This window comes from Tenrec ecaudatus, chromosome 1 (assembly GCF_050624435.1).
Source record: "Tenrec ecaudatus isolate mTenEca1 chromosome 1, mTenEca1.hap1, whole genome shotgun sequence".
In the NCBI taxonomy this organism is placed as follows: Eukaryota; Metazoa; Chordata; class Mammalia; order Afrosoricida; family Tenrecidae; genus Tenrec; species Tenrec ecaudatus.
This window is the reverse complement of record NC_134530.1, coordinates 237,664,016-237,808,194: the sequence shown is the minus strand read 5'-3', so window position 1 is coordinate 237,808,194 and position 144,179 is coordinate 237,664,016.

Here is a 144,179-nt window from a genome sequence, read left to right as displayed (position 1 = left end):
CCAAATACTAGGTCCTCTTAAGTTAGGGGGGTTAAAGAAATGCTACTTCCCCTTATAAAGCTTAGAGAAGCATCGATACTTGTTTTGAGGGGTTCCATCCTCAAACTATCAAATCATTCTTTTTGGTGGTAGAGAAACTGACTGACTTGCCATTTGCATTCATTTGATTTTCAATTGAAATGCGTTTGCTGTCTGCGATTGATAGAACCCATCTTCCTCCAATTCTCCACTAAGCCATGCTCTCATTTTAATCCAGACACTGATTCTAAAAGCAGATAAAGAGGGATGTCACCAACTCCCCATGGCTTTCAACTCCACAGATATGGCTCTCTTCAAGTCAGAGTCTTATAAGCACTGTTAACTGTCATTTAGATTTGTCCTCTTTGTGTGTTCTTAAATATTTGTGCTTCCTCAAAACACCAGAGTCAAGATGACAGATACTAAAATTAAATAGAAAAATTAGCCAAACTCAATTGAACTGAATCATTTATTTAGGAGAACTACCTCTTTATTCAAATTATCTTCCCGCACAGCACATCACCACTAATCGCATTCATTAGGTACTTTCCATGAATGCTGACACTGGCTATCTGTGCGTTTTGGAAAATTCAGGGATCCCTGGTAGGTATCCCTGGTGGTATCATAATTATGCATTAAGCTTTGACCTGCAAGATTAGCAGTTTGAAACCACTAGCCACTCCACGAGAGAGACATAGTGTTTCTACTCCCATAATGAGTTATTATCTTGGAAATTCACAGGCACAGATTAATTGAGTCTCCATGAGTCAGACTTGACTCAGCGGCAGTGATTTTTTATTTAAATGTGAAATTTTAGGGCAATCAAATTATTTTCAAACTACCAAACAACTGGATTTATTTTTCTTCACTGTTTGAATAAATGAGATTGTCAATTAAATTTACACATATATATATATTAGAAATACACCTACATATTTAAAAAATCACTTTATTGGGAGCTCATACAACTCTTATCACAATCCATACATACATCAATCGTGTCGAGCACATTTGTACATTTATTGCCCCCATCATTCTCAAAATATTTTCTCTCCACTTGAGTTAATTAAAGTTTATTGTGCCAATCTAGCTGATAAACACACGTGGGGTTAACTGAAGGACGGAGAGATAAATGGCTCAGTGAACCTCACCTTTCGAGTTTTCCGGTCTCTTACTTTGTGATGGTCAGACCAGGGTGCAACTGCATTAGCCAGTTCTCTGCTTCAGCTGGCAAGGCTCACATCCTGCAAGACATCCCCAAGGAGAAGCCACATGGACCTACCCCAATGCAGCCCTGGGTGCCGGAGGTGCTATGTGGAGACCCCTGCCAGCACTGAGATGCTTACACATTTACTGATTCGGCTTTCCCATTGCAGTCGGCGTCATGGTGTGTGTTTTGTGAGATGGAGGAGGACTTTGTGGATTGGTGTCGGACATATGTGTTAATGTTGGACTTGTGGGCTGGGGCAGCACTGGGTTGGGATGTTTTCTTGATGTGCTCTTACCCTTTATATAAAACTCTCTCTTATGCATGAGTTTCTGTAGATTTGTTTCTCTAAAGTACCTAGACTAATACACCACTTAATCCCTTGGTATCAGCTCTTCATTTTTTTCCCTTCCCTCCTGTCGCCTCCCTCATTAACCCTTGAAAATTTATAAATTATTATTTTTAATTTATCATGTCTTACACTGTTCAATATCTCCCTTACCCCACTTTTCTATTGTCCATCCCCCAGGGAGGAGGTTATATGTAGATAGTTATAGTCAGTTCCCCCTTTCAACTCCACCCTCCCTCTACCCTTTGGTATCACCACTCTCACCACTGGTCCTGAAGGGATCATTTGTCCTGGATCCATGTGTTTCCAGTTCCTATCTGTACCAGTGTACATCCTCTGGTCTAGCCGGATTTGTAAAGTAGAATTGGGATCATGATAGTGTGGGGAAGAAGCATTTGAAAATTAGAGGAAAGTTGTATGTTTCGTTGTTGCTACACTGCACGATGACTGGCTCATCTCCTCCCCACGACCCTTCTGTCAGGGGATGTCCAGTTGCCTCCAGATGGGCTTTGGGTCACCACTCTTCACTCCCCATCATTTACAATGATATGATTTTTTGTTCTTTGATGCCTGCCTTGTTATCAAAATATATAGCATCTGTAGTCTTAAAGGCTTAAAAGTAAACAAGTGGCCATCTCACTCAGCAGCAACAAAGCCCACAAGGAAGAAGCATACCAGCCTGTGTGACCACCTACATGGTTTTATTTATCTATAAATATAGAAACATGTACATATTCCTTATATATATAATGAGATTTTATTATTGGTCTAGTGAAATAATGTTTAGAATTTCTTCTGTACAGAGATCTTCTCTAATCAGTATGTCTCATATGGTATGAGTACCAGGGTTTATACCCCACAGAAACACACATAGGGTACAACATATATGGTTATGCTGATTATGCACAAATCCAAAAAGATAAGAAAACGTGCAGCATAAATTTTCAGGACTGCCCTTCACTACAATTTTATATATTGGGAACACTTACCACTATTACTTCTTTTTTTATAGTCAACCAAAGTATGACCAACCATCTCTTTTGACTGCCCAAATTATGTTTCCTGATGGATAGATAGGCTTGCTTATGGTGATTATGTCATCCTTTGTAAAATCAAACCAAACAAAGTCACTAGCGACCAGGTGCTTGGCTGGTGCCAAAAACAAAGGGCACAAAGTTACAGTTCATATGGTCCCTGCCACCATCATCTGGGACCAGCCAGAGAGTGAGCAAGATCTCCAGACTTTAATGATGACACAGTTTGAATCTACATCTGCCCAAAGGTGTTTGTGTGTGTTGTTTGCTTGTGAAAGTGGACTGTGAAAAACACTTGTCCCTTAGGCTGCTGTGGTCCAACAAGTATGGAAAACACTGACAACCATATTTATAGGTAAGAGATTCTGAATGCTCTCTAAGCTAGTGCAGGAACTGTAAAGTTCCCAAGTAAACAATCACTGCAGGCCATTTCCTATCAATTTACTACCAGAAGGTACTGGAGAATCTCTGTGGTATATATTTACCCATCAAGAGTCTATACTGAAGAATCTGGCTTTATTTCGTGCTGTACTATATCTAAGTAATGACCCAGGGACGCTCCTATTTTGTGTCTCTGGAGATTGCACTTACTGCCAGTGGATCCTGGAAAGGACATTGCACTGTGGGAATGTGTGTGTGTGTGTGTGTGTGTGTGTGTGTGTGTGTGTGTTTCCTGATAGTAATGCCATCTGAAAATTTTAAGAAAAACGACTGTGTCAGACAATGATGGTTTCATCTTGCTTTCTATTTGTGCTTTATCGTACCAAGAAGGTGGCATGAGTAACTGTTTTTCCCGTCGTCCTCTTCTTCCTTCCAGGTAGCATGTTTCCATGGCTTTACTGTCATCTTGAGCCTTACTTTGGAGGACAGAAGAATGCTTAGGTCATGTTTAGTTTTTATAGCCTCATTTAGTGGAAATGGATCCTTTGGGCCTAGTCTATGTCCATTGCCTAAATTTAAAGTTCCCTTTCTCGCAGGTGGCTTAATTTATATTTGTTGATGGCACCGTGAATGCAAATAACCACGCAGGTGACCTTTAGGGTGTTGTAAGAAACAGTGAGAGCCCAATCAATTGCGAGGGACTTGAATTCAGAAAAAGATTCAGATGTGTTTTTAGAATTTCTGCAAATACCTTTTCCTTGAGAACAAAAAACATGTAAGCTCCCAATAGATATTTTGGAAACACATAGAGGACTAATGTATGGTAAGTGATCAGGTATTTCCATTACCATAATATTCGATGACTGGTATGCTAAAAGGACACTGACTTTTAGAACCACTGCAGTGGATTTGCCTTTGAAGGGGTTGTCTGTTCGGTTCACTTTATCACACTCCTTTTATCCTTGTTGGTCTCTATCTAGCCTAAAATGAGAACATAATTTGGCCAATTGACATGAGCAAAATGAATTGATACATGGTATAAATAAATTATGTTTTTCATTACCTAAAAGCATTCATTAGGAATATTCTGTTCAAGAGCCCATTCTGCATGATGCTTTTGCTAGCTTAGAAGGAAAATTACCCCTCATCTGGAAGCAACAAAGTGGAAGCTATCCTTTCTTCCACTTTTGTTCAATTTGATCAATCAAGAGAATTCCGCAATCCCACACAGTTTAAGCTAATGAAACTCATTTCAAATGTGAACACCCATCATCTTTTAAAAATTGATTTTGTAAATAAGAAAACGACTCCTCCACATTGTCAGGGATCAGAAGGAAAGTGGAGATGACTAGAACCGTTCCTATATGTTTGTGCTCTCAGGAACTATGGGGCTCCCAGCGTAGAGTCCACGCCCAGTTCCCTCCTGCTAGTCACCACGGAGCCCTGTCTCATTCTAGCAAGGTTAGCCTTGACCTGAAGCAAGAGCGTCAGTCAACTACTGCCGCTCATGTCTTTCTAGTGACACCTCATCCCTGAAAGGTGACTTTCAAATTCTGCCATACTGGACTGTTTTCCCTCTAAATGACCCAGTCACGTCCTAGACTCAAGAACTGAGTGTTTTGATGTTTCACCGGGTTGGATTTGGAATTTGATCTCTAGAGGGCATTCTAGTGACCTGTTTGAGTGAGTATAGACATTTTCTGTAGGATTGCTAGTTTGGGGCTGGCTTAATGGCCTTGCCCATATTCTGCTCTGCTTGCAAGGTGGGACATTTCATTTAACCACAGCCTGCCGTAGGTTGTTGCAACATCAGTACCCAATGTGAAAGCAAAACACAAGCTCTAACATCGGGCTTTCATGGAGCACAGATGAACTTCTCCATAGGTGCTTGTCAAACATAAAGAGTTTAGAATTTCTACTGTTTTATAAAAGTTATCAGTGGTTATTAAGAAGATTTTAGCATGGTTCCAATAATGATGGGCTATGGTAACACTGAAAACATTTTAAATTAATAAAGAGGAATAGAGTTTTATCCAGTCTCCCCTGATATCTTTCTAGTGTGAAACCAAAAGAAGAAAATTACTATGTAAGGAACAAAATTAAAATCTTAGAAGATTTTGATGTAGAATCTATGAGATCTGGAGGTATATTGTATATAGGACCGGAAACAAGAGCATGCAAACTTAGGTGGGCTTCTAGAAGTTCTAACCAGTGCAATAAAGCATGAAGAGTAAATAAGAGACACGCAGTTGGAAGGAGAAAAAAACACAGCCAAGAAAAAAAAAAGGCTCAGAGATTGGAGATATATAAAATTATTTCAGAGAGCATGATTGCCTGTTCAGAAAACCCCAAGCAATAAAAAGTTCCAAGAAGACTAATACACGAATCTAGTAAAATTTCAGGTGGCAAAGCGATCATGTAAAATCATTTCTATTTCTATATAATAGCAATAAGCTATTGAAAAGAGCAAAGGTACAAATTCCTTCCAGTGTTGTCTATAGGTTTAATAATATATAGATAGATATGCTAGTTATACAATGATATGGAAAGAAAGTAGAACAACAAACCCGTTTTTAAAAAGAGAATACAGTTGGAGGAAAAACCACACCCAAATTTTAGATTCACTTTGTAGCTGCGTTAAACAAGACAGAGTGGCATTAGCAGAGGAATAGACAAAGAGATCAATGGAGAAAAATCAACAATCCAGAAATAGACCCACACAAATAAGGATAATTGATTTTTTTTTTCTTTCTTTTTTTGTGCGATTTGGAGGAAGGTTGACAGAGCAAATTGGATTTTCATTCAACAATTCGTACACATTTTGTCTTGTGCCATTGACTGCGATCCCCACAATGTAACAGCACACTTCCCACTTCTTCCTTGTGTTTGCCATTTCTCTGTAGCCTTCTTTCTGATCCGCGCCCGTCTTCTGAGCTTTAGCCTGCTGTTGATCTCCGCTGGTTGATTGTTCTGTGAGTGTGTGCCTCTGGCTGCACTGTTTTACTTGTTCTTATAGGCCTGCCTATTGTTCAAATGAAAAGTGGACCGAGTGGGTGAGTTCAGTTTCCAGCCTGGAAGCGTCCCTAAGAGATCTAGTCTCACATTTGGCACCAGTCTCCATCTGACAAGTAAGATTGATCATTTTGTAAATGATTTTGCATTTTATTTGACACTTTCTCCCACTCTATCCAGGATCTCCTATTGCTATCCCTTTCAGAGTGGTCAGCAGTGGTGGCTGGGCACCTTCTACTAGTTCTAGTCTCTGGGTCACGGCGGCTTGGGTTCGTGTCCTTTATTGTTTGCTTGTTTCTTTTGTTTTCTTCACTCTTCTTTCTTCTAGAGAAGAAGAGGCCAATAGCTAGCTGCACCTTCCATGGCTGCTCACAATTGAAGTTCACCCAAGGAGAGCCTTGACTTGGTGGATTATTGAGACAGCCTAGCACTAGCCACTGTAATGCCATCTCGTTGACTGCCGAATGACCTGCATCTTCCCCCACTCATCTTGCCTATACTAACTGGCCTTGATGCCCCCTTAGAGTATGGCCCGGAGACCCCAGACCCAGCGGCGCATTCCTTCAAGGTGCTTGGTGATGGCTAAGTTTTTCATAACTTTGTCCCTATAAACTTTACTATGTTAATGGATCTATCTGTAGCACATCTACATACATATATAAAAGTAACCTTGGTCAACATATATGAAAACACCCTCTGTCGGACATATGTTTATGCTTGTGGCATCATTTGCCTTCCCACTCCTTGTCTATCTGTTCAGCTTGTTTGTCTATCTGTGTATCCAATGGTCAATTGTTACTGTTATTGCAGGATTGTGTATGTAGAATGCAGATTTACCTTTGTTATCTTTTCCTTCCCATTTTTCCTTGGCCTTAATCATTTTGTGCCAGCCTCCCGTTTACTGTATAATGCCTTTCCTTTTACCCAAGTTAATATATGTCTACCCTCTAGTTAGTGATTTACCATCCCTCTGCCTTCCACTCTTGCTAGGCTTCAAAGAATGATTGATTTATCGTGTAAACGTTCCCCTAACTTTTTACAGTCATGATCACAGACAATATTTGCCCTTCCGTAATACACCAATTTCACTCAGCAAGTGTCCTCTAAGGTTATCCATATTATAAAGCATTTCCCAGATTTATCATTATTTTTAATGTTGTGTAATATTCCATTTTGTATATGTACGATAATTTGTTTCCCCATTCAACCATTGAGGAGCACTTAGGCTCTTTCCAACCTTTGCTGTTGTAAATAATGTTGTGGTGAACATGTGCATATGTGTGTGTGTTCTTATCATGAGTTTTACTTCTCTAGGAGATATAGCTAATAGTGAGATTGCAGAATCAACTCAATGCAAGTGGGGGAGAGTGGCTAAAGATTGCTATCATTTCTTCATGTATTTGATATTTGCATGAGCATCCTTTTCTGTTACATGCCTGTTCATATCCTCTGTTCATTATTGAGTGGAACTGTTTACCTTTTTGATATTGCAAAGTCAAAGCTTCTTTTAAATTCTAGAGATAGCCAAAAAACAAAATTGCAAAAAAAAATTTTCACAGTCCATAGAAGCGCTCTTAGGAGTCATCAAGAAAGAGCCCTGGTGATGTAGTAGTTTCAAGCTGGGCTGTGGTCTGTATGGTTGGCAGTTCAAAACCAACAACATCTCAGAGGGAGAAAGACTGGATTTTCCTCTCCTGTAAACAATTACGGTCCTAAAAACCTATAAGAAGTCTCTTTATGGCAGGGAGTTTTGTTGTTCTTTTTTTTTAGGTGGGGGTTTGAGTAGTCAAGATAAAGGCATATGGTGGTGTAGTGAGATGCAAGTTGTGTTACCAATCACAAGGTCACCAGTTCAAAGCCGCCAGTCACTCCACAGGAGAAATATATTTCCTGCTTGCATAAGGATTCAAACCCTTAGAAACCCACAAGGCAGTTCTACTCTGTCCTTTAGGATCACTATCAGCAAAATCGACTTGAGAGGAGTTTATTTTGTTTTGCTTTTGCATCATCTGGATTGTTTTCTGCTGTTTGTACATTTTTAGTTATGTTTCCTCATTTTTTGGGGGTTTTAGTTTTGGTCTTCATAGTTTTAGGTCTCACATCCCTCTTGAGTTTTGTTTCCTATAGGGTGAGTGTGATGGCTAGGTTCTGTGTCAACGTGGTTCAGCCAAGACTCTCAGTGGTTTGGCAGTTAGGACCTGGTAAGCCCCTGTGATGGGATGTAACATAATGCAGTCAACTCCATGATGCTATCTTCTGTGAGTAGCCAAGCGTTTGTGGGAACATTCGGGTGGAGTGCTGTCCTGTTAATCAGGTCATTGCACTGATACAATTGAAAGAAGTTTGCCTGGATATATAGTCTATTCTTATTTAGCCTTATTGAGAGAAGGCTTATTCCCTCTTGCTTGTCTGGATCTTCCATCTGGTTCCTCTCGCCATATTGCTTGTTAATCCTTGGAGCTATCAGCATCTATCACTTGACTCTGCCTATTCGAGTCTGACTTACTAACCTTGGATTCATCCATCTCTCTCCATCAGCCTGTGGTCTCCTTACTTCCCAAGTTGTCTTCTGCTTCCTGGATCATCAGATCCCAGAAGCTACATGAACCACATAAAGCCTCCACCTTAACATCTGGCTCACAAAATTGAACCAGACTTCTATACACTTTCTTGCTATAAATTCTTTATATCTATGTCTATAGACACATACCTAATCTTGCTTCTCTAGAGAACTCAGCCTAACACAGTGAGAACTATCCTCTTTCATTTTTCTGAAAATAGACATCAGTTTTGCCTGCACTATTTGATAAAGAAAATAACTCTTCCTCACATAGTGAGGTTTTGTCCTTTTTCAAAGATCAAATGTCCAGATCTCTGTTCTGTTCCATTGGTATATGCATCTGTCGTGTTACCAATATCAGACTGTTGGGATAACGGTGGCAGTACTGTGGGTCCTGAGACCAAGAGAGTGTGAGGCCTCTCTACTTTATTCTTTTGTTAGTAATGTTTTCTTATCCTGGGCATCTTTCCTTTCCATAAAATTGGTGATTAGCTTCCCATCATATTAAAGAATGGTGATGTATCCGAATAGGGACTGAATTATACCTGAAAACCACGTTGAATAGTATTAATATTTTAACAATGTTAAGTCGTTCTATCCATCACAAGGGGGCTTTACAAAATCCGTAGGAAAAAATGAAGAGATAGTGGAAGTTTTCCACAAACATTTTAAGGTTCCCTTGAATTCTTCCATTTAAGTAGGTCCCTTTTGGTTCCTTGAAATAGCTATTTTCTTTTCTTTATATAGGTCTTTTATATCTCTGGTTAGATTTAGTTCCTAAGTACTTTATCTTTTTTTTGACTGATTATTGTAAACAATATTGTTTTCCTGTTTTCTTTCCAGAGTTCGCTTTGTTAGTGTAGACTACACTGTAGAAGGATCCAACAGATTTTTGTATGTTCCTTTTGTATTTATGTAACTTTACTGAATCCATTAGTTGCAATGGTGTTCTTACTAAATTTTTTGAATTTTCTTTGTGCAGGATCATATTATTTTTCAAAGAGAGATTGTTTTACTTCTTCTATTTTTGTGCCATTTTTGATGTCTTTTATTTCTCTTTCTTATTTTATTGCTCTGCCTAGAATTTCCAATACAATATCAAATAGGAATAGTGATAAACAGTAACCTTATTTGCTTAGTGTTGGTGAGGAAAATTTGTTTCAGTCTCTTTCCATTTGGAACAATGTTAGCCATTGGGTTTTGTGCATATGACCTTAATTATTTTGAGGCATTTCCTTTTTATTCTTATTTTTCTGAGTGTCTTTATTGAAAATGAATGTTGTAATTTTTCGCCCACCTTTTCTGAATTAAACAATAAGATATTGTGGTCCTTTTCATTTGTTTTATTTATATAGTGGGATACATTAATTGTTTTTCTAATGATGAAAGATCCTTGCATACCTGATGTCAATCCCACTTATTCAAGATGTAGTATCTCTTGTTATTGGATTCGATTGAATGCAATTTCTTTTTTCATATGTGTGAAATGAACTTGTATGTGACTAAAGAATTCTCCACGTCCACTTCAGTTTGACTGTTCTCCCTTGTTTACTCACTTGGATCAAGGTTTAGATCCAAGGGGTAAGGAATCTGTATGATTTTCAAGGCTGTGATGCTTTGCTCTCTCTTTTCAAAAATTTTTACTTATTTATCTTGCTTTAAAAAGAACAGCAGCATTCTGGTAGTGCACAACCCATCACACCAAATCAAATCAGTGATCGTCACCACGAAACCTTCATAGGTGGTTCTTCTTTCCCACCGCGCCTCCCTCCCTCCCTAGTTTCCTGCCCCCCCCCCCCCCCCCCCGTCCATGAGCCCCTCTCTGCTCCCCGGGCTTCCTTGTGGGCCCCACAGTCTTATGCTTTGGTGTTAAAACCACTTCTCTTTTTCTTGTTTTCTTTTCCTTATAATAGAGGTGTCATTAAATATGTATCCTTATAAGATCAAATAGCTTTGCTAAGCATAAGGTTCTCTAGTTTTATCTCTGTCCTGCAGTGTTAATGAGAATTGTCATTTTGAAAATCGATGCCTAATAGTTCATTCTATGAATGCACCAGTGTTTGTGTCTATATTCCTCTATAAATGAATAGAGATTGTTCCCATCTTTTTGCTACTATGGAAATCGCTGCGATAAATATAGGTCTGCATATGCCTGTTGTGTTTTTATGATTTCTCTAGGGTACACACCAAGAAGAGGAAGTAAAGGGTCGTAGGTAACTTGCACTTGTTTCAAAAGCACCATGTTGATTTTTACAGTGTTTGAACACTTCTACAGCCCCACCTGCCATGTATAAGCGTTTCAACCTCTCCACATCTTCTCCAGCATTCATTGTTTTCTGCTTTTCTGAATTTTGCTGAGAGTGAAGTTGTGAAGTGGTGGGTCGTTGTTTTAATTTATGTTTCTCTTATTGCTAATAAATGCAAATGTTCCTTCATAGGATTCGTGGCTGCTGGGATGTCATTTTTGGTAAACTGTCTACTCATGTCTTGTGTCCATTTTCTGATTGGGTTGTTTATATTTTTTCTTATTAAGGTGCTGTGATTTTCTATAGATTTTTGAAATTAGCCCTTCATCTAATGTGACATTGCTAAATATTTTTTCCAATCTGTGGATTCTCTTTTAACTGTTTTGATGAAGTTTTTTGAGGTACAGCAATGTCCTATTTTTAGAAAGTCCCACTGTTTTATTTTGTCTTCTCCATTGAAGAGGATTTGTTGGGAATTTTTGCAGCAATGTTCATAAGGAATATTGGTTTATAATTCTTTGTGTGTGTATGTAATGTATCGGTTTTAGTATCGATGTTATTCTGGTTTCATATAATGAGTTAGGGTGTCTTCTCTATTTTCAATGTTCTTGAATAGTTTGAGTAGCATTGAAGTCAGCTCATCTCTGAATATTTGAGGTCAACCTCCTTTGAGGTTGTCTGGCTGAGGACTTTTTCTTCTTGTGAATTTTTAAAATGACCTTTCCAATTTCTTCTATTGTGATCTAGTCTAACTCAGATTGCACTAATTTAGGTAGGTAGTGTGATTTTAGTGAAGTGTACATTTCTTATAGGCTTTCAAATTTTTGACAATATAGTTCTTTGTGATATTCTGTTGGTCTTTCTTCAGTAAGTTCTATTGTGATATTAATTAATTACTTATTATTTGCATCTTCTTTTCCTTGGTTTAACTTGCCAGTAGTTTATCAATTTTATTAATCAATGTTTAATTTTAAATCTTATTCTTTTATTGTTTTACTTATTACTGCTTGAATATTATTTCCCTGTTTTGTGGTAACAGAAAACTTTTTTTCCTGCCCATTTTCTAATTGTTTGATAGGTTGGTTTAAAGTATTGATTTTTCTTATTTTTTTAATGTGTAAATTTATTATTACACATTGTTTTCTGAGTATTGCTCTTATTGTGTCCCAAAGATTTTTGTATGTTTGGTCCAATTCTCATTTGAATCAAGGAACATTGTAATGTTACTTTTAAATTTCTTCTATGGCCTAGTCGTTTTATAAGTAGAATGTTATTCAATTTCCATGGGTTTTTTTCCTCTTAATCTTTAATTGTTGACTTCTAATTTTATATGTTGTGGTTTGAGAATACTTTGAAGTATTACAATATTTTTGTCATTTATTGAGGCTTGCTTTGTTGCCTAATATATGATCTATTCTAGAAAATGTTCCATGTGTGCTGGAAATATACATATATATATATTTGTTATTACATAAGTGTTACCATTGGGTGGAGTGTTCTGTATATGTCTGTGAGGTTAAATTGGATGCTTGTGTTGCTTTGATCTACTGTATTTTTGAGATTTCTTTCCAGTTGCTCCATCCTTCATCAAAAGTGGTGTATTAAAATATCCTCCTATTATTGGAGAGTTCTTCTGTTAAAGTCTTATTTACATATTTTAAGAGTATTTTCTTTGGGTGCATATATATCTATTATGGTTTATCTTCTGTTGAGTTGAATCTTTGATGATTATATACTGTCTGAGTCTGTCTCGGTTGTCTAGGGGAACAAAATCGGGGACACTCAGAAAACAGAAGGCTGATGATGCAAAAAGGTGAAAGAGAATGCAGGGAGATCCCAGGCTGGTAGGGGCAGCGAAAGTCATATCTATCCAAGCTTAGTAGAAAAATGTCAGGGCACCAACAGATCCCACGTTGGCTCTCAAGGTCTAAGTCCTACATGGGGCTGCCCCTAAAGGCAGACACAGAATCCTAGCAACAATGAAAGTGAAGGGCATTAAAGACTTAGAGGACAGTTGTATGTTTCATCGGTGCTATACGGACCCTGGCCGGTTCATCTCCTCCCACGACCCTTCCTCTAGTTCTTTTATTCCCCCTCCCCACCACTATCGTCACCCCAATTCTACCTTACAAATCTGGCTAGACCAGAGCATGTACACGAGTACAGATAAGACCTGGAAGCACAGGGAATCCTGGACAGATAAACTCCTCAGGACCAATATCGAGAGTAGCCATACCAGGAGGGGAAGAGGAAGATGGGGTAGAAAGGGGGAACCTATCACAATGATCTATATATAATCCCCTCCCAGGGGGGTCGACAACAGAAAAGTGGGTAAAGGGAGACATTAGTTAGTGTAATACATGAAAGAATAATAATTTATAAATTATCAAGGGTTCATGAGGGAAGGATCGTGGGGGAGAGAGGGGGTTAATGAGAAGCTGATACCAAGGGCTGAAGTAGAAAGAACATGTTTTGAAAATAATCACAATGGATGGTTGTATGGATTGTGATAAAAGTTGTACAAGCCCCCAATAAAATGATTTAATAAAAAAGTGAAGGGTAAAAGAAGATGCACAGTCTCTCTCACAGAATAGGCCACATCCCAAGGAGGCATCATCAGGCTTTGACGTGATTAATAAATTAGATTCCACCCATATCTCCTTACAGGTACCAGGTTGGCACAAAAATTGAACTATCACAATATCCTTCCTTATCTCTTTAGCTGATTTTTGCCTTAAAGTCTGTTTTATCAATTCCTTTTATTTTCTTGGTTGGCATGTGCTTGATATATGCTTTTTCTATCCTCTGATTTGTTTTGTCTTTATGTCTAAGGTTTGTCTCTTATAGAGAGCATATGGATGAATCATGTTTTCTTATCCTGTCTGCTCCTCTGTCTTTTTTTTGTCCATTATATTTAATTCACTTACATTCAGTGCAATTTCTCATAGATATTAATTTCTTACTGTTATCTTGTATGCTTGGTATTGGTAATTTCTTTGTTTATGGATTTTCTGATAATTTCCCTTTACTGCGGTTCTTTTAGTATTTACAGAGGTCTTATAATTTTATTATTTTGTATGTCATTTGAAATTCCCTGAAATTCCTTATGTTTTCCCCGAGTTGAAAGCAGTCTGTTATGTCTCAATATTATCTTGACTTCCTCTCCATGTGGAAGTCACTACACCATTCTTTTCCTTTCTTGCTTTATAGTTGCTGTTGACAAATTGACATGTGACATATTCTAAGTCTTGCAGCTTTATTTTATTTTCGACACTTCTCTATTGGGTTGATTCCAGGTGATGTGTGTCTGAATCTCTGCCATTGATGGTCCCTTTCTGAAAGATTCCCTTTCATGTTTCTTTAAGATTGATCTGTTTTTTACAAATTCTCTTAATTCCTATTTACCTACAAATAAATTTTACATAATACTTGAGAAACAATTTTGGTATATATGTAATTATGTATTTGAGGCTTCAAAATTTGTGGAAAAATGGAGTTAAAAGATAGTGAAAACTTTCCACTCACTTTTGAAGTTCCCTTTTTAGGTCATCACGTTGCTTTTTGGCCTGCAGGGTTTCTGCGGAGAAAGTAGAGCTTAGTTTTCTTTGTTTTTTTTTTTTAATTTTAACAATTTATTAGGGGCTCATACAACTCCCATCACCATCCATACATATACATACATCAATTGTATAAAGCACATCCATACATTCCCTGCCCCAATCATTCTCAAGGCATTTGCTCTCCACTTAAGCCCCTTGCATCAGGTCCTCTTTTTTTTCCCCTCCCTCCCCTTTCCCCCCTCCCTCATGTGCCCTTGGTAATTTATAGATTGTTATTTTGTCATATCTTGCCCTATCCGGAGTCTCCCTTCCCCCCTTCTCTGCTGTCCCTCTCCCAGGGAAGAGGTCACATGTGGATCCTTGTAATCAGTTCCCCCTTTCCAACACACTCACCCTCCACTCTCCCAGCATCGTCCCTCACACCCTTGGTCCTGAAGGTATCATCCACCCTGGATTCCCTGTACCTCTAGCCCTCATATGTACCAGTGTACAGCCTCTGTCCTATCCAGGCCTGCAAGGTAGAATTCGGATCATGGTAGTTGAGGGGAGGAAGCATCCCGGATCTGGGGGAAAGCTGTGTTCTTCATCGGTACTACCTCGCACCCTAATTAACCCATCTCCTCTCCTAAACGCCTCTATGAGGGGATCTCCATTGGCCGACACTTGGGCCTTGGGTCTCCAATCTGCAATTCCCCCTTCATTTAATATGGTATATATATACATATACATATACACATTCATACACACACTTATATCATTGTTTTTTTTTTTGCATGATGCCTTATACCTGGTCCCTTGGCACCTTGTGATCGCACTGGCCGGTGTACTTCTTCCATGTGGACTTTTTTACTTCTGAGCTTGATGGCCGCTTGTTCACCTTCAAGCCTTTAAGACCCCAGACACTATCTCTTTTGATAGCCGGGCACCAGCAGCTTTCTTCACCACATTTGCTTATGCACCCATTTGTCTTCAGCGATCCTATCATGGAGGTGTGCAGTCAATGATATGATTTTTTAGTTTTATGGGCTTTCTTTGTAGGTAACTTTTTGTTACTCCAGAACTGACTTCAAGACTCTTTCTTGGTGCTTGCTTTTGAAACATTTGATTATCATATGTCATGGTAATTTGTTTTTAGGATATGTCCTGCTTGGAGTTCATTAAGCTATTAAGCTTAGTGCATGCATATCTTCTATATTTTATGGTCCGAGGGACATTTTCTTCCAGTATATCTTTTTATCTCTTTCTTGTTCTACTATTCAAATCACATGTAAGTTATTTCTCTTAGTGGTGTATTGCATAATTCTTAGGTTTTCTTCCTTTTATAATTGTTTGTTCTTGATTCTACATGTTCCTCTCACAGATTGATATTAATAGATTTGTCTTTAACGTCACCCATTCTGTATTCCATTGATTCACTTGTACTAGTGCCCTTCCAATGTATTATTTATTCCTGAAATCTTAATATTAACCCTATAGATTTCTATTTGCTATTTTGATACAGTTTCTAATTTTCCACTTAGCTTGTTGATTTGTCCTTGTATTTATGAAGTTCATCTTGAATTTTGTCTGTGTTTTCCTCGATGTTGTTGATGGTCTTCTCAAACTCTCTCTCAACCTCTTGAAGATACTTAAATATAGTTCTTTTGAATTTCTTATCAGGTAGCTCCATATGCATTTATTCTTCTGGAAGATTTTCTGTAACTGCATTATAGTTCATTTTTGAGCCATTTGTCCTAATTGGCTTTGTTTCATTTTGCTTTATTTGTGGTTTAAAATAGTTGTGCTCATTTGTTGAATGTATATTGGTTTGCTTCATCTTGTTATTTGTTTGTTTTTTCTGTGGTTCATTTTGTTTGAATATCTCGTGGCAACCAGGTGAGTGTGTTTTTCTGGTCGTTAGTTTGGCAGCCTTGGGAAACTTCCCATCTGTCTCTAGGTGGATGTGGATTTGGTAGCAGCTGAAGAGTTGAGAATGAGTCTCTGATCATGCAAAGCTCTTAGGGCAGACTGGATTGGTGAGGGCAATGGTCTTGGATTGGGGTGGTAGCACACATGCCATATTAGGTGGGAGGAGTCTGACTGCATATGGTTGCCAGCTCCCTAAATCTAAATAAAAGTTGATAAAAAGGGTGAGGGGGATAATATCTACGTAAATTTCCAAAAGAGCAGGAAGAGAGAGTAGATTTTAAAAAAACAAGATACAAAAAGCATAAAATATGGGGAAAGCTGGACTGTATTGGCTCGGGTCATGAACGATTGCTGTCGTGCAAATGTAGTGCTCATCTGCAGGAGCACGCAGCCGAGCCCGGAATCTACGAAACACAGGAGGTGGGCCCAGATTTGTTTTGAAAGTTGGGCGTGACAAGAAGAAGAGAAAAGATCAAAAAGATCAGAGAAGTGGGATCATCAAGTACAGGGCAACAGGGGAAAGCAGCAGCAATGGATCAAGCATGAAGACACTCCGCCATCCTATACTCTCAACACATGGATGGAGATGAGAGACAAGAGGAAGCATAAAGATAAAAGATAGAGGGGTAAAGGAAAGATGGAAGGAGGGGAGAACTAAATAATATAAAAGAAACAAATGTTTAAGAAAAAAACAGGCAGCATCTCACTAAGGAAAGTACTAGCCACCAAACACGGCTGCGTGGGCACACAGCACTCACCCCTGACAGGGTGCATCTCTGACGCCAAAGGGGTTGGGACAGGCACTGCTAACCTGTGGATGGAAAGGGGAAGGGGCGTTTTTCTCCATGGGGTCCAAAAGAAACAGGTTAAATAAAGAAAAAGCAAAGAAAAAGAGAGAAGAGGGGGAACTTGTGAGCAGCCATCTAAGATGCAACAATCGGTCTCTTTCCATCCAGATCAAAGAAGAATGAAGACATTTGAAGATGCAGGGAACCCACTCGTCCAATGAAGGAATGCACAGTATGAACACCAATCTCTGAAACCAGAAAAACTGGACGGTGCCCAGCAACCATTGCCAACAACTCCTAAGGGATGAAACTAGAGCATCTTGGATAGGGTGAGAGAAAATGTGACGTAGAACTCAAAATCATAACAGAGTTTAGGCTTACTGGTTGCCTAGAGACTAATAGAGCACCTGATACTACAGGCTATAGTCTGTCACCCTTCAGGTTTGGAACTGAAATCACCTCAAAGCTCTCAGCCAAACAATAGACAACTCCATAAAGGGAATGGCAACACTAGTACGGTACCCTCATCTTAGGGTAATTAGCTATCTGGGATTGAAAGGGTCACATCTGACCACTCACAAAGTTAGGAAAGGGACGGAAAAGAAGGAAAGAAACCATGGTGGAGAAGAGGCATAAGTGATGTCACCTTGGGGAGATTACAAGGAACAACATGAAACAAAATGTACGTGAATTATTGAATGGAAAATGTATCTGCTCTATAAACCTTCACACAATTCACAACAAAGTTGTTGTTTTTATAAAAGGAAAGATAATTTCAGTAACAGTTTACTTCATATATAATATAAAATGAAAAGAAAATGGGGCAAAGAGAGAACTAAGAAGAAAACTAAGGGATAAAAGGTGGCAGGCATCCATGTAGATGTCCCTAGTTGGGGGTAGGGAGGAAGAGATGGCTAACCTAACAGCAGGCTGGTGGAGGGCATGCTTTAGTCACCGAGAACTTGTGGAAGGTAAGTTGGCTGCTCACACCTCTCTGATCAGCTGTCACTAAGGTGACTACCGGTTGCGTTCCATAACAGGCAGCACTGTTATATGGGGAGTCTGTTCCGATTGGAATGCTGCTCTCAATCATTCAAAATGCCCATACTATGTCAGTTGGCAGTTTATTATTCCTTGTTTACTATTTTCATATGGCTTCTTCACCTTGTGAGCATTTGATCTAATTTTTTGTCTTTTCCTTTGAACCTGTGGGTTCCAAGTTGGTCACTTATGTCCATTTCTCTTGGTTTATCCAGTCTGTCATAGAGGTTCTACTTATTCTACCATGTTGGATCTTCCCAAAGAAAAGTAAATTGAAAAAGAAAGAAAACTAAATTGATTTTTGACAAAAATGCAAAGGCAATTCAATGGAGGAAACCGATCCCTTTTTCTCCCGACAAATTTCACTAGAGCAAGTGGACATTTATAGGTAAAAAGAAAACTTTTACCTGCTTATCATTTCTTATACAAAAATCCAAGTGAAAAATGACAAAATTTATAAAAGAAAATCCTGGTGAACTGTGTTTACACAAAGAGTTCTTAGGCATGATGTTAAATGTGCAAATCAAGAGAAAAAAAGTTTAAGCAAATCACCAAATTTTGAAAAATGTTTGCTCTGTGAAAGACACTACTAAGAGAACTAAAACCATCTACTGGGAACATATATTTGCAAAATCACATATTTAACAAAGAACTTATTTCCAGAATACAGAATATAAAGAACACTAAAAACTGAACAGGAGGAAAGTAAGCAACTGAGTTTTTGAAAAAAGGTAAAAGACAAATAGACACTCATCAAAGAGGATATACTGTAGGCAAATAAACACATGAAAAGATGCCAACAAAAAATGCATTTGAAAAATGCACAAACCACAATGAAATACCATTGGATATATATTAGACATCGCTAAACAGAATTTGATCACTCACTGTCATCGAGTCGATGCCAGTTCGCAATGACCCTGTAAGACAGGGTAGAACTGTCCCTGTGAGCCTGTAAGGCTTTAACTCTGGGGGAGTAGAAAGCCCGTTCATTCTCCTGGGGAGCACCTGGAGGTTTTGAACTGCTGATTTCTTGGATCACAGCCTAACTTGTAACCTCTACACCACCAGGGCTCAGGGTTACTGATGAAATGCCGAGCAGCTAGAAGTCTCACACATCACTCTGAAAAAATAGCTGGAAACTGCGTGTAAAGTTAAGAGTCCTATGCTTTATGTTTGTCTGAGAGAAATGGCCACAAGTGCACACAAAAACCTGTGCCTTTGTGTTTTCTAGCAACAAAAATTTACTGTTGCCAAGCACAGACAAAAATCAAAGTGAGTAAGTGAATGGATGGACAAACTTTCATTCCACTCAATGGAACACAGCTGAGCCAAAAGAATCCCCAAACTATTGCTGATCGACAAGTTGGGTGCATATCAGAGACTTTCTGCTGAGTGAAAGAAAGTCACAAAAGGTGACGCTGATGCGGCAATTCTCGAATGGAAGTGTGACGACCCTCCCAGGATCTGAGAGCACACGGGATCAGATGGAGGGTATTGTTACTGAAGCATGGCTCATTGTAATTTGTTGGGAGATCCAACTTAAAAAAAAGATGAACTATCTCCCCTCCGCAACAAAAAGTAACTGTGAATTAGAGGATTGTGTCCAGACACTGAGCACAGTGGTATTTGTATTACTTTGTATTACTCTATGTTAATGGGAGCAGGAAGTTAGATGGGCATTTCACACTTAGCTATCTGACTTTTGTGAGATAATGTAGAGACCAGTTTTGAGAGGGTACAATCTGCAGGAGAAAACTTACTTACAAAAGAGACAGATAAAAAGATGAGGCAAGGGGCTCTCTGAAACAGAGATAAGTCAGAGCTGAGAGCTTTATTAGCATTAGGGCTATTGTTGTTGTTAGCTTTATTAGGGGAAGGCTTTGAGGTCACAGCCAGCATGCTCATGCCAGGATTCCACAAAGGCAGTTCACAATTCCCAACGCATACAAAGAAACATTCACACTTCAAACAAGTCATTCACAGACAGGAGGGGAGGACTAGGCTGGAGCATGAAGAACCTGAAGAACTTGCAGGTGGCTGCTTTCTGCAGCCTTTGCCAGAGAGCACAGGCAAAGTGCCATTTAATCGCAAACAGTTGAGACAGACCAAGAGTCATTTCAATCACTGACCGGGGATGAGCCAGGAAATGTGTTGATCCTGTCGCATTCGCCTCAGGAATAAACAGCTTTCAGCCACAACTTCTATATTACTTTTTGAAACACTTAAAGGCTTAAAATAAGTATCAGAAATATGACAGGGAGGGTCTATGTACCCAAACACCCAATTTCCTCCAATGTAACATTTCACTTAAGCATAGTTCATGTCCAAACCCAGGAAATTGACCTTACCACAAGTAACCAGAAGATAGAGGAAACCCAAAGCCAGACGCTTGAGTAGCGGCAAGATATTAACCTGAAGAGATGTTGAGGGAACTTCAGGGAATTAAATGATTCTTCTCTGTTTATCCTGATTGTGTGGATCTTTACCTAAATCTGTGTGTGTGTGTGTGTGTGTGTGTGTGTGTGTGTGTGTGTGTTGAAATCCATAGAACGAATCACTAAGAAAGAAAAAGCCATTCTCCAGAGACATATGTAAACCATAGATAGATGAATGGATGTTGGGCTCACACTTAATTCTAGCCCCAATCTAAGAACAGTTCAATCTTACGATATGGTCTTACTCTATACTTGCCCCCATAAAGATATCACTGAAAACATGGATGCTATGGTGAAGAAACTAAATTGTGCCCAACTATCAGAAAGAATAGCATCTGGGGTCTTAAATGTTTGTCTTCAAACAAGCAGCCTTCTAAGTGAGGCATCGATTAAGTCCACATAGGAAAAGCACACCAGCTTGTAGGATCCAAGGATCATACGTTATATGTTCAATATCTGAAGGAGAGAATGGTATCAGAACTTCAATTATGAACACGCAGACTGCAAAGACCACAGATGGCAGTGACAGTGAAAGCCCAAGTCCATTGGCGGAGTCCTGACACGGATGACGCTGCCGGTGAATCCCCTCGGAACATAGTCCAGGGTGTGACGAGTCTTGCAATCTGCGAGAGAACATTGTAAAATCGATTGTGGCAGACGTAGTAAGATAAACATGTACTACCTTATCATTTGATCGCCCTTTTGTTACATTTTGAAGTTGTTCGGTTTTAATATTTTCTCCTTTTTTTTTTTAATATATAGAGTGTGTGGGCTCTTACAGGCTTGAAGATAATCAAGCAACCATCTAACAGGGAAGCAAAACACCCCACATAGAAGAAGCACATCAGCCTATGTGATCATGAGGTGTCAATGGGATCGGTGTCAGACATCAAAATACCCAGAACAAACAATATACCAAAACAAATGGGGGGGGTGTGCAGAGTGGAAACCCAAAGCCCATCTGTAGACAATTGGACATTCCCTCACAGAAGGGTCACAAGGAAGGGGCAAGCCAGGGTGCAATAGCAACGACAAAACATACAACTTTCCTTGTGTTATTTAATGTTTCCTCTCTTGCCTCCCCCCACTATCATGACCCAAATTCTACCTTACAAATCTGGCTAGACCAGGGTATGTACACTGGTACAGATAAGAGCTAACAACACAGGGAATCCAGGACAGATAAATCCCTCAGGACCAAAGTTGAGAGTAGTCATACCAGGAGGGGAAGGAAAAGGGGTGGGGGGGGGGTTAAGGGGAAACCTCCCAGGGGATGGACAACAGAAAAGTAGGTGAAGGGAGACATTGGTGAGTGTGAGTAATGAAAATACTAATAATTTATAAATTATAAAGAGTTCATGAGAGAGGAAAGGTGGGGGAAGGAGGAAAAATGAGGATTTGATGATACTAAGGGCTCAAGTAGAAAGAAAATGTTTGGAAATTGCTGATGGCAACATATGTACAATTGTGCTTGACACAATGGATTATGATAAGAGTTATAAGATATAAGTTATAAAATGATCAAATAAAAATAACAAAACTTCAGCAATAAAATAAAATATTGGAGAATCTCAGTTTAAAAGATAAAAGAAAATAACAAAAACTATAACAAATTTAAAATAAGTAAGATAGGAGGTCAAAATGATAAAGCTGACTGGAAAGATACAACCTCGTCAGTTGATACTCCCATGCACGCTGGACCTGAGCTAGTGTCCAACATTGTCTGTGGTTTGTTTTTTACTGGGGTTTAGCTCTGATCTATTTTGTCATTGCATATAGCCATCTTGAATTTTTGTTATAAGTTTTTTTGGGTTTTTTTGGTATATGAAACCCAGGATTGATGACTCGATAGAGACAGCAAGTAGAATAAAGGTTCCTGGGGAGGGGAGGGGGGGCGAGGGGGGGTAACAGTGAGGGAAGATGGGGATAAAAGGGACCTGACAACAGGAGTTCAAGAAGGAAGAGAATGTTTTGCAACTGATCGTGGTAGCAATTGTGCAATACTGCTTGAGAAATGTCTCCATGTTATTTCTATATTAAGATGTGTGACTATGAAATTATTGGGTTCATAAAGTCATATGCAAAGATACAGTACATTTCATATGAACGCAAGCTGGAGGCTCAAAGATGACGAGGAAGAGTCTCAAAATGTTACCGGAAAGATGGAGAGCTACAGAGAGAAGGAGCGGCAGACCCAGAGATTCATTTCAGAGAGAAGGGACGTCACCGGGTGACAGGAGCAGGAAAGAAAAGTTCATTCCGTCAAATTCACAGTGTGTAATATTTCAGGATAGTGTCACTAAAATATTTACAGTAATTCTGTATTTTTTTTCCAAGCAATGGTAACCACGTCCTTGCTCCATAAACCATATATAACAATGACTTTCACTGGAATTGAACTCACCCCTGAGGCGCAATTTTGAGCTACACAGTAGACAGTCCAGTCAGGGAAACAGTAACAACAATGTGTCTGGCCCACCTGAAGATAATCGAGCATTTAGCATCCAAGCGGCAACATTTCCCCTGGGACCCAGTTCAGAGGCGGAGGAAAGAGGAGGAAGGGAGGCTCAGGCAGGAAGCGGGATGGTTGAAGGTACCTTGAAGTTGCAGTGGGTGAGTTGAGCCAACATGTGTGTGACTTGTTGAATGGGGAGCTGATTCTCCTCAGGTTTCCACTCAATTCACAATAAAAAGATTTAAGATTTCAAAGAGGACATTCTAATACTATATTATGAATCCAGAAGAGTACTCCGCTAGGCATGGGATACTACGAGTTAGAATCTTCCCTTGTCCACTCCTCTTCTCTGATTTGCTGTGCCTCATATTTCAACGGGAAGAAGATTGCGGCTTTGTTGTGTCACAGAGTTTTTATGAAGATCAGAGAGTTAATCGAGGTGACATTTGAAAATTATAAATCACTGTTAGATATAAGGTATTGTTATCATATTTAACTGATGCAAATGAGGAGCTCCAGGGAAGTATTCTATTTTAATATTTCGTATGGAGAAGAGCAGCTTTTTATTTTATTTGCACATTTGTTAGAATAGTGGTATATTTGTATTTTTTATTACCTCCTTCTGGTCTAACCAAAAGGCAATTTTTATTTTTCTTACAGTCTGCTTCTCCGCAAGCTCTACCATCTTACTTTCTAAAAGCCCCTCTGCCCAGCTAGTTCAAGCTCGAGCATAGGAGAATCCTATGGGAATAAAAAAATTGCCTTTCTTCCTCATAATCTCTCCCCAAAAGTAATGGCTAGTTCCAGAATTATGTCCAAGTTCAGAAATATGTGATTAAATATAATACACAAATGTAAACTGTAATGAACATGTGTAGTAATGACCTAATTTTTTTAATTCAGTAAAAAGTTGTGTACTCCCAAAGAATTAACTTCTATATACTCTATAACTAAACATATATACCATGTACTTCTATTTACCTGTGGCAGTTATATAATCTCCCGTCAACCTGAGCGAAGGGGTGGAATCTCGACTGTCAATCAGGCCATAGCCAATGATGCCTCTGTGCGCATGGCCTTCTCTTGAGGATTCTGAGAACTGCTACTTTCTTCCCTGCAGGTAGAACACACAGCACTCTCTGTGCTTCACTTCCTGTTGGCACACCAGGTAAGCACTGGACTGCTAACCACGAAGTCAGTGGTTTAAACCCATCAGCTATTTCACAGGAGAGATATGGCTATCTGCTTCCATCAAAATGTTCATCTTGGGAACCATACACAATGGAGTCGGTAGCAGGGGGTTTATATTTTGGTTTAGGTTTAGAAATAACTTAAGACTAAACAAATAATATAAAAAATGAACAATCAGAAGTCAATGGTTTCCAACTTTCCCTGATCAAGTGGAAGAAATGGGAATGTGTACCTGTGGAAAAGAGAAGACAGAATTCACAGGCCAAAAGAGGTAGTTGAGGTGGAGTTTATGGAAACATGTTTCCATGAATACTTTTAATTAAAGATGATGTAAGAACTCCCTTTGGATTGACCCTAGAGCTTTCTATTGGAGAGGCAAAAAGAATGGTCAAATTTTAAATGTCTATTAGAATTTGTGAAATTAAATGGAATCATATTGTGATTGTTCAACCTGCAACGGGTCTACTTTTTCATGCAATTTTTATGCCCAGTGATGGTGCGCAGCTGAAATGCGAGGGGACAAGGAGGAAGCTTGCACCAGGACTAGACATGACAGTACTGAGAGTGAGATACAGAACATGGATGTGAATGGGAGGAAAGATCTTAATCCCAAGAGTACACAGTTGGAAGAAGAGAAACCCTCTACATTTGAGAGATGGCGAAGTAAATCCGGTATCACAAACCAAGCATCTTCTCTTTCACTATGGGTAGGAGCTTATAAACCCTAAGGGAGAAACCCATAGGGTAGCTCAGATCATCCTATTGCAGCTAATTTGTTTTGATTATGATGTATGAAAAAAATGCTTTCATCACTCTAGGTATTTAGATGCAGTGTGATAAAATATTTAATATGGTTCTTCTAGACGTCGTCTTTGTTACCCCCACCAAATGACCTTTACCTGATGGGTCTAAATAAGAGATCGTGAGGGCAAGGCACTGAGCGTATTACGTTCTGAGCAATTGTTACAAGGATGTATAGTGAGTGCCATGCTGCTGGGTATAAAATGAGCCATCTGAGAAGCACGAAAGGGGAGACTCTCACCACCAGCAAGTGAGAAGAGCTAAGAGTGGACCATGTCCTTTGGACCTATAGATACTTGTACATGAAAGGTACTTGATCCCCAAAATAGCTGTGACGCCAGAGGAACCCGGTTAGCTGAACCAAGAGCCAGAGCATAGGATAGAAAGGTGGACTGCTCAGTTTCCAAGTAAAACTGAGGGCCTAAGGGCAGGAAGCTGGCTGGTAGAAGGCATTGTCTCCGTATACTTAATTGGAGGATCTTGGTTTACAGAACCAATGTTGAATGAAGTCATGCAGAGGCCCACCGGGAAGTAGCTTGCCTTTCTACTGCAGCTCTACGAGAGCTTTGTAAGGGTGCATGAGCAGAGCAAGGAGGAGTCAACAGAGGGGCATGTGGCTTAGAGGCCAAAGCCAGAGAGCCTGTCTATGGGCACAGCTGAGAAGAATCTGTCCTGTCCAAATAATGGAACCCTTAGCTTTTGTTACCCATTAACTTCCTTAATCAGCTCCCTAGTTGTGAGCACTGTCTATGAATTCGGTGTGACCATTGCAGTGAATTATTGAGCTCTGCTGAAAAGTAGAGGGAGCTTGATATCAGAATTGGTCTGAAGACCGTGGGGAGGGCCTGTCTGACCTCAGCCTCCTAGCAGTCGGCCTTGAGTGATACTGATGTGGAACTTGAGTTTCCTTCTCTCCCTTGTCAATCCAGAGGAGGCTACATGTCACCCCTGTGTCATATTTCAATCTTTTTTGTCACTCAAAAACACTGCCATCAAGTCGGTTCCGAAAATTAAAAATTCAGCTAAAATGATTTCATTGGTCTTTTGATACTTGAACAATGGCATCATTTTAGCTGAATTTTAATTTTTATTATTCTCGTTAGTCTGGAAATTACAGAACCATTCAGCCAACTGGCAACTCATTTCAAAGTTCGTCTGCTCTCCTTAGAATTATGTTCCATAATAGAAGCATAGAATTGGAGGACAGTCTCATTTACTTATTTTTATTGCTCATATTTTTGTTGTAGACTAGGTGAGGATTTTCATTATAGATCATCAACTTTGTATTCAACAGTTTAAACTACTAATCAAACCTCCCTCCCCAGCCTCAACCCAGTAATTCACCTTTCACTCACTTTTTACTTTCATTTCTCCCCCTTGTGGCCTATGATCTTTGTTACATCCAAGTTAACATCTATTTCCTGTCCAGCCCACTGCGATATCTTCCCTTCCTTGTCCTCCCTCTCTTGGCAGTCCTATTCCCTGGGGTATAAATGTCTTTATCTTTTTTAAAACATATTTACCCTTGTAACAATGGTCTCATAATATGTATCTTTAATGATTGACTAATTTCACTCAGCACTCTGTCCTTCAGATCTATCTATGTCATGAGGTGCTTCATGTTTTCATCGTTGATTTTCAGTATTCCATTGTGTGTATGTACCAGAGTTTCTTTATTCAATCTTCTACTGGTATATTGTTTCCATCTTCTTGAACATGTGCCAAACTGAACATGAGTTCACATGTCTGTTCGTGTCATGACTTTTACTTTCTAAGGATATACACTCAGCAGAGGGCTTGCTAGATCATATGGAATTTCTATTTCCAGTTGTTTGGTGTTATGCCAGATCTCTTTCCAAAGTGGGTTTACATACGTACAGACCGACCAGACCAGCAGTGTATGAGTGCTCCATTATCTCTTCAACCTCTCCAGCATTTGTTATTTTCTGGTTTGGGCACTTGGCAGTCAAGGTTGGTATAAGGTCTCATCATTGCTTTCATTTGCATCTTTCAAATACCTAGAGGTTGTGAGCATTTCTTCCTCTTCCTTTTTTTTGGTCATTTAGATGTCATCCTGGGTGAGCTATCTGTTCATTTGCTTTGCCCACGTTTTAATTGGGTTGTCTTTTTCTTATTGCAGTGGTACTGCTTTCTATAGATTTTAGGGATTAGTCCCTTGTTCATTCATGTCATTGTCAACTTTTCTTGGAACCCAGTCTGGTGGTTCTCTTTTTACTCTTTTGATGCATAAAGTGCCTTATTTTTAGTAGGACCCACTAATCTATTTTGCCATATCCTGTATCCTGTATCCGTGCACTACAATAAGGCCCCTAAGCTTGTGTATAAGGGTAAAATTCAGAGCTATGAAGATCATCATTTATGTCTTTGCTGTACTTTGTGTGTGATCTTGGTGTTTTGACCTTGCTTGTGTGTTCAAGAGCCATGTGTGCAATTGTTGAGTAAGTCAATAATTTAATCCAATCATCAATAAAATACAAACTTCTTGTTTATTAATACATGATTAAAAATGTATATGATAAAAAGATATTGACTTTAACCAAGTGTGTGGATGACAAGAACAATTATAGTGCAGACTCCTAATCACTATGTGAGCTATGAACCTCAATGAAAGTCAATATTCTGTTTAGAAGTCACAATACATCTTTTTCGTTCCTTTTTCTTCTTGTGTTTTTAAATTTAATGTCCAGCCATGAGATTTTTCAACTTCTCTTTTACATCTGAGTTTATTTTTGTGGTTTTAATTCCCTGAAGAAACACACATTGTATAACCCCCTGGTTCCGGCCTATTCACTAGGGCCTGCATTGTGAATGTTATATAAACCTTCACACTGGAACAGAGCATGAGACCAGGTGTATCCATGCTTACCCCTCCCCTCCCCTTCATTAGAAGGTAAGCCAGAGTTGCAAGTTGTCTTAGTAAATGTGGAGATGGCTTGTGCTCTCTTCACTGATAAACACACCTGTCAATGGTGATGGGAGAATGAGTCAAATTTGCACTTCCCTTGCATAAGACCTGACTCAGTTCCTGGTCAAGGCACTTTATGCTCAGCCATCAACTATATGTCATGGGAGGCCTCCATGTTGCTAGAACACTGCACAGGTCTCAGCAGAGCTTCCAGACTAAATGGTCTAGGAAACGAATCTAGTAATCTACTTTTGAAAATCACCCAATGAATCCTTATGGGCCAGAACTATCTGACTCACACCCTATCATGGGGATGATACAGGCCAGGCAGTGTTTCATTTGAGTATACGTAAAGTCTTCGTACGTGGGGAGTTTCCTTGACAGCAACTAACAACAATATGGAGACCAGTGGGTTAACTCTGTGATCAGGAAATTGAATGAGAAGGACAGACAATATAGGAACCACACTAAACATTTGATTCCATTAACCAACAGAGCCACCCAGATAATGAAAAGATGTGTAAGGACTATGACTAGGTTCTTACATAGACGTACACACATGGGAGCATATGTGCGACTCCCATTTCCCTCCCTCCTGTTCTACTAGTACCACTCACCACCACTGCCGGCAATTTTGACTCAGAGAGATCCTTCCTATAGGACAGAACAGAACTGCTCCTTAGCATTTCTGAGACTCCATCTTTATGGAAGCAGACAGCCTTATCTTTCTCCTTCAGAGTGGGTTTGAACTACCAGTCTTGTAATTAGCAGCCCAATGGTTAGCCCGAAGCCCTACCAGTACGCCTTACCTTCCAACCCAGTAAGTCAGAAATAGCTAAGCAGAAATATCCCAAATAGCTTTAGTCAAAAGGATGATTCGTTGCTATTCATATCAGATATAAGAAGGAATATGCATTTTTTCAGGATGTGAGGAAGCAAGACAAGGTCAATTTTAGAGTTTTTAAATTGCCAATCCACAAATTATTCTTTCCAGTATATTATGTACTATGTCGTCCCACTGTCCCAACAAAACATAGATTGCTGGTAGGAGAGACAGATGGAGGGAGAAAGGCAGTGTTTCACACACTGAAATCATTTCCTAGTAATAAATGGCTGGTGGCAGCCACTTTACAGAGCCCATTGAAGGAAAGCAATCCTCTTAAATGCTGGCTTTGAACAGATCTGGGAAGTAGCTATAGTTTAGCAAAATGGTTGATAGAGACTGTCTGTGAATGGGAACATTGGAGAACTGATGCTGGCTCGAGGGCCTAAGCATTCTTTGCAATTATTATTAAAAGCCCTGATACAAGGAGACCTTTTCAATGCAACCTGAATTGACAATTGGGCACAAAGCAAAAAGAGGATGAAGGAAGGAGAGTACAAAGGTACTCCTTAAAGCCAACCATGAGCATGAGTTTCCAAGTTTAATACATTTTTAAAAGCATGTAGAAGGTAATAGGCCTATTTTATGTCACTTACAATGGCTTATACTATCTTTTTTGCTAACACTAAAAAACACTCCCACTATAGTATTAATTCAGCCATTTTCAAGTATTTCTTGTGTAGGCACTCCAAGTCCCTGCTTCTCTCTGGATGCAGAGAGACACCAGGGGTCACTTTGCAACACCGTTCACGAAGACTTCATCAGGTCCAGACTACGGCCCTTGGGGTTGCAGATTCAGAAGCTTGATTTGAACACATACTCATCTGTGAAGATTTGTCCACTTCTAAGGAGCAGAACAAACAACAAAACCTGGAGGAAACAAGGATAGTATAGGCTTGCAGTTGGGGCAAAAAGAGATAACACACAAAAAGAAAAGTAGTGTTTGAATCCTCGCTGACATATACTAACTGTAGGACCTACAACCTGAAAAACAGGGATACTACCTCACCGGAGAGTTTTGTTGAGGATTATTTGAGAAATGCATGTAAACTAGATGAGATATAGTAAGCACTTGAAAGTTGGTAGATGAATGAATTTACAATAAATAATAACAAACAGTTTTATGAGCCACATCTTGAACACGGATAGCTGATTTCTGGACCATCTGTCTGCCTTGCCAAAAGTTAATTTGCATGATGCTCACCAAAAAGTGGAAGATTTGATATTCTATGTTGAATAGCAAGTTTCAAAGTTTCTCCTAATATTCTTTTTTCTTCTTTTTTTCCCCCTGACTTTTTAATAACATTTTGATTTCTTCATATATGATACTCTTTTTTTAATTTTAAAGGAATTTTATTTATTATTAAAATTGGTGGGTGTTTTTTCTTTTTGTTTTTTTAAACATATTATTAGGGGCTCATACAACTCTTATCACAATCCACACATATACATGCATCAATTGTATAAAGCACATCTGTACATTCCTTTCCCTCATCATTTTCTTTTCTTTTTCTTTTTTTTTTTACATTTTATTAGGGGCTCATACAACTCTTATCACAATCCATACATATACATACATCAATTGTATAAAGCACATCCATACATTCTTTGCCCTCATCATTTTCAAAGCATCTGCTCTCCACCCAAGCCCTTTGCATCAGGTCCTCTTTTTTTTCCCCCTCCCTCCCCGCTCCCCACTCCCTCATGAGCCCTTGATAATTTATAGATTGTTATTTTGTCATATCTTGCCCTATCCGGAGTCTCCCTTCCCCCCCTTCTCTGCCGTCCATCTCCCAGGGAGGAGGTCACATGTGGATCCTTGTAATCAGTTCCCCCTTTCCAACACACTCACCCTCCACTCTCCCAGCATCGCCCCTCACACCCCTGGTCCTGAAGGTATCATCCACCCTGGTTTCCCTGTGCCTCCAGCCCCCATATGCACCAGTGTACAACCTCTGCCCTATCCAGTCCTGCAAGGTAGAATTCGGATCATGGTAGTTGGGGGGAGGAAGCATCCAGGATCTGGGGGAAAGCTGTGTTCTTCATCGGTACTATCTCGCACCCTGACTGACCCATCTCCTCTCCTAAACCCCTCTATGAGGAATCGGAATCTCCAGTGGCCGACACTTGGGCCTTGGGTCTACACTCTGCACTTCCCCCTTCATTCAATATGGTATATATATATATATATATATATATATATATATATATATATATATATACTTTTTTTGCATGATGCCTTATACCTGGTCCCTTTGGCACACATATATGATATTCTTAATATCATTCTATAACTCACCTGATCTTCAGTCTTTAGTGTTTGATAGTTCAAATTTATTCTTCGGATAGTCTCTAAATTTATGTGTGTTGTCCTCAAAGTCATAATTTGACTCTTGAGAACTTGTTTGAATTTATTCCACTTCAACTTGAACATGCACATGAGCAAATGGTGGTCTTTAATGTAGTTGGTTCATGGCTTGTGGTAACTGGCATGATCAATGTGTTTCATACATACTCCAGTGAAGTCCACATGTGCAGTCCCCATTTATATTTCTGAAAGTGATCTCTGATGTGGTTTCTACCACCAAGCCCGTATTATCTAACTACTACTCATTCTTCCTTGTTTCCAACTTCCACATTCCAATCACAGTAATTATCAATACATTATGATCTTGAGGCATCAATTTCAATCACCAAAAATTGGTAAAACTTCAATTTCTTCATTTTTGGCACTCATAATGTAAAAATTTGAATAATAATTTAATTAACTAATCTTCCTTATAAACGTATGGATAGCATACTATCACTGACAATGTTGTATTTCAGGGTTGATGCTCTTGTTGACAATATATAGAGCACCATTCCTTTCCAATGTCACCACTCCAGCATAGTAGACCATATGATTGGCTGATTCAACAGGACCAATTCTAGTCCCCCTCACTAATGCCTTGGATACCTAGTGTTTAAACTTTTATTTATGTTTGGGAAACTTCCAATTTTCCTACATTCATACTTTGTGCATTCCATGTTCCAATGATGAATGGATGTCAGTTGCTGATCATCCTGTTTGATTCATGAAGGTCTCTGGAGCTGTATTTTCTCTAGGTGATTTTGGTTGACCCGACTTTTGAAGAGGAAACTCTTCCTCAGTCTGCAAACAGAACCAGTCAATAAAAGGATAAGAAAATAAATAATTCCCATGCAGCCCTTATATCCCAAATTCTACTGACACAAAATCTGCAGAAAGTTTTAATGAAAACACCAAAACTCAACACAAACATTTTTCTTTACCTTAAAGATAATGAATTTGCGCATTGAAACCATAGCATCCTATCGGTGAAAGTTTTATGTCATGTACCTGTACCAAGATTTTTTTTTAGTCAGTAGTGTTTTTACTTACTTAAGTCATGCTTAAGCTTGATATAAAATCAACTAATATATTCGTTTTCTTCCTTTCTTCTCTCTGGCAAATCTTGTCCCAGAGACTTCATTTTGTTTGCAGGCGTACACCTTCCCCTTCTTGAGTTTGACACTGCATATGAGGTGTACACTTTTTATAAACTAAAGCTTTTCCCTTCGGTTTGTGCAGATCCATCTACATTCTCACTTGCCCTGCTTGTCATCACTGGCATATGATTATCTGGGGCTATTTAGGGCTGGGGAATGTAATATGTGGATCTAAATTATGGACACAATTAAGTACAAGATCTATTTATGGTGTAAGCTAAATAACTGAGCTAGCTGGCCCTAACAACTGACTGGTTTAAATATTCCCCAAATGATTAGTTGAATAAAATTTGAAAGAAATAAACATTTTAACTTCTCTCCCTATTTTATTGAATTAGGGCTAAAGGTGAAAAACTTTGAAAATGTACACAAATACACACACTTTTGTGCAGCACTGGGCAGGAGAAGGTCTTTTCATGGGATCCCTGAAACATCTAAGATTCTCTGGGATGGCAGAGATGCTTGTTCCTCTTGGCTGAGTCAAAGCAATGCCCTGGTGGTATATGTGGCATCTGGACGTAAGGGCATCAAAATGGATTGTTATTTCGTCTCATGCATATTTCTGTGTCACTGTGAACACACGTTTATGTAACAGGGCATACTGGTTCCAAGTATACCAGTTAGTGTCGCTTCATTTGTTGCCTTTAACTACCTTCTGTGCCAACCAAGCACAGCTACAGAGTGGAGGGAAATGACAGCAGTTCTACTAGGGCACCGTCCGTGATCCTCACAATTCTGGAGAAGGATTCTTACCTTTTTCTTTTTTTAAGTTTATTGGAGGGGCTGTTAGTTCTTATTGTCACTCACGAGTACTTTGAAATTTGACTTGGACAGGAACTCTGGACATATTATTCTGGTTCACAATATTCTCACGTAGTCCATGATTAGATATGAGAAGCGACTTTATAAAATCTGCCCACGCTTTTCACTTAGGGAGGGATGCATACCCTTTCTAGTATCCTCAGCTTTGTTGCCATAATTAAAATGTATATACATATTTGAAAACATTGAGTTATGGAAGAGAATCCTCCCAAATAACAACCTCAAACCCCAGTGCCCTCTTGATTCCATTTGACACTGGTCCCGGATGTTTACAGACCAGGGGAAGATAAGGACACTCAAACACATGAAACACCTTTTCAGTAGGACTGGATACAGGTTGTTTCTGCAGATATGAAGATAAGTAAAAAAAAAAGTATTGTTACAAAATCATAGAAACTTTTATTGATTAAACAGAAATATCTAAACGTGAAGCTATTGTTTCTCAACATATCCTCCATATATGCTTTAATCATCCTCTAAAGAAGTTAGACTACATCAAAAGGGAAGTTTGACTATCCTTCTTTGAAATGTTCTTTGAGTTTGAGAAGAAGAAGAATCCAGAAGGGGGCAGATTGGTGCTCTAGGCTTACTGGGGTAAGGTTGCACAAATGAAATTATTGTACAACAGCCCTTGCTGTATCCTTGAAGAATGAGTCAGTGAATTATGATGTGGGAAAAAATTCCCTGGAGCAATTTTTTCTGACCTTTTTTCAACTAGTACAGTTTTCAATTTTCTTAAAATCTATTCCTAACTAGCTTCCATGATTGTTAGGGTTCTTTCAAGAAAATCTATCAGGATGAACTCTTTGGAGTGCCTGAAATAGTCTCTGTAACCTTCTGAACGGAACTCTCTGCTTTCCATTGACTTGACCCCACAGATTCCCCTCAGAGGACACTGTCTGGGTTGGAACATTTTTCAAAGGCATCCTAACATGATTAAGACACACATGTTACTGAGATAACGTGTCTGCAGCCATCTACTGATCACAGTGGCATGTTTCAACACATTGTATTTGAAATAAACCCGCGAATGTATTAACTGGACCCCTCATAGCAATACTTTTTGATTCCCTTCCTTAGTAGACTAAGGCCCTTGCACAGCAGATCTAATGTCTCAAACAAAAATGCATTTTTTTTTTACAACTGCTCTTGTGGTTGCTAGCAACATCCCTAGGTTCCAGTGTGGCAAGATCGTAGCTATTATGTGTCAAAAATATCATCTCTATGTATCAAGAAGAGGAGGCTAATGATATAAAAGAGAATTTATCCAATGAAAGCTTTACCTGGAAAGCAGCTATCCATTTTATGACTATCCCTCCCCCCTCCCTACCCCCCCCCTGAATACAAAGGTTAGTCTGCCAGCTTCCTTTCTCTAGATAAACATGGACAAGTTTCATTTATTATTATATATTCTACATACTGTTGGTTCACTATTATAACTAATAATAATGTAACCAGAGATGCTAGCTACTTCAAATATTCTTCAGTCTTCAAAAGAAGCAGGCCAATTAGCTGCCAAGGGCCTAAAGGACATAGGGAAGATTCATGCATCCTTAATGCCTATGTGGTTCTCCTATAAGCCACTTACCTCCTTCCTTGGAGGAAGACAGAAGGAGGTGGGGGTGGAGATAAATGCTCACAGGAACTGATGATATAACACCGTGCAGCTGCTAATGCATATGGATGTGTCATGCAAATGTCCCCAGAAGAAGCACATCCTTTAGTTTAAACCTGCAACCACATTCAGCAATAAAAGGGGTTCCAAATCAAACTGCTGACTCCTTTTTTTCCCCCTTATCAAAACACGCAAGCATACATCTTATCAGGCAGAGTGAATCAAAAGACAAGCCAGCTGGTGTGACCAACTCTTGTCTTTCCCTGCATATCAGGTGTGTGCTGTAATTTTGTAGATCAATTTGTGAGCTGAAAGAAGGAGCGGTGGTGGTGCCACTGACACTGGAAACAAAGCTCTCTGTGCAACGCAGGCGTGAACGCTCCACAGGCCTTCTCTTTACAGAGGGACACTATAATTTACCAACTGGTTGGTTTTTCCTGGTCTAAAGATGTGTGTTAATTCCACCTATAGCTGAATCAGGTGAATCCTGAGTAACAGAACTTTGCTCCCCGGGTCTTTATCTTTCGTATTCTCTTAAGATTTTAATTGTGTAGATTCTCTGAGAAGGATATTAAATAGCAAAAGTAGAGTCAAAGGAAGGATCAACAAAAAAGAAAAGGGGGGGAAAGAATTTGGGGACCCATCTTGTCACATTGAATGTTCCAAAGCATTGACACAGTCATAGCATGTAACGGTGGATTTATCGTGGCATACACTTTCCCGTGTGCTGGTGCTGCATCTTCGTGGAAAAGTTCTGTATTGGGGAATAAAAAATGTCAAAGCAGAAACTTCAGCTGTTACCTGGAGGCGACTTTAAATGGTATCACGGGAGCGATTGACTCTAACTTCTTTATGGCTTGGAGAAGGAATACCACTTTGACATTTTTTTTATAGGGATGTATGCCAAATTTAAGCACTTCAGAATTGAGAGACAGTTGAGATTAGAAGCAGCAAGAGAAGATGAGTACATATCTGGGGATTAACCCGCACTGTGCTCTGCTGGGAAGCAGAGGAGGCGCTCGCTTTGAAGTCACCACTCCCGCGAAGCACCAAGAATTGTGAATGAAATGGCGCGCCTCTACGAGGTGGCTTAGTTTCTTTCTCCCTCCACCCCAGGTTTGACCCTGGCCCATCTAGAAGAGCCCCTTCAGTTGCCTGTGCAAAATAGGCACTAGATAATCGCAGCCTTGCTCCAGTGCACGTGCTCCCGGGAGGGAAGGGGAAGGGACCGGGGCATCTAGGGTTTGTTGCCCCACAGCCTAGCGCCCGTGAGAAAGGTGAAGGGGCAGGCCAGCATCGCCCCAAATGGCCAACAGCTCCTTTGCTCCATCCAGGAGACTCAGTAGGCTCAGACTACATCCACAAACGGAGAATTCGCTTCCTCCCAGAACCCAGGAGCCAGGAGGCAGACTTCAGCTCCCGTTCAAGTCACCTTGGCTTCGGCTCTCCCATTTTCCCAACTCGCCCACCCGGGCCAGTCTTGTTACAGGTTACCGGGACACAGATCTAGGAGCCGGTCATTCACTTTCTTTGTTGTTTTCCTGGGGGCGAGGTGAGACAAAATGTTCACCGAAAGAAAGAGAGCGCCCTGTAGCAATTTGCACCCCCTTCCGCCCCTCCACGTAGGCAATTCCTCGCCCGCATCTGGCGGCGCCCGCTGAGCCGCGGCCGCGCGGCTAATATACATATTTCCAGGCGGAGGCCAGGCGGCTGCTTCCTCGCTGGGTCAATGTGTTAATTAAAAGTTGGTCCGAGTTGGTCAGTACGCAGTCCCAGATGTGCTTAACAGCATGCAATTAACACATAAGGCAAATCTTTTTGAAGATACCGGAATGGAAAACCCCCCAAAGAAACTCCACCCCGCCCGCACCCCCCCGCCCGCCCTTCCAGTGAAATAACGCTGGCAAATAAGGGAAAAGTCATTAAAAGACGTAATTAAATGTGGACTGCCGTTCTTGCAGGGAGACGGGCTGGGGGAAAAAATTCTCGAAATCTCGATATTTCAAAAATAAATAGCAAATTGATTTTTTTTCCTTCAGAAGGGACCGCACGGGATTCGTTTCCCTCCGTTCCCACCCCATGTATATTAAACAGCGGGCGAGCGGCGGCCGCGCGGCGCGGTGACCTAGTGGAGCGCCCGCAGCCCCGACCTCGGCGCCGGCTCGCACGCCCACCGCGGCCACGGGGACTGCGGACCGGCCTCCCGGAGCCAGATTGCTTTCCACCGCTAGGGATAGCGCAGGACCGCGCGCGCGCGCACTTCAGGCTGCGAGCCTGCCTTCCATTTGCCAAAAGTGCTGGCAAGTGTGTGTGTGTGTGTGTGTGTGTGTGTGTGTGTGTGTGTGTGTGTGTGTGCGCGCGCGTGTGTCTGTGCCCGCGCGCCACACGCACCTACACGCACGCAAATAGATTTATGCAAAAGTATCGGTGCGGACACTTAATATCATCTTCGCCCCCAGCGGAGGAGCCGTTTCTGAGGCTGCACCTGCCAATTTGCTCCTGCACGCCGTTTTTCCACCTTCGCGGCCGCGTGTCCTGGGTTGTCAGGCTTCCACCGTCGCGCAGGAAGTCTGTTCAGTCCCCGCACTCACTCTCTTCCCTACACACGTGCACACGGGCCTGCAGGTAGGAGACGCCGCCCACACTCACACCACTCTTTGACACCTCACCATTCCCGGGACTGTTGGGAAACTTGGGAGATTCCCCTGGATGCCTTAAGGCCACACCAAACCTCCAGGCAATGTCTTGATTAGACTTCCCCCTTAAAATGGTTTGGGGCGTGGGTGGGGGGAGCGGGCCGGGGGATGATAAGAGATTTAATCCCTACCACAACCCAAAAGGAGTCCTGGAGTAGCCATTCAAACCAATTAATTATGCGTGTCGTATGTAAAGACTGTGTCTTATTGATGACACCTAATGATGCAAATAATGGATTTAGAGTATCTTGGCTATTCATCTGGTCCTTCTTGAGACGTGGTATTAGAGAGCGGTGGATAGTGACGGATGAAGGAGGGAACTTCGAGACAGAGACAGAGGGAGACGCAGAGACAGACGGGGCTGCAGATCCTTGGACGCGGACCAGATTTGTAAAGTGTCAGGTTGAAGAAGGCAGTCTGAAGCATGATTTAAACACAGGCGACATCATTGTTAACCAGTGTCCGACGCCTGTCCCCCAGCCCCCACTCTGCCTTCTTTGCTCCCTTTTGTAGGATACAGAAGGTGAATAATGAAACCATTTTGCTAATAGTTTATGAGCCATGAGATTGGAAATGTATATGGATAGACCGGAGCGCCAGACTAAAATCATTTGAAAGAAGCGAGAGGCTGGGCAGGGAAAGAAATCCGCCGTGTCTTCTCCTCAGCCCCGAGCAGTAAGGGACGGATGAAGTGGCCTCATGCCTCTCTCTCTCTCCGCTCCATCTGAGGGCAGCGGCTTCGCCCCATCCTCCCGCCAGCCCCACATCCTCCTCGCCTCCCCAGGGACTGGAGTGAGAGGGAGATAAATTGGAGCGATGGCGAGATAGCGCGAGCGGGAGATAATCCGTATCACTAGGATTTTTCTTCCAGTGATGGGATCTAAAAAGATCTATCACGCCGGGCAGCTTCCCCAGAGGCAGAAAACAATAGACGTGAACTTCACGCTGAAGACTGCCACAGGCCTGCAGTCTGGGCGCCTTTCATTGTTGTCCCTATCTGGCCAGTTCCACTAGTCAAAACACTTTAGAGAATCGCCAAGAACTCCCACCTGCCCTCCAGGAGGGCTTGGCACTCCCCTTTCTTTTGCGGACTGACTTGCTGCGGTTTCAGTGCTAGGTCTCCAGAGGTGTGGTCCAGGCCAGCCCAAAGCGGGTTGGGAGATGGATGTCTAAGGCCTACTGTGGACACGCTCTCCCTTCACACCAAGGGGCCTCATAGCCTGGAGGGGGTGGGGGGAGGGATTCTAGAAGTCGACCTAAAACTGCAGCTCAAGTCCATGGCCCTGGAAAGAGCGCCCCACAACTTGCCTGGTTACGGAGAGAGGGGAGAAAGAGGGCGAGGAGGAGGGAAAGTGGAGGAGGAGGGCGAGGGCGGGTGGCGCCCAAAGCGACGAACTCCAGGCTGGGCTCACCAGCCAGACCAGAAACAAGAGCAGGAAAGTCGGTCGGGTACCTAGCACAGGGCGCACACGCCAGGTAGGGGGGCGCCCTGACGCCTTGGCCCCGTCTGATTACCCCACCCAGGTAGCACCCACATTTCGCGTCAGGACGGCTGGTCAACACCGCGGGCTCTGAGAATCCTGGGGGGCAGCTGGGCCGGCAGCCGGAGCGTCCTAGGGTGTGTGCGTGGACAGAATCTGAACCTGCACGCGCCCCAGCCTTCGCCAAGCAGAGGGCACACCTCACAGGGGCAGTGGACTCGGCCACCCCTTCTCACCTCTTCCTTTTCCTGCTCCTCTAGACAGCTGGATGAGAGGGGTGGGGCGGGACAAGGTGACTTTGGCATTTGCAAGGAAGTAGCTGGGGGGAAGCAGCATTAGGCGGTGCACGAATGGTACAGCTACTGAGTTTGAGACCCGTTTTGGTCTTTGTCCCTGGAAGTATTGGGAAGGCTTGGGCATTGGGCATTTCTGTGCAGAGCGGGCCAGACTGGTGGACAATGGAAAGAATAAACACTGTGGTCCCCTTCCACCTCCCTTCCACCCCCACCGTCCCATATGGGGCTGCTTTGGGGCCCGTTGTGCGGGGCGTGGTCCCCTATCCTGGCAGCCTTGAGTGGAGAATGGAGCCTCCAAAGAGTACAGTGCATCCTACTCTCATTTGCTGACCGATCTCTTCCCTGACCCCACCCCCTCCCTCTCCCCACACACGGGTTACAGCCCACAACTTCTCTCACTCTCTCCCCCCTTTCCTATTGGCTATCTTGTTGACCTGGGTTTGTGTGGGGCGCTGGGGCTAAATTTGGCAGAGTGATCTCTTAAGGAGGGTGTTGAAGATGGAAAGAGGAAGGGTCGCTTGTCCTCAGGGATTTGGTGGATTTTGAGGAAACACTTGGAATGAAAAAGTCAGTCGGGCTATCTTAGACACCACCCACAGCTGGCCTTGGCTGAAAGAGAGGGGGCTGTGGAAGGCTTGTGGAGCTCAGGATTGTCAGTCAAACACATGCCCGGCGTGGGGAGTGCGCCCACAAGGCGGCTGGCTCGTGGAGAGAGTAGGGTGGACTAGATAGAGTAGGAAGACTCCGAGGTGGGGCGCACTGGGGGCCCCCAGTGTAAGCGGGGACATAACCTTCCCTCTCCTGCGGCGGGCCAGAGCCAAGGTTCAAATAAAGCTGCTAGGTGGCAGCGTGACGGCATGTGAATGACTTGAGGATTTTTGTGGCCATTGAGAAGGGAAATCTGCAGTCCAGGAACAAGTACACTCCAAACTTGTCATTGCTTAAATGCCTATCTGGGCGACTCCAGAAAAGGACCCCTCCTCCGCCCCCACCCCCCCACCCCCACCCCGCCTCTGACAGTTGCCTGTTTTCAACTCTGGGAATCTGCCGAGGACAACACTCCCACCTGGTCCCCTGTTCTAAAGCCAGTCCCCAGGAGTTCCGCTGATGAAATTAAATCACAACTCTTTCCTCCGCACTTGTCCCCACCCAACTTCTTTCAGAAGCACGGCAGGGGTCTGGGTCTGGACGTTCCCGTAAGGCCGACGCAAATTCAAGGCCGCTTTCCATGAGCTGATTTCCTTGATCTTTTCGCTCAGTACGGGCTACTCTCAGCAGCGCGAGCCCCTATGTGCAGCCACTTGCCTACGTAAAGTGAGAGCAGGCCGGCTGGCGCCAAGCGGTCCAAATGGAAAGTGAACCCGATTTGCTGTGAGTCTACCCAGAACGCTGCTTTGGACGAGGACGGCCGGAAGATCCCCAAACCACCCTCAGGTAGACGGAGAGTTACTCTACAATCACATCCCCTCCCCGCCCCCCTGCGAGTCCGCGGCGGTCCTCGCAGTGCACGTTCCAGCCGGCGGGCGCCTGGGAGGCTCCTCCGCGAGCCCCTCGTGCCCTCCTCGGCCCCTCTGCGCCTTGGACCTCCAGCAGTGCCTTCCTTCCCCTCCTCGTTTGGTTTCACCTTTGGATCTCTGGCCCTTTCTCACCTCTTTGGCTCGGCTCTCAACTTCCAGCCAAGTTTGTGTGTGGGCGCCCAGACAAGACTGGCATTTTTACAAGGGAGGCAGGGAGGGGGGTGGTAGTGTGTGTGTGTGTGTGTGTGTGTGTGTGTGTGTGTGTGTGTGTGTGTAGGAGGTGCGTCTGCAGCGAGGCCTTTCCTTCTTCAATGGCTTCGTTCGCGCCAAAGGGACCCAGTGTTCCAAAGCCCTGCCATTTGGGATTAGCCCTATGCGAAGTGGGGGCCTGGTTTGTCTTAATCCCAACCACAGAAGGGAAGGAGGGAAAGACGTGGGCCCGGATTTCCTCCCTGCATTTGAGGTAACAAGGTCCTGCGACCCCCTTTACCCCAGGCCATGGCCAGAATTCGCATTAGAGGAGGGTCAAGACCTAAGCGAACCGCAATGGACTCCGTGTCTTGACTTTGTCTCTTTCTAAATGGCAGTTAAGAGCGAAAGGTTCGGAGGGGAAGTCAAAGGTGGGGGGGAGGGGGCGAGGCCCCGGGTGGAGACCCAGGTAGACCAGGGAAGTTCGGAGTGCATCGGCAGGAGGAGTGCTTCGGGAGCACCGCTCAGGGCTGCGCTGCGCGCGCCGAGCAGGGCTGGCTTTCCCAAGGACGCGCGGCAGCCCTAGCGAAGCTTGCGCGCCTTGGGCTCCCCTGCCCTTCCCCGCTGTGGTCTACGCGCGATTGCGGGGTGAGGACAGGGTTATGGTCGAAAATAACCTGGGGCTCGCTATTCTGGTGGCAGATAAATCCTAGCGCTCGGAGAGGCGAGGATTGGAGCTGGGAACCAGTCTGGAGAAGACTTGCGCTCACCTCTCCCCTCCGGAGCGCAGCGTCCTGAGCCCTCGCCACCTGGTCTTAAATAACTTCTCCCACAGCAGATACCGAGTGAGAATCCTGCTTTGGCCACATCTCTCTCCCCGCTCCCCCCAACACCCCCGAATCCACCAGACAACCTTTGGAGAGGGGAGGGAAGGCTCCCTCCGCATGGGTGTATAGCAGTGCTGGCTAGCAGGACACACCTCTCCACCCCGAGTGTGTGCACCCGAATGCCCCCTTACCCGAAGGAGGCGGGTGTAGTGTTCGGAGGTGACAGTCTGCCCCTAGCCTGCGGCCCTGGTCCCCTTCCCAGTGAGCTGACTTTGCTGGGACAGTTGAATTTAGGCAAGATCGGATGTCACGCCCCTGGCTTTGGTTCTCACCCCAGCCCTCCCAGAACAGCTTCCCAAACTCAAAGTTCGAGATAAAAAGCAGACTTGACGTTTGGCTGCTGCCTGTGGGTCTCAAGATGGGAAGAAGGCACACTTGGTACACCTGCATAGCCAGAAAAGGGTGGCACTGACTCCTAAGATCCAGATTCTGAAGCTGGGGGGGGGGCGGGGGAAATGTCTTAGCAAGTCATGGCGCACACTATTTTCCATCAGAAAATGCCTCTTGGCTCTCCTGTGGGGAGTTTGTGTGAGCCTCTCATGCTTTTGTTAAGGCCTAAGAAAAGGGTAGGGAGGAAGGAGAGAAGAAGGACAAAGAAAAAGAGAAAGAGAGGTAAAGACAGGATGAAAGGAAAGGGCACCATCAAGTCACAAAGAATGACCACCAGACATTGTGGCTTTTCTTCATTAGCTCCTCTCAAAGGGTATGATCCTTGGCACATCACACCGCCCCCAGTTTCTCTGACCCAGGCCAGCCTTCCCCAAACTAGCACCAGAGCTGGCGCGCTCACTGGCTTCCTGTCCCAGCTCCTGACCCTGAGCCCGACCCCAATTCAAATCTCCTGTCCCACTGCTTCTTTGGCTAGTGAAGCTCCCTTCTGCTCAGACCTATAGGGTCCAGGCACCCTTGCAGCAACCCGGGCACTAGAGGCCTGAGGGAGGAGGCAGCGCCCCTAACTGTGGAGTTGAGATGTAAGGAAAGGAGGGTTCACCTAAAGCCCTTGACTCCTAAGAGTGCCGGCAACCGGAAGTGCTCAGCTTCCTCCCTTGCTGCCTCCTCCCATTGTAAAGCTTCTTCCTTGACGCAAAATAAACTTGCTCCAGCTTTGAGCTCAGCTCTCTGCGCCTGTTTATTTGTCTACTGCGTCCTTCCGGTGTGGTCGCCCTCTCCTCTGTCCTGTGAAGGGCCTCCAGACTTCAGGATATCGAAGCCACCCTCCCACCGCCCCCAGGCTAGACTGTAAGTGCAAGACACCCGGCTCCCTTCCTCTTGTGAGCAAAGAGGACAAACTAGAGGGCAAAGGGTGTCTGTGTGTGGACTAAGGTGGGACAGGGACTAGAATGGCCTCGTTGTTTCTAGGTCAATCAGTGAACCGAGGAAGAAGCTCCACACTCTTCCAAAATCACCGAAGTTTTCAAGGAATTCTGACAAGCTGCAGGAGCAGGCAATGTCCACCCTGTCCCAGTTCTTCATGCCAGCCACCGGTAAGCTCTAAGAAAACGCATTAAGATAGAAATGAAGGCACTCAGAGCGTGGCCCTGGTGACACCTGCGCCTACCTACTGATGGGTTTTGCCTTTCTTAGATAGTTCTGGATCTGAGTTATTAGGGACGGCCAGCATTTTACAGTTAATCAGAGGTTAAATACAGACGATTCCAAAAGCCTGCTTTTCGTGGTGTCTGGGCTGCTAAGAAACTCGGGTGGGATGGTGACTTTGAAGCCATTGTAGATAAGGAGAGCTGGGAATTCAGGCTGGGACTAGACCTTCAAGGCAACCCCTGCTGCCCCTTGGCCCCTTCTCAGCCAAACCTTTGCTACTAGCAGGAGCCTGGGTCTTCAGAGGAGAAAAGCAAGGACAATGCACTGTTGAATCTTAACCCCAGGGCTCCTGTGATGGCCCATTCCTAACCTGTTTCCCACCAATAGGGACTTCTCCTTTGGCATTTCATTTGCTACTCAAATTCACATTTCTGGGCAAGAAAGTGAGGCCTAAAATCTAGGCGATGGAAAAGGAAGCAAAGAACCCAGAGAAGAATGGGGGGGCTTTGATTAATTTCCAAGAACATGAAGGTTTCCTCTGCTGTCTTACCAATTTTCACTTATTTTTTTCTCCCTTAAAGTGAAGAGAGGGGATTCTCAGGTGTGTGGCCCTTTAGTGGTATTCTACCTGTCACTAGGAGCACCTGCTCCTGCAAAGGCTGGTGTACTCTCCTGGAGCTCATCATGTAACTTTGACCTCAAGTAAAAGCAGTTGTTTTCCTCCAGTTCTTGTTCACCTTCAACAGGTCCGTTGCAGTTTCTCCGTTTCTCAAATTTCCTTACAATAACACCACTTGAACCAGGCTTGTTTGACTTTTATGGGGCAGGATTACTGCCACCACAATTCTCCAGGTAAATCTGGCTAAAACTACCTTTGCTTGTACCTGAATTAGCCACGTACTTGAGATGAAAGTGAGGGATTTTGTTTTGTTTCTGCTTTAACCTGAATGACTCAAATGTTTGCTCAATTCTCCCCCCTTCCCACCTGTTTGGCATAAATCTGCTCATACTCACACATATCCATGCCATAAAAGAAAAGCACAGTTTTTAAGGACATTTATTTGAGATCTTTTTAAAGTCATAACTCTGGTATTCAACACAGCTTCAGGATATTTTCTTTTTGTAAATCACTCACAACAGAAACTGTTCTCAGATGTTTCCCCCATTATTTGGTCATGTGTCTTCATAATTGTATTCTTTGAACCAACGGAATGTTCTACCAACTGGTTAACAAGTATGTATTAAGATCAGATCTTTTGCTCCAACTTAAAAGTCTGTTCCTAACTTTCCCGCCTCGTAGGTGCTAATTGATTATACAGCTGGAAGCCCAGAAAAATGGATTTAGTTGCGTAAAGCATATTACACCAAGCCATTTACATTATCTGCATTTTTTGTCCACAGAAACATTTCAAGACTAGAAGGTGTGGGGAGAAACGAAGTGTCCCATTACCTAGGAGCGCTGGTGGTGTGGTGGCTACCTGTGGGCCTGATGACCCTGAGGTCCACAGTTTGCAATATCCAGCGGTTTGGAGGGAGAAAGGCAAGGGAGAAGGTGGCCAGGTGAGGTGGGAAGAAGATGAGGCTTTTTTGACTCCTGTAAAGGTTTCAGTCTCAGAAGCGGACAGGGGCAGCTCTACCCTGTCCTACGGGCTTTGGGTTTTGCTGCCAAGGGGCTTCCGTATTGTGGTGACTCCGTGTGTGTCAGTGTAGAGTTGTCCTCCAGAGTGTTGTCAGGGGTTGCTTTGAAAAACGTTCTTCCTTTTTGTCTGTTATTGGATGTATCATTGCTCTTGAATCATTTATAACATGGACGTTTTAAAAGATTCAAATGGCTAATTTATGATAAATGACATCCCTCTTCTTCCCAAAATCATGGTGTTCGATGATTTTGATTAAACATATTAATGCAATGTATAAGGACGAAGGTTCTCACGCAAGTGCATTAAGCAGTGATGGACACATTGGCGTTAGTTAGAACTGTTGACAGGGAACGTTTGAAGCAATAGGCACATTTCACTTGCATCGGAAGACTCAGAGTAAACCCATATGAGAATATAATATTTTAGTAGAAAACCCTAAAACAAGGGAAGACCCTTCCCTGTCTGGGGGGGTGGGGGTGTCTGTGCATCCACTTTTTCCAGTGTAGGTTGTCAAAAGTGCCTAAAGGTACCACCACTGTTTAAGAAAAGGAAACAGCTAAGTCTACTACGTTGACCTTTTTCTTCAAATAAGTTCTGAGTTATTCAGATAAACTGTCCATCCTAGTGAATAAGATCTTTTATCTCAGGATGACAGTAGTTGTTATTTTTAAAAATTATAATGATCAGATTCATCAACCAAGAAACTTCAACTAATCACCTGTGTTTACGTAACATTAAGAATCTGACTTAAATCAACAACAACCAGGAAAATCCAAGAAACGTCGGACATGATTTGGTAGCTCAGGAGTTACCTAACACAACCACACGTGGTCCTGCATGGTCAGTGGATGTGCTTGTAAAGTGCCCGAGACACTGGCCTGGTGAGTCAGAGAGGAGAGAAAATAAAGTATTACAAGACATTTTTCAAATCAAAATTAGTGAAACAGTCAAGACATAGTAAACAATAATTGAACAGGGAAGTTTTGTGTATCATCTCAAATTGGTTGTTTTGGAGAAATTCATTTGTTGATGAAAATTAATCCATGAATACTTTGATTCAAATATTGATTGATTGATTGATTGATTGATTGATTGAGAAGACCTAAGGCAGGATTATCAAGGTAGATCGTGTCCATCAGAGTTCTTGCTCCAGATTCCTGGAACTGATGTGCTAAGGAGCCAACTCTTGAGCCAGGATGGTGCTCATCTGCTTTGAGAGAGATCGAGTTCAATTCTCAGGTAATATTACCCTCCTGTCAGTTCAGGCTTGTATGTTGCTGAACATGCTTCAGCAGAACTTTCAGACTAAGATGGATTTGCAAATAAGGCCTGTTGATCCACTTTTAAAACCTGGTCAGTTATTCTCCAGAGTGTGATTCCCAATGGATCGACAACAAAGGCTAGGGCAGTGTTTTGTGGCATTGGACATGGACTCAGCATGAATCAGGGCTAACAACAAATCACCAGGCCAGCCAGTGTTCTTGATGGCCAATGAGTGAAATGCTTGGCTGTTACCCTGACATGCCCTGAGGATCCCAAGAGAAATTTGATTTCTTAATTTGTATAATAAAACTTTTGACATGCAGTTATGGTTGACATAAAATAGAATGCACATGTGAAAATGTTATCTAAATGGGAGCCATGTACACAAGGCATTTCACATGTTAGAGTACATTTCTGTAATTACAGACCAACTTCATAAGTGAAAACAAACCAGTGATACTAGAAGAATTGACAGTCATGCATCCTCTAGTCTGTACAACATTGGTCTAGAGAGGTTTATCTCTTACCATGGTTTATTTAAATATATATATATATATTTATGTAAATTTACAATGTACCAGACATTGCCCTAATATTTTAAAATGTCAAATTACTGAACAATCCTACCAAATGGGTACTATTAGCTTCCCATTTTATAACTTAGGAAACAGAGGTATGGACTTGTTCCTATAATTTGGCAAAGTTATATTTTTAAACCTACGTAGTCTGGCTCCAGAGTCCATATTCTGACCTACAGTGTTATGCTTCTTAGGTTTAAAAATCTGGAGATGTTCAAATGAAAGTCAAGATCTCTGTATTAATGCATGCAGTGGATATTGAGAACTCTGGTAACATAGTGGGCTATGAGTTGGGCTACTAACCACAAGATCACCAGTGCAAACCCACAGGTCACTCCACTGGAGACACCTGAAGCTGTCTGCTCCTGTAAAGATTTAAAGTCTCAGAAACTCACAGGGGCTGTTCCACTTTGTTCATCGGTTCACTGTGACTCCGAATTGACTTCGTGGCAGTGGGTGCAATTGACTTTGTGCCAGGTTCCCTCCAAACCCTGGAAAGTCTGGCAATGCTGGGCTTGCCTCCTTGCATTGCCTGCATAGCAGCAGGCAACTAAAACTCACACCTCACAGCCGTCCTATTCTGGACTCTTCCAAGTTGGCTTAAAGCATCCTTCTGCTTACTGCATGGGCCCAGTGAAACTTCCCCTTTGCCATTGCTGACGTAGAACACAGCAAGGGAAATAGTTTATCACCATAAACCAACCTGGAAGCAGATGATAAGACATAGAAAATGAACATCATGGCGTGAACCTAGTCCTTCTGCAGAGTTCTTTTATCGATAAGACGGCAATATTTGTTGGGTATCCACTGAGTGCTTGAACCTTGCTTAAGTGGTTGAGAATATAAACTGAAGCATGTGAAACCAGACGGATGTAAAAAACCAATACACACACAAAATAAACCCATCTATAGGGATTGTAGTAAAAATCTCTCTAATAAATATGTATGCATTTTAGGCCGCTGTCTCATCATCATAGACTTTGCTTCCTTGCTTTATGTACAAAATGTGGAAAAGACAAAAAGCAACATCTGATCTCCTACTAAAGGCAGTCTTCGTGATGTGGGGAAAATGTCAACCCGCCTCTAGTGCTCTCAAAGTATCCATGCATTGCAAAGGGGAAGTGTCATAACAACTACCCCAGGCCTGCCGCCTTCAGAAACGTCTCCGCCATGAAGTGAGAATTAGATGTGTCAGGGTACTTTTCCATCAAAAGTATATAATTACTTGTTTTCCAATGTGTTCTAATTTTTGGACAATAATCCGTAATGATACGTGATTAATAAGACTTTCCTTCTTGTAGGTTTGTAGGTACCAACCAAGGAGTATCACTATGTGATTACTTACGAATAAAGGTCTACATTTTGAAGATCTGGTGCCGATCAGAGAAGATATTTGGACATTCTATGTATTGTAGCCAACTCCATTACGTGTCCATTATTATGTCCAGAAGTATGGACTAAATACGCAGTGGGATAGTGTGTCAGGTTGATGGGTTTGGATGTGTAGAGCACCATTGGTTCCGCCTTGTGTTTGAATGTCTTCACTAACCAGTAGAAATCCATTGTGTGGTGAACACTTGATGTGATAGGGTGTGTTCAATAGCATATGTCAACATAACTGTGAGTTTATTGAACTCGGTGTCTTGAGTACCTTTTAGGTTTAAGGGACTTTTTAAAGTGCTTTCCCACTTATGCACAAACTAGAATGTGGCGTGTAGATAGGACACATATCTTGAGTCCCATGGAGAGGAAATTGAGGTGTAGGAGATGACTACATAATTGATGAAGATGAAGATTTGAGACTCAAACCCAGAACTTTTCTATCACAATCATGGAATTCAAAATCTACTGAAGAAAGATCTTAATAGATGTTTACACTAAAGTGTAAGTCCCGTGTCTTACTTATATCAAAGTCTTGTGGAAAAATAGATAGGTGAAAAAATAAGTTCAACATGTGTTTTCACTGCAGATTTTTTCAGAACCTTTTATATACTAATATGTGCCATGAATACTTGAGAGTTTTGTGCTGTGTGCTACTTACCAAGACTAACTCCTAAGGCTAAGGCGCTTCAGGAAACCTTTTGGATCACACATTTCCTTGAACTCCTATAACCCCTACTAGGCTCGTTACCCTTGCACGGGTGGACAGACTCACTGCCGTCAACTTTTAGCAACCCTATTGAATGGGGTAGAGCTGCTCCTGTCAGTTTCCAAGACACTTACCTGTTTACAAGAGTATACAGCCCTGTCTTTCTCCTGAGGAATGGCTGGAGGGTTTGAACTACAGACCTTTTGGATCTTAGCCCAACATATAACCACTACACTCCCAGGGCTCAAAGGGATTACAAAAAAAATAGAATTCTAATGCATGCCTATATCTCTAGGATAAAGGCCTGAGATCACCAATGGTCAAGCTTTTAGTAAAAAACAGGGCTTTCAACCACTTAATTCTGGTTTATCCCCTTACTGAGAATTTGCATGCCCACCCTATAACCAAATCAAACTAAACCCAACCACACTCACTGCCATCGAGTTGATTCTGATTCATAGCGACCCTACAGGACGAGGTAGAACTGCCCCTGTGGATTTCTGAGATTATCACTCTTTTTTGAGATTATAACACTTTTTTTAAGAAGAAAAATTATGCACCCCTATATTCATTGAAGTAATATTCACAATAGCAAAAACATGGAAATAACCAAAAACTCCAACTATAGAGCAATGGAGCTTTATTATTCTCCCAAAGAGGGGCTTCAAACTACTGACCTTGAGGTTAATAGATCAGTGCTTAACCACTATGCCACCAGGGCTTCTTCCACCCTTGCTATACTGAATCAAAATCTGATTCAGAGCCCAGGGTAATTTTTAGAGATTCCCCCAGGGGATTTTTATGTAAACATAAGGATCTATATGAATCACCTAGGGATCTCCATATACTGTAGATTTGACATCAATATATCTGGGGTGGAAAGGTAAATTCTCAGTAGTAGGTTCAACTGGAATGAACCAGTTTGAAGCCTTGGTCAAAAAACAAATGCTCAGGATTACAGACCAGTTTCTGGCTGCCCTTGGATGCCCAGATGGGTGTGGATTTGCCTGAGAGCGGGTCCCTGCATATGTCACTGGCTTACTCTATCTAGTTGGGAGATGGTTAGGGCAGAGGATATGATTCAGTGTCATCCTTTGTCTCTGCAGGTAGCTGAGGCATGAAGGTAGGAAGAGCAACATTAATGGTAATCAAATACCGGTTGTTTTACTTAGAAGATTACCAAAATCTGGGTGTGTTCAATGGGATTATTATTAATTACTGATATAATAATAAGAGTATTATAATGGGGGGATAAAAATACATATATGGAGAATTCAATAGGATATTGATGTTGATTGTATTTCTTGAAACGGTCTGTGTTAATATATTTATTAAGCTTCTTTAAAAACAAACAAACAAAAATTTCCTCTAGATTCCTTATCTCTCCACCTAAATAGTGCTGTAAGTGGCACAAAAAGAAGAAGAAGAGTAAAGTTGAAATGGACTTGGGGAGTCTTTCGTGACAAACAAGTTCATCTCAAACAAACAGAAACAATTGTTAAAGGGAAGGCGATTATAGCATTCACAGTGATGATGAAAAAACGCAAACCATATGCTATATTAGATATCCGGAAGACTATCTTTAAAAAAAAAAAAAGGAATTATTTGCTGACAAAAAGTGCTGCTGCTCTATCTAGGGCCTGCCTTTATCAGGATAATTGTGGGGAAATGTAAATGCAGCTATTTCCAGTGGTCTACCTAAACCCCAGTGCTTTCCATGATTTTCATTTTCTTCCCCTCTCTTCCTCCTCCTCCACCCGCCTTCTTCCTTTGACAGAATCTAGCAAAACAGAGCAGAGTGAGCTGGCAGCTGCTCAGGTAACTGAGCGCAGTACGTTCACCTGAGGGAAAGCTTGAAATCGTTTGGTTGTTGACATTTACCAGACTACCCAAAGAAATGCCACATCACCACCTCAATTCATGCACGAGGTGAGCTCTTAAAGAAGCCTCTTCAGGACTGTTTGTTTTCCTTAGCTGGCATAATTTTCAAACACAGGTTATTTTATTGTTCATTATGGGCATGGGTTTTTCATAAGCAGGTCTTACAGCACAGGCTTCCTGTGGTTACACAAAGTGAAATAAAGAAATGCACTAGTATTCGAGTCATCCAATAAATACACCTGGATGTGCGACTGTACACACCTAACATAAATGTTATGGTTTTCCCCTTTTCCTAGCATTGCCTGGATCAAGGTCTCTCCTTTTCATCCCTTGTGAGGTGACCTCAAGTCTGTGTGTCACCTCTCAGCACAAGGCCTAACTCAGTGTGCTTTTCTGATCTCCGGGAACAAAGAGGACGCAGCTGTAGTTGCTGCCTTCAGGGACCTTCACCTTAAGCTGGACGTAACTAAGAAGGATAAGAAGTCCGTATAAGGTGATAATGCAAACAAAACTCTGATAAGTGCGATGTGAAATGGTTACAAGCACCTTCGTGGTGGATCAAAGCAGTTCAGGGTGTCGAGAAGCCTTAGAAAAGGCTCATTCCACGTGATTGCTTTCAGCCTGGTCTCTAAACGTGGATAACGGAATAACAGTGGAGTTGGCATAGTGGGAAAGAAATGCACCTGGGGCTTTACATAGAAAGTCAAAATAGTGACTAAAGACACAAACGTGGGAAAATAGAAGGCCTATTTGAAAAATCTTTGGCAGTAAGGAAGGTGTGACAACCAGGAAAGACTTGGAGACTCCTTAACATTATTAAGAAGCCTCTTATCTGTGATAGCCTTTTTTGGTTTATTGTCCCTCTCTTTCCACACTTTATTCTTGCATCAATCAGGGAAGGTTCTTCTCAGGCAGCTCTTCTTCAGAGGTTCATGTATTATGTCCATTGTCTAGGATTTCCACAGAGGAGTGAGTGCCAAGGGAGTATAATATTATGAGGCTCCTTTGTATCTAGTTGGGGGCAAGTGAGAGTTCTCAACAATGAACTGTGGATGTCGCTGCCAGGCTAAAGTGGTTAAGAAGCTTGGGTGCTATTCCGCCCTGAACTCTGGGATGGAGGCTGTAAATAAAGGACTCCTGGGAGAGCAGGGAGGTGTGGGGTGCAGCAGCCTTGGTCCTGTTGAATATGCAACTGGGCTTTACATGAAGAAGAGAAATACACTTTCATTTCAGTTAAGACACAGAGAATAGGAGATTTATTTGTTACCTTCATGTGCACAGTCCTAGTGGCACTGTGGGTTAAGTGTTAGGCTGCTACCATCTGAAAGGTTGACAGTTCAAGCCCACCAGCCGCTTCGTGGCAGAAAGATGAGGCAGTCAGCTGTAAAGATTACCATCTCAGAAACCCTATAGGGCCCGTTTGTTCTGTCCTGTAGGGTTGCTATGAGTCAGACTTGATGGATTATAAGGCACTTGGATGTATCATTCATAATCATATAATTAATAAGAGATAGGGCCAGGATACAGATTCATATCTTCAGAGTACTCGATTTGGTTTCCAGTATTTTAACTTCTACCTGTATTCAACGGAATCACGGTGGCACTGTCAGGTAAGCATTGGACTGCTGCTAATTACAAGGTCAGGGGTTTAAACCCACCAGCTCATCTGTGGAAGAAAAATGAGGCTGTCAGTGCCTGTAAATATTAACATCCTCAGAAACGTTTATAAAGTCACTATAAGTTGGAGGCCACTTGATGGTAGAGATATCCATATGCCAGTTGGTGCAAGTTCTCCGTTGTCATTCCAGCCATCTTTCTGGAGGCCCAACCCTATAAATATAGTTGTATACTGAATATCTCTATTTGAAAATATATATCTTTTATAGGTCATAAACTAAGCTCCTTTTACAATTAGATTCCAAAACATACTGGATGAAATAAGTAAGGTTTATTGCTTTGTCATAGAATGAGTAGAGTCTGGCCTATCTGCTCCATGAGCGGCCAAGGACTTCACTGTGCTTGGATCCACAATCAACGCTCATGGAAGCAGCAGTCAAGGGCTCAAATGACATGTGGCACTGGGTAAATCTGCTGCACACAGCCACTTGAGAGTGTTGAGAAGCAATGAGATGACTTTGAGGACTAAGGTGAGCCTGACCCAAGCCATGTATTTTCAATATGCATGTGAAAGTGGAACACTGAATCAGGAAGACTGATGGAGATGCATTTGAACTGCGGTGCTGGGGGAAATAGTGGAAGACCCAGGACGGCCATAAGACCAAACAGCTCTGTCTTAGAATAAGTATAACCAGAAACCTCCTTAGAGGCATGGATGGCAAAGTTTCATTTCACATATTTTGGACATGTTGTCGGGGTCGATCTGTCCCTAGAGAAGGACAACTTTCTCGGTAAAGCAGAGGGGAAGCAAGAGAGAAGAAGGCCCTCCATAGGTTGACACAGTGGCCGTGTCAGTGGGTTCAAGTGCAGGAACCCTGGTGAGGCTGGCACAGAATGGGCCAGTGTTTCCTGCTCATGTCATAGGGTCACTGTGTGTGGGAACTGACTTGATGGTACCTAACACCAATAATATGTGCTTCATTGACACTTGGAGACACATTTTCAATATATATATACACATATACACATATATATGGAATATTTTTTCTCCATCCCATAAAGTTTTCACTTTTGGGTAGGGAAAGTTAGCCTAGCTCCTTGGTATCTAAGAAGAAACCCAAGTAAGCTCTTCCCTGTAAAACAAATGACACTGAGGTTGTGCACTTCTGCCATAGGCCATGCCTTGCTTTAAGGGAGACTAGAGAGTGTGATCTCTTGCAGGTGGATATGTGCTCAGTGCAAGTGTTTATGGGAAAGACGAGGAGAAGGAGAGTTGGAGGACAACCTCCCTTTGGGAACAAAGGCTCTCAGACAAACTTCAATGGGTTTAACAGCACCCTCAGCCTGACACCAGATTAACCCCTCCTCATGTACTACATAACTTGGTTAAAGGCCACATTAGAGATCAGGTTGATGGACTCTCTTTCCCCCATTGCCAATCACTGTTGCTGCTGCAATATCACTCAAATCTACCTGTTCCATGTACCACCACCACCCACCCCCCCGCCTTGATTCTTGCCTTCACCACCTCACACTTCCACTTTTGGAATGGGCTCCTAGCTGGTCATCCTGTCTCTAATATCAGCCTACCAAGGACATCCTTCACACTACCACGAGAGTGATTTTTCTAAAATGCAAATCTGATGATCATTTTACTCCCTTTTTATAACCCTTCAGTGATTTCCCATGGCATAAGTCCAAATTGCTTTGCAGAGCACAAAAGGGCCCTGTGCGGTTTAGTCCCTGTATCTCTCCCGCCTCATTTCTGACACATTACTCTCCTCCCCCCCCCCCACCAGATCGCAGCCACGGCGTCAGTTATACTAAGCTATGTCAGACGGTATCATTCCTTTGTGTCTCTGCCTGTGTGTTCTTCCTGCCTGATAAATGATTCTGTATCCTTCTAGACACAACGTACCTGTCACCTCTTCTACGACATTCTCTCAGCCCTCCCCCAGGCAAAGCTCATCACTCCTTCCTTGTTACCTTCCGTTTATTGCACAAGTTTTGTTGACTACCTGCACTGTGGGGGGCGCTGGGCACGGTGTGCAGAAACGGATCTGACCTTTGCCCTTGTGGAGCTTATCGGCGAATGGCAGGGTCGCACACTAGCCATAAATCGCCATGAGCAGATTGCAAAGTTGCAACTATCATAATGTTACCGAGAAGAGAAAAGTGCACTGTGCCATAGGGGAGTTTGACCTTGGAAGGGAATACAAGGGAGATTTTTACCGAAGTGAAGTTTGAGCCAAAATGTGACAGGTGAGGATGAACCAGAAGAACAAAGTGAATTTCATGCACAAGGAATATTGTTGTTGGATGCCATTGAGTCGCCTGCGGCACAATCAGACCCTGGATGACAGGATGACAGTACTCACAGCTTTCGAGACTGCCATAGTAATTTCAGATGCACCCTCCCACATCTTTCTCCCATGGAGCAGCTGGGGGCGTTGAACTGTTGGCGTGTGGGTAGGAGTTTCACACAGAAATAATGTTTACAAAATATTCGGTTGAAACTTGAGATAGGTGAACCAATCCCAAACCAAACCCACTGCTATTCAATTCGATCCAATGCCTATAGGGCAGAGTAGAATGGTTCCTTTTGGTATCTTTGGCAGTCCACCTTTAAGAGAGCCACACCAGATGCACTGCCACTGCATCGATTCTGATGCATTGCAATAGGCTGGCGTCTCTATCCCCTGCAAAGCCACTCTTGGGTGCGAAGCTTGGACCTTGCAGTTAGCAGCCCAACACATACCCAGAAAGGCTTTGAGAGGTATGAGGGATTGCGTAACAGCCCAATTTGGTGAGAATTTTGGAGGGAGAATGAGGTGCAAGATGAGGCAAGAGAAGTAAGCAGAGGCTGGACTCTGAAAACCCTCATAACCCATTTAAAGTAGATCGAGAAGACCTGATTAGCTCCACCACCATCACCACCAAGAAATCATGCTACTACAGGGTGAACAATGGATTTGAATGTCAGGCAAGAAGATGAAGGTATACTGGTGCCCAGGCCGAGGTGCTGTGTATTGAACTAGGGTGGTGGTGGTAGAGGTGAAGTAGGACATATTTAGGGTTAGATGTGATAGGTAAGGCAGCAACTCTGGCTCATACAAGGGGTTTGGGATTAACAGCTCAAACTCACCTACAGGTTCCATGGTAGGGAGACCTGATAATTTGCTTCTGTAGATACTTGCTTTTGTTCTCGTGTGCTGAGTCCATTCCAAGTCATAGCAAAAAGGTAGCGCTGCCTCTGAGGGCTGCCAAGGAGCCCCGGTGACTCGTGGTGATGCGTTGGGCTGCTTACTGACAGCTCAGCAGTGTGAAACCACCAGCTGAAGAGCTCGGTCTCAGAAACTCACGGGGGCAGTTCTACCCTGCCCTATGGGGTCCGTGTGCGTCAGAATGGACTTCATGGCTGGGAGTTTGAGTTTTAATGTTTGCCAGAGTCGATCTTTCTCCGAGAGGCTGGCAGCCTGACATTGAGCCACAATGTCACCGGGCTCCTTTTGAATAAAACCCGGTGGAACACAGTCCTGCTCAGTAACACATGGAGCTGCCGTGAGTCTGAATGGATGCAGCACATCGTTTGGTTTGAGTTTATGGTAGAGAACGGGACAGGGAGGTATCCGCTCCATTCCCTGTGTCTCTAGGTGGGTAGTGAGGCTAGTAGTGGAGACAGGTAACACGAGGAGAAAATTAGCTTGGAGACATTCAGGGAAAGTTATCTCACTGTGTATACAGCATACCACTCTTACAGCACACTTGCCTTACCGACTATACTTATTCGTGTTTATTGCTCTTTATTGGATTGTGAGTTCTTCAAGGGATGGAGCAGCATTTCCTTCTGATGATGATTGATTCTATTCAGTTTTGTTCCCCCTCTACCTATGACTACATTTGGCCCATATTACACTCCCAGTAAGTGAGAGTGAACAAATGATTTGACGCTAACGTCCAGAGAATTTCTCCCATAGCAGTAACAGGAAAACAACAACAAGCCAACAAGCAAACAAACAAAAGCTAGAAAGGCAAGCTTGGGCTGGCTCGGTTGCAGAGCGTGTTAAATCCCTGCCTGGGAAGTTGCATTATGGCACAAAATGAAATTAAACCTTAAGTTTACGTTCACTTTCTAATCCACCTTTTGTCTCAAGGACCGCTTCTGTTATTTTTTAAATCATATAACGTTTACTCAAGAGACAGTCACTCCTAAGTAAACCAAGCCAAGCCAAGCAACACGAAAAATGGAGCACACCCCAAAAACCAGCTCGGCCTTGGTGCTGCAGCCGCAAAGGAAATTAGGGTGCGCTCACAGGACAAGGGCTGGCAAGTAGCCCTTCGCATTTTCTAGCTCTCCTTCTTTTCACTGTGTTTTGGGGGGAGAGGCTGTCACGGGCGCCGGTGTTTACAGGGGTTCCGACATTTACACGGTCCGTGTCTGAGCTGTTTTAACAGGAGGTCCCGTGAAGGGATTAATGCTAAAAGACTACCACTGTTTCTGGACGTCAGAGTGAGAGAACAATGTTCTAAATCAGTTGAGTTCCATCCTAACCACATATATAGCCTTTGTCTAATTTGAAACAACAGGGAAGTCTGTAGAAAAGCCCCCTAAAGTGCTTGGGATGTGGACTACTTATACTTGACCTGTGAAAGCGTTGTTCCCACTCGGTTTGTATGTAATCATAAATAGTTCTCAGAAGAGAAACCGGAATGAGAACGTCTTTTGTAATTCTGAGATGGAATGCACCATCCTTACTATGTTCTTGGCTCCCTGGTAGACCCGTGGTTATATGCACGCTTGGCTGCTAATCACAAGGTTGTTGGTTTGAGCTCACCAGCAGCTTTGAGGAGAAATGAGACTATCAGCTGCCTTACAGATTGATGGCCTTGGAAATCCTCTGGGGAAAGTTCCATCCTGTCCTACGGGTCACTATGAGTTGAAATAGATGCAAAGGCAAAGTTTTCTCCTTTTTTCATTCTTAATGTTTTATTAGAATTCTATATTTTAAGCATCTATAACTATCTAATACTCACATTAAATATGCAGATCACTAAAGTCAAACTTCATTTTTCTGTGATTTCTTCTCTTCCTTTGGAAGACTGGACGATCTCTGTCATGTGAGCAGAGGGGACAGTGCTGAACCTGAACACACTCAGAGTTGACTCTCAGAGATCTTAATTGTGAGGCCCTGTGACTAATGGCTCAAATTATACTGATTTTAATGACTGCCAGTGGAAGTATGATGAGATACAGTCAGAGAGCCTGAGGGCGATTCCAGTGCAGAGTGTAGGCCAGTGGGTGTCCAGTAACTTTAGGCAACAAAGATGGACAATAAGAATGTTGGCGCGTGCATGGAGAAGCTGAGTGTAGTGGCTAAGAGCCCAAGGCTAGTATTTGACTGCTTTGATTCATTTATGTCATTTACTAGTGGTACATTACAAAGGTTGGGAAACTTTTTTCTCTCAAGGACCATTGATTGGGATTTTTTTAAATCAATTTATTGGGGGCTCATACAATTTATCACGATCCTTACATTCATCTATTGTGTCAAGCACATTTGTACATTTGTTGCCCTCATCATTCTCAAAACATTTTCTTTCTACCTGAACCCTTGATATTAGCTCCTCATTTTACCCCCTCCTTCTCCATTCCACCATCCCTCATGAAACCTTGATAATTTATAAATTATTATTAGTCTATCATATCTTACACTGTCTACTGTCTCCCTTTACCCACTTTGCTGTTGTCCATCCCCCAGGGAGGAGGTTATATGTAGATCCTTGTAATTGGTTCCCCTTTTCTACCCCACCTTCCCTCTACCCTCCAGGTATTGCCACTCCCATCACTGGTCCTGAAGGGATCATCTTTCCTGGATTTCCTGTGCTTACAGTTCCAGTGTCCATCCTCTGGTCTAGCCGGATTTGTAAGGTAGAATTGGGATCATGATAGTGGATGGGGAGGAAGTATTTAGGAACTAGAGGAAAGTTGTATGTTTCATCATTGGTACACTGCACCTTGACCTGCTCATCTCCTCCCCGGGACTCTCCCGAAAGGGGATGCCCAGTTGCCTACTGTTTGGGTCACCATTCTACACTCACCCTCATTCACAACGATGTGATTTTTTGTTCTTTGATGCCTGATGCCTGATTCCTTCAACACCTCGTGGTCACACAGGCTGGTGTGCTTCTTCCATGTGGGCTTTGTTGCTTCTGAGCTAGATGGCTGCTTGTTTATCTTCAAGCCTTTAAGACCCCAGATGCTATATCTCAGGGGTCCTCAAACTTTTTAAACAGGGGGCCAGTTCACTGTCCCTCAGACCCATTGGAGGACCAGACTATAGTTTAAAAAAAACAAACAACCTATGAACAAATTCCTGTGTACAGTGCACATATCTTATTTTGAAGTAAAAAAAAAGGGGGGGGAACACCCAGCAGGCCAGATAAATGTCCTCAGCACGCTGCATGTGGCCCGTGGGCCGTAGTTTGAGGACCCCTGCTATATCTTTTGATAGCTGAGCACAATCAGCTTTCTTTACCACATTTGTTTATGCACACATTTGTCCTCAGTGATCATATCGGGAAGGTGGGCACCCACTAATATGATTTTTTGTTCTTTGATGCCTGATACCTGGTTCCTTGTATACCTCCTGGTCACACAAGCTGGTGAGCTTCTTCCATATGGGCTTTGTTGCTTCTGAGCTAGATGGCTGCTTGTTTACCTGCAAGCCTTTAAAACCCCAGACACTATATCTTTTGATAGCCGGGCACCATTGGCTTTATTCATCACATTTGCTTATGCACACATTTGTCTTCAGCGATCTTGTCGGGAAGGTGCGCATCATAGAATGCCAATTTAAGAAAACAGTGTTCTTGCATTGAGTAAGTACTTGAGTGGAGGTCCAATGTCCATCTGCTGACTTAATACTAAAACTGTAAATATATGTACATAGATCTATTTCCCCACCATCCCATATAAATATATTTACATATGTACATGCCTGTATTTAGACCTCTATAAATACATTTTGCCTCCTAGTTCTTTCCTCTATTTCCTTTTACTTTCCTCTTGTCCCACTATCATGCTCAGCCTTCATTTGGGTTTCAGTAATTTCTCTCGGTTACATTGTCCTTGCTGAATCCCTACCAGGCCTCTCACACTCTCCTTGCCACTGATTTTGGATCACTTGTTGCTCCCTTTTCCCTGGGTTGCTCAACACCACCTTCTTTCCCCCGCCTCCCCCTCTCCCATAACCCCTGGAACCATCGGTCCCGTTGTTTTCTCTTCCAGACTGTTCATCCAGTCTATCTTATCTAGATAGATCTACAGATTCTTAACATAATTCGCAGGCCATGCAAAATTATCAACTTAAAAATTAACCTGCTCTATTTGGTCAAATATTGAATCAATTCCCCGATAATAAGTATGAATTGTAAAAAGATGGACCTTTCAACTTGTGTCCAGATTTACCACCTCCAAAACCCACAGGGACAGTTCTATTCTATCCTGTAGCATCACTATGGGTCAGTGAGCTTGATGCTTTCTTTTGTTTATGTTTGGTTATGTGATGGCTGTAACTGTTTATTAGTTTTTTGATGAGGCTGGATGTTAGCTGACCTGTAGGGCGGATGTTCCCCCACTCTTGGGCAAAAAGGACCCTTGGTGGCACAGTGGTTAAGTGCTGGGCCACTGACTGAGCAGTTGGCAGTTTGAACCCACCATCTACTCAGAGTCCAGCCTGGTTCTTCGGCTTTCTCTCATCAGCAAACCTCTCATAGTCTCAGAAGCCCAAAGAAACTGGTGGGGCAGTCTGCTTGCATAAAGACGACAACCTGGCAAAGCCTAATGAGCAGTTCACCTTTGTCCTGTAGGGACACAAGGAGTCAGAATCAGGTTAGCTACTTAACTTCCTCTTTCTCAGTCCCCTCCCCCCCATGGGAAGTGCCGTTAGTGACATGTCTACTGTGTCGCGTTACTGGGAGAGTTAAAGTGGTTGCTCTTGGGAAAGGGATCAGCACAGGGTCTGGCACACAGCAAGCACTAAACGTCCAGCCATTCTGAGTACCTTCGGGACACACTGTGGGCTTTAGCAGCAGAGAGAGGCCAGTGCAATTTTGATGAAATATAAGGAATTTTGAACCTTTTGGTGAAGCATTGAATACATATCATCTGCTTGACCTTTTAGATGGAATTATTTTGGGGACTGCTTCCTATAAATACTTACTAAAAGTATTAGGAGTATGTAAAAAGAAAGAAAAAAAAGAAAGAGACAAGCACTCTGGAGGATCTGAGGATATAGGTGCCCATTCAGTGAAGGTTAATGGCCCAGAGACTGTTTTGTTTGGTGATAGGAAAGTCAAAGAAGCAGACTGGAGTCTAATATAGGTTCATTGAAAAGGATCACATCTCCTATTCATTGAGTGTTTACTTCTGTCCCAGGCATTTTATTCATTTTACCTCATTGAATCTTCACATGGCTCCTGAAGGATCCTTGCCATAACCTTACATATAACCAAACAAGGTTCATAGGGATTTTTGAGGTTCCCAAGCTATATAGTGTCACATTTTCATCAACACAATGACCAACTCTTGTGATTTTCTGTCCTCCACTAGTGACATCATGATTTTAACAGAAAATATATAATGTCGAATTAAATAATACTTGCAGTACTAATTTCTTTGGAAATGTTAATCCCAAACTAGTCTCAAGGAGTTGGAGATCAAAGATGTCCCAAATGTCCAACCTTCTGAGATGTGACCCTAGTACATTTCCCCTACTCCCCTTGGGTCTCTACCCTCACATCCCTGGGCCCTGTCAGTCACTGCCACGTCCCACAGAAACTCAAAGAGAACGTTAAGGATCTGTGGCACCTGGTGGTTGGTCCCAAGTGCAAAGGTCAGGTAGAGCCAAGCCAAATGGAGGGCCCTAAGCCAGAAGCCGAGAACATCCGAAAATCCCAGCGGGTCTTTTTGCTTCCATGAAAGTTCAGTCACTAAGTAGAAGTATGGGTTTTCAGGTGATGTGGCCAAGAATGGCATCAGCATGCATGACCCATCCGAGGGAAATAGTGGATACTGTCCTAAGTCACACTCCCTAGAAAAGAAGTCTTCAAGATGCCCCCAAGGAACCAAAGGGTGTGACTTGGTTTGTACTCTGCTAAAGCCCGGTTTTAAGGCTACCTTCATACTGTCTATTAGTGTAAGTAGAGTCCGCTAGCCAAAATGGGAATGTAGCCACAGGCGTTAAGTCCAGAATTACGATACATCACACAGGGATTCATGCCTAGAAGGGCCATATTAATTGACAGCAATTCCATAATATTCTGATAGTGTAGATTTTAACATAGTGAGGGGTTATGGCTAGCTGGTTTCTCCGTAAGTTTGTAAATTATTACATTAATTTTATTGATTAGGATGTAATATTTCAAGAAGGCATTAGTCAGTAAAAAGCAGTCAGCTTTTTGATAGAACATTGTCAGTGAGTCTAAAAGTATAGGAGCTTGCTTCTTCAGCTGCATCAGGCAAACCATGGGCTGTTTTTAGTGTAGCCTGAATCAGTAGCAAATCATTATGCTGATATTGTATTTGGGAACTTGCCAATGAGATGACAACCAGAGTTAGGACCTGCCAGCAATCACTGTTATCATGGTGATGGCTTTATACATTTCTCTCAAGATAATTAAGATATTTATATCCATAAAACGGAAAAGTGCATATCTTAATCTATTTTATGAATAATGCCTACATAGGATCCAGAACATTTTAACAGGCCAGGAATGAGATCAGAGTCTTGGAAGAAAACACACACATTAATACATCTTCCTCTCATTCAGGCTTCTTTAGCCTTCGCATTCCCTTGTGCCAAAAATCACCACTAAGAAATATCCTCAAAACGTTTCCAGTGGTTGTAAGTCAGCCGGCTATAGATTTAATTCATTTACTTTTTTCATCAGATTTACATTGAGCAACGACCAAGTTCCAGGCATGGTTCTGGGTATCGGGTAGTGAACAGACAAAACAGACACAATCGCCTGGCGTAAGGGTGCTTTCGTTCTAGAAGAGACTGAACAATAGGAATGAGGACTAGGTGTGACTGTTAAGTGCCCTGCAGCTGCTTCTAACAGAATGAAATGACCAAGCCTGGGCCCGACTCACACCTTGTGATTTGATTCCATGGTTGCAGCCACGGATTCAACCCTTCTCATGGCCAGGGCTGCCTCGGTTTCACCAAGCAGGGACACCCTTCCCTAAGGAGTCCTCCCGCCCAAGGATATGTCCAAAGGATGTGAGACATATGCATGCGTCCTTGTTTCTAAGGCACACTCTGGTGGCATTTTCTGAGTCCGATTGCTCCTTCTTCTCCTAGCCCAGGCTCTGAGGCATATTCTTTACCAACAGCAGGGTTCAGATGTATAATGGACTCGATAGATGGAGTGTGAGCTACAAAGTCCTACAAAAGGAAGGAAAAGGAAACAATGAAGATAGAAAATGCTTCGGAGGATGCAATTTGGACATGCTGGACGGGAGGCAGTTCCTGAAAAGGGGACCTGGTGGTGCAGATCTGAAAGCAGTGAAGAGAGTCCCCACCGTCCGGAAGTCTGGGTGAAGAGCATGCCGGAAACATGTGAACAAGGAGGACAGGGAAGCTGGAACACAGGAAACCAGAGGTGGCTGTGGAGGATGCAGCAGAGAAGAAATGGGGAGGGGGATGACTGAGTTCCCGTGGACACCTGGCAGTCAGTGTTCACAGAATCGGACACTACCATGCTAAAGCTAGGTGGGCAGGGTGTTCAGGATCATGTCCTGCGAAGACTCTTTTCATTTCAACTGACCTTTCCTGAGCACCAACCAACATGGCATGCGCTCTCCCTCCCTCCACATGGAGGGTTTTACACGGGTATGACTAGATGCCTGGCCATATTTCCCCTTACAATGGACAGAAGTCTCACAGCACTGCAAAAAGAAACCCCTCTCCATTGGCAGCAGAGGGAGATGGCTCACTTCTTCCCAAGAGAAATCTCCCTGTAGAGAGGACAAGACCCAGAAAATCTTTTAGATTTGAGAACATACGTTACAGGTGTACCCCATTTTATGGAATAGCATTGTTCTTGAAAGGCGTTGATAAATTGAATTTGGTTCCAGGGAATTGTACTCAGACTGAACTCTGAGTCATTCACGATACAAATAAGTCTCTGTTTTGTGAAATGGAAGAGCATCTCACATTTGTTTATACAGCCGAACCTTGCTTTGGCCTAAAGTAAGACTGCACCTGTAATTAGATACCTTAGTCTGGGAGGACTACGCGTTTTTTTAAACCTTGGCAAGGTCTCCGTGCTGCAAGAATGCAAGGTCTTGCTGGCTGACAGGCTGGTCCTTCCTTCTGCTGCCAGGTGGGCGCTGTGAGGAATGATGGCCTGTTGCAGAAAGCTCACGGGGTCCTGACTCCTTCAAGACCCAGAGTGGGGTTAACCCTTCACTTGGTGGAGTCCTTTTAGCCTTGGTTATTGTCTTCTACTGAATACTCATATAGCACACTAACAGGACTACTTCAAAATTTTAAAAATTTCATGATGCTGTGCCAGGGATGAGTCCCGATCTAGGTGGCAAGCCTAACTATAAATAATTCTAGGGGTCCCACTCGCTCCCAGTCTGAATTTTCATCAGGAGCAGCAGTGAAGAATGTGGACATCTTTAATCAATCACAGTTTGCCCTCTCATGGTAACTTCTGTATATTCTTTTTTTTTAAAATTATTTTATTGGGGGCTTGTACAATTCTTATGACAATCCATATATCCATCCATTGTGTCAAGAACATATGCACATTTCTTGGCATCATCATTCTCAAAACATTTGCCTTCTACTTGAGCCCTTAACATCTGCTGCTCATTTTCCCCTCCCTCCCCACTCCCCCTACCTCATGAACCCTTCATCATTCATATATTATTATTATTTTGTCATATGTATATTCTTCCCATATGAAAAGCACTCTCATTCCCTCCAAAGGTCTCAAAAGTATCCTTCTATGGTGCTATTGATTTAAACTTTAGTCTGAAGTTCTGTGAAATAAAAAATAAAGTGCACCCCTCCCCCATTCAATATAAACTGGTGGTACCGGCATGTTATAACTACAATAAACACTCTCGTTTATAAAGAGGTGAGACGTGAGCCACAGTACAGCTACGGATCCATAACAAACGTGAAATTGAGCTGGTCAGACGGTACCAGCTCCTTGTTGAGAGCCCAGTCTTGCCGCCTTGGAATGCTTTGTGTGTGGCTGTTCTTGTCATTTCCCTCTTGAGCTTGGTTCTACCTTTGAATCAGCCTTCCTGAAAAAAAAAAGTGTGTAATTGTGTAGCATTCTGAACCTGTTTCCTGCTCCTAGATGTAAAGGGTCACAGGCCTTTTTAATGTTATGTTGTCTTTGTCTCCTCTAGTCTAATCTGGCAACCAGTCTACCAATGCATAGCTTAATAAGTTGTGGTGTTCCACGACTTATTAGTATGCAGTCTATTCGCTGAAAGGCTCGCAGAGCTATGTTTTCTAGATATAGTCTTCTGCCGTGAGCTCCGTGTGAGGCTGTTATAGGAAACCACATTGAAGATGTTTCGCAGATCTGTTGTTTAACAGAGAGGATCTAAGACTCTTATCCATAGATCTTTAGAAAACTGCATAATTCAAAGGTTCTATGTCACAAAACCTGCTGAGATATTTACAAAAACTGGGTTTTATCTTTATTGTGCAGAAATTAACTATTTATTACTTTGAGCATCCTTTGATGGGAGAGATTAGTGATGAAAAACAGTACATTTTCAAATTGTGAAAATTCTGGATCCCCTGTCTTTCTTCTAAATTCTTCTGAAATAATGGAGCAAGTTTCTCTGTTCGCCATCTCGCTCTCCTCAAATGTTATTATAGACTGCTAGAAGAAACCAGATAATACTCTTTTTAATTGATATATTTTTTTCAGAGAATATTTTAACATTCTGCCTGTGAATATCTTAAATCATATTCTTAGATACTCTTTCTTCTCTATCTTTTACATTACTGCAGAAAATAGTTTTTATTATTATCCTGGCAATGTTCAACTTAGATACTCTTTTTTCTAGAGTTTCATAACGTTTTTCTCTCTTCTTCTTCCAGCTCTCACCTTTATGAAGCTCTGTCAGCTTCCACTAACCATCGCCCCAGGGATCTACCAAAAAGGGGAGGGGGGAAGCACAACCCCACTTCTGGGTACCTGGCATGATGATATCAATGCACCAACCCCATAACATATACCTCATACAAATACAGGTGTATGTGACTCCATAATGTACTTATGGGGACCAGTCACACATGTGTAGAGAGCAGCTACTGTGTAGAAAGCGGTTGCTGTGTTGAAAGCAGCTACTCTGATAAAAACAGCTACTGCATTGAAAGCAGCAGTATTGGAGGCAAAATGACACTTCTGGTCTAGTGAGAAAGAAGCTATCTCCACCTTTACACTGATAGTTGGCTTTTTACACGTAGTGTCACAAAAAGTAGCAATATAGTTTACTGTTGTTATATTAAGACTGTTACCCATGCTACACCATGCTTCAAGACAAAATTTCATTTATTTTTAATTGGGAATAAATTTCACCATGTATAATTACATATTATTTTGTGATCAATCACTATGATTTATGTTCAATGAAACTACATCCTGCATGTTAGATATTTACATTACTATTCATAACAGTAGCACAATTACAGTTATGAAGTAGCGATGAAAATAATTTTACGGTTGGGGGATCACCATCACATGAGGGACTGTATGAAAGGGTCTCGGCATTAGGAAGGTTGGAACCACTGTTCTTAAGGTTCTAATGTTGCTTTTACTGCATTCTCATAGCGCAGGTTCAGAGGGCAGAGCCACAGTCTTCTCATACCAAATATTCTATGGTCATCTTTAATCTTTCAGAGAGATTCGCAAAGTTCTTTATCACCTAGATTTCTTCACTCCTGGGAAATATTGGTGACATGTTCAGTTGCTGTGAGCCAGTAGCTTTAAATTTTGAAGGTTTTCCAGTATAATCTAAGTTTACAAGGAAGGAACATCAATAATTCCCGCAACATGTTTTTCTGAGAATGTTGTGCTCTATATGAAGCTTATAAACATTTAGAAGGGGTCCTAATTCCTGGCCGCATTTGCATTGCTCATATTGTTTTGAGTTCCTGTCGGTATTGTGTTAGTTTCTCTCTCCTGAGTGGGTTTGAAAGCAGAGTGACTCTGTGTACAGATGGAAACACTGCCTGGTCCTGCATCCTCACAATTGTTATGTTTCAATCCATTGTTGCAGCCACTGTGTCACTCCATCTCCTTAAGGGGCTTGCTCTGTTTCACTGCCTCTCTTCTTTACCAAGCATGATGCCCTTTTCCAGGGAGTGGTTTTCCATAACATTTCCAAAGTAGGTGAGATAACGTCTCCCATCCGCTGTTCTAAGGAGCATTCTTTTTGTACTTCTTCCAAGACAACTTTATTTGTTCTTCGGGAAGCCCATGGTACTTTAGATATTCATTGTTAGCACCATAATTTGAATGCATCAATTCTTCTCGGTCTTTCTTATTGTCCATAGTTTTTCAGTGTCATGTATTAATATATACATAAAAATCAAAATTAGGTGAACCCCTGTCAAAATGGTGCATTTGTTAACTTTAACTGGACAGCCCATCTTATTTCAGGGGTCCTGGGGATCTGTTAACAGGAATGGCTCAACATCCTGATCTTTTGTTTTTGTGATCGGGTGGTGAGAGCGGTCTGGGTAGGCTGACAGAGTGAAGCCATGGCTCACATATTGGAGGGATGTGTCAGGCTCTTGAGTTTGTATCATCTGTGGAGGCCTCGTGAGCCTCAAAGTAAAGGGAGAGGGATCATCAAAGGAGACCCAGGGAATGAGCCCCTGTTGGCTGTCAGGGTTTGTCCCCTCTTGGATTCCTGAATCCAGTGATTGGCCTCAGCCATACTTCTTAAATGCCATCTAGTACTGGGACACTTTCTTGTATGTGTGTATTCCTGCAGCAAGTATTTTCAAAACCAAGCTTCTTGTGTGTGTATATGCCAGGGTGTGTTAGATAGGGTTCGCTAGAGAGACAAAACCAGATTGCAATAATTTTATATAGCATTTATACAGATAGATATATAACACAAGAAATGAACAGTTAAATTATAAAGCAGTACAAATGGCTCAGTTGTCAGTGCGACTCACTCCCATGAGAGAGTTGTGAGACAATGGCAGTCCTTCAAGTCTTGAGGGCCGCCAGGTAGTCCTCTGTAAAGAGAATCCCAACTATCCCGGCATAGGCAGCAAACAGCAAGGCAGGTCACCAACAGTCAGTCCCCAGCTCAAGAGATGTAAATTCCATTGGTGTGGTGAAGCAGGTCTTGAAGGAACCTCTAATTACAGCGACACAGTCCATAGGTTAGGTGTCCCACAAGTAGTGTAGCTTGCAAATTGAGGCACAGAACAAGCAAAGCAGCCGCACACTGATCCGATGATCAAAGAGCAAGAGATAAGAAAGGTGAGGCTCATCGAGCCATTTAGCTCTCCACCCTTCAATTAATCCCACATGTGTCTATGGGCCAGGCTGGCACACTAAACTAACTTGCTCAAAGGGCAACATGAATGATTGGCAATTTCTGCCAAAGATGCTGTGAGGGTGAGTGGAGCCAGCAGCCATAAACCTCGTGTTTGTCATCTGTCTCAGTGCTGAAGATGGGAAGTTGACCTATAGTCTCCAGGGTGTGGCTTCAAAAGCTTTCTCACTGCCATCGCGTCAATATTGACTCATAGTGAACAACAAAGTGGGCTAGCTGTTGTGAGTTACAATCAGAACTAATTGAATAGAGATGATTCCCTCCTTAAAAAGGTTAGAGCTCACCTTCCCCAACTTAGAAAGCAAACACCACCCAGTTACTGTCAAGTTGAGCCCATCTTACGGCAGCTCCCTGTGGGTTGGAGTAGAACTGCGCTTCACAGGACTGTTAGTGGCTGACTTCTCAGATGCAGATTCCCGGCTCGTTTTCTCCAACGTGCCTCCGGGTGGATTAGAACCACCAACTTTTCATTTAGTACATGTGGGCCTATTTGTTTGTGTTACCCAGAGAATTCTTAACCCAACGTAAAGACCCTTTAAGATTCTGATGTGTCCCGAAGCCAGAAATTAAACTCAGAGTTCACTAGCACCTGGATGACTCCACTCCTTACCTTCAAGTGGGATGATGACCTAATGGGGCAACGGGAACATGAGAAAAAGCGGATAACTTTATACACGTAGCAATGCAGATTTACTGCACATTTCATGAGAGCTGTGATGAGGTCTAGAAGCCCACAGGATGGAGACATGATGCTTACAGGAGGTGGAAAATAGCTGCAAGGAGATAGTAGTCAGGAAAAGTTTTGAAAATGACTGCGCTTTGACTAATGGGAACACTTCGAGAGAGAATGAGTAGTTTGGACTTAGAGACAACTGAACCCACTCTTCTTTGGGGAGATTAAGCGCTTCTCAGTAGAAGGCTAGGAGATAAAGCAAGAAGCAAGAAAATCATAGTGGAGCGTCTCCAATGCTAGTTTGGGGTAGTTATTTTTAATTTGGTAATTTATGGGAGCTACTGAATTTTTTAAAGCTTAGCAGTTGTATTATCAGAGTCAGAAATGACAAACTTTAAACAGAGTTCATCTCAAATGGACCACTCTGTTTATGAAGATTTTTTTATCTATGCACATAAATATGTACATATAAATTTCTACAGCCAAAGGAAAAGGTGAGTTTTATGGCATAAAATTATATATATATATTTTTGCTCTGGCTCAACGGTCATAAAATCTAACTATTTGCAAGCATAAGAAAGATGGAAAACACTATTTATAACATCTTCAGTAATTGTATGGAGGCCTTGTGCATAAGTAGCTGTGACTGAATTTTGGGACAGTTTTTTCATACATTTTAGCATTAGGTTTGAGCATAAAAACAGACCATATATGTACCTAATAGATAGCTTCTCTGTGAACTTTCAGTCTCCCTTTCTACAATGAAATGTTCATGTATGCATTTAAATGCAACCATTAAAAAGAATTTGGACCTTTGCTTCGGTCTGTTGCCTAATAAAACAAACTTTCCAAACTAAGGCCAAGAAGGGAAAAGTGCAATGTATATGTATCAGTTTCATATTTCAAGTAAAATGACATGACTAGAAATTACACAGGACTCTCTTCCATGAAACCAATGACATTTGACTCATCCATGAATAAGTTATGGTTGTAACTTCAAGGCTGGATAATATCACCACTACTAATAAAAATTAATGAGAACTAAACTGTTAATCTGAGACAGAAAAGTTAGTCTTATACTAGCTAATAAACACTTAGAAATGAGTTTCCTATCAAGTACTTAGGAAGAGAAGACTTAGAGAACTGTTGATTGTGCACCTTCAAGATTTCTCTCATAAACTGTCAGAGTATGGAAAATATCAGTTTTTGTTGTTATTGTTTAAATTTAAGATAAAGGCAAATAGTTAACAACAGTCAGGAAATATGGAAATTAGCCAAAGTTTGACTTCTGCTATAATATCTGTTTAACTTTCAAGAGAGACCGATGTATGGAAAATTATCCGTCTAATCAAGGCATCTGGATCCATGAAAATTACCCCAATTGTTCCAGTTATGAAAGTACCTTGGTTCCAAGTAGTTATCAATCTGGAATGAGGGGGGTGGAGTGATGTTTAAGTCGCGATAAGGGTATAGAGCAGGATAAAAAACATCATATTAGCCAAAATCTATATTGTTTGTCATGAAGCATTTTTACAGCTTCATACCGATAGGGATGAGTCTGGCAAAAGTAAAAGTCAGGCAGAGGAGGTTGTCAAGGTTACAGGCAGTAGGGCTGGAGCCAGGCTTACGGTCACAGAGGGAGGGAGGCAGAATTCACGACTCCTCAGGTCAGCAAAACTCCAGGCTGGTCAAGCAGTTTGTAACAGGATAGTTGCTGTTACCAAGAGCCCTGTAGAGGGAATTTGTTTCCAAAAAACCCCTCGTGATAAGGGAGGCTCTTTCTTCTAGACAATTCAGCTTTTCTAGCTTCATAGTTCAGGCTCAAAGTAAAACCAGCAGTGTCTTTTACAGCTCTGTCTTTTCAACTTGGACCTAACTGCCCTCAGGAATTTGTAAAAACAGAGCAAAACAACCACCCCCACAAAAAATAATTTCCGTTAAGTTGACTGCTACTCATGTTGGTGAGAGGAGAGTCTGCCGTGTGCTCCATCGGACTTGGACTTGGGAGGCCTTGGACCTCCAGCCTCTCTGTTAGCAGGCAACATGAAACGTGTTTCCACCATCCAAGGGTGCCCAGAATCATTTTAAAAAGACAAATGGGGCCTAAGTGCTATGTATACATGTGTGGTGGGTGGGGGTGGGGGTGGGCATAGGACAAGGAGCTTCCTGAGCCACGATACAGTGGAGAGAACAAGATGAGGTGGCTCTGGAACCCCTCAGGCCTATTTGGTCAAAGAAGGGTCCCTTTGACCTTTGTTACAGATGGAAATTCCAAGTATCAGTACACAAGGAAAACAGTGAATACCTTGCTTGAAAAATGTTGGGAGTGAATTACTCGGAGATTATTGCATTTGAACTTACTTCCTAACTATTTTTACTAGTTTTGTTTTATTTCATTTTCTCTTTGGAAGAAAGAATGTACTTTTATTTCTTTTTCCTTTCATGAAGATCATGGAGATAATTTGTATTGCCAATTTGGAGATGGTGCATTCATGTTTAATTTCCTTACAGAGGCAACTGCATTCACTACCATTTGAGTCAGCCAGTCTGATTTGGGTCTTGAAATGATAAGTAGATAGTTTCAAGATGTATTTTATCTTTCTACAAAGTAAACACAGTAAAGGTGAGTGTTGTAGTTATATAATTTGTTGTCAGTTTGAGAGGATTGAGAGTGAATGGGGTGGAGCTCAGCCTGTCAATCAGGTCACAGCTTGATGACCTCATTTGGAGGCACTAAGGAGATGAATTGCTTGCTGGGGCTGGGATACTCGCTCACTCCCTTGGAGACTCTATTGACAAGGCTTACTCTCTGGGAGACATTGCAGCTGATAAGGCACATGGAATTACACTAGTGCCCTGAGCTGGAGGAGTCACATGGAGACCCCTGCCAGTGCTGAGATGCTACAACGCCAGTGGATCCACGGCACTTCCCATCCACTGGCCTGTGATCTTTGTGTATTTGGCATCACTGCATGTGTTTTGTGAGTCTGAAGAGAACTTTAGAGATTGGTCTCAGACATGTTGGCTAATATCAGACGTATGGACTTGATGGGGACTAGGCTGGGATCTTTTCTCAACATTGAATTGCTCTTGTTTATAAAGCTCTTTCCTATACACATAGGAGTTTCTACAAATTTTGTTTCTCAAGTTCACCCAGACTAACACAGTGAGTATTTCGTCCATGACTTCTCAACTTGGCCCTTGGAGACCCAAAGTCACCTAGTCAGCAACTTAAATTTCTTAGAAATTATTTTCCCGTGAAAATAGCAACAACAACAAAACCATACCAAACTGGAGACTTTAGATTACAAGTGGCTATGCAGATGACATAACCGTGCTTGCTGAAAGCAAGGGGACTTGAAGCACTTGCTGTTGAAGATCAAAGACTGTAGCCTTCAGTATGGATTGCAGCTCAAACTAAAGAAAATCAAAATCTCTACAACTGGACCAACAGACAGCATCCTGATAAACAAATATTGAAGTTGTCAAGGATTTCATTTACTTGGCTCTACAGTCAATGCTCATGGAAGCAGCAATAAAGGAAGCCATTGATGTCTTGCCTTGTCAAATCTGCGCCTCGAGACCTCTATAAAGAGTAAAAATATCATTTGGAGGACTAGAATTCCCAGGCCATGGTATTTTCAGTTGTCTTAGGTGCCGGCGAAAGCTGGACAAAGAACTGATGCATTTGAGTTTTGGTGTTGGTCAAGAATATTGAAAAGACCATGAATCACCCGAAGATAAACAGACTGACTTGAAAGAAGCCCAGCCAGATGCTTCTTTGAAACAAGCGTGGTGTGACCTTGTCTCGAATTCTTTGGACCTCTTATTCAGAGATGTCACTCCCTGGGAAAGGAGGATATCATGCTTGGTGAAGTAGACGTTCAATGAACAAGAAGATCCTTAGGGAGATGGAGTGACACCGTGGCTGCAACAATTAGCTCAAGCATAATAACCATTGTGAAAATGGCTTGAGTCCAGGACGTGTTTGTCCTGTTTTCTATAGAGCCTCCATAAATCAGACCTGACTCACAGGCATCTAATGACAACCATCCAAACTGTACGACAGGCACCGTCTGCATTGAGTGGATGGGGAATGAGCCCTCAGGAAGTCGAGTTACCGAAGGCCCATCAGCTGGCAACTGACAGAGACCCTGTGTTAGGTTGGGTTTTCAAGAGAGGCAAAGCCCGCGACATACATGTTTGAGAAAAAAGTCCTCAACCCAAACCTGTTTGATTGATTCCCTGAAACTACCCTTTGACACAGTGCATATTTATTTGCTATCTCTTGCTCCATATGCAATATTTGTCTCTTTATTTGGTCAGACTTTCCCTTCGGCCAAGAAGGCCCTTTTTTCTTTCTTTACCTTTTCTTTCCCCCCTCAAATCTGGTTGACTGGCCAAATCCCCAGTGGTTCTCCACCTTCCTAATGCCGCGACCCTTTAATACAGCTCCTCATGTTGTGATGACCGACCCCCCAACCATAAAATCATTTTTGTTTCTACTTCATAGCTGTAATTTTGCTACCGTTATGAATCAGGCGAACCCCTGTGAAGGGGTCGTTCGATCCCCAAAGGGGTGGCGACCCACAGGTTGAGAACCACTGCTTCTAAGCCGAGACTTTGAACCAAATCTTCATGGTTCCTTTGTGGCTGAGGATGTCAAACTGGAGTGGATCTGAATTTGTCGAGTGTGTGTGTGTGCTGGAATGACAACTAGAATGTGAAAAATTATGGATCGATGCTCCTCTAAAAAAGTCATCTCCTTGTAGAATATACGGGTGGGACGTGTGGTGCACAGCAACCAAGTATTTTGATCCGCTGCTTTGGAAACAGCAGTGTCACTCAGCTCAATGATGGCGGCTGCTTGCATTGCTTTTAATTGTGTGGTACTCCTACAGTCCTGGCAATGAACCAATCTCTCACATAAGGATCCCATGTAAGGGCTCTTAGCTCTGGTGGTGTACCGGGTTATGCACAGGGCTGCTAACTACAAGGCCAGCCATTCAAACCCACCAGTCATTCCTTGAGTAAAAGATGAGATTTTCTACTCCATTAAAAAGTTACAGTCCCCGAGACCCAATGTAGTTGTTCTACTCTACTCTGCTATCAGGATCAATTCAACGGCATAGATTTGTTGCTTTCATTACTATTAGGTGCCTCTTCTGAGTCTCACATTTCTAAGCTCTGGTCTACATATATATTTTTCATTCTAGGTATTATTCTGGTACACACACAGCTACACACGTGTGTCCATTCCAATTTCACTGAGTCACACACAACAGAACTGACTTGAACTACTTCAGAAGCTTGGTCTAACCTTGTAGTCATTTTCCCAGAGAAGGTTTTTATGACCTCTCCCCTGCCACCCATCCTCCCCTAGGCCATGTCAAGGATTATTCTCTGTGCACACCTTGGCACTGCATGTCCATTACTCTTTATGGAAATTACCTGTCTATACAACAGCCTTCTCCAAAGACCACACTCCTTGTGGTGTGGGCTATGTCAGACTTACCTTTAATGTATACGTTAGAAAAATATAGCTTCAGAAAACAATTGTGAAATTAAAGAACAACTGGAAGATAAAAGAATTTTTTAATGTAAATAAATAAAAATAATTTTTGGAAGATTGTTCTGAAAGCTGGGTGAGAAGTGATTCTTCTTACTTTCAAATGAAAGGAACAGAGAAGAGTTGAGAAGCTTTTTCATTAGTCCAAGCATGGAACTGAGGAGGCAAGTTGTCCACGCGGGACCCCACCTTCCTAATTTGTAAAAGATGAGTTTTAGTAGCATCTACTTCACAGTTTTAAGAGTGTGTTGTTCTGAATATTAACATATTCTAAGTCATACTATTTATATACTATCACATATTAATGCATAATGAATAGATAATATGAACATATAATGGCATATTGTTATCTAATAATATTTTATATTACTTTTTGAGATTATAACAATGCATTGAGAAATCAACACTTATTATATGCTATTATTATCGTGACAATAATAGCAATACTGTAAGTGGTACACATCACAACTCAGACTCACTGCCAGGATTGGCTCAGTACCAAGAGTTATTTGCTAGTTGATATGGGGTCAGTTTACTGCTTCTTTGTGCCTCAGTTTTTACATCCAAAAATGAAAATAATACTAAGACTTAATTCATTAGGTTGTTGTAAAGTGCATCTGAATTAAGCCAAGTACAGTATTTAGAACAATTCATGGCACAGCAATACTGTAAAACAGGGTGGTTTAAAACAAGTCTTACATCAATGGAAAGGGAAGTTGTTGAAATAGACACAATATGACTATATAACTATTTTCATATACATGAGGGTGTGCATATGTGTCTGAGTGGGAGGTAGAGCAAGATTGAAGAGAAAGGAATCTGAGGTAAATTTGGTTTCAAGGCTCAGTGACCCTAACCTGATATCTGGAAACAAGATAGAAGAGAAAGTGGAAAAACAATTTGGGCAATGGGACCAATAATGAATTGCATGGGCATTTGAGTAATGGAGAGCCCTGCTGGTGTAATGGTCGGTCATGGGTTGTGACCCATAAGGTGAGTAGTTTGAAACCAGCAGCTGTTTCTTAGGACACAGATGAGGCTTTATACTCCCATAAAGAGTTACAGTCATGGAAACCTACAGAAAGGGGAAGTTCTGTCCTGTCCTAGATGGTCACTCTGTGTCAGAACTGAGTCGATGACAGTGAACTTTTTAATGGTAAGAAAAAGGATTGGGATTTTAAACTTGGCACTTTCTATTGTACACTGGTGCATATAGAAGCTGGAGGCACAGGGAATGGAGGGTAGATGATACCTTCAGGACCAGGGGTGTGAAGGGCGATGCTGGGAGAATAGAGGGTGAGTGGGTTGGAAAGGGGGAACCGATTACAAGGATCTACATGTGACCTCCTTCCTGAGGGACAGACAACAGAGAAGGGGGTGAAGGGAGATGCCAGATAGGGAAAGATATGACAAAATAATAATTAATAAATTATCAAGGGCTCATGAGGGAGGGGGGAGCAGGGAGGGAGGGGGAAAAAAAGAGGACCTGATGCAAAGGGCTTAAGTGAAGAGCAAATGCTTTGAGAGTGATTAGGGCAAAGAATGTACAGATGTGCTTTATACAATTGATGTATGTATATGTATGGATTATGATAAGAGTTGTATGAGCCCCTAAGAAAATGTTTTTTTAAAAAAAAAAAGAATTATTAAACCAAGACTTACTGCCTATTACTCCGGATATGCTTTTGAGGCTGTAATTCTTTACAGGAGCAGACAAGCCCATCATTCCCTGAAGAGCGAGTGGCGGTGGTTTTGAACTGCCGGATTGTGATTAGCAGCCTGACCCTTATCCCACAGCCTCGCCATATTCCTTTAATAGTCATTAGCATACAAGTGGCTTTAAAATAGTTAGTAATGACTGAACCTGATGAGTATTGTGCTAAGTATGTTATATATATGATCACATTTGATCCTCGTGTTATTCCTATGAGGTTGGCACTACATTACTTTATTATACAAATGATGCAAACCGATGCCCAATATTGGTAAATATCTTGCTAACGGTCATGCAATTACATGGTAGGCAAGATTTTGACCCCAGGCAATTTTATCCTGTAGCTTACATTGTTTGTACTCTGTCCCCATCTCCACCCCCACCCTGAAGGAAGGGTAGACGAAGGTCATGCAGATGAAGCAGGGGTGTGCCCTGGACATGCATGTTTGAGGGAATGGTACACACCCTTGCTTCTGGCCTTCTCTTTATCAGCCTTATCAGCTGCTGTTTCTCTGTAAAACAAACACATCAGGGACTCCGCAGATGCTGGATGGATGAGCGAATGATTGGATTTAGAGAGGTTTGGCCTTGGAGGCCATCAGCATGAGGAAGATTCACTGGCTCAGTACAGACCAGAGTCCTCACGTGCTATTGGGAAAGCAGGACACTGCAACTCAGTTCACAAAGGAAACTGGATGGGCCAGTCAGACCCAGGGTGGTTGTGCTGGGACAGACCCTTCTCACTGGTTATATTCTCCGGAGACTCTTCTTCGCCTTTATTGTCTACATCAGATACTCGGTGTCTTTAGTGAGTGCCTATTAAGATTCTTATTTGCAGCCAGGTTGTTACCCACGACCCTGACCAACCAAGCTCACCAACCACTGACCAATTTGTGTACTAATATTATCTACAGGCCTGGAATTGAAATGTGCTATTGTAATTATCAGGAGCCCCACTAGTGCCACGGTTAAACACTGAGCTACTAAGTGAAAGGTCAGCGGTTCAAACTCACTAAGGGCAAAGTCCTTCCCATCTCCTTTGGAAGAGATTACAGTCCAGAAAACCCGGTGGGGCCAGTTCTACTATGTCATATGGGTTTGCTGTCAATTGGAACCAATTATACAGCTTCCAACAGCAATGTTTGTTACCTCGAGTGCAGCTATAAAGGAATGACAGTAGTTTTCTTGTGTGAGTCCTACACCAGTCATGAAGGTAATTTTAAAAGAGGAATTCCCAACATGTTTTGAGCCATCACGGAATTGCTGAGGTAATTACGGCACTTCCCCAGGTGACTATTTTGCAGGGAAATGCTCATTTGGATGTGTAGTTGCTGATGTGTTTAATAAATACCACTTTCATTACTAAAAAGAGCCTCAGCTCATAAGGGCAGTGTTTCTGGATAAAAAGGAACACACAGAGGAACTGAGCATCCCTGGGACACCCTCACTGTGTGTTCTCGGCTGCCCTGCTCCTCAGATGTTTGAAGAGGAATCCGTCAGCTGGTGCTTGTCTGAGCTTGATGAGCCATCCTTATCTTGGCTCGCCTGGGGCCTTCATAGAGGAAAACTGTACAGTGATGCAAAGCTTTGTCGTTACACAGCGGAACCCTTAGAAGATGGTGGAGGAGGACCCACCAAGTCACTCTCGGGATTACAGGCTGACTTCCAGAAAATGTTATAGAACAGTTCCCAGAATATGATCTGTTCCATCGAGAATCTGAGGTCAACATGATTACATCAGGCACTGGCTATTTTCTGTCTCTCGGTGTCCGATGTGGTTTTGGTGGATAGAATGTAGTTTGCTGGCCCAAGACCTTACACTTGGGTGCAAGCCTTGGGTGGCTTTTGTTAGGTGCCACCAAGTCAGCTCGTGTGCATGGTGGCCTGGGGTCCAACTGAATGAGACTTTGTCTGATCCCGTGCCATCTTCAGGAATGTTGGTAATGCTTACATCCCTTGAGGCAGCTGTTCTGCAGTGCCTGCCAGCCTCGCTGGCTCATCTTCCAGCACTATATGGGCCACTGTATTCTGTTGTGAGCAAAAGGTTGTCATTGGCTAATGTTCCAAACTAGATCTGCAGACTTTTCTTTCTTGTCTGTCAGGGTTTGGAAACGCCACTGAAATTTACCCACATGTGTAACTACGATGGTATTTGACATTCCAATGGAGTAGCTTCTAGTATGGCAGCAATATGCAAGACACCACCTTATGATGAACTGACTGGTGAATGGGGGAATTCATGATGGCCCTCATTTCTGTTGGATTTTAGAGGCAGTTTTAGAAATGCTTACCATATGTACTTTCCCCCACAATAATTATACAAGCAATTAAAAGTTAGACCTCAATTCCCATTTAATATTCTTACCTATTTTAGCAGGCATAATTCCTTCAATTCTCATTTTGTTTTTCTATAAGGCAAGAGTAATATTTACTTCATCAGGTCATTTCGAAGGCGAGCTAATGTTAGATGGATAGTTAAAGAAGTCACCTGAAAGCAAATCTGACCACGGCAGCACGGCTGCCTTTGAATTTCTTCCACAACATATCGCATTCCCGCATTCCTTACATGCATCTGCACTGAACAACCTCTCCGTGGCCGGCACTCTTTCAGGTGCCACAATAATAACTCACAAAATGTTCGTCTTTCAAAGAAGTTGAAGACAGAGGGGGAGACAGAGAACGAACAAAATAGATAAATCCTTTCTAAGGCACACTGCAAAGTGTTAAGTGCGACAGGCTAGGATTGGGATGGGGGGAAAGATGGTATTTTCATTTTAAATGGGCAATCTAAAAAGTCTTCCCTGAGAGGGGAACAGTGGGCAGGAGGTGAGGTAAACCTCTAATGCCACCTATAAACGGGTATTCTGTGGATTAGTAATGAGAAATGCTGAGTTTAAAAAGCGTTTAGAAATACAGGCAGACCTGGTCTAAATGTGTCTCTAAGTCATGTCTAAGTCTCTAGGGCTCTTACCTCGCCTTCCTTTTGTTCAAGGATTCAACACCTGCTGCACAGAATTGGCTCGGGAGCCCCGGGTGGTGCAGTGGTTAAGGTCAGCAGTTACAAACCATCAGCCGCTCCTCAGAAGAAAGACTTCCTACTCTTGCAAAGAGTGCCCGTCTAGGAAACCTTCCGGGGCAGCTCTACTGTGTTGTTCAGGATTACTATCGCTCAGAGTGGACTCCATCAGTGGCAGTTAGGCTTTTTGGGGAAGAGTTAGCTCAGCTGTTTCAAAGTGAGGGGAAATTTCTATAACTGTAAAACTGTCCATAAATGGGAACCAGGAATTTACTGTATTAAATTGTAGAGATTTAGAGTGCTTCATAGTATATGAAATGATTTTAAATGGCCTGCCGAAAAGAAACTTCTTTGGCTCCAAAAGAGGTTGGCAAGGTTTATTTCTCTCTCCTAGCTTTAAAGACCTTCCCCCCTCTTGTCTTTGTTTAACTCCCTCACTTCTTCGTTCTCGTCTCTTCCCTTCCTGTCTCTCTTCTTCCTTGCACTCCTGTGTCTTCTCCTTCCTCCTTCCTTCCTTTCTGACATTCTCGAGACACTGGAGTCTAGTTCTGAACTGGCTTTCGAATGCGACGCGAAGCTGCTGGTCAGCACTTGTTAGACTCTGCGGCTGCGGGCGCGTGGTGCCGGAGAAAGCAAGCTGCTTTGGGGCTCTTCGGCCCATGTGCGAATTCTGCTACTTTGTTCTGGACAAACTGGGCATTCCTTGCTTTCCATTTTTCTTTTCCATCTATATCGTGTGCAAAACAAAAATGTCAACTGTTCAGGGTCATGGTGAGAATTAAATAAAACCAGGCCCTAAAGTACTTTGTAAAGTAATCCAAAGACAGGTGGATTATGTGTTTTTAGTTTGCACATTTGGTGCTTGCAACGAGTCAATTCACTATTATCACCCTTTCTAGGGTTCACTTAAGGAGCCCCAGTACTGCTGCGGGTTAGGCATTGGGCTGCTCATTGCAAGGCTGGCAGTTCAAACCAACCAGCCATTCCAAGAGAGTAAGATAAGGCCGCTGCTCTGGGAAAGATTCACAGTCTTGGAAATTCAAAGGAGTAGTTCTCTGTCCTGGGTGAGTGTCAGTCAACTTGACCGCAGTGGACAGAGTTCTTTGATGAAGCGCAGAAGAAGGACTAAGAATTCTGAGACTGCGCAAGAGTAACAAACTGCCTTGTTCTGGAGGTGAATCAAAAACGTGAGCCTGATTAACACAAAGCTCCAAATAACTAAGCTAAATGGCCACAGACCCATTTTTTAAAAACACAGTCAATGGTTCCCAAAGTTTGCTGCACACTAAATGGGCCAAGAGACTTTTTTTTTTTAATAGCTGTTACCTGGCTCCCAGGGAGGGAAATAATTTGCTGCTTTTTTTGAGGAAAACCTTTGGTTAACGTGCACAGTGCTAGACAGATTTTTGATTGGAAGGCACCCAGAGGGGAAACCCAGGACATGTAAACCCCGCATGTCACCAGGAGTCAGCATTGCCTGGAGGGCAGTGAAGATTTTGAGCAAGACAATACGCTTTCACTTGCATTATTGTCTCATTTAGTCATCTCAAGAACTCTGAAACTGAAAGTTTATCATTTCCTGTTCAAGGGGAGATAACTGACTATATAGAGTTCAAGATCGCTTCAAGCCAGTGAGCTTGGTTGTGGGCTCTATGTTCTCCTCCCCAACCTGTGACAGCCAGTGTCCCTTTCTTCAGGTTCAGCCTGCCCTCCACACCATCTCCATTCCCCTCTCTTTAACCTTCTGGGGAAGCCTGGGATCTGTCATTTATGGATACAAGCCCAATGAGGTAGTGTTAACATTCTGGGGGGAGTATTTGTATTTTAGGTATAAATGCATTGGGAAATAACAGACTTAATTCCTTGAAAGAATTGTCCCCATAACAAAAAGCAAACAAACCCCAAACCTGTTGCCTTCAAGTTCATTCTGGCTCATAGCAAACTTAAAGGCCAGACTATAGCTGCGGCTAGGGGGTTCCTGGTTGGAAAGTGTATGGAAGTGGACTGTCAGGCACTTTTCTCCGACAGAGCTGCTGGTGGCTTTGAGTAGCTGATCTTTCCATTAATAGCTTGCACCACCAGGCCCTTCATTCTTGAAGATAGGAGAGAACTTGGTTCAGTTTGACATACTCACTGGTCACCTACAACTTCCCGGGTGCAAATCTATTCCCAGAAGGATTTACAGGCTCGGAAACCTACAGGGCAGTTCTACTCTGTGCTAAAGGGTCATGAGTTGGCACTGACTTGATGGCAGGGAGGTGTTGGGTTCCCCCCCCGCCCCATTTTCGTAAGAAGCATAAGGATCTCTGGTGGCTTCGTTGCACTGTTATGTCATTGTTGGACTAAATCCAAGGTTCCGATCCACCAGCCACTTTGTAAGAGAAAGAGGAGGCGATCTGCTCCCATAACTATTTAAAGTCTCCGAAGCTTGTACTCACCTCCATGGCAGTGGGTTAGGTTTGCAAGGGTTCTGGAATAAGGAGTCCTGGGCTGTTGCGGTGAGCCATTGGACTGTTGAGTGCAAGACTTGTGATTCAAACCCACTGGCCTGCTTCAAGGCCGAAAGATGAGGCTGTCTGCTCCAGTGAAGATTAATGGTCTTGGAAACTGTAGTATGGTGGCTATGCATTGGAATTGACTAGGTGGCTGTTTTTTGTTTGTTTGATACTAAGTGTCGGGAGGCTTGGTGTTGCAGTGGGTTAAACCTACCTCAAGGCTGGCTGTCCAAATCCACCAGTCTTTCAAGGGGGATTGTCTGTTCTCATGAAGAGGTTCTGTTCAGAACATGCTGTGCAGCACTTCCACCTGGCCTGCAGCGTTGGTGTGAGCCAGAATTACCTTGATGCCAGTGCATTTGGGTTTTGTACTGGATGTGAGAGAGAAAGATGTGTCAATTTTCTTCCACAAGATTTACAGCCTTTGGACCCCTAGGGAGAAGTTTGTGTTAATCTGAGTAGACTAGAGAAATAAATCCATGGACACACATATGTGGATAAGAAGGAGATTTATATACAAGAGCAATTGAACATTGAGAAAACATCCCAGTAGAGTCCAGATCGAGTCCATAAGTCGGATATTAACCCATATTTCCGATATCAATCTATAAAGTCCCCTTCAGACTCACGAAACACATGCAGTGACACTGAATGCAGAAGATCGAGGCCAGTGGGTAGAAAGTCTTTGGATCCAGTGTCATTGGAAACACCTCAGTGCTGGCAGGGTCTCTCTGTGGCTTCTCCGGCTTCCGGGGTCTGGTTGCGTCCATGTGGCTTGTCTTCTGCAGTGTCTCCCAGGGAGTAGCAACGAGAGAGAGGTGTCTTCAGCCTCCAAGGAGGAAGTACCAGATTTCGCAGAATTCTCAGAAGAAGGCATTCCCACAGAAGTCTCATTGGCTATCTCCAGATTGACAGCCTAGATTCTACCCCTACACTCTTATTCCTTAAATTGACACCAAATTAGGTGACTGTCACATAGTTCTGCTCTGTTTTGTAGGCTGGGATTCTGAGAGCTGGATATTAGGAATACAGGTGACTAGGAGGTCCGTTCTTTCTTTATATGCATTCATCATCTGAAAGAGGTAAAAGCATGTTTGTGTCTGAGCACTGGAACTCATGAAGGTGAAGCTGGAGAAAGTTTTTATTACAAATAACATACATTGAATCAGGCAGATAACTGTGGAGAAGGAGCAAGACACAGAGCCAAAGGTTGCTGCTGGCTCCCTTGCTAAATCATGAGAAAGTGGAAGCCAAGTCCACGGGCACCGAAACCCCAGAGGGTGCAACGCCTCGTGACCAGCAAGGGATTAATGATGCATTTAAATTGTTCCCACCAGAGGTGATGTGTGCACCCAGCACAGGGGAGGCCAGAGCTGCCCAGGAACTAATGGCAAGCTCCAAAATCCCCGTACAAATTTCAGCAGGGAGGAGAGAAATGCCCAGTAGTATTAAGGTAAACAATCAGGCACCTGGGCAGGAGGCCTCAGGTCCCACGAGACTGGCCACTTGGTTCTCTAAGTGTTTCAAGGGGAAACCTGCCCCCTGGCTGGATGTAGTCCGTGAGCATGCACTTGGTTCAGTGAGCTCCACCCTGCAAGGAAGGAATTAATCACAAGACTAACTAACGCAGAGGGAACCAGGATACTGTGCTAAGTGCACGAGCGTTTCCACAAATGGCAGGCTGAGCTGTGAGGTTGGCAAGCTCTGACTCAGCCTCAGATCACATTTGCTCAAATTCCCCAGCAGACCGTTTGGCCTCCTTGGCCGCTGGCTCGTGAGAGATCCAGAAATACGTAATCAGTTCAGCTGAGCAAGCCCCAGAGAAGCTATTTGCAGTGGAAATAATGTCCAGGTTCAGACGTAAGCAGATTGACAGCTGTTTCTTGTGTGGAAAGGAAGAATCATTGTTACCTGGAAACAGCTTATGTGGAGGCAGGCCAGTGAGACTCAAGTCTCTTGCAGCGACCATAATTCCTATGGTAACGGTGAGCAGTAGACCATCCACAGCAAAGCGAAGTGCTCATGATCAGATGGCTCAACCCCAGGGCAGAAGGAAGGCTCCTGGTGCCCAATGGGAGAACACCCCAGGACTGCAAGGGGCCAGCCAGAACAAGGGCCAGAGAAGGGCGGGTGGGGCACAGCAAATCTCAGTGGTTTGGAACAGTAGCTCTCACATGACACCAGGAGTTGTTCAAGGGCTGGGCCCAGCCCACATTTTTACAGTTCCTTGTCCCTGGAGCCATCCCCCCCACCTCCATTTAGAAACAATTAAAATAAATAAAAAGAAGTTGCCAGTGGGTCAACCTTTACTCCTGGCCACCCCAGGTGCATCCTTGCAAAACTGTGTCCCACAAGGCTTTTAATATGTAGCTTTATATTTAATTTTTATAAGTAGACCACATCAGGCCTTTCTTCCAAGGTCTTTCTAGGTGGACTTGAGCACCTAACCTTTAGCTTAGTAGCTGAGGGCTAATGGTGTGCAGCCCCACCGGGGCTTCCTCTGGCTGCAAAGCAAGTGGGCTATGTGGGAGACTTAAGGCAGAGCGGCTCCCTCTTACCAAAATGTCCTTATCACAGCTATTGCCTCTACTGTTGGATGGCCATTCTTTTTTTTTTTAACATTTCCAAGCTTAGTTACAGACATTTCCTGGAATGGGAACCCAAACCTATTGACATCAAATTGATTCCCACTCAGAGTGACTTCTAGGACAGAGTAGAACTGCCTCACATGGTTTTCAAGGATAGAAATGTTTTCCTCTCATGAAGCGGCTGGCAGGTTCAAACCACAGCCCTTCAGAGTAGCCACCAGGCTGACCCCGTGCCCTGAGGGCTCCTTGGGACGGGACCAGATGCTGGCTGGTTCTTCCCGGAGAGCCCGTTGGCATTTAAGGAACCCCTACCCCGCCCCTCCCGTGTGCTAGGCCCTACACGTAAAACAATGAGGAAGACATCTGCAACACCAAAAGCATTTACAGCTGAGTAGCAAAGACAGACAGACAGACTGGCAACAATCACCACGGGGGAGAGCGTCAGCACAGTTAGATCGTGTGCTGATGGAAGTGGGCGGAAAGGAGCAGTGCACTACACACAGCCATCGTGGGGAGCAGAGTCTGGTAGTGTTATCTTGAAGCAGAGGTTCCCGAAGTGAGTGGTTGAGCTCATTTGTGCCACCCCTTGGGAGACTGTGGAAACCCCAAGTCTCTAAGGCCCTAGACCTGAAGATGGCAGGAAGACGGTGGGCAGTTATTAGAGAGGAAAGCCCAACTCCTAGTAGTTCGTCACTTCTTGCACAGGGTGGAAAAAGGAGTCAGAGGCAGGAGTGAGCCAAGTGTCTGACTCCTGGTTTAGTGTTCTTTCCATGACACCGAGTTTCCTCTGCTGGGTCAGCATCTGGCAGGCGCATCGAACTGAGAACATAGCTGGTGACTGGTGGCATCAGGTGACATCTTGTTTGTTTTTTTTCCCCCAGTGGAACCTGGTTGCCAAGGAAAACTCCTTCCTTCTCATTGCAGGCACTAAACACACTCTTTCAATGAAAGCATTTGAAAAGATCCCAGGTGAACAATAAAATCCTCAGATTTGTAGTTCTCTTCAGAAATTAATCACACAAATACAGGTATCCATCACTACTTAAAATCACAAGCATGCGTCTGCTTGAAGTGCTACGTAATTTCATAGCTTACAGATTGTTTTGTATTCAAGCAAATTAGATTTTATTTCGATCTCTTCTTCATCACTTGTTTTCACATCTTTTCCCACCTTTCTTGCCAGCTTGTCTCATCACTAGTTTACTGATGATTCCCAAATAAGTTTCTCCAGGTTCAGTTTGAACCCACGCATCACTCTGCGGGAGAAAGATATGGCAGTCTGCCGTTGTAAAGACTGTCATCTTGGAAACCCTATGGGGAAGTTTTAACCTGCCCTATAGGGTTGCTAGGAGACCTGGTGGCATAGTGGTTATACGTTCAGTTTCCATCTGAAAGGTTAGGAGTTCAAAACCACCAGCCGCTCCACAGAAGAAAGATGAGGCTTTCCACAGCTCTAAAGAGCACAAAAACCCCACAGGGGAACATCTACTCTGTTTTGTAGGGTCATTGTGAATTGGCATCAACTCAATGGCAGGGAGTTTGGTATTGGTTTGATAGGATTGCTCATTCAGAATCAATTAGGAGGCAATGGGCTTTTTTGGTTGCTGTTGCTCTTTTTGATTTTTAATGCTCTGCCATTCAAGTAAGCAACAAAAGTAGCAGACCCTTTACGAGATGGGGTGACACCGTGGTTGCGACAGGACTCAAGCATAGTTCAAACAATTGTGAGGCCGGCACAGGCCTGGGCATGTTTTGTTCTGTTGTACGAGCTTGCTGTGAGTTGGAACCAATTCCACTGCAGCTAGCAACGTCAGCCATTCGTTCAGGTTCCTACGTCAGACAGACTTTTCAGTCTGTTGGTTCCAGTTCCCAGCCAGGCGTGCCTCCCATCTCTCCTCCCCTCCCTCTAAGAGAAAGCGGCTGCAGACCTCTGTTCTTTGCAGTGGACTCCTGACCATCCCGCGTGAGCTGAGGGCTACTTGCCCCGCTTGAATCCACTTGTCCTGGCCCACAGAGGATGGCTCAGCTTGCTAACAAACCCAGAAACTGCTTCCTCATTTAATTCAATATTTAAACCTGTCTAAAAGGCTGGCACGCTGTCCTTTGTCACCCTAATAAAATACTTTGAAAATAAATTTCTTTGCTGAGTGGGGCTTTTATTTGGTCTCAAGGCTATCATTCAGAGCGCTGGTGGTCATTAGACACTATCGATGTTGCAGCCAGGACATTTGGCTTAAATGTGTATGTTATTCCCTTAGAGTTCAGTTTTAAAGTAAATATTCTTACACAAGTGGCTCTCGACCTTTTTGGAAGCATGAACTCTTCAGAGAATATGGGGAAGTCATGAATCTTTTCCTGAGAAACACACACACACACACACACACACACACACAGTCTATAACTTTCTTAACCCACGCATGGGCCACTAGAGCTACCATGAAATCTGTGTTAAGAACTTCTGCCCTCTATGAAATTGTTCTCATTCTTCTATGTCAGTAGCATGGTATCAATTTCTGTTTTAAAGAAATATTTTAATGAATCTAGTCCTGGTTGAGATTGAGTTAGCCATAATATTTCCCCACGGTGTGCACCATGTCTCTTTGGTAGTGTGTATTATGCACAGGAAATTGATCTACCCCATTCCAGCTTCTGTTCTAACTAGCGATAGGGCTTTCTAAAGTACTAGCTAGCAAGGTGTAGGAAAAATCAACTTGTGTCCAAAGCGAAAGGGCTTGGATTCCTGTCTGTAAAAGCGTTCCTACCTTTGCAGATGTTTCCGTCATGACTCCAGTGTAAAATAAGACATACCTAGTTTTGCGTAGGAAAGATTGACAATATGATGCTGCATTGCCAAGAGGAAAGTAAAAGGAAATAGAGGAAAGAACTAGGTGACAAAGGGTATTTATAGAGGTCCAAAGGCTGGAATATACATATGTAAATATATTTATATGAGTGTGGGGAAAGAGATCTATGTGCATATATTTATAGGTTTAGTACTAAGGCAGCAGATGGACATTGGGTCTCCACTCAAGCACTTACTCAGTGCAAGAACACTTTGTTCTATTAAATTGGCATTCCAGGATGCACATCTTCCCAACACGATTGCTGAAGAAAAATGTGTGCATAAGCAAATGTGGTGAACAAAGCTGACGGTGCCTGGCTATCAAAATATATAGTGTCTGGGGTCTTAAAGGCTTGAAGATAAACAAGAGGCCATCTAGCTGAAAAACACCAAAGCCCACATTGAAGAAGCACACCAGCTTGGCTGCCCACGAGGTGTAGAAGGGACTAGTTATCAGACATCAAAGAACTAAAAACCATATTAGTGGGTGCCCACCTTCCTGACACAGCCACTGAAGACAAACATGTGCATAAGCAAATGTGGTGAAGAAAGCTGATGGTGCCCAGCTATCAAAAAAATATAGCATCTGGGGTCTTAAAGGCTCGAAGATAAACAAGTGGCCATCTAGCTCAGAAGCAACAAAGCCCACATGGAAGAAACACACCAGCCTGTCTGACCACAAGGTGTCAAAGGGATCAAGTATCAAGCATCAAGGAACAAAAAGTCATATCATTGAAAATGTGAGTGAGTGCAGATTGGAGACTCAAAGCCCAATGATAGTCAACCAGACACCCCTTGCTGAAGGACCGTGGGGAGGAGATGAACCAGGCATGGTGCAGGGTAGCAATGATGAAGCATATAAGTTTCCTCTAGTTCTTAAATACTTCCTATCCCCCCCCTCCCACCCCACTATCATGATCCCAATTCTACCTTACAAATCTGGCTAGACCAGAGGATGTACATAGGCACAGATAGCAACTGGTATTTCAGTTTATCTTATTAAAACCTAGTGAGAAGGTGTGACAAGACTTTGAAAATTCATGGGCAAATTCCATTAAATTTTAATTCTCTTTTGTCCATAAACATTTTTGAAGAATCTTCATAGAGACAAAGAAAGAAAGGGACAGAGAACGGGCAATATGCAAACACAATGTGCAAATGGACCCTTTTGGTTCTGGTCCTCCTGTCTCTAGACTTGTGTTCGTAGACTAGCTGTAAGATTTCAGTGAAGATGCCCATCAATGGAAGCCATCCATGTAAAGTAAACTGGATCCCTCCCATACCATGCAGGTGATGGTAGAAAGCAGTGGCCTAGGAAAGAATGCGTAATGATATGCTGAGCCACTAGTATAGCTATCTCATACAAAAGGGACAACCTTGAGAGATTTGAGCATATTTTGATGTAGCCCCCCTGTCCCAAGCTAACCCAAATTCTTCTTAGTAATTAGCATTTTGTTCATTTACCTGAGCTCCCAGGAATCTTTTAAATAGCCTCCAAAATCCAAATCCAAAATGAAAGCAGAAACAAAACAATCCAATCTCCATCTAGGCTGCTATCTCTTTACTCCTTGTCCCTTCCCATCCCAATTCAGACCTAGGCCTCAGAGTCGTGGGAACATTGGGGTCTGGAGCAGGTTTCGTTTCTTCTTGTGTGGGTAGGAAACTGAATGAGGCTGGTGAAATAATTTGCCAGAAGTCACACACAGCCAACCAGCAACAATTCTAAGATGAGCTCACAAATCTCTGTCCCCCAATGTTTTAAATAGAAAAATATCATTTTTTGACACTGAGAAAACACCAAGTAGAGATAAGAAGGTTCATAATGGCTAAATAGTAACAATGATGAAGCTTAAGCAGCTTTCCACGTACTATAGAGAACTCATTAAGCAACACCTCGTTGCAATATGTCTCTCCAATTAAGTATTCCCATCACTGATTTTGCTTGATTGGTTTTTAGAGACTCTTTGAAACAGGGCGAACCACACTTTCAATTTCTTCACCTAAAAGGTTACAACTTTTCTGACATAAAGCTTGCAACTTCTGTCAGATTGAAAAGTGGGATGCTCGCTCACCCTAGGCCAGTTTTGTACCAATTAATGCATTAGGACCTATTGAGTGAGAGCCAGTGTTTTACTTGGCACCACGCCAGCCAAACTGGAAGGGAGACATGGGGAAAAGGGAGGCATAGTCTTGTCAGAAAGAATTGGAATGTGAAGGAGAGATTTTAAATAAACCTTAGAAACAATTTGAGAACAGTGATGTCTTAAGTAGTACAGTGCATTGCAGAACAAAAAGAAAGCATGATCAATAGGTCCAAGAATAGTAAAGAATGCCTTTGAAGAAGTAGGATTTGAACTTGGCCTGGATCAATGGGTAGAATCTGAATAGGGAAGAGGCAGAAGGAAGACACGTGAGGAGTTTGGAAGACGCTGGTGGCATGAACACTTGCACAGTGGGCCTGGGCCTGAATGAACGGTGTGGGAGTGAGCCGTGCATGCACAGCTGGGCTCATCCACAGGCACATGTTGTGGACAGGTTGTCTAGGTACATAGGAAGCAGGAAAGTTGATAGTGAGGCCTTGACAAGATTGAATCTGAATCTCAGCTGTGTTACTTTAAGCAAAGTATCTAGCGTCTCTGCACCTACATAGCTACGGACAAACATGGGTTAATAATAGTGCCTCTCTCCTGCTGTTCAGAAGAGTTTGTTAAACGTATGTGTTCTAAGTATAAGTGCCACTATACAGTCAGTTTGTCATACTCTGGTGACATGTTTTGCTGTAATCCTGGAAGTTATGCTATTGGTATTTCAAATACTAGCATGTTACCATGGTAGAGAAGGGCCTGGTGGTTTAATTCTTTAAAAAAAATTATCCTGGGAAAACCAGCAGAAATGTATCTGAGATTGAGCCAGAAGAGAAGTTAGAAAGCACTTAAATTGTGGCTGGGGGCTCTGGACTCTAGATATAGGGAACACCAAGACCAGCTGGCATAACACGGTCCACAGAGACTGTGAGTAGCCACTGAGGTCTGAAAAGCTTGTGAATGGCTATCTCAGGAGCAACTCTTGGTCTCTCGCTGTGCGGATGAAAGAAGAGTAAAGAAAATTAAGACACATGGAAACAATTAGGACCCTTGAGACCAAAAGAACCAAGGGGTGCCTAGCTACCACTGCCAACTGCTCTGAACGGGATCACACAGAAAGGTCCCGGACAGAGTGGGAGACGAGGTGGAACAAAACTCAAAATCATGCAAAAGACCAACTTCCCGGTTACTTAGAGACCGGTGGGACTCCAGAGATTATGAGTTTTAGTTACCTTTCAGGCCTAGAAATGAGCCTACCCTCACGACTCAATTTTCAGCCAAAAAGTAAGTCAATAAGGGGAACAAAAACGCTAGTGAAGTACACACACCTTGAAATAATCAACTCTTTGAGATCAGAAGGGCAACATTTTTACCCAAGGAGAGCCAGTTAGGAAAGAAGCAGGAAACAGAGGTGATGCAGGACGAGGGCTGTTACACTGTGGGATTGCAAACAAGAAGATGAGACAAAATGTGTGAGGGTGGTTTCATGAAAAAACCGATCTGCTCTGTTAAACATGTAGCTAATTCACTCTAAAAAAGATGAAAAGCTGAGGAGCTGATTCCTGGAACCCAAGCGGAAAGCGAACTTTGAGAACGATGAGGGCAATGAATGTATGTGTGCTTTACACAATTGATGTACGTGTGGATTGTGATAAGAGTTGTAGGAGTCCCAATAAAATGATTTTTAAAGAAGATAAAAAGCAATATGACTGGAGAGGAGTGGCTGTCTCCGAGTAGAATCAACCTTCACACGATCGGTAACAGAAAGCTTTCATGACCTTGGTTTGCTGAAGCGGCATGATGCAAAATTAGAACAGCTGCAAACATGTGTTAATCATTGAAACATATAATGTCTGAAGTACAAATCTAGAAAAATTGGAAGTGGTCAAAAATGAAATGGAACCCTTGCCTACACCTATTGCCCTTGCCTATTGGTGAACTGAAATGGGCTTACCAGTCGATTTTGAATTAGGCAATCATTATGATCTACTAGGTTATACATCTACAAGGAAGATCAGTCAATCTATTAACCCCAATTCATGCACCAAGCCAACCACTAATGCCAAAGAAATAGAAGATTTTATCAAGTTCTACAGTCTGAAATTGATCAAGCACACAATCACAATGCATTGATAATTACTGGTGATTGAAATGTGAAAGTTGGAAACAAACAAAAGGAAAAGTAATTGGAAAATAAGGCCTTGATGAGAAAATTGATGCCAGGAATCACATCATATTTTTTTTAATCTATGGAACGATAGAGTAGAAAATCTATTATCATCTGTCAGTAAAAAGTGGGCCAGGGACCCACAGCAGAGCAGATAACCCATTGCCGATATGTAAGTGCAAGCTGAAGCTCAAGAAAATTAAAGTGAGTCCCTGGGAGTCAACATAACCCCGAGGATAGCCCACCTGGATCTAGAGACCATCTCAAGAACAGATTTGGCGAATCGAACACTAATGACAAAAGACCAGAGGCATTGTGGAGGCACATCCAGGATGCCACATGTGAGGAAAGAAAAAGGTCATTTAAAAGATGAGAAAAGAAGACCCAAATGGATGTCAGACAAGACTCGGAAATATGCTCTTGAATACAGAATCGCTAAGGTAAATGGAACAAGCGATGAAGGAAAGGACCCGAACAGAAAATGGGAAGAAAAAAATGTATTATCATGAAATGTGCAAGGACCTGCAGTTAGAAAATCAAAAGGGAAGAACACGGTTGGCATTTCTCAAGCTGAAGGGAAAAAATTTAAACCATGCACCCTAATATAGAAGGATTAATTGGGCAAATTCTGAACAATGCAGGAACAATGGATGGATGAATGCACAGTGATCGTGCCAAGAAGAACCGGGGGATAGTCAACCTTTTCAGGTGATGGACTATGATTAAGATCTATTGGTGTTGAAAGCAACATCTAATGTGCCCTGGTGAGGACACGTCTCTGAGAATGCTAATGGGGTTGTTGGAACCAATGGGTTTAGAAGAGAGTCTCCAGACCAACCAGCTGGAAGAGATACATATTTGTACCAATTCCAAAGAAAAGTGGTCCAATGGACTGCAGAAAATATTAAACAATATCATTAATAACACGCACAGATAAATTTGTCCTGAAGGTCATTCAAAAACACTTGCAGCAGTACATTGACAGAGAGTTGCCAGAAATTTAAACTAGATTTAAAAGAAGGTGTGGAAGGACAGTGATCACGACTGCTGTGAGATGGATCCTGACGAAAAGCAGGGAATACCAGAAATATGCCTGCCCTTGTTTGATCAAAAAACAAAAACAAACGATACAGTTTCACTTCAGGAAAAAAATGCATCAGTGTTGTTTCCTTTTATCCTATACTTATTCAATATTTATGCTGAACAGGTCGTCGAAGAAACCAGACTATGACAAGAAGAACTCAGCATCAAAAGTAGAGGGAGACTCGTTAACAACCTGCACTACACAGATGATACAACCGTATTTGCTAAACATGAGGAAGATTTACAGCATTTACTGACGAAGATCAAAGACCACGGCCTTCTGTATGGATTGCACCTCAAAATAAAACCAACAAACAAAAATCTTCACAGTTCAACAAATAAGCAACATCACAACAGAAACATTTGAAGTTGTCAAGGATTTTTTTTTTCGTGGTGGGGGGAGGGGGAATGCAAAATCGATCTCCATGGAAGCAGCAGTCAAGAAATCAACCCATGTGTTGAATTCAGCAAATCTGCTGCAGAAGGCCTCTTTTAAGTGTGTAAAGGCAACGGTGTCACCTTGTTGCCACCGTTGTCAACGAATGAAGTGCTCCTGACCCCATCTATGGTATTTCCATTGCCTTATATACTGGTGAAATCTGGAAAATGAGTAAAGAACACCAAATAAGAACTGATGACCTCTTTATTGAGGAGTTGGTCAACAACCTGTGACGTGCCATAGACTGGCAGGGAAATGAACAAGTCTGTCTTGGAAGAAGTATAGCCAGCATGCTTCTTAGAAGCAAGGTTTGTGAGAATTCCTCTTAAGTATTTTGGACCAATTATCTGGAGGGACCAAGCCCCAGAAAAGGACATCATTCTAGCTAAAGAAGGTGGCTAGTGACAAAGGGAGGACCCTCAGCAAGATGTGTTGGCCCCGTGGAAAAAACCAAACTCACTCCTAGCGAGTCCCTGCGCACTCATAGTCCTCTCTGTGGGTTTCCAAGACAGTCTTTCTACTGAGGAGCTGCTGGTGGCTTTGAACTGCTGACCATGCGAATCACAGCCCGAGGCATCACTGTTACAGCTTCAGCGCTCCCAGGGTCTACAACAGTGGGTTAAAGGTAGCACTGGTGCAGTGACGGGACAGGACTGGCTAGTGCTTCATTTGGTTGCACATGGGGTCACCGTGAATGAGAACAGCTCGCAGGCGCCTAACAACAACAAGGGCAGGTAACGGTTTTCAGGAGCGTTTTCTATTCATTCTCGTCACTTTAATGAGCATTTTATGCCCGTTGGTTTTGGTGCTAAAGCAATATTTTAAAATTCTGTTTATGGTGAAAAGGAAGACTGTACAGTAGTGTGAGGAGCAGGAGCTTGCATAAACAAACAAAAAAGAACTCTTCATTGGCAAAGGGGCTGGATTTTGAGAATCTGGGCTAAAGAACTTGAGTAGCCCCATCTGCTCTTTGCTAATTGTTCAAATACCTCAACTCTGGGTCAGGGAGCCACTTGAATACTTCCACTAGTTGTGGGCTATTAAAATTAGCATGGGAGGCATTGGTTCGAAAAGGAGGAGGGGCGGGAGGATTTCCAGGAATAAAGGGTCCCAACTGTGGTACTTTTCCTTTGTGGTGGGTCTGGAAGGGTCGACTTAGAAGGTTTATAAGTTAAAGAAAGAAAGGAAGAAAGGAAGAAAGAAAGAAAGAAAGGAAGAAAGAAAGAAAGAAAGAAGTAAAGAATGCATGTGTTAAAAAAAGAAAAAAGGACCTTCTGACTCCTAGGGAGCCAATGAACCACAAAATGAACCACGATCTGGTCCCCGGCCAGTCCTAAAGCTTTTGCTCTGCTTGGATTCACTGGTGTAGCCGCTGTGGCAAACCATCTAATTGATAGTCTTCTTTTGCTAACTTTTTACTTTATCAAGGCCGATGTACTTTTGCAGGGTTCAGGCTGGTGGATTGAATATTAACAGGTATCTCCTGGATAATTACTGAGAAGTTATCGATATGATCTGTATGTGACCCCTGCCCTGGCTTTGAATAGGCTCTTGCCCTCTCCATCTTTGACCTGACAACCCGTCAGCAGACTATGTGCTGTACCCATGCAGCCTCCAGGCACTCCAGGGCAACTGAGAAGCAGGATCAGAGGCGCTCTGTCAGTCATCAAGGGTGGAGAGTCACCATTCAAGTGGCAGCATCAGTAATCTCAGGTTGGCTTCGCCAAAGCTCTCTCCAACCCTGAATGTTTAGTCATTGCATCATTACGTCTCCTCTATGGAACTGTCTTGGTCATTCTTGGGCTGTGATTCCAAAGGCCAAAGAGGTAACAAGTTACTCTCTGGTTTCATGAAACTTTGCCAACTTCTCAAATAGGTAAACTATCTGTAAACGGCAGCATCTGAAGATCATCTAGGACAAGTTTGGAACACCTCCCTCCCCCCCTAATCTTCCTGGCTTTTCAGATTTGACATTCTCCTTCATGCTTTATGTTTGATGCAACCTTCGCTTCTGCTGACATCTTTTAGGATCGTGGACTCAACAGCAACAGTGACTTTACAAGGGGAGGGTGGGGGAGAAGTCCTCAATCCACTCTACTTCTTCAAATGAGTGAGTAGTTGGTGATAAAGAAGAGGGCAAACCTGCCACAGTGCTCAGTAGTAGCCACATGGTGAGGAGCTGTGATATGGGTAAAAACTACACAAAACAGACCACGTGCTGTAAAAGTAACACGAGCTAAATAGGTCAAAAAGTAGTGATCTGTGCTTTACCTGTCTAGGCCACACCTACACCTTTTAAAAGACCACACTATCATGTCTGTAGAAATAAATACGAAGGATGGTTCTTGGGGCCTTTCCTAGTGATTCTAGAGAACACAATTGATTGGGAAAACGACAAACAGGATGCATAGTCAGCAACCACACCTTTGTCAAAAAATAATAAAGTTTTCTGCATTTGCAAGACAATCCATGTAATAAGGAAGTGTCCTTTCAGCCCTTCCAAACGCCCCTGGTGGGTCAGATGGCAGGAGTTCCCCAGATATGATAATGTGCCCAGTAGTCCCTCAAAGAAGGCCTGGGGCTTTTCTCCCTCTCTCTCTTCCCCTTCCCTGCCCCCTCCCCACTTTAAAAAAAAAGAAGGCTTTAAAGAACATCTCTGGGAGACAAAAATAGCTCCAGTGGTGAGAGGCCTACACACTGGGAATGCTACTGAGAGATGCAAGTCTGCAAGTGCGAACCGGGAACATGAGCATCTGCTCCGTGGATGTTCCTCGCCTTCTGGGTGCCGATCCTCTGCCTGGGCCCGGTGGGTAGATGGGAAATGGTTTGGCAGGGTTGGGAGGTGGGTCCGGTAGATTGGGGATCCGGCAATCGGCAATCGGAAGGAATGGAAACCCCAGCATTAGGGCTGAAGGGGGCTCTTCCTCTCCCCGCCCCCCATCCCCAGGTTTTAAACACGTATTTTGCCCAGGCGGGGATTGGCGGCGGTCAAAAGGGAGCAGTTGGCACTGGATGTCACCCTGAAGGTAAAATGAAAGACAAAAGATGAACGCATGCTTGCTTTGCCTTTGCAGCGGCTGCGGCGGCGGTAGCAGCAGGATTTAAAGGGGAAAAAGAAAAAAAACCCACACGCACATACACCCATCTATACACACCCAGAGGCGTCAATTATGCAAACGCAATAAGGCAATCAAATCCTGACAGTGCCGGGAATTTTTTTTTCCAAAAAGATAGATATTTATTTTTCCAAAGAGAGAGAGAGAGAGAAACGCATGCAAACAGAAACGTGCACATACCACGTAACCACCCGAGGAGAACCTGGCAGCCTCTCTCTTCTTCTGCCAAGTTATCATTGAGAAAACAGACAGGCATCATGACGTCCTGGGTCACAGGGAGTGCGGACCGGCGCTACCAAGAGAACAGGGAGGCGCCGCGGCGCTCCGGCTAGCGGCGGGCGCCCCTCTGCCCCTCGGCGCCCGTCTCGGTGAGTGCCCAGCCGCTCGGGACGCGGACCCCGGGGGCCAGGCCGGCCCCGCGCCCGCCGGGGCAGAGCGGGTGGCCGTGCCCTTGCCACCGGCGGGCCGGCCAGCACCCCCTCGCCCGCCGAGGTCGCGGGAGCCCAGTGAAAGGAGGCGTGTGTAAGATGTGCAAGGTTCCTGCATGGGGGGTTTGTAGACTTTCGTAGCCCAAGAAACCGGCTTCGGCTTCTTTAAAATCCCCCGACGACTCACCCGATTAACCTGCTGCAGTTCTGACCCGGCCAAGGTAACCGGTCCAAATCCTTATCATCAACATCTGGAGACAGACATTTGCATCTGGGGCATTCTTTATTGGCAGTCCTGGTTGCAATCTTGATTGCTACCTCCTTCCCCGTCACTTGCTTAGAGTCTCCAGGAGGAGAGAGCGAGCAAGCTAGAGCAAGCCCTCCCTCAGTAACACAACCCTAAGTGCTGCCCACTTGCCTTAGACTCACCTGCTTTACCAGGACTGCAAACTGTCAGCGTGTGTGCTAGGGACCCAGACGAGTCCTAATTCCTATTCGGTTTGTTCTTGAAACACCCCTCCCATCCCCCTTCCTGGATACAGACTTCAGTGCTTGGTAAAGTGGCAAAGAGTGTGGGCAGAGTTGGGGCACTGGGACTGGGAGGGGCTGGGGAGAGTCCTTGGTCTTTGGGGAGAGGGGATCTGGGGCAGGGGTCTTTGGGGCGATGGTGGTGGCAGGAATTGTGGACTGCTGTCACAGGCTTGGAAATTCTGGTGCTGCTGCTGCTGCTGTAAGTCCCAAGCGTCTCCTTCCTGTCCTCTAAGTCTCTTTCCTCCCCTCTCCCCAACCCTTTCACCTTCCCCAGGGACTCTGTGAAGTTGTTGGGAGGTCACCAGGTCATCATTTAAGTATTTCAAACGACCCACCCCTGGGTATCCCCTCAGCTCTGTCAGAAGAGTCTGCAGGATAGAGTCCCCCTGCCCCCTATGTTTGGTGATTGGAGGCTCTCAGTGAGAAAGGCGCTGAGGGCAAAGGGCCCCTCCTCCCCCTTCTCCATTCCCTCCCGGCAACCTTTTCCCTAGCTGCACCCCCTCCCCCTTTCAGAATCTAATGAGGAATTCTGGAAGAGTCCAGATGGACCTGGAGAAGACCCACACCTCCCTCCCATGGCATTCCTCAGTGCTGTAGAATGGTTGTGTGTGTTTGTTTATTGTGTTTGCTTCAGTTATGTTGTGAATTGCCGCATGGGTCGGCTCCACTAGGGAAGCACCTTTGCTCTGCTTGTGTGGTACTGCCAGAACCAGTGGCCATGCAAGAAGACAAGAGGCAGACACACAGATAGCAAATGATTTTGCTATCATAATCCAGAGAGCCATGCTGAAAATAGCACCCGCTCTCTCTTAAAAAAAAAAAAGGTTGGGTGGGTGGAGCTCCGCATGTGGGTTAGAAATGAACTATTAGGTCCACACCCTACTACTTAAAAACAAACAAACAAAAGTCCGCCCCAGCTAACTACACTAAATCAAGATCCAGAAATCTGAGGATGTTTTGAAGTGTAAGGCACAGCTGGATGACTTTTCTGGTTTTGCAAAAAAACAAAACAAAACAAAAAAACCTCTGGTTGGTTTCTCATACTACCCAAACACCAACTAGGGGAGTGTATTCTGGAACATAGCCAACTTTAGAAGCAGTAAGCAAGAAAAGAGAGGAAGACATGCCCAAGGAAGAAGGAAGGCAGGGTGGGGGATTGAGGAGTAATCTCAGAGTTCTGTTCCTTGCCCAGTAGATCTGAGGCAATCAACCAAGCTAACCACCCTGAGAAACAGTTGTCCCAGTGTGGGAAAGGGAGGGGCACTTGAGCAGCTCTCAAGTCTGAGCTGAGGAATGACCGCCATGGAGCAGGTGAATGAACACAAAACAAAAGTGAAAACAAGGTTGAGGGAGATAAGATGACATTGATGGGTGCCCCCCCCCCCCCCCGCCTCCACCCCATTATGAAAAGGTATATCATGAAGGAGGCTCAGGTGAGCCAGAGCTACAAACATTTGGCTGTTGTGAGAAGCTGTGTTGTTCTCCCTTAAATGGCTCTCCCAAGTCTTCTCTGTTATCACTGGAAGTGTGGTCTGTGTGTTATGCATGTTGAGCATGGTGTTATCTGGTACATAAAAGGTGCCCACAGACTGGAGTAAGGAGCAGGGATCAACTGTAGTTTCTTTTTCTTTATAAATCAAAACCACATGGATGTCTTCCCGTGTGGTATGTGCATAAATCTGCAAATCTTTTTTCCCCCTCCAGAATTGCCAGGGGGCCCAGTGAGTCCAAAGGGTGTGCTTTCACAAAATAGAGCAGATCAATTGAGTTGGTTTTCTTGTGTGCCCTGCACAGTTTTTCCAGAAATTAAAAGGTTACCAAGAGAGTACCATGTTCCCATCTCCAACAGAGCACCATTTATTGCTGCAACAATATTTCAATATTAAGTGATCTCCCAGATATTTCATCTCTCATTGTGAGCGCTGCATTTGAATCAGCCTGAACATGGCAGTGCAGCAAGATAAGGCAGGACGGACTGTGCAGACAGCTGACGGCCTTGTAGGGAAAGGGTTGCTGAGAAGAATGGCTGGAGCTGTACTCAGTAACCTTGTTTACAGGGACATTTCCGTGGAAGCTAGAATTTTAGCAAGAACCTGCCAGAGGTAAGGGGCTTATGTTTGAAATGGAGCCTATGTGTCTCTTTTCTTTCCATTACAGACACGCTAGGCACCTTAACTGAACGCCCAATGCAAAGCTTTCCTCCTGCCCCATGACATTTTCTAAGACAGACAAATCCCTGGCTTAGCGTGTCACAGGAAAGGGGGCTGTGTATGAGCTTCTTCTTTTGTTTATACGTGTGTCACTGGAAGTAGTTTCAGTCCCCTCCTCTCCTTTATTGTTTTCATGTCACGTGTGCTCGACTCTATCAATGGCAAAACCAATCATAGAGGAAGAGGTGAAAGTAGGCCTCCCTGATTGACCTACGAGATTGGCTTCAATTAGACACTGAAGATCTCATTCTCTGAGTGAGAGGAACTGTGGATAGCACCGAGATCGTGGGTTTGTTCCAGCATTGTTGGAAAACTGTGGGAACAGGAAGATTTGGAAGGAAATGCCAAAAGCCACATTAATGAAGAAAAACACCGTCAAGTTACTTTTGAATAATAGATAGGGTACGTAATGGTCAACCACAAGATAAAATTTTTACACAGTATTTTTATGGCTTTAAATTGACTGCATTGTAAACTAAGCTTACTACTCTATTAAGTCATTATACTTCTCAATTATTTAACATTTCTGGCCAAGCTATCTTCTGTGATCTTTTTCTGTCCACATCAGAAATGATACGTACGCTCGTAATTGCTGTTGTTTAGAGTGAGGACTTTGCTGTGGAACAAGGCTTGATGTTCACTTCGCAGGACAAAATTGCAAAGAGTATGCAGAGGAGAGAGCACGTTATGGAAATGGCTCTATGCAGTAGGGACAGCTACAGCATTGAAATGTCCCCAAGACCACTTGAGTTATTCCCACTGAGAAACCTTGGCAGTATCTGCCCTCCAGGTACTGTGCATTTGGAACTACTGGATCTCCATTTAAATGCAGATCTTAGGATTTCTCCAGGGAGCAGTTGGTGAATCTTTCAATTGAACCACTGGTATGAAAAAAACCAACTGAACATATCTCCACGAACAATAGCATCTGTCATTACGAAATAATGATTACATAGTCTCCTGATATTGTGATGTATTTTTATTCCTTTAAAGTGCCCTTTTGAAGTCGAAATAATGTACCGAGGCCAGTTGAGCAAACACATACCTTTTCTCCTGTCACTCTGTAGTCAGAGCAGGCAAGCTCAGAAATGCTTTGGCATGCTGCAGTTCCTGTTGCCGTCCCAGTCCCAGTGGGGTAAGTGGTCCTGAAGAATCAGTGCAGGCAGGGAATTAGGAGTAAGTTCTCAAAGGTGCTCTCAGCCCCTCCTCTTAGAGGATGAGGTTGGTGCGCTGTAGGCGAGCGTCAGCATCTTTCTCCAAACTGATCTTCTTTAGATGAGCCCCCCTCTCGTTTATAATAGTACTTGTCTGAGGATCCATCGATCTGTAGTTGATGTAGCCCAGGAAGAGATACCGGGGGTCTTCTCGCAAGCGATGATTGCAGAAAGTAACGCAGCCACGTATAATAGGTTATATACCCATATGATGTTAGAACTTCACGTTTAGGTAATGACAAATTCTTAGTAATCTCCAAATTAAAATATTCCTGAATTATCCCTGGAGGAAAACACTACAAGTGTTTGTGTCTTTATCACATAGATAGGGAAGGTTGTTTTCCTTTCTTTTTCATGAAGGTTAGCTATCATTCACCTATTCAACCTGGATTCTTTCTGATTTTGAAAGCCCACTATCTCCCTCCCTTACCTCCTCTTTTGTGTTAGGTCTACATCCCACATCACACTAGTCCTCCTACATTAGGAACCTATACAGATATTTAAGAGGATATCTATCGCATGACGTTGATCATACCCATGGGAGCAATGAGTAATTTATACTGTGAAGCCATGCCTCTATTTATGTTTTCATTATGAAGGGCATGTTGTTTATTTAAACACAGTTGTGATCATGATCTCAAAGAGGGTTGAATGTATGTAGAGTCCCATGGTTGGATGCAAGATATTGGAGATTCAAATATCTTATTTACCTGTTGGCACTTGTTATTATTTTTAGAAGGCACATCTAGACAGGCTTTGTAAAATGAAGTGAATTAAGGGATTTATTTCCCTTATATTTACAACTTTAAAAAAGTTAAGTTGGCAAATATGCACGCCTATTTTATTGTTTGAAAGATTCAAGTTCAGCATGCCAACTTTCCATGAAGCATAGCAAGAACTATCATTTTCCTCTTTCTGATAGCTACTTATGTGGCAGAAAAGACAGTATTTCTTAAGATCTGTGCTATCAGAATGGCCCATTTAAATTCAGACACACTGTAAGATATATTAGATTAATAAGGCCGATTTTATGACCAATATAATTTATATTCATGAATAGCTACTTTTATTAATGCAATTATAGATTGTGAAGCAAATTTACATATATGTTAAATACTAACAACAAGAATAACTAACGTTTGCATAGTGTGCTACAGTTTGTAACCGTACATTATCCATAAGCTGTTTTTTGGAGGAATATTTACTGCACTCTCTTACTCAGGAAGGCACTCGCTTTTTACAATGTGAACCTGATATAAAAACAGATGATTTTTTCAGAGTTTCCATCCTTTCCCCCATTCCCATTTCTCTCTTCTTTTTCTTCTGCCTCTCCTTCTCGTTCTCTTATCTTCTTGTCTCCTTTCTTTCTTTGATGAGGTAGAATCTAATACTTCGTGTGTGTGTAGCATGTATAAATGCTTATCACCCTCTTCTATTAAAAATGACATATAACAAGCAACCAATATGATTTTGGGAAGCCGTCTTCTGCCCATCAATGTTCTTGAGAGAAATGTTCAGGTTGCCACCACCATTACATGCCCTGTGTGTTTTCCAACACAAATCAGGGAATTGGTAGCAAGTTATAGTCTTCTTGGAGACGCTGGCTATACTGCTGTAGTAAATCCAGGCGGTATCTATTTTCCAAGTTATTATGTGTGGAAAAGAAACCCAGAGTTGCTTGTTTATAATGACAGTTCTGTTATTAAAGATTCATTGTCTGTTTTGTATGAATAATCAGCTCCCAAAGGTTGCAGAAATGGGACATAATAGCTGATGAACTTTGGACCAGTGTCCTTCAGAGTTAGAAATTTGCTTTGGATGACTTGATGTGTACAGAACTGAATGTCAGTCTTCAGCGAAGGAGCACTTAGGAGTGTGGACTGAGCAGGGTTTGTGCCGAGGTCCACTTGTCCACTAATCAGAGAACCACACTGACGCTTTGCCTCTTCAGTTCTAAAAGGAGGGCATTGTCCCACCTACTCTGCTCCTGTGGTTCTGAATCAAGTGATTGGTTAATAATGAATCAACAAATTAATATATTCCCATTTGCTTCTCTTCTATAAACTAATTTTTAACTTTAGTGTGGCCTTATGCCATATTAATATGTGGGAAATGAGCTCAGGTTCAGTGGTTTGGAATGCCAGCCTCACGAAACTTAGAGACACATTTGCACTGAAAGTTTTATTTTAGGTCAATTATTAGATATTCAAAACATACTTTGTCACAGAAAACAATTTTCAATTCTGATTACTTATCTAGGCTAGACCATAAAAGCCTATTGTTACTGATTGGAGTGAAATATGATATGTCAGTGATGAAAAATAATGTAAAAAACAGTTCTATTATGATACAAGTGATAAACACAACATAAAGGCAATAAAGCTGAATGATAGTTTATCATTACCTAGACTCTGGAGAGCTGGTACTCAAGAGACAGTGCATATTATCGAAAGTTAAAGAGATAGATGGAAACTACTGCAGAATTCCGGAAAAGAACTTGTCGAAACTTTCGAGATTTTTAGGCACCCGTTGCAGCATTTCTTGATTGTAGCAGCTGCCTTTACTGAAAAAGATGTGATTTTTCGGTCTCATCAAAAAGTACAGCATTGTTATTACTTAAAAGTTTATCACCTATGAGAAGATGTTTTTTGAAACACAAATTGAATAAAAAAATGAGAGAGGAAAACTGGAGAGAGAAATATATTCTCTGATTTAATTGGCCAACATGTGGAAAAAGAAAAAAAATAGCATGACAGGGGAGATGAATGTGTGTGTGTGTGTGAGAGAGAGAGAGAGAGAGAGAGAGAGAGAGAGAGAGAGAGAGAGAGAGAGAGAGAGAGAGAGAGAGAGAGAGAGAGAGAGAAAGAGAGAGAGAGAAAGAGAGAGAGAGAACCTTACCTCTGTGTAAGGGAGCTGTGGGAACCCTGGTTGAGTACTGGGTTACTTGTTGGGCTGATGAATACCTCAAACGCACTCCATTCGAGAAAGAAGAGACTTCCTGCTCCTGTGAAGCTTTAGAGCCCTGGAAGCTTTAAATAAGGCCTATGAGTCAGATTGACTTGACGGCAGAGGGAGAGGATTTGGGCGGGAAGTGAAAAGGAAGACAATGGAAATTAATATGTGCATAGACCCAAAGGGCAAGTGTAGTACTTTATGTAGAAATGTTGGGGAGTAGAATTAAGAGTTGGCAGTGGAAAATTCCTGTGTGGCTATTTATTGCTTAAATGATCCAGTAGAATTATTTGCTTCTCTGAGCTTTTATCGTCTATGAAAATGGGAATAATAAGAGGATGTACTTCTCTAGATGGTTGTGAAAATTAAAAAGAGACTCAGACATAAAAGTGCTGATAGGTGGGTTAATTGCTTGGCTCCTGGCTGAAAGGTCGGCAATTGGAGCCTACCCAGTGGAACCTGTTGGTGCAGTAGCTACACCTTGGGCTGCTAACCACAGGGCAGCATTCCCAAATACCAGCTGCGCCTTGGAAGAAAGATGAGGCTTTCTACTCCTGGCAAGAGTTACAGGCTCAGAAATCCACAAGCTCAGTTGTGGCCTGCGTACAAGGTCACCTTGAGTCATAATGCCCTTGATGGCAGTTGAGTTTGGTTGGGATTTGGAGCGGGGCCTTAAAGGGCACGGCAGGGGGGTTTCTTCCCCAGGGGTCAGCCCCTAGAGCAGACCTGCTGCAGAGACAGGGTCTCCAGGAGTTGGACTCGACTTGGTCAACTCTAATAAAAACGAACGATAGGTGCTGAGGGAAAGGCATTGGGCCAAGCAGGCCTTCACACTGACCATTAGATCTGCTCAAGCCCTGGGAGAATCAGTTAAGCTCCCGAGTGGACCAAGCACTAAGTACTGTGGTAGGTACTTGACAGATGTCTTTATTTAGAGAGGAAGCAGGAAATAGTATGCAGCTGGCCAGTTGAACGTATAAGATATTAGCACGCCCGATAATTCTAACGTGTGCGGTGCCAGTGCAGGAGGAGCGCGTTCAGTCTGCCTTACAGATGGCCACAGCCTTCCTAAATAAGCAAGTACATGATTTGGGAAACAAAAATAATGTCTTCCATAATTGTTTGCTTCATGTCAAACAATGCCTGTCATTTGCACTTTGGCCGTGCCTCTGGTATTAAAGTAGACTTCTTGGATTTTGGTTAAGGCTGACGACATCATTGTTTGGCAGCGCATACTTATAAATTATGATATGACTGCCATTAAAAAAAGATTTTCAGGCGTTAGCATTCAAACTAATTAATTTAATGCATCAGCTAGAACTCCCAAGTTCCAGATACAATCTGCATCTCAGTTCAAGGATATTTTCATGGGTGAATCACTGATGAATGTCTAACATTACTGAAGACATTTGTGCTGGTTACACACAGGCACACTCACAAACACACACACAATGAAGGGTTTTCAAAAATTTAGAGGAAAATTGAATCGAAAGTTAATGGAACTTTTTCAGTGAACTCCGTAAGACCCTCTAATATAGACATGATTTCCTATGCATATTTACAGAATATATATGTATCTCAATACACACAAAGATATATTCCCAAACTCTGCTAGATTCTGGATCCTACCCCAGGTTGGATGTGTGTTCTGCCTACTCTGATTTTCAAGATAGTGATCACAGAACCGTACACACTCCTCTGTAATCTATTGACTCACTGGAGTGAACCTGGAAAGGAAGGGATATCTTGGGTTCAGTATTGCATCTAAAAATAAATATTTAATTACTTTTAGTAAAATTCACCAGGATCTCATGGTACAGAACATACACTAAACAACCTTTAGATGCTTTAATTATAAGGCATTACTTAAAACTGAGATCTACACAGAGTTATTTGGAGCTAACTGAGAGCACAGGGCCCTGCGAAGCTACAAATAGCTTCCATACAGTCATTTGTTGAAGACATCTGGTGTCCTGGGAGGGCAATCACAAGCAGCAAAATCCACCCAGCTTGAGTTTCTTTAATATTAAGGAAAAATTGTCAACCATGCAACACGATTAGCTGTTATTGCACTGCTAACCTCGGATTGGTGGTTCAAAGCCCCCACGTGCTCCATCAGAGGACGATGGGCTAGTCTGTTCCCGTAAAGATCTCCAGCCTGAGAAATCCTAAGAAATGGATCTCCTCTGTCCCAGAGGGTTTCGATGAGTCTGGACCAACTCCATGACCTTGAGTTGGCTTTGGTTTGGGTCTGAGACTACTGAGTCATTGTTGCTATACTTTCTCACGTTAAGGAATGTACGCCACCTTTAGGGAAGCTCAATCTGCTATAGAACTGCATCAAAAGAGAATGCTGGGTGGCAATTCATATGCACACGCTGCAGGGTGATCCATAGCATCGAGAACTTGGGTTGCAGCTCTTGAGACCAATGACTAGTTGTGACACCCCCCCCCCCCCCCACTTTTTCATGCCTCAGTCTCCCAGTTAGTAAGTCAGGGATGTTGCTGAGGATCATGGCTGTCACATTGGCTCCAACCCATGGCAACCTCATGCCTAACAACTAAATGTTTCCAAGCCCGGGGGCGACATCTAGTTTTATCTACTTCACAGCATTGTTCCCTAGATGAGATGAGACAAAGAGTTGGAAAATGCTTGTCCACGCCCTAGTACAGATGACCCAAGTGACCGGAGAAAGTAGAGGATCCGTAGGAATTGCCGAACTCCCGTGAGCCTGGAGACCATGTCTTAATGGACTGTGTACCCCGGTGCCTGGCACTGTGCCCACCTCCAAGAGGAAGCTCAGATGTTTGCAAATGCCTACATGCCTGCCACCATACTCAGCACTTGACCGATCTTTCCTTTAAATCGGCCCCCTTATCTTGTAGCATAGATCTATTGTCTCTGTTTCACAGACGAGGAAGCAGAAGTTCAGAGATCTGAAAGCAACTCCCATCCCACACAGGTAGAAAAGTGTAGAGTCAGGATCGGAAGTTAAACCTGTCTGGCACCAGAGCCCCGATCCTTCGTGACATTATGTTGGCTCTCAAATGTACGAGAATTATCTTGATGTCTGAATAATCGTGTGGCCAGAATGAAAAGCCAGGGCCTTGGCTAATTCACCAGTTGCCCAGGCCGCTCCAGGGTCAGTTTTCAGATGAATAGGAGAACACGTCCCTGCACCGCCTGACCCATTTAGTACAGCCTTTTGTGAAATTGTCAGTTCTGATTTCTGCCCTTTGAAGTAAAAGGCACCAGAGTGAGCAACTACCACATAGTCCACCCCAACCTAGACTTGCCACGGGGACAGAAGGCAAATGAAGGGCAGGGAGAAACGCACGGATAATGAAGAGGTGACCCAGTGACTTGGATTCAGTTGGGATAGGCATCGGTGGCCATCCCCCACCCCTTCTCGATCCCTCCCTCAGCCCATCAGTTTCTCTCTTAACTTTCACTGATAGAATTGGCAAGGTCCAGAATTTCCACTCTGGTCCATATTCATGTGATGATCCAGAAGGCAATGCTGCTGGTAAACAGCATCGCTCACCTCTCAGCCTCAGGATAACAGGCAGCATGACCCACGTGAAGTTTAGTTGCTACCCCTACTCAGCAAGAATGAAGTCTGCCCCCCCCCCCCACACACCACCAAAAAAGAAAAAGGGAAAAAGAGAAACAAACACCAGACATGTTACTTCAAAGGCCAGCCTCTGAATCAGAGACAAAATACAGAATGAGGCATGGCACCACGTAATCCTATATGAGTATTATTTTTGCCTCAGTTTATTGGTGAGGAACATCTCGCTGAGGGTCTAGTTACTCAGCCCAGGATTAGTTACACACTGTGCATTTGCAGCCTTATGTAACAAACGGTGGGGAAATATTGTTTCAAATCTGCATTCCTTAAAAAAAAAAGATTCTATTAAAATATGGTAGGCGGTAAGTCAGTGCAACCGAAAGAGGGAGACTCCCCTGACCATCAGTCCGGGGAACACCTCACCTGCTTGCCGACAGCCAGCCGGTCACCCGTGTGTGGTTTCCCAGGTACTCACGCTAACACCCCCGAGGCGAAACCCAGCGGGGAGACACTTTGCAAACTCCTCCCTGACCTGTGGTAAGTCTGCTGGTTTGAATTGTGTGAAGTTGTCAAAGGTTGCCTTGCTCTCCGGCGCTTGGCACGGGCTCCGCTGAAATGTGATGCCATTGGTTTTCAGTAAAGGTTCCTTTCTGCAGGGCTGCAAACACAGATCAGCTGCTACTGTGTGTACACAACCAGGGAGCAAATCAACCAGCACATTTCCAGCAGCCTTTTTAACCCCGAGACTTTCCAAGATCTTCTCTTCACGCAGGAAGTTTCTTTCTCTGCTGTCAGATTTAGCACCGCGCCCCTGTCATCAGATCCGAGCTAGGCTCCCTGCTGCACAGTAGAGAGGCTTCCTTAAGACATTTGTCCTTGAAACTGCACCAAACTCTTGGAAGAACCCAGAACGTGTAAGTATGTATGATTTAGGCAGCAATAGTACAGGGCAAAACTGCAATCAACCATTATACAATATCCGATTAGCAGGGCAGGAGGGATTTTTCCGACGTTTATGTTAAATTCATTTTCATTTCGTCCGGAGGAGACAAATCAATTCTAGCTTCTGATACAGTGACTTTGCAGTAGATGGGGTTGTAATATGTTGGCTTTAACTATTTGCTGCTCTCCCGTAGCCTTCTCAATGTGACTCGTGGGACAATTATTGTGGGCATTAAACTGTAAAACTTCTACATTTTTATTAGGAATTGTACTTGTTGGCCAGGTTCTTTTTGAGAAACAAGTTCGTTGTGGGGGAATGTATTTTAAAGAATGAGCAACATTAATCCATGGGCAGTGGAAGGATTTTGTGTCCGTCTTTGTTCTCAATAAAACATGCACGTTTGCTCTTGTCATGTACTCGTGAAAGGCGTTCCATGGAGGTTTTGTCCTCCTTGAACCAGCCCCAGGGCTGTTGGGCTGGTGTTCTGCTGTCTTGTACGTGGCTGTTTGAGCTACTTTGCAGGGATTTCAGTCGGGTTAGCTTGCGCTGAGGCACTATGTGGATTCCCAGCCCATGGGGGTGTGATACACAGGAACATTTGGAAGGGGTTGGTGGACTTGTCTGAAAGGGTGGTCGTGTTACCCTCGAGAGCTTTTCGGATGCACAACAGAGGTGCGCATCAGATCAGACGCCAGCCTGAGCACCCCGAGACCCTCCAGCCAATTCGCAGCCTGTCCACTTCTGCAACTCCAACCAATCAAAGCTGCGCCCCCTTTCCATCAATTTTTAATATGCCATGATACTTGTGTTTATAAGATTAATTTCTCTCAGGTTAGCCTGATTGGTAGCTGGATTGTGGTTTCCTAAGAGCTTGCACTCTGAAACCCACAGCCGAGCTGCATTCCATTTAACTCGTGAACGTACAAACGGGTAACCATGGATTCCGCCACCTCTAACTGCCAGTGCAGTGACTTGTTGTAAACAATACAAATGAGCCAGGAGAGCAGAGGCAACCAGACATGAAATGATTTTAATAGAAATTACGGTAAAAGGTCATGTGATATGGTATCAGCTTCTGTTCAGTTTTAAAGGGAAAGTCTTGCTTTTCCTCTCCTCCCCCCCCCCCCCCCCCCCCGTTCAATTCCCACCCAAGTACTTATCTCTACAAACTGGCAAATCCGACTCTTTGCTTCCATGGAGAAAGGGGGCCAAAGTATTCTCTGGGAAGTGTGGTGACTGGTGGAGTTTTCGCTGGTAAGTGCCTTTGTTTTAGCGACCAACCAGAAGGACATTCTCTGTGCTTTCTCAGGGCTTCCTTCGTGGAAGGTCACGCTCACTGCGTAGTTGAAGTTCTCCAGCGTTGGCATCAGGAGACTAGGTCATTTGGTTCCTCGGGCGTTTCAGGCCAGACGCAACTGTCTTACTACCCGCCCCCACCTCGCCAAGCCTTTGGATCAATTTGTAACTTTACTCTTTCTGAAAACTATTATTTGCTTGAGAAGCAACTTCTGTACTCGGGTAGGTCTACATGCCTGCAGCAAACCTGGGGAGTGTGGACCGAACCTTGGCTGTCCGTCTGCTCAGACCTTTGCTTAGTCCGGAAGGACTAGGATATTATTTGCATTTCTCTGGCAGACATGCATTCTGTATGTGATGTAGGTAAATATGCCTCCAGTTAACAAGACGTTAGTAAATAATAGCCGAGTGTCAAGTTGGGTATAAAGCTGCTGCATGGGATATTTGGTGTGTTACCACCAGGTGAAAGAAGACAGTCTAGTAGTCACGTTCTGGAGGAAAGGGGAGATGCGGATGACAGCTGCCTCTCTCTCCCGATTTTAGGGGGATGACCTCATTGGTACACAAGAGGCAGGAAGAAAGAGTGGGTTTCCCGCACCCTCGGGCACTCTAAGAAGAGGTCTGCCTGCGTGTGCTGGAGCTGAAGGTGATCAGACCCGGATGCGTCTCTTGAGCCACACTTCCCTCCATCTATTAAGGATATAAATAATCATATCATCTTGAAAGATAATGGCATACTTATGATTGACCAGAGTTAGAATGTGGACACTTCTGACTAGATGCTGAATCGAGAATTTGAGATGTTGGTTTCTCTGTACATAGCTCATCTATGATCCCACCAGTTACCCCATGAAGAAGCATGAGGGGGATACTTTTAAAGCCAAGTACGCTTGTAAAACCGTCAGTCTTCTCTACACATACTCCAGACTTTTATCTAATAAGCTCATTATTTAGGTCTCTAAGTGTCAAATATAAATACTTATATTTAAGCAGTTTGTTTGTTTTTAATTGAACACTTTACGAGGCTGGTGCCCCTGACTGCATCAGTTTTAGGCAATGAAATCCTTTAGAGTGTCATGGCCAAATCTGTGACCTCATGTTTGTTTGCTATTCTAATACCAGTTATGCTTATCCCAAAGAAACATAGATGAAACTATAGGAGCTAATGGTTGAGTCACAGAAGGAACAATGAAGAGCAGATATAGAAACACCAGGCGAGATTTTTAGATAAAGAAGACATCATCTTTAGTTTCCTTGCCTCAGCTCTCCAAGCAGACTGGTAAGACTAAACGTCTCAGCTCAGGGGCTTTCATGTCAGTCCGGGGGTCGAGTTTTTGCTCTGAATCCCACTCTGTTTATGATCACGGCTAAAGTGATCTCAGCTCTCTGAGCTTCCACAGCTTGTGTGTGAATTGTGAATAACAGTGCACGCCCACTGAGTCACAAGATTAAAGATGATAGCGCATAGGAAATATTTACTGTCATCATTGGGACATGGTAACTGCTCAATAAATTGTACATGTTTTTCTTCTTATTATTTTTTGATTGAGAAAGCATATAACTCTGTAGAATTCTGCTCTAAGTGTTGGGTCAGAGAAAGATAATTTTCATAGATGCCTAGTTCTAGTGACAAGTGTCCACTTTTGCAGCTTGTTATCATGTGGGACATCATGGTTTTGTAGCCTAGGGTTTTATCTTAAGTAAGAAATAAAGAGAATACTAAACTTCAAAAGTAAGATGTTATTAATTATACTTATTATATATTGTATACCCACTCCTCACTTAGTTATCTCATTATCTGACATTTTGAATTATAACAATAGTAAAACAAATCTAGGATCTGATTTATTTTGAATTAACAATCTACCTCTGACAGTAAGGTTCAAGGTGAGCATGATGGTGGCTGTGGTGATTAAGGTCATACATCATCTTGGCTGGGCTCTGACTTTTGGGGGTTCGTCATTTGGGTAATGATACTGTTTGGCAATTATGCGATAATGTAGTCATCCTTCATTTTGTGATCTGATGTGGTGATCCTCCATTTTTGTCTAATACCAATGTTTGCATAATCCTCTGGACTTTGGAACCTAATCATGTCAATAAGTAAAAAGTAGTGTATCTGTCTTGATATGATGAAAATTATTAAGTTTTAAAATTGTTGATTGAGTTTTAACATTTTATTTAGGATTTCTGATACTCTGAGCACTCAGCCCATATGCACCTTTGGTATATCCTCCCGTTGCTGGAGTTGAGAGTGGAAAAGCATGTGCAGGTAGAAGGCAGACAGAACCACCTTGAAACTGTAAGCTAGAAATGAAAGGTAATCAGATAGACTAGCAAGCAGTGATCACTCAGAACCAGTCCACATAGAAGGCCTTGTCTATCAAAGCAGCATTTCTTGGCAAGCTGCCTACATGTTCACAGTACCCTCTAACCTTCCCGAAAGTCTTTTTCTTTTATCCCTCCCTTCTTTCTTGCCTCCCCTCACTTCCTCGTCCCATTCCTTCTCTCCCTCTTTCCCCCGTTCCCTTCCTTCCCTCTTCTCTCCCTCCCTCGCTTCTTTCTTTCTTTTTTAATCCCTACAGAGTCTCTCAGCTGTGTAGCATTTTTTCCCTTTGTGGCACAGGCTGGTTCTAGAAAGGGAAGGAAAGAGAAGCAGGAGACCCGCAGTCTTTTGATGCCAGCGGTGGTTTTAAGAGGAGTCAGAAAAATCTGTTTTTCTTTCTCTTTCTATTGAACGAGAGAGGCACATCTGAAGTGACCTGCAGACCCCAGGGAAGGCTTGCTCAGTCACTATTTGTTGATTCATTGATTAAACGGTATGGAGGGCCGGGGCATCAAGCAAGGAGATTCCTTCAGTAGTGAAAGCTCTGAAATCCCACACTACAATGTGCAGGAGGTTGGTTTCTCTGTGACCTTCCAACAACTAATCTCCTTTAAGAACGGAATCAAAGCAGTTAAGGGGTTTTGTCAGGTGGATTTTGTCCACAGTTGGGTTTGGAGCAGTTGCATAGAGAAGGCAGTCCAGTCTCCACAATGATACGACTTTTTTCTTTACAGAAAAAAATGAAGACTGAATGCCAATAGAGATCTCTCGGGAGGGACTCCCTTTATCCATGGTACTGTCCAGGCAGGGACAGCTGTGTGGTGGGTGACTTTCTCACACTTCCCAGCCAGCCTTCCCCTCAGCCAGGCTCATCTGATGGTGCAGACAGTAACCACGTCAGTGTGATGGGCACGTCTCCAGAATCTTCCCTCCAAAAGGCAGACAAAGAGTCTGTGGTTAGAACTGATATCATAGGAGGGACAACGGGTGTCTGCAATCTATTTCTAGGGAAATCCTAGAGTATGAAGGTTTAGAGGTGGGGTTTCTGAATTTCCATATATAGACACAAGAATTCCTTGGATACATTACTATTGGAATGACTCAGGTAAAGTCACATAACTTGTGAGATGTAAAACCAGGAGTACGATTTGGGATTTCCAGGCTAGTATTCTTTTGAGAACTTGTGTCTTCTGGTGAATAGTGTACAAAAAGGAGAATTTATAAACAGAGTAGAGGGGAAGTAATTCAGTTTAGGAAAACTTAGTTTGGAGCCCCGATGGTGTAGTGGTTACATGCTGGTCAGCGACCTGCAAGGTCAGCAGTTTGAAATTACCAACAGCTCCGTGGGTGAAAGACGATGGAGGCTTTCTACTCCAGTAACACGTGACAGTCTCAGAACCCACACAGGTAATCCTACCCTGTCCCATAGGGTCACTGTGAGTCAGGACCAACTTGTGGTGGTGAGTTATTTTGGACGGGTAGGGTGGGGAATGGAAAGTGGGGGAAGGTGGGGATTGTAAGTCTATCCTAAGGGTATTGCACAAAGAAGTCATATGGGTCTGGTTCAAATCCCGAGGTTACACTTTTTAAACTCTGTGATCCTGAATGTAGTTTCCTTAACTGTAAAGTTGATATTAAAATAATAATAACAAGTACATTTTAGGTTTGTTGTGAGGATTAAATTCAATTATATCTGTAAAGGACCTAGCCTGGTGCTTGATACAAGACAGATGTTAGTAAATATTATTTCCATTCCTCTTCTTTTTTCACTTTGAGAATCCCTGGGTGGTGCAACTGGTTAAACACTAGGCTGTTCATTGACAGGTTGATGGTTCAAATCCACCCAGCAGTATTTTAGAAGAAAGCACCTGGTGCTCGGTTTCGATCTGGTCATAGCTTCTAGAATCCTTATGGAGTGCATTTCTATTCCAGAGCTTGGCTTTGCCATGGGTGAAGTCTGCTTCACTACAATGGTTGGGATTTTTTACTGGTTTCCCTTTTCACCAATGTGGCTAGTAGAGGCAAGTATGGTGGACTTTCCAAAAGAAAGTGTAGAGTAGCTTAGTGGTTTTCAACTTTTTCTTTCCCAGAAACGTAGATTGTAGGAAACATGTGAGGGGTTAGCATACTTCCCGGGAAGCGTGAGGATTAAGTATTAACGTGATAGAGGGATAAGGAGACCTGGCGGGATAATGGGCTACTCACTGGCCTTCCAGCCACCAACCAGGGCAGCAATGTAGACCTACTGCTCATGGAAAGATTTCGAACCTTAGAAATTTGGTTGCATCAACTGGGTAGCAGTGGGTTGTGATGATGAAGTTATGGCAATAATAGTCATGGTATGACAATGAGGATGATACCAATGGGTGATGTACACATATATGATACACAACCACATATGAAGGGGCACCCTCCCCCCCAAAAACATGGAAGAAAATTCTGCTGGGTGGAGTTTTCATCATACGAATTTTTCCCACCGGGTGAGCATCCAGTAGCTCCCCTGAGTTAGTGCAACCAGTAATGTCTCCTGGGAAGGTTCTCTCTGGTCACAGTGAATTTTTTCCGTAAAAGCAGTTTCGCTCGAACTTCGCTTTTTCAGAGAATAGCTTTCGGCTGTGAAATTTTGTTTCCTGTGTGGGCAAAATGCTGCAGAATGTGTTGTCATGTTGAACACAGCTTACAAGGACAGTGCTATGGGAAAAACTCAAATGTACAAGTGGTTTTCTCATTTCAAAAAAGGGGAAATGTTGATTGATGACAAATCTTGTTCGGGACGTCCGTTAACTTCTAGAATGGATGAAAATGTTGACAAAATGCGTGTACTTGTGCTCCAAGGCCAATAATATCTGGACTATCTTGGAACTCAGTTCAGCAAATTTTAACGGAAGATTTGGGAATGGGAAAGGTCACCGCGAAATGTGTGCCTCCAGTTCTGACTGGGCAAAAAAAAGAGTGTCAAGTGGAAGCATGCTGTGCTTTGAAAGAACAGCTCCAAAACGACCCAGACTTTTTCCCAAGGCCATTACTGGTGACTAACCATGGTGCTATTCTTACGACCTTGAAAGCAAATATCCATCAAGCCAGTGGGAGGCGCCATCATCACCTCACCCCAAAAAGAGCTTGTCAAGTGAAATAGAAGATTATCAAGAAGGTGCTCATTTGTTTTTTGATGTGAGGGGGAGAATGCATCTGGAGTTCATTCCACTGGGTCAGACTGTTAATCAAGCTTTCTATTTAGAGGTTCTGATGAGATTGTGTAACAGTGTGCAACCAAATAAGGCCTGATTTGTGGCAGCCAGGGGACTGGTTTTGCCACCAGGACAATGCACCTGCTCACGCAGCCATCTCAGTGTGCCAGTTCTGGGCAAAAATAGGAAAGTGCATGCCTCTCTTTGCCTCACCCACCTTCCTCACCTGACCTCACTCTGTGTGACTTCTTTTTGTTTCCTCAAATGAGGAAGGATGTAAAAGGATAGAGATTTGACGATGTAGAAGAGGTGAAGAGAAAAAATGAGGGAGGTGCTGGCAGCCATCCAAACAGATGAGTTTGAAGCATGTTTCCTAGAATGGAATCATAGATTCAACAAATGTATCAAGTGTAATGTAAAGTAGAGTGAAGGTGATTATTGGTGTTTTTTTTTAATCATAGCTTTAAAAAATCTGATTTTTAGGGGTACCTATGTACCGGAGGCTCTTCGTAATCACCAAAACTGTACACTTGTATTGCACTGCTTTTTTCCTGCATTGGAGAAGTCAAAATGTTAGTAAGAGCCATTCCTTTGTAAATGCAGCTGCATCGACTTACATGAGAAAGTAAGAATTGGCAAAATGCATTGTTTCTCCAAACAGACTACTTGCACTTACCAAGTGGTCTATAAGATGCTATCTTATGTGATGAAATGACGGTGAAAGATCCTTTACATCACAGCTCTGGGATTGTCTTCTGACTCAGTCACTTACTAGCTTTGATGATCTAGGGAAAGTAACTGATCTTCTCTAAGTCTCTGTCACTTCATTTCTAATTGGAAAAATGGAACTGCCCTCATGTAATGACTGTGAATATTAAATGAGTTAATTCATGTAAAAGTCTAAGAGACGTATGCCTGACACACTGCGAATGCTCAGCGAGTATTGGTGATTATTGAAAGTTGTTGTCTCTGAGTTATTTGATAGGACAGAGTCCAATTTTAAGATTTCCACTCAAGACTGCTATCATTAATGTCTCATTAATATATAAAACTGATTTTAGTGTTAACACACTTTCGCTTCACTTTACTATTTAACCAGGCACGATGCCACATGCTTTAGATGTTCTCCCAATGGATTTGATTCTCCCATTACTCTTATGGGAAGCGATTGTATTCCTCTTCTTATAAATGATTTGCTTCTGTAAAAATTACAGCCTAGAAAACTCTCTGGGCCATCTCTGCTCTGTCACATGAAATCACTATGAGTTACCATTGGCTTGATGGCACCCCACAACCACAACAACACATCTAGTGAGTGGCAGAACCAAGGGTCCCATTGACCGTCTTCCCTCCACATAGACATCCTGCCTCCTTTACAGAGGAGACAGTCTGCAGTGTGCCTGGGGACCGTATGACTGAGAGACAAAAGGATCATTCAGTGGGATTATTCTGGGGAATCTGAAAGACCCAAAGAAGATGACGGGAAGACTTGAAAAACAAAACAAGCAAAACTTCTTAGTTTAGTTTTCGCATGAGGACCAGCTAACGAATAATCACATAAAATACCTTGGAAATCTAAATTACCTCTAGCATACGGACATGTAAAGATAAGAGGCAAAGGTGTAAAAGGATCATGGGTAACGAGGGGAAGAGAAGCAGAATGAGGAACCCTGGCACATACAGAGAGAGGCACACGCAGAAGTCTCTCATTTAACACCGACGCAGTCTTGAGGCGAGCGGCGCTGTGATCACCTGGCTCTTTTAGGCTTTCTCTTGTTCAAGGCAACAGGGCTACAGAGAATGCACTGGGGATTTCCACCATGGTGTTTTGTCATTCAGTCCAGTGTACTCTCTTAATATGTTATCTTTTGAGACATAGAGAATTAAGAAAAGTATAGAGAGCCAAAATACAAGTAGACTGATAGGGAGACAAATCCTTTTAGAAGAGTCCTTTTGCTTTTTCAGCTGTTAATTATAGGGATGTGCCTGTTATATTTTTGCAACTATAGGCACCGATTAGATTAATTTACATTCTCTTCTTTACTACATGGAGGAAATCGAACATCTAACAATATTCATGCTTTTTATTTATTAAAAATATTGCTTTTACTCCTCTTATTTATATTCACACACACAAATCTTGTGAGCTAACTAAGCCACATTATTTTTTCTGATTTTACAAATGAAGACACTAAGTTAGCGAAGAATTAAATTATTTTCCTAAGCTCGTTCAGAAAAGTTAGGAAAGAAGGAAGAACGGAAGCAGGACGCACAGGGGGAAAGCGCGACATTGCCTTGTGGGCGTGGCCATCAATGAAAAGAAGCAAACGTGTATACATTGTTGAATGAAAAGCCGAGATCGATCTGAGACCTTCGCCCGATTCACAACAAAGGTCAAAGAAAGGGGAAGGAACAGGATCACTGGGACACTAGCATATGTACAATCTCAATGTTGATCACCAGAGATTTCGCTGTTCACTCTGAGATCTCTTCTCATTGGACTGATTATCACCGATTCAGTTTTTTAGAAACTGGGGACTCGTAGAGGGAGGGCAGTCCCAGCTGACGTACACCAGAGCCCTGGCTGAGAAATGGAAATAGAAGATGCCACTTTGATACCGACTTTGCTTCGGTCTTAATGTCTGCAGTTACTAGGTGATGCAAACAGGCAGCAGCTATTAACCAACCAGAAGGGTGATGGTGCCAATCCATCCAAGGCCATTTGGGAAGAACTGCCTGGTGATCGACTTAGGAATGATCACAGTCTTTAAAGCCCGTCTGGGGAGCAGTTCTCATCTACGTGGGGTCACCAGGAGTTGAAATTGAGCAAATAGTAAGGTTTTTGTGAGACCCCACCCTCCCAGACAGGAGTGTCCTATTCCTCTTTTAGGGAAGGTCTAATGTTCATTTTCTTCCTGGAGCCCTGCTCAGACACTGGAGAAAACCTGTGCCTCTGTGTGCTCAGCCACCTTGGGTCCAGCAGACGCTGTGGTGTCTCCCCCAGACAGCAGCCTGCTGCTCCCACCGTGTGTCCGACTGGCACTCTGCTTGCAGAGCAGATGGAGTTCCCTTTGGAGAAGTGCTTCCTTCTCTGCATGTTTGTGTGGAAGATCTGGGGTTTTTGTTTGGGTTTGGTGTTCAAGAAAAGGGGATCCGGATGTGGGACATACCAAAGTTTGTGGCATGAGGAACAAGATGCCGCCAGGGCAGAGAGGGAAAGTGGGAAATTCTAGGCACTTCCAAGGTGAATGCCAAGGTCGGCTCACCTTGCTAAATCCGTTTCAGTAAAATCCCTGAAGGTAAGCCACCATGCAAAGGTTCCAATGCCCTTTGTGAGGCAAAAATATGTTAGCTGCCTGTTTGCCATTTTTTGGGTGTTTAAATGGTGGGGAAAGCGAGGAAGGACTGAAAAGGGGGGCGAGTAGTGGCTTGTCCCTTTTAAAAGGTCATGGGACCATATGACCAGCTCTGAGCAATCTTGCCTGGGACTAACTGTCTTCTGTGGATAAAATAACTATTTTCCCACCTTTTCTAGTAAACGAACACACAAAATGAACACTTTCTTTGAGTTCTCCAAATTGAAGGTGCCCCCCCATAATAGTACATAATATTTATGTCATGAAAGTTTATGAAGTCACAAATTATCATTTCCCTTTTACACCAGAGTTAACTTACCATGATTAAATGCTTTCCTCAAAGTAAGACAGTTTATTAAAAAGAGAGATGCAAAACTACATTTGTGACCTCTAGATATGAGCTGATTCCCCTTCTTACAGATTCTAGCCTTGGGAGAAGGCTGATATAGAGTACAGCTGGAGACCACATTGAAGAGGACTAGGAAGGCAAAAACCCCAGGAAACAGTAGAAGAAAGCATATTGGATATCATTTTTGTGTGTTGAATGTCTGCTACACGTGACTCCCAAGACAGTGCCCAGACTCAAGCTTTGCCCTCAATTGAAAAGCAAAGACATAAGGGTCAAAGGGGCCATGCGCAGGGAGGCTCTCACAGGATGCTCATTTCTGCTCCTCGCCTTGTCCCCAAGCTTTCCTCTCTTCCTGAGGCCACATCGTAGAGTAGAAACAAAATCTCTTCTCAAAAGGTGCAATTGAGGCATCGCTAAGGAAAAGAGCAATGACCTTGTACTTGCAAACCTAGGTTCCTTGTTTATCTACCCTCCCTTCCCCTCACCTTGTAACAGGAGGATAATCCCCGACAGTAACATCGTGTTAGAACATGAAGGACAGCTAAGTGAGGTCCAGGGTGTGCGTGGACTTTATGACAGGCCTTCGTCAAGGGAAGACGAAGAAGAAGGAAGAGAAACACAGCCCTGATACTCAACTAAAATAGGGAGTCAAGTTTTCCTCCTCTCCTTTGGAATGAAACTTTTGAAGGCCTGTGGCTGTCAGAAGGTGAAATGAATGTATGTATGTTGTCTCTCACACTCTAGCCATTGAGTCAGAAGCCGAGCAGTTGACCCCTACTACTCTGCCAGTGCTCCTTTTAATATAAGAGACCCTGAAACCCAGACCTGTGACTGTCCAGTTGATTCTGCCTCATGGTGACAGCCAGGCTCCCTCCAGTTTCCGATGACTGATTTTTCTAAAACAATACCCCAGGCATTTCAACCAAGTAGCCTCTGGGTGGACTCAAACTGCCAACCTTTGAGCTAGCAGCTGAGTCATATTGGGTCAGTAAGATCCTAAGACAGCCTTGTATGTCAGGGTGCATTTCTTGGTCTGGTGAAATCTGAGATCATGATACAGAAGTCATGTCTTGAGAAATGACTCTGAAAGTGGCGCATAATTCTGCCACTAGTTTACATTGAAGCAGACTCGCAGGTAGAAATCTGCTCCAGCCATCCCTACTGCCTGCGAAGCACCATGGGTGCCTGGCGGAGTGAGCAGAGTGGTGTCATAGAAGTGACAGCTCTATGCTCTGCCAGCTGATGGCCCAACATTACTTCTAGAATGCCAAACGAATACTTACCGTATGTACAGCAGATATGTTTCGTTAGAGGAAGCATGTTGACATTCAAAATGGGTCTTTGGTTGTCTACCCTGGTGTTGTTTGTACGCAAGAGGTTTACGCTTTCTCTCCACTGGATTATTTAATCATCAATTTAATTTTCGTAAAGTTTTACTTTAATACTCCTAGAAACGAGAGGAAAATATTGCCCACATTCATTTGCTATGTTACACAGTTGCAGTAACACAGCAAAGGTAAAAGATAAAAGATCAATTTTTATGGATCTCATAGTTCCAAGCTTTTAAGGCTGTATTGTAGAAACTTTGTAATTATTGTGGGTAATCTTGCAGAAAATTAAATGTGGAGTTTGCATACGGGAAGAAGTTTGGACTCTTTTGCTCACGATAGCTTGTTAGCGCTAAGCATCTCGCTGTCCCTGTCAAGCTTGGGGTCTCACTTGACTGCTACTAAATGCTATTTGTGGCATAGGGAAGTCTTCAGTGTGGGTTCACCATCTTACGTTTGAGGCATATTTTAAAGAACCGAATGTGTGCAGTTCATTTGTTTGTTTCAAAGTCACTCTAGACCACAGGTTCCCAGGGACACGTTGGTCCTTTAGGAGACGTTGGGCAATATCTGGAGATGGTTTTTGATTTCCGTGCCTGAGAGTTTGCTTTTGCCATCCAGTGGGAAGAGGCCAGGGATGCTGCTGAACATCCCATAGGAGGCTTCGAAAAGTTCATGGAGAAATTCCAGTAGTCGTCAGCTCCGTTTTTCCGTGAACTTTTAAAGCCCCCTGAACAGTGCACGAGACAGCTTTCTATAAGGAGTTATTATTCAGTCTAAAATATTGATAGTGCTGAAGTTGAGAAACCTTGCTCTTGACTCTTCTGACATCTGACGGGTAAAAGAGGCAGTAGGTTACCTAAATCTTTGCAGTTATTTCAAATGGCTTGTTTCATGATGTGAATTTTCTCCATGGGGTGTAGAATACAGGGGGGGAAATACAATCAGGTAGCCTTCTTGACGCCTTGTTATGTAATTTTAAAAATATGAAACCCAGGATAGGTGAATCTGCAGAGACAAAAACTAGAATAGGGTTGCTGGGAGTCTGGCAGAGGAGATGGGGAGTGGGAGCGAGCTGATCTCAAGGAGAACCAGAAGGAAGAACATGATTGGAAACGGATTGTGGTAGCGATTGTACAACACTGCTTGATATGAATGAACTCTGGAATGGCATGATATCTGGATTAGAACCTAGTAACATGGTTTGAAAGTATAAGAAAAATACAACCAAGCCACATCAAGGATTTAAATCCATATTTGCAATGTAATGTGAAGTTGTCGCTAAGTGAGCCACAGATCGTAACCACAACACCGATAGCTAAGACTTCTATAGGGTTTTCTGGGTACCAGACACTGCCCAGAATATTTCACGCTGCCATTGAATCAGTTGGGCTACCAACTGCAAGGTCAGCAGTTCAAAACCACCAGTGGCTCCTCGGGAGAAAGATGAGGCTGTCTGTTCCCATCGAGAGTTCCATTCTTGGAAACTCACAGGGACAGGTCTACCTTCTCTTGTAGGGTCCAGAGTGTCCATGGCTACATGAAGGCAGTTGATCCTCAAAGCAAGTCAACTGTGGAGATGCAATGGCAGTGCCCTTCAGTGTTCAAGTCCGTAGGAAATATGGCGAGTGTCTTGTGGGAAGAGTAAGAACCAGGGCAAAAGCAACAACGACAACGAAATATTTGGAAAGAGCAATGTGTTATGTTTTCTAAATGCCAATGGTTGGTCAAGCCTTTCCTTTGGTAACGCTATTTATGGCGAACATGCTTCTTTGGAACGTGAAGCTTACAATCATAAAGCAGGTTTGTCTTTGCTTCTAGAGGGAGAAAAAAGGGTTCTTGTAATTTTCTGTTTGCCAGTTCCACAGCTGGTCCCAAATCTACCTGTCTTTTCCTCCCCAGTAACTATTCTCAACTGGACTGGTGTTCAGGTTGTGTGTAAATGACTGAGCCCTAGTCTTCCTGGCAGTTTAGACTGTAATAGGAAGTCAACATGGACTCATTGCTCACACCTTGGCTGTCACCTCCTACTTGGCTGTCCCCTGGGTCTCATTCTCAGAGTTTGCAGTGGGCACATGTGGCCCCCCCTTTTCAAATTATATCAGCAGGGTGGGCTTGACTCACTAAAAACTCATGTTTGAAAGAAAAATAGGTAAAATTTCTCTATGCAAGCCTCGGGGGAGAACCTTTAAGAGGACATTTAGTAGTGGAATTTCCCCCTTGAAATGTCACATCGAAAGCCATGTTCCCAGCGGGGATTTCTGGGGGAGCCTGGAAGTTAGCTAGGTTTGCTGTTTCCACACGTACTAGGAGTTTGGAGACAAGGGAATTAAGTTTGTCTCAGGTAGACATTTTACCTTTGCCAAACCGGTCTATTGTATTAAGCCTAGGTTGCCATCAAAAACCTGAAAGGAAAACATCACAAATCACTAGAAATATATCAGCATTCTGAGCAGCAAAATTTATGGGGCACTAATGGATATCCTGGGCTATTTGTCTTTCAAGTAACAGTTGAAATGCCTCACTCTTTCCTTAGCATAAAAGGCCTTCCCGTCAAGAGTCTGGTTTTGAGTTAGAAAGATGTGGCATTCTAGTCTCTGTTTTCTTGAGAGGGTGGGGGGGGCACTTAATTTCTAAATCTTGTTTCTTTTTACTCCTTTCTCATGCTCCCTGAAAGCCCAAAATAGTATATTGAAGGCATATGTTCAGATCTGGGAAGTCTGTATTGAAAACTCAAAAACCAAACAAACTGCCATCAAGTCAATTCAAACTCATACCAACCCTCTAGACCAGGATCGAACTGCCCTGTGGGTTTCCACCTGGAACAGGAAACATTATGGGTCTACTAGACTCCTACGATTCCCTGGAAAACAAGGGCGGGAGTGAGTGCTGCCTAGCGGCCAAGTGTCTTGGCTGGCAATGTCAGAAGCAAAGAAGCTTCTGTCTATAGTATTGTACACGCGTGTCACTCTCCCCCAACCCCGCCCCCGAAACTCACCGCTGTCAAGTGTTCTCTGGCTCATAGAGACCCTGTAACACAGGGGAGAACTGGTCCTGTGGGATTCCCACACTGGAAGTCAGGGAGTAGAAAGCCTCTTTGTTCCTTAAGAGGCCCACGATGCTTCTTTTGTGTCTCCCAGTCCAGCCCCTCACCCCATAGTGCTGCCATTCTGCTTGGTTTTCCTACAAACCCTCGTGGTACACATTCAGGTCTGACCGGTGCCACCGAAGCGGGCATGGTTTGACGCCCCGGCCAGCTCAAAGCTCTCTTCACTCTGGGACACTCTTTCCTCATACACGGGCAGAGTTAAACCTGGTGGATTTTGAGCTCCTGGAGTTGAAGGGTCTTGCTTTGGCCGAGTCGACTTGGAGCGTATTAGTTCACTCTCCCAGTTGGAAAGTCCTTTTTATGGTAGGCCCTGCAGGGTTGGGTGACCTAAATGGTGTGCTAATGAGGATGGACTAAAGGTCACAGGATAGTAAACATGTGTGAGGAGATTGTAGGCTTAGCCTATAAGGTGAAGGAAAGGTTAGTGCGCCAATGGTATCCACACTTCAAAGCATGCATCTAGTTTGCTGCACTAAGTTAATTATCTGTGCTATTGATACCTTTGATGAACGTATCTGTACCCCGGGTCCAGTTTCTTCACGGTTGGAGATAGCAGGAGGTGGCTTGTTCGGTTGCCAACTTCCTAAAATGCTTTTTGGAGTCAGCTGGGTTGCTTAGTCCTCCCTTGCTCTTGGATTAAATATAAAAATAACTATGTAAAGCATATCAACCCTCTTTCCCCCTGTCTGCTGAAACGGCAATCTCCTGGGCTTTTTCTAGAACCCATTAACGAGGGAGGAGGAGAGGAAGGGGGGCAATATCTGAAACCCCAAAGCCCTGGATCAGATATTCTCCCAGAATGGATCCTGTTCTTAGATCTCCACAGAAGGAAGAAGAGAGGGGGTCACGGGGGGCCTCCTGGAGTCCTTTGTGATGGTTTAAGGCTTATTGTCCTTGGTGGTGGAGTGCTGTGATCGGGTCGGGCTGCGATCCACTTGGTGGGCAGTTCGAAACCACCAGCAGCTTTGAGGAAGACAGCCTGGGCTTTCTACTCCTGTGAACGGTTACGGTTTCCCTGGCATGCCAGGTGGCACCGTCCCAGAGGATTTTCAAGGCTCAGGCATCATCAGGCCCATCCTCCTGAGCTACTTCTGGGTGGGGGGACCAGCGTCTTTCAGTTAGCCATCCAGGGTGTGGACATGTGGCCACCCAGGGACCCTGGTCAGGATCAAGTAGCATGGACAGTAGCCTTTCTTGTTGTCCTTCCTCTTTCCTGTCCCCTTGTTAGTTTTATTGAGCTCTCCACCGAGGCTTGGGACAGAAAGGAACCCAAGCTCGCCCCAGGTGATGCTTTCACTCCTAAGCCATAAAAAAATATTTGATGTGCAGAAATATTTGAAACTGTAGACCGAAGTGAGCGGTTCATTTCGGTTTTTGCCAATCAAACCAGTCCTCGTCTCTTCTACCGCACACAAAAAAGCTGTCGGAGCATCGGAGGCAAGCGTTTTCCGAAGACAGTGACTTCAAGCTCTGACACTCCTTTGGCTTTAGGTCTGGAGGACAGGTTTGTTTCTGCCAGGTGTGGTTTGCATTTCTACCTCTTCACAGGAAGTGTGTGTGTGTGTGTGTGTGTGTGTGCGTGTGTGTGCGTGTGTGTGTGCATGCTGGCTGGGCCTCACTTGGAAGGCATTGATTCACGTAACTTTTCGATAAATGGTGGCATCTAAAGAGGGAAGAAGAGACAGGATCACCCCAGGCCCTCGCTGCCCTCACACGGGATGCAGTGCCCTGTCCTCTGCCACCAGAATGCGGCCTGCTATTGAAAGGCGAGGATGTTTGATAGACAGGGATCAGGGGAGCCCTTTTCACTCTGGTATAAAGCCTCTCCCACTGGATGCACAGTCCCCCAAACACGGTCCTTTTCATGATAACAATGCTGTGGGGAGAGTGCCGGGGCACCACGCGAAACCAGCTGCGGCACCCCATGTGACATCCCACATATTAATACAAATAGAATTAATTCACATGCCAGGGGAGGCTGGGGAATCCACTTTAAGTTGGCACTTAACTTCGGCTGGAGATTTCCCCGTGACGGCCCATGTCGAAAAATGTTTGCTAAACAAGGCAGTGTTGGGCCACCCTCCATCGATAAACCCACTCCGACGGTTCCGTAACTAGCCCTGGATGTTAGCTCGAAGCAGACAGAGAGGTTAACAAGCTGGCGGCTGTCGCCGGTCTTTGGCTAACACGGAGGTTGTTAGGCTTGTCCTACCTGGCCTGCCACATTACTTGGTTTGATTTTTATTTGGGGAGAAAAGCAAAGGTGATATCTTCTATTTATCATGACTGAGCCTCTTAATTTCATATTTTTAAAGCTTTTGATCTAGATTTCTGTTAAGAATAGGTGATTTGGGGAGAAGTGGAGTCGGAGTCGGTGGTGATCCCTGGCCTTGTTGCATTTGGCTCCTTTCATGGCCCTGCATATTGAGCAGACTGAAGGGAAGACTTGCCTCGTCCCCCTAGTTCTCGTCTGGCCTTGTCTTTCTATTTCTGCACAGTGACTTTAATAAAGAAACTATCTAGGAGTAATAATTCCTACAAGCCCTGGACATTCCTTTGGGGGAAGAGGACTGACCTTTTCCTGTTTTTAATAAAACCTCTGTGAATTTAGACTTGCCTCTTCTACAGCCCAGTGCAACTGTCTTTTTATTCCGTATTTAAGGCTGGGGTGAGCTCATTTATTTCTCCTGAATTGGAAGCATAAAACAGTCCCAAGAAAGATGGCTCCTGTGAGGTTTGTATTACTCATGACTGTTAAATTTAGTACTTATTTACATGCAGTTAGCTACTGTGAGTTATACTAACTCTCTTACGTCGTTGTTGTTAAGAATTTTGTTATTTATTTGTGATTTAACACCCCACCTGTTTTTAAAGAACTTGGAAGGAGTGCTTTTGGGATATGGGATGGATTCTGCTCTGGTGAATGACAGGATACTTTTTTCCTAACTGTAACACTGGTGATTTTAAAAGCTTCATTCCCCTTATCCCCTTTGTCTTGAACAAGGAACATTTTCCACATTGTTAACTCCTGAAAATCCCACTGGATGGATAATTTGGAATGGAAGAACTTAAGACCAATTGGGGAGTGGGGGGTGGGGGTGGAAGAGAACATCCACAAAATCTCTTGTGATGATTCTTTATGCTCACTAAAACTACTGAGTACCGAATAAATGAAAATGGGAAAGCCTCTCTCCACCAGTGTGAAATGTATGAAACCAATAACACCCTTGTTGTTAGTTGCTATCGGGCAGTTTCTGACTCAAGGAAACCCATGCGCATCGGAATGAAACTCCCTTCCATAGAGTTTCGAGGCTGTGGCTGTTCAAATACAGGCCACCAGGCCGTTCTTCTGTGGCACTTCTCACTCATTCACTCCCTCCCTTATTTACTCCCTCAGTGCCATCAAGTCAATTCTGACTAGCAGTGATCCCGTAGGACAGCCTCTGTGGGTTCCCGACACTGTGCCTGTTTACAGGAGTAGAAAGCCAAGTCTTTCTCCCTTGGAGCTGGCTGGTGGTTTTGAACTCCTGACCTAGATGGATTCAAACTACGCACCTTTCAGTTCGTAGTCAAGTGCTTAACCATGTATGCTGCCGAGGGATCCTAAAATAGCCATGGCTGGTATAAAATAATCCTTTCTAAGGGAGAGCATCTTTGCTTCCACATAGCTATCTGTATATTTATTTTGATTGTTCAGACACGAGATAAAGTCAGAGGTGGGTATTCTGTATCTCTCTCCATCTGCTATTTAATCCTATTGTGATTTTAAAACTATTTGAAATAGTTAACTTTTTTCCCCCCTCTTGGATCCTAGCACATTCCATGAGAAATGGAGTCATTTAGGATGTGTGAAATGGTAAAAGCTCTGGATCAACTCAATTCCACACACATGGCATAGCTGGGCAAGTTTATATTAAATCCCAGTCAGCGGGGTCATGGAAGTTCTGTCCACGAGACTGTCATGAGTTCATCCCTCTCCTCCAGTGTCAAAATTCAGTTTTTATGGGCAGGGTTCATTTGGCACCATCTTTCTTTAGCTCCCTCGGCTTAATTATACAATTGCTCCGATCAAGCAAAAGTTGAAGAAAAGAAGAACTTTTAAATGCATCTACATTATCTTTCAAATTAAACGCTGCAAAGGCTTCTGCTAACTGTCACACCACCACCTCCATCATCATCTTCTGACCTTCTCTTTCACGTCGACCGGGCTTTGCATTATTTTCTCACCAGGAGAGTGGATGGCAGCATGAAATCCGGTTAAAAATTATTTATCTAAAATTTGTATGACGGTAAAGTAAAACAAAAATTGAGAAAAGTACATGAATCAAATGTATGGCTTGATGTATCGTTATAAGGCAAGCATCAGCCAAGTTAAGAAATAGAATGCTGTGCTGGGCATAAAGCCTCTCCAGAGACGCTACCCCGCCACAACCCCTTGGACTTTCTGTGAATTACTCCTTATAGGGATCACATCCTTCTCTCATGCTAAACACGGTTATCCCTCACTGTGAACCCTGGACACTATCGTTCTGTGATTTCTGTGTGAGAACACAGGCAGTAATGTGTCCTTTAAGTCTTTTAAACTTGGTAAGCCCCTTTCTTTTCCTGCCAGTGGATCTCTTGAGGACCTGGGCTGCTTGAGTCTGAGTTTGGCTGACTGCACTCTTGGTGGAGTTCAGCCTGCTCCTGTACCTTTGACAGTTCAGATAAACAGGGACCTGCATCCACACACTGCATCAGACTCCAGTTTGATCCATTGGGCAAGATTGTTGGTGGTGTTTGGCACGGCTGCAATCATTATTAAGGTTTAAATGGTTCCGTTTGAGCCCATGGGAACTTCTTCAAGTTGGTCCCCAAGTTCTTCCATCATTACCTTAAACGTCCTTCTATCTGGCAGACAAAGGTGCTCCTGACTCACCTTGTATATATCCTGCCATAGATGTGGGAGCCCAGTTTACTTGGGTGAGAAATGTTATGTCGTGACCACAATCAGGCTGCAATGATCACTTATTGCTCCTGGGCTAGCCATTGTTTTCCAACCCCTTGCAGAGGACAGAATTGGTCTTTCTCTGTGTAGATCTGTCTTTCTCTCTGCTTAGAGTTGACGGAACAACTCCATTATCTTTAAACTTCCTTTTCCCACAAATTCTTGAAGCCTCTCTGGTAGAAATATATATATGTATTTCCTAAATCTTTGCATGTATCAATAAGTTTGTATTTACATTGGAAAGTCAGTTTTGCTGGATATAAAACTATTTTCCTCGGGTATCTTAAATGTATTACTCGGTTGTTTCCTAAAGCATTGCTTTAGAAAAGCCTGTTGATAACCTAATTTTATTTACACTATAATTTTCTTTACACATGTGCCTCTTTTGTCCAGAAGGCCCAAGCATCTTACTAGAATCTGCTTTCCTATTGGTCTTTCTGCATCTGTATGCTCAGGCGCCTGATGTTTTGTGTTTTTCAATGTCATCTCCATGTTTTCAGTGTTTCAAGAAAGTTTTCTTGAACTTTGGTTATTAGTATCGTTCTATTTCCTTGCTTTGGTTTTCTTCTGAATCGCTCATGAACCACAGGCTCAATTTTCATCTCCTATCTTTGTTATTTGCCCCTTTCCCTGAATGCCTTTTTATCTATTTCATTTACTTTTTCTCATGCTCACTTTTTACATGAAGCGAGGGCCTTTCCCTATCTATGCATTTATTTTATTCTCATTTAGCTGGAATTAATGAAATGATGTTAAATTTTCTAATTATTTTCTGAGGCAGATGAGTCAGTCTGGTGGCCTCGTCGGGACAACTTTGTATCCTGTCTAAGGATTCTAAGCCTCGTCCTCCATGAAGTCAAGAGCTACCATTGGTTTGTAAGCCAGGTCGTGACCTGATCGCCTTGCTGGTTTTGAAATATAATTGTGTCCTCAACTGCTGTCAGCAGTGTCTTTAAAATTGAAGGAAAAAAGTCTGCCCTGAGCCATTCTTACTCATGCATCTAGTTATCTAAACCCTGCAAAGCGGAATTCGCCTCTGCCAGCAACCACTTAAATCATGCTTTTTGGTAGGCTCCCATTAATGTGCTACAGTCACAACCAGGGTCTGCAGTGAGTTCTATAAATTCAGGCTGGAAATGTAATTTCGGATCTTACCGGGCCTGTGTTGTTTCCGTGATATTATAATCAATGACTGTAGCTCCCTTTGAAGCTCATAAAGTGACCTCTTTTGACATTGATTTCTCATCTGTGTTTTTTCCTCTCTGACCTTTCTTCACCTCCCATGTCTCTTTATTTGCTGAGGCATGGTGTGTTATTGCCAGGCGCCCTTATAATAACCACAGTAGCCATGCATTTAGCTTTGTGAGGGTCATTACTACCTAAACAGACACTGTGGTGGCAAGATCTGGTCTTGGCAACTGCTGTTGCCACCCTCTCAGAGAGAGAGGGTTTTTCTTCCATTAGAAGGTTCCAAAGTCTGCCGCTGAGTAGTCTTCTGAGGTCAGACTGCAGTCTCGGAGAATTGCCACCTGCGTTTCGGCTTTTTGAGTAGAGCCCCACCTTGAGAAAAGGCTCCCAACTCCCATACCAAACTTCTCACGGAGATTTCCAAGACAGATCCTCTTCTTGGTAAAAGCCAGCATGAGGTTAAATGGAAACATAAATGAAATGTGTATCTTCCTTAGAGAGGTGTGTGGTTTGTCTGGCATTTATGCTCTCCCAATTTGACCTTTAAACGAGAATATGATCGATAGCCTATTGGATCGTCTCTAGTCTGGCTGTCAAGGCCCTGGATGGGGGAAGTTGAGGAATTTCAATGAAAAGAACCTGAAAATGACTAAGTGCAAACTCAAGAGAAAAATACTTACTTGTTTTGTTTGTTGGTTTCTATTTTCAATAGTTTCCAGAAGATTTCCAAGCACCTGATATCTGATGGGCTGTTTCATTTGGGGCATCTGCTCTCTTTGCCTAGCTCAACATTCCAGTGAGGGTCTCCCTCCCCCGCCCCCGAGCTCAAAACTGAACATGTCAGCAGTGAGCAGCCACCCAGCTTTGTAAGGAATGCCACGGCTGACAACTTCACAGCTGCTGAGGAATTGGCTGAGCCTTTCTTGTAAAGCAGTACTGTACACAGGAGTCTTTGTGCCATTGGGACCCACCATGGAGTTTCCAACTGCCCTTATTCCCGGACAAATGTGCCAACCCCTCCTTCCCATGTGGCCCCAATGTCTGGTGATAACAACCATGACAATAGTCAGCCCTTTGGTTGCTCTCGACAGAGCACACAGGAACTCTTGTTCTGTATTATCAGAGTAAAAGAAATCAACAGTGACAAAAATCCCCTATTTTAGGATCAAGACTGATCATTTATCTGCCATGCCACTCAATGTGTTTGGGAAAAAATAGAATTAATGTTTGCCAACACATATAAAACCTGGTGCTTTATTGTTTATTCTTGAATAATTCAATAGATGTCTAATAACCACATCACAAATCGCATACTTATTCAACAGTGTTTTTTTTGTCAATCAAATTAGTTTATGTAAGTTTTATGAGATGAAGAAAGAATGAATGAAGGGAGATGAAAGAAAGGTACTTCTTGATCTCTACATTCACCTCCAGGTGGCCTGTTTATTTTCATCAGAACTCCCATAATAGGCAAGAGCTTGCCTAGTGATTAAGTATGATTAGTCCCATGGACTCTGGCTAGAAGACATAAGATTCTTTAAGCAACTGCCCCGGATTGCCTCTGAGAAACCATTTAAGGAATGCCCTGCTGTTGTTAATGATCACTAGCAACCAAATTGCAGTCTCCATTATCCCTCGTGCCAATAAGGAGATGCAAACTGTCTATTTCTGAAAGCACTTATTTGGTTATTGATGAGCAATTGTCCTCTTGTAAGTCTGGAAACATTAGGTTATGAGGGGGAGGTGGGGACTTAGAGTTTATTTGAAGGCCTCTTGAGTATTTTGTCATAAGTGTAATTCAATGTTCAGCTCTGAAGGCATAGGGCTCTAAGATCATTTTAGAAAGGTAGGGGATGAGAGTACCATACAGACACGAAGGACGATTACTCAAGCTGTAACACAATTCACTTGTTGGTCTAATGTATTATTGGTTATTCCTTTGATGCCGAAGCATTCGGTAGTCACTATGAGACTTTCTGCAGCATCTCCTTCACGGTGACTCGATAGGCCTTATGTATGTGAGGCTATTTTCTGCACCAGATCTTAATCTGTTTCAAACACTTTCGATTCACTCTATAGCATTCATTCATTCTATAGCATTTCATTCATGAAATATATATATATATATATATATATATATTCATTCATTTTATAGGATTTCTCCAAAACTTGCATACACATTTTCTCTGTCATTTCTGCATGCAATCTCAAATCCAAGATATATTTCCATTGTGCATTCTTAGCATGCCTTCCTATCTACTTTTTCAAGGAGCATAAGAGGATATTTTCATCTAAAGTGCTTTCCATGTGCTTCCCGTTGTTCTCTTCACCATACGTTTGTGTATTTTATAAATGGGAAATAAAACCTTGGAGAGAGTATTTATTTATTTATTTTCATATGACCACTCAGCTGTTCAAAGGAAGCATAACCAGGATTTACCCATGTGTGCCAGGCTAACTCCTATTCCACATGCTCCCCCACCTTCTTTTGCTCACCTCTTAATACAGAAAACGGAAGTGGCTGCTTCATAACCACAAGTAAAGCATGACCCCGGGTCAGTGGGCCTGCGTGGACTCCTACTCGTTGCCCTTTTAATTCAAGGCTCCAGCAGATGGGAAATTATTTGGAGGTTGCAGTAGCAGCAAAAATAATGTTGGCTTCCTCTCAGCTTTCGCCTGGAGAAGCCCAAGTAGCCTGTTTCTTATAATTAGAAGGTGCGTGTGAACCTACACAGCAGCACTGAGTCAGCCATTGGAAGCATGAACTGGTTCACCTTTGAGAAGTGACAAGTGAAGAATTAGCCCAAGGTTGCCTGGAGCTTTCTTCAGGATAATACCCGAAGGGAAACCCTCCTGAGCTCAAGCCAAGAATTATCAAATGACCCAGCCTTACTCCATCCTGCCTCTCCCCCCCTCCCCCCCACCCCACCCCTTTTCTCTCTTGTCTCGAAACCACCTGAGGACGTGTAAGTGCTGACTTCAGCAGCTTCGCCAGTGCATAGATCTCAGATCACAAAGGTAAAACAGAGGGAGGGGGAAATCTTTCACAAAACCTTTCTTCCGTGGTTTCCTGTTTCCCTTTGTCAGCCTATATGCACACCTTGAAGAATTTTACTTTCCACCTTGGAGTCTCTCCTCTTTACAAATTCTTTCTCACACTTGGCTGTTTCTAATCGAATGGCCAAAGCAGTGTTCCTTGACCGGAGCAGTCATCTTAAACTGCACAATGTTTTATTTTTTGCAGCCTTAGAAAGTTCTTCCAGTAGTAGAGAGAAAAACTTAAGTACAATTCCCACAGGAATTTGGCCAGGGCTATTCCCAGACTTTCTGACTGTGACAACAGGGGGGGGGGGCTTATTTTGGGGAGTGTGGCATCTGCTGTGACCATTGATCAACCAGAAAGTGGAGCAGAAGGAGTAGCTAGGAGAAGAGTGGAGAAAGTGTAACTAAATGGAGCACATCTAGGTTTGGGCAGGTGATGGCCTGGCCCTCCTCCCCTAGCCCTGAAGATCCTGTTCTTCCGAGCTCACTCCCTGACAACGCATGGCTATTGGGGGTTAAGACTTTTCTCCATCGATGACAGTCCCCTACTTTTCTGTGGGGTTTCTTGAGGCGACGGTTGACTTTCTGTCAACATCTTGGGGTGAGGCAGCATTCAGACATCTTCTATATGGCCCCTCTGCTAGTCCAGCTTGAGTTGTCCCCACATGACCTAAGCCCTCAGCTGATCAAGCTGCACAGGTTAGGCCGTCTAGCCCATCTAATGGAAAATAATGCTTTTATTTTTTTTTTCTGATGAAGGGTTCTATTTTATCAAGATCTTTTTTGTGTATAACCTAATTTTTGTTGGACTGCATCTAGTTTTACTACTTCAGCAACTTCCCTGGGCCAAGGAGTCCATTTGTTAAGGTATGTTGCCAGAAGTTCTTTTTCACCCCCTGGCTCAAATATCTTGGCGTGTCACTGTAGACAGTCCTCGGGGCCTAGGTCAGAGGATCACATAGGTAAGATTGTCTTCTAATAAGGTTCTTTGACATCTCCGTTATTAACTTCTCTTGAATGGGGTTCAAGCATATCTGCTTATGCAGTGAAGTCTGTTCCACGTGAATAGTGGAATAATAGAAACCTCTTCTGAATGAAAGTTTTCTCATAGTTGGCCTCTGCTATCTACACTGGCTTACTGTATTTCGCCTGAATGGCAGTCCCCTCTACCACAGCCAGAGCCTGCTCATAGTCTTCCAAAACAGGGCAGAGAAGATCATTTACACTTGACTTCTGCTTCCTCCTGTCTCCACTCTTGGGGGCCTCTTTCTTTCAGACTACCTGATCGCTCCTGTTGAAGTCTCACAAGTGGCTCTGACTGGTCTCTCTGGGTTGGAACCAATTCCCGTGCAGCTGCAGCGAGAGGGAAGGGTGCGTGGTGTGCAGACTGCAGCCAGAGGCCTGGACGCTGGCTGGAGGGCACTGGCCACTAGGGAGGTGATGAGTGCCCCGCACAGGAAGAACCCCTGAAACAACCGACAGATCTTCTTTTTTCCTATCTCTTGCACTGCCACCATCTCACTTCCTTGGAGAAATTCAGAAGTTCCTTGTACAGTAGGAATACCGTTTCTTGAGTTGTTTGATAACTCGATAAGTTGAGGTATTCTGTGATCGTCGAAGACTCCTCACTCATGAGCCTTGGCATCTGAAAAGTTAGAGTTTGCCGTGCTATTTTTTATGAAATATGAATGCTTAGGAGATTGAGAAGAGTGTTCTCCCAGAAATAAAAAAAGCTAAGAACGTATTCAGATGCCACACTGCATTTTGGCGATTCACAGTAGCGTAGTGAACCCCGTCCATGACTGTGAAGGTCAGTTTCTTTTCACAGCAGCCCCATAGGGTAGGACTGTGCCCCATAGGTATCAGACTAGAACTGTGTTCCGTATAGATCAGACTAGAACTCTGCTCCATAGATTCTTCATTGGCTCAGTTTTTAAAATAGTTCATCTTTATTATTTAAATAGTAAACAGGCGTTTCTTCTGAAGTGTCCCTGGGTTGGACTCAAGCCACCAGTGTCTCAGTTAGCAAGCCAGAGTATAACTTACCATTCATACCATCAAGAAAATCCAGCAGAATAAAATTTTGGAATTCCTACAAGAAGGAAATTAGCTTGTTTGTATACTCTAAAATTTTCTAGAAATTCAACTCATAGCCAGGAAAGGTTTGCTTTAGGTAGATTTAGTAAAGTTCTGGCTTAAATGCTGAAGGAAAATCTTAGTAAAAGCACTCTGAACAGTGGGGATGTGGGATCAAGAGTCTCTGAGCAAGTAGATTTAGGCTTTCTTTCTGCTTGGCATATTCCTCAGCCCACCTCCACTCTACTGGGCTGTGCCATGTCAGCAACTCCGCGAGGCCACCAAACTCCTCCTGGAGTTTGTGACAGAAAGCAGAATGACATCTCTTTACATGCCTACCTGCCCCGCCTTTCCACCCAGAGAAGTGAGTCAAGACAGTTTCATGCTCTACTAGTATAGTGTCTGCCCATCTGTTTCCTTCGTCTGACATTCTGGATTGAAAAGATGGGTTATTTCTTAACTCTAGTCTCATTTTGCATTCCATCTCTTTAGGTCGATAGTCCAACACTATAGTATAAAAGACAAAACTTTTCATGGGGATTTAGAATTCTCTTTCTGTCTCTCTCGACACAGACTACCTTCCAAGGCTTCTGACGGCTCTGAGACGCAAAGCTGAACAATGGCCTCTTTCATTTGATCATTCTCATCTACTTGCCGCACAGAACAATAATGCTCATGAGTAGGGAATGTGATTTAATGCATCCATTAATTTAATATTTCCAAGATCGTTGTCCACGTACATGTAGTAACAAGACCTACTGAGACAGATACTGGTAGCTTAGTGGACTGAAGGAATGTGTAGAACGTAGGGTTGGCAGCACTTGGCTGTTGATGATGTGAGATGAATTGGCCTAATTGTTCCAGACTTTGGATTTGCATGGATGGATAGTGACATCCTTTATTAAGATACCAATAAATAAATAAATAAAATAAAACCCTAACCCGAAGTCTCTGCCATTTAGTTGATGCTGACTCGTTGGTTGAAAGGAGGTGCAGTTACACCATTCTGGGGTATACTTAATTTGAGCTTCCTGGGGGGTGTCCAAAAGGAGATGTGTATTCATCTCCACCATAAGCATCAGCTAAGCTTGGAAACACGGGGTTTGAAGTGTGGTTCCCAGCTGGGTGGTAAATAGACGGACGCCACCAGCTCACAGTGAGCACAGGCTAACTGCTGAGACTACGGCAGGCCAGTTAGTAAACACTTCCTCTTCTATGGCATGCCCATGGATGTCCGTTCTGCCTCACCTTCTGATGGATACATCCTTCATTTAAATATCTATTAATATGTTCAATCAGGCTATCAAACATTTTACCAACCAGGCAACAATTTTGTCTCTTTCTAACGGTTCCATGTATCTGTGTTCTGATTCCATTCTCTTATGTGTAAATTTTTTTTAACTCTCAAAATCAATTTATTGATACCTATTCTTTACAGATCAACATGGTTAGGTTCAAAAGACCAAGTAACTATGTGAGAATCAGAACTATGTGATGACTATATCATTACATAATTGACAAATTATATTATCATATAATTGTCAAATCACTGAGTCCTGTGGGCCTAGTGGGGTCCGTGTTGGGTGCTAATAACAAGGGAAGAAATTCAAAATGAATAGCCATTCTGTGGGACAAAGACCAGGCTTTCTACTTTCATAGAAGTCACCGTCTCAGAAACCCACAAGAGCAGTTCTACCCCGTCCCATAGGGTTGCTGTAAGTCAGAATCAACTTCAAGGCAGGGAGTCAAACCACTGAGCGTTTTAGCCAGTTCAAGCTGATGCTGAACCTTAGCCATCGCAACCAGCATTACTCTTGCCTTGCACCTCGGCATAATAGTCGGATAGTAAAATTTTCACTATGATCACAAATGTAAGATATTGGATAATAAATTAATTGATCAGTGAGCATTTTCCTGTTTTGTTCGGTGCCACCAATTGGTTCTGACTCATGTAAACCTATGTACGATAGAATGAAACACTGCCAAGGTCTGCCCCATTCTCACAATGATCGTGATGTTTGCACCTAGTTCCAGGCATGGTGTCCCTCTTCAGGGGCTGGTCCCTCCTGATAACATCTTTAAAGCACATTAGACACTGTCTTGCCTTTCTAGCCTCGACAGAGCATTCCATCTGTACTGCTTCCGAGACAGATTTGTTTGCTCGTCCAGAGTGCATGACATATTCAATATCCAATAATTCAGATGCTTCAGTTATCAGTCTTCCTTATTCGTGTGTAGCTTTCTTAGGTATGTGAGGTGATTGGAAATACCATGGCTGGAGAGTCAGGTAGACCTTACCCCTCAAAGTGATGTCTTTGCTTTTTAATGTTTAAAAATGCTCTTTTGCAGCAGATTTTCCCAGTGTAAGATGTCTGTTGATTTCTTAACTGCTGCTTCTGTGGATGTTGATATCGGTTCAAGTACAATGTTATCTTTGACAGTTTCTTTTATTTACCATGATTTTGTTTATTCGTCCTTTTCTGAGAACTTGGGTTTTCGTTTTACTTCCAATCGAAGGGTAAATCAATCCATACCGAAAGCTATTATTTTTAATCTTTGTCATTAAGTGCTTCAAGTCCTCTTGACTTTCGGCAAGCATGTTGGTGTCATCTGTATATTTCAGGCTCATACTGGGGCTTCCTTTAACCCTGATGCTGAGTTCTGCTTCCTGTCGCCCTGTTTCCTGAATTATTTGCTCAGCATAGTGAGAGTAAACAACCTTGATACACATCTTTCCTGATTTTAAACCATGTGGTAGCCTCTTGTTTTTTTGGAATATATACAATTTCCTCAGGATCACAATTAAGTGTTCTGGAGTTCTCTCTCTCTCTCTCTCTCTCTCTCTCTCTCTCTCTCTCTCTCTCTCTCTCTCTCTCTCTCTCTCTCTCTCTAGCAAAGTTATCCAGGATATTTTATGATCTACACAATCAAATGTCTTTGTATAGTTATATAAAAAAGGTATCCATCTTTCTGGTATTATGTGTTTCAGCTAAGATTCATCTGACACCAGCAATAATATCTTATTTCACGTCTTTTGAATCCAGCTGCACTGTTTGGCAGTTACTTGTAGATGTATTGCTATAATTATTTTTGGAATTATCTTCAACGAATTTTACTTGCGTGTGATCTTGTGGTGAAGTGAAGTATCTCAATATGGGTCTTCTGTCCAAGTCTTCGCAGCTCCCATCAATAATGGGGCGGGGCTATGTAAATAGGGTGTGTAAAACGCTAAGAGAGGGGATTGCTTCGTTTGGGTTGCCATAACTCTGACTGTAAAAGAGCCATCTCAGAAGCAGAAAGATGATTTCTGGGACCCTTGAAGAAGAAGGGTCACCAGTGGGGCACACTAGAAATCTCTGCCTTCCTTGGCAGAGGCCATGCCATGCCAAGACCAGAGACCAGGAGAAAGAGACCACAAGAAAGAAAAAAGGACCAGCAGGACACGATGAGACTGAGGCAGCCCTGGGGGTGGGCTTCCTGCCCAGGGCCAAGGGACCATGTGGCTTGGCTGCTGGCTGAGGAGAAGCACTGCTGTGGACCAGATGTTTTATGGACCCACTGTTTTATGATCCCGACTTGTGGCGGTAACCTGTTACAAATGAAACCACTCCCTTACAAATGAAGGAATTGTTGGCTGTGAGTTCTGTATGGTCATTGCAAAGGATTTTCGAACCCAGTAGAGAAGTAGAGTGTTGTGGGAGGAAAGGTTGGTGTCAGAATAAAACTCATTGCCATTGCACCTGGCTCATAGTAGGACCTACAGGACAGGGTAGAATATTTATAGGAGTAGAAAGCTTCATCTTTTTCCCCAGAGCCTGTGATGGTTTCACACTGCTGATCTTGGAGTTAGAAGTCCACGGTGTGACACACTACACCACCAAGATTCCCTGGCATCAGACTAGGACTAGGACAAAGAAAGATGAGTGGAGGGCAGAGACATGTCTGACCTCTGGTCTGTGGAAATTGGCTTTGGGCTGGTGCGGAATGGACTTTCTTTCTCCCTTGTGTCTGGAAGACATCAGATATGTCCTCGATGCTGTTTTCCCGGGTATTGACTACTGTGTGCTATGAACTCCACATTCTGTTGGATCACTTTTCTTCTGAATGGGCACAACTCTTCCAGTTGGCTGGTCAGGCTGTTGTCTTCCAAATTTCTTGGCATAAATGAGTAAGCACACCCAGCATCGAGTCCTTTTTTCTAAATTCTATTTTTAGAAACATTTCAATTGGTATTCTGTTAATTCCTGGAGTCTTGTTGTTCAGCAGTGCCTGCTTACTGAAACTTGGACTTCTTCCTTCAGTCCCATAGGTCCTTAATTATATGCTACCTCCTGACAGGCTTGAATGTCTTCTACCAAGGTTTTTCTTAAACAGTTTTATTGACACACGTTAACATATCACACAATTCAGTGTTTAAGTATATAAAAAATTGTGTTGTCATCACCCCAATTTGAGAACATTTTCTTCCTTCGCGTGTCCTTTCTTATTAGCTCCCTGCTTCCCCCAGCCTGCCCTGTCATAACCCCAAGAAACGATTTATCTGGTTGTTGTCTTTATAGATTTACCCATCCTCCGTTTCATATAAAGGAAATCACGCAAGTAAAACCAATTAAACAAACAAAAATCCCAGCAACTGCAACAGGGTTAAACAAAGGGGATCCCCAATCCCAAAGACATAGGATGTAGGGAAAACTAAGACAAGCTGAAATGGGTTAAAGGGAAAAATAAATATCTTCCAGCTCCGTTTGGTATATAGTGACTATGTAGTCCTCCCCGCTTCTTTTGACGCACTCTTCCCGCATCGCTCGCTCTCTTGCCCAGGGAACCTTTCCGTATTGAAACTTGAGGCATGACTATTTTGTTCAGTCCTTTCCACTTGAGAAACACCAAGTGTGATGAGTATGTGCATAGTATTTTTTTCTGTTAACACTTGCAAAGATATTGGTTAGAAACTAGAAATGTAGGTAGAGCCTAAATAAGTAGATGCTTAGGTTTTCCCCTACGCTAAACAAACAAACAAACAACAACAACAAAAAACCCAAACTCTGTCACCGAGTGGATTCCAACTCACAGTGACCCTGCACTACAGGATAGACTCGTTCCTATGGGTTTCTGAGACGGCAGCTCTTTACAGAAATAGAAAACTTCACCTTTCGCTGGTGGTTTTGAACTGCGGACTTTATGGTTAACAGCCCAATGTGTAACCATTGCACCTCCAGGGGTCCTTTCAGGTGATGGAAAACTGTTGGAGGGTTAAGGCAAGGACTGAATACCCCAATTTGAGTTAAAACATGACTTCATTCCCATGACTTCTTTGTTCTACTACAAGCAGACTGATGCAGTCAATCAGTTCAATACCTATTTATTAATCATCTATTTGTTTAAGATTCTGTGCTGAATGTTGTGGGGACAACATTAATAGTGATTTTTTTAAAGCTCTCCTGTTATGATGCTGGTATTCATTTGAGGTATCTGTATGTTTGATTTTTAAATGAATGTACATCAATGGTTCTCAATAGTTCATGATATAATTCATTTCACTGGAGAAATGCTTTAGCCCTCCCAGGTCATACAACATTCCACTGACATCTTTTCCACTTTGGAAATCTCCATCCATCTACCCTTACTGCGTCCATCTTGTCATTTAGCAGAATGATACTATTTTATTTTTTCAATTCTCTAAGGGGAAGGGATATCAACATAGACCAAGTATATATTTTATTTTCGAAAAAAATTAAATAAGCAAGTACTGTATATACTCGAGCATAAGCCAACCCAACTATCAGCCGAGGCACCTAATTTTATCATGAAAACTGCATTAAAGATGTGCTGAAACCTCGGCTCATACACAGCAGATCCGGTAGATGTAAAAATTACCTGTTTGTAGAGAAGCCAAGGCGCATAAGACGGTTTATTTTCGAGGGAAAGTAGCAGAAGGACTCATTCAGGTCTGACTTTTAACATCTCTGCCCAGTTGGGTGAAAATTGTTTTGAAGATGTATTATATTCCCTGATCAAATGGAAAAAAAATGACACCTGCCATCGTATCTAGGAAACGCCTGACTAACATGGCCAAGAGCCACACACTCTTTCTCACATGGCCTTCCTGTGAAAGCCTTCCAATAGTCCATCCTTGGCAACCGGGGCAACCTCGTGCCTCCGCACCAAGACCAGCCACTCAGAAGATTAGGGAAAGCTCCAGACTGGCCCTGATTTCCCTTTGGAAGTTCCCAAGTTCTGTTAATGGATGGTCCTTTCCTTCTAATGTTTAATCTACTAATCCCCTATTCACTCCCATGTTTAAGACCTGAATTAACACTGCAGATGTTTGCACTGTAAACACGAGTCTGCATCAGAAGGCATTCTTGGGACAGAATTCTGCCAGAAGTTGCTACTGTTGGATGCTCTTCAGGGTTGGGCCAGTAGTTTCCTCAGTTGTCAACTTTCCGAGGTCGGGTACTACGTCTTTTTGTTTTTGCAACCCTTCAAGGGTTAATCTTCGGTGCTGTTTTTAGTGTTTGCTGTAAATCCTCCTGTATGAATGTGGCTTTTGAAATGAAAAATCCCGACATGCACAAAGAGTGCCTTGGATAGTTTTGCATTTGCAAATAAAGCCCAAACAAATGCTCATTTAAAAAATATATTCTCCCAGCCGAGCACATTAAGGCTATATGCTGCATCTTTGTATTCACTTCAATAAACCAGGTGTGCTCCTGGAGATTAGCTATTTTTTATAAAGAATGATTTTGAAATAAGTGACAATGGGCTCATTTCTCTTTATGCTGAGGATAACATTAAAGGAAAACTGCCGTGATTCGTTTTAATATCTCAGATAGCTTAATGAGCACTTACTAAAAATGTGAGTGTGTGAGAGAGCACACGAGCACAGAAGGTAAGATCGATGTGTACACATGTGTCTGAATAATTTTCTAACATCTTAAGTAATACCTGTCAGGGATTTTAAAAGCCCAGCACCAGTGAATGGTTCTGTTGGTTGCTTTTTGCTTTGGCTTTGGACAAGAAGTCCATTTTCCCATCTTGTTTAAAGGAGTAGCCAGACAATAGGAAAATGGACTGGAATTCTAGGCATCATGTAGAGGCAACCATTGTGTACTGCTTTCTAAGTTACAGGTCATTCCTTTGTGCTTCCCTTTTCATCGGCAACAGAAGGTGGAGCCCAGCATATGTGTCCGATGTTTACGGTTGGATTTAGAATAGATACTACGTGCGTTGCATTAAGGGACCTGAGAATTATGAATCCCAAGTTCTTTTTAAAAAGGGACAATAGTAAGTTCTATGGAATGAACTTGGAGTGGGATTCGATTGTGGCTTTTCGTGAATCTTTTGAGGGTCAAGCGTCGTTAATGAATAGAGGAGTCCAGGCAGAGAGATGATGGCACGGCCCTTGCTTGAGAGTTGGCTAGGCAAGAGTCTAATGTATGAAATGAGTTGGTAAAATGAGTTTATAGGTGGTGCAAATGGTTAGCCATCTTGGCTGCTAACTGCAAGATTGGAAGTTCACGTCCATACAGAGGCACCATGGAAGAAGTGTGTGGCGATCTGCTTCTGGAAAATCAATGATGGAAAACCCTCGGAAACTCAAATTCTCGTCTGACACCCATGGGCCAAGGTGAGTTGGCGTCATTAGGACAGTAACTGTTGGTTTGGAAGTGACTGATCGTGGAGGCCAGCCTGGGGTGAGATTCCCGTGTAGCCAAAGGGAGGATGGCCAGTGGACAAGGTGATTTCAGAGGGGTCTGCTTGACATCCCATGGAAGGAAAAGGACTAACTTGGACTTCCTCATTTGCTGGCCGGCTACCACAGTCCATAAACTGGGGAGGGGATTGCTTCTTTGTTAGATCATTAACTAAGACCCTGATTACTTAGAGATAGTTTCTCCAGAGTCCAATACTTTAGGGATTCATAGTTGCTTTATTTTTCCCTTTTTCTTGCCTTGGGCTATATTACTATTTTGGTATCTTTTCTAGAACTTGCAAAGTAAAAGGTGAAATTAAAGATCACTCCGGTTTGGGGTCTTTTGGTCAGAGCTCTGGGTAATGGCGTGGGTGAAGGGATGGGACTAAAGCTGTTGTTAACATCGAGGTGGGTGAAAACCCACGAAAGACACTTATCCCACATGTTTTTTGTAATCTCAAATCATTGATATTTAGCTGCTCATTTTGAATTCTTAGTCATTGTTTTGTTCCTTTACGGGCACGATCTATATAAAGAACATTAGCACTTTGTCTTTAGAAATAGGACTTAAACTCCTGTCTATCTGTGTTTTTGTGAGCCAGGATGTGGGTGCAAAAACATAAAACATTTCCCCCCTTGCCTTTTATCCTGAGAAGCTGGCTCAATAGGAGAGTGAAGAAAACAAGGGCAACAAGAGCTAAATCTAAACTTGGGGTGAGATAACGGTCCTTTAATCCAAGCCTCGAGGAATGCTATTGGCCCAAGATTGGATATCGTGAGAATAAAACAGGTCAAAAAAAGGGGGCGGGGTATGTTTCATTTCAGGAAGTCTGGCTGAGACTTTTGGTTAATTAGAGATGGGTTGTATCATATTCATTTATTATTAATAGGATTTGAAGATAACAAACTTTTCAGGTTGAGTCTGGCCACTTTATACTGTTTGTGCAAATGGGAGAGTGTGGTTTCCTCTCTGTAACTGAACCCAGCTTCCTCCTTTCCATTTATGGAAAGCATCTTTGATGCCCAATTTAGCTGCAGTCGGTGAGGACAGCGCACTTTGCTATGTCTGAGGTTGGAATGTGGAGTGAGAGCCCTCTGTATGTACAACGTTTGCCTTCCTCGCTGAGGTTCCTAATAGAGGTTGGGGTTTCAGCAGCCAGACTTGGGTGATTATGGTGCGTGTGTGTGTGCGTGCGCACCATGAATTGCTTAGAACTGGGGGCAAAAGGAGACAAAAATTTGTGAACACACAGTTGAACATATTTATGAGGAGACAGTTGGAGATATCAGGCCAGTGAGGCATTCGTGTCCCCTTCAGAGGCCACAGTAACGTATCTTGACAATGATGGACAGAGTGGCCTTCTTCCTCCGATGCTGAGAAGCGTAGCTTATGGCGTGGTGGGAACTATGTCTGCCGCACAGCCTCTCTGGGGCTGTGTCACTAGAGCACAGCCCTGCCAAATCAGAGCTCATGGGCTGCTTCCATTTCAATAAATTCTTATGGAGAGCTTTCTGAAAAAGTGAACAGATCGGGTTTCTAATTTTAGCTGTGACAGCTTATAATTAGAAACATCTCCAAACTTACTTGTTTACAAACACCTGCACCAGTCTCTCTAGTTGCAGTTCGAGTAAGGGCCTGTAGGTTGCAAGCAAATTGGGGGTAGGAGGTGGTGGTACCCCCCTGCTGTTGATCACCACCACACACGTGTGTATGTGTGTGTGTGTGTGTGTGCGCACGCGTGCTCGGGGCATGCATATGATTGTCTCCCCTGCTCCATCCATCCGCAGCTCTGTGCCTGCAACACCCTTAGCACCCTCCTTTTGGGGGGAATTAGTGGTCCATAGCTACTTAGGACAAAGTAAGACACCCCAGAGCAGTGGTTCTCAACCTTCCTCATGCCGCGACCCTTTCATACAGTTCCTCATGTGGTGGTTACCCTGCAATCATAAAATTATTTTCATTGCTACTTCATCACTGTTATCTTGCTACTGTTATGAATCAAGCGACCCCTGTGAAAGGGTCATTCGACCCCCCCCCCAAAGGGGTCTCAAACCACAGGTTGAGAACCACTGCTCTAGAGAAAAAATTCAGCCACTCATTTTAGCTGCACAGGATCTGCATTGGCTAAAACAAATTCTCTAATTCCATAATTTCTATATTTCTGTATCATTCAGTATCCTGTATAGCTGAGTGGTTAAAGAAAAGCAAAGAGAACACACTATTCATAAAATACATAATTCTATGTTTCATCAAAGCAGAAATACCTATCTGTGGTTAGAGTAAACCCATCTATTGAAGTGATGTGTTCTTGCCAAGTGAACCGGAAGAGGATCAGGGAGCATCATAGCTGGTGACGGCACATGTCTGGATGGCAGGACTCCAACAACCTGGTGTTTGATGGGATCAGACCCTGCCATGTCCATTGAGAGCCTATGGGGTAAATTGCTTGAAATAAAAATAAAACCTTAATGACATCTTTGGACATGTATACTTAGACCTTCTCAACACTGTTAAAAAAGAAAGCACGCTAAAGCAAGATTTAAAATGCTAAGTCAAATAGGAACAGATTA